General features: G+C 35.9%; 7 protein-coding genes and 2 pseudogenes across 8 annotated transcripts; 1 reads left to right on the top strand and 8 right to left on the bottom strand.

The window, feature by feature from the left end:
* Nucleotides 1–882: 882 nt before the first annotated feature.
* Nucleotides 883–2938, bottom strand: LOC113782183 (serine carboxypeptidase-like 40). Its single transcript, XM_027328093.1, has 8 exons — nucleotides 2752–2938; nucleotides 2555–2662; nucleotides 2192–2463; nucleotides 1852–2091; nucleotides 1625–1739; nucleotides 1382–1466; nucleotides 1168–1273; nucleotides 883–1032 (listed from the first exon to the last, which is right to left on the bottom strand). The coding sequence occupies exons 2-8, from the start codon at nucleotides 2628–2630 to the stop codon at nucleotides 883–885; spliced, it is 1044 nt and encodes a 347-aa protein (XP_027183894.1). The 5' UTR covers nucleotides 2631–2662; nucleotides 2752–2938.
* On the bottom strand, nucleotides 2669–11579 carry LOC113771104 (annotated as a pseudogene).
* Nucleotides 11580–12842: 1263 nt separating this feature from the next.
* On the bottom strand, nucleotides 12843–15129 carry LOC113781182 (putative serine carboxypeptidase-like 23). Its single transcript, XM_027327058.1, has 8 exons — nucleotides 14943–15129; nucleotides 14507–14614; nucleotides 14142–14413; nucleotides 13810–14055; nucleotides 13579–13697; nucleotides 13337–13432; nucleotides 13123–13228; nucleotides 12843–12986 (listed from the first exon to the last, which is right to left on the bottom strand). The coding sequence occupies exons 2-8, from the start codon at nucleotides 14580–14582 to the stop codon at nucleotides 12843–12845; spliced, it is 1059 nt and encodes a 352-aa protein (XP_027182859.1). The 5' UTR covers nucleotides 14583–14614; nucleotides 14943–15129.
* Nucleotides 15130–34513: 19384 nt separating this feature from the next.
* LOC113771094 lies at nucleotides 34514–37457 on the bottom strand (annotated as a pseudogene).
* An 11126-nt stretch (nucleotides 37458–48583) lies between these two features.
* Nucleotides 48584–51076, bottom strand: LOC113782561 (serine carboxypeptidase-like 40). The gene is made up of 7 exons (XM_027328449.1): nucleotides 50986–51076; nucleotides 50622–50893; nucleotides 50277–50522; nucleotides 50046–50164; nucleotides 49803–49898; nucleotides 49589–49694; nucleotides 48584–48727 (listed from the first exon to the last, which is right to left on the bottom strand). Exons 1-7 carry the CDS (start codon nucleotides 51059–51061, stop codon nucleotides 48584–48586), a joined length of 1059 nt encoding a protein of 352 aa, XP_027184250.1. The 5' UTR covers nucleotides 51062–51076.
* A 45-nt stretch (nucleotides 51077–51121) lies between these two features.
* LOC113771087 (serine carboxypeptidase II-3-like) lies at nucleotides 51122–51516 on the bottom strand. Its single transcript, XM_027315710.1, has 2 exons — nucleotides 51189–51516; nucleotides 51122–51141 (listed from the first exon to the last, which is right to left on the bottom strand). Exons 1-2 carry the CDS (start codon nucleotides 51514–51516, stop codon nucleotides 51122–51124), a joined length of 348 nt encoding a protein of 115 aa, XP_027171511.1.
* A 2827-nt stretch (nucleotides 51517–54343) lies between these two features.
* On the bottom strand, nucleotides 54344–58559 carry LOC113764708 (ankyrin repeat domain-containing protein, chloroplastic). Its single transcript, XM_027308680.1, has 7 exons — nucleotides 57754–58559; nucleotides 56737–56813; nucleotides 56332–56430; nucleotides 56108–56206; nucleotides 55464–55562; nucleotides 55278–55376; nucleotides 54344–54788 (listed from the first exon to the last, which is right to left on the bottom strand). Exons 1-7 carry the CDS (start codon nucleotides 58508–58510, stop codon nucleotides 54684–54686), a joined length of 1335 nt encoding a protein of 444 aa, XP_027164481.1. The 5' UTR covers nucleotides 58511–58559; the 3' UTR covers nucleotides 54344–54683.
* Nucleotides 58560–59395: 836 nt separating this feature from the next.
* On the top strand, nucleotides 59396–68506 carry LOC113775701 (magnesium-chelatase subunit ChlD, chloroplastic). Its single transcript, XM_027320686.1, has 15 exons — nucleotides 59396–59758; nucleotides 60633–60811; nucleotides 62610–62694; nucleotides 62818–63134; nucleotides 63378–63501; nucleotides 63654–63746; nucleotides 64383–64478; nucleotides 65271–65396; nucleotides 65522–65722; nucleotides 65903–66058; nucleotides 66354–66461; nucleotides 67111–67245; nucleotides 67539–67697; nucleotides 68044–68164; nucleotides 68244–68506. The coding sequence occupies exons 1-15, from the start codon at nucleotides 59462–59464 to the stop codon at nucleotides 68327–68329; spliced, it is 2283 nt and encodes a 760-aa protein (XP_027176487.1). The 5' UTR covers nucleotides 59396–59461; the 3' UTR covers nucleotides 68330–68506.
* A 992-nt stretch (nucleotides 68507–69498) lies between these two features.
* Nucleotides 69499–85631, bottom strand: LOC113763964 (DDT domain-containing protein PTM). 2 transcript variants are annotated; one of them, XR_003467429.1, is made up of 10 exons: nucleotides 83914–85631; nucleotides 83198–83809; nucleotides 78861–79983; nucleotides 77587–77875; nucleotides 77376–77500; nucleotides 76627–77084; nucleotides 75105–75133; nucleotides 73415–74008; nucleotides 71509–72979; nucleotides 69499–71410 (listed from the first exon to the last, which is right to left on the bottom strand). XR_003467429.1 is itself a non-coding variant. In XM_027307970.1 (9 exons), the coding sequence occupies exons 1-9, from the start codon at nucleotides 85371–85373 to the stop codon at nucleotides 72318–72320; spliced, it is 5352 nt and encodes a 1783-aa protein (XP_027163771.1). In that variant the 5' UTR covers nucleotides 85374–85631; the 3' UTR covers nucleotides 69499–72317. The 2 variants fall into 2 exon arrangements, 1 of the variants encoding a protein (XP_027163771.1); XM_027307970.1 differs by having other exon boundaries at nucleotides 69499–72979.
* Between the last annotated feature and the right edge of the window lie 58548 nt (nucleotides 85632–144179).

Raw genomic sequence — 144179 nt, 5'->3', positions numbered from 1 at the left:
TTCCAATTATCTGTATCACAAAGGTAAGTTGAGTTGATTATAATCTTGTATTCTTGAGAAAAAATAAATAAATTAGATAAAATTGGAATAACATGAAGATATCAGGATAAATAGATAAAGGATCAAGCCAATCATGTGGCAGATACACAATGCCAATCACAATACTGTAGCCGAAAAGTGGTTACAACTTTACAGCTTCTGTTAATACTCTTCACAACAAAACAATAGTCTTTTTGCCAATTATTTCTATTTTATTCTGTGCATTCATTAGACGACTATTTAGTTGTGATTTGAAGGGGGAAGCATGAAAATTTGAGTGCTCAGCCCTGTTGATGACTTGGAACAAGTTGTCGTGATCTGATTTAATTGTGTAATAGTAAAGGGTTACACACCAAATTTAGCATCATTTCAAGAAGTGGAAAGATAGTTGCATGGGGATGACAAATGAGGCATAAAATATAAATCCGCTTTGGGATTTACTTCCAAGTGACCAAGATTTTGCTGTTAAGCTCTTAATCATGTCACATGCTTCGGTCAAGAACAGTTGAGATTACTTTTCATGGACAATCATGACAGTTAACATGTCAAGATATTGATGTTGTTTGGTTCTTTTTGGACCCTTGTACAATCTTAAATGCTGATCAATTAAAAAGGATTTTTTTTTTCCTTCAAAAAAAAAAAGATAAGATAAATTTTTGGCAAGAAGCAAATTCATGATAATTAACTATAGTAATTACAGAAGTAGAGAAAGTTTAAGGATTGATAATCTTGATTTAAGAAAATAGACGAGATTACAAACACAACTGATCAATACAAGGCGAACGATTCATAGGTATGTCTCAAGTCAAATGCCATTTCAGGATTGATCATACATTGTTATAATTAGCTGTGGTTGGAAGGTGGAAGCTTTCTATCCAAGAAGGATGCGAACAAAGTTAGTGCCCGGGCAGGCTGATAACTCGGAACAAGATGTCCAGCACCCCTTACTGTAACAAAGGTTAAGTTTTCATATTCCACTGCATAACCACCAACCTGAACAAGTATAGAAAATAGGGTCAATTTTGGTTTTAATTGGACAAGAACCGAAAGTAGGATTCTTCATTCTGGTTACCAAAGAAAGGGAAAAGCAAAAAAGAAAATGTCTGTTATGCAATCGATTCTTTTTACCTCGTCTTGAGTATACCAAGCATACCAAGGAGTTTTAATGGATAACCCAAGTTTGTTCAAGGCGTACCTAGTTGTTGTCACAGAACATACACTATCTGTGTCTCCGCTGCAATTGAAAATGTTCAAATTTTTAAACAGACACTAACTAGATAGGCAGGTCGATCCTCAGGCATTCATGATGTTACAGATTAGCATATCTTTTTCACTTCCTTACCTGTACAGCCAAACGCTAATGCCACTTGAAGTGAGCTCCTTGATTAAAGGTAACACTGTGTCTGGCTCATCATCCCAATTAGAACCTATGTAGCCACTGTGCGTGCCATTAAGTTTAAAAAATAAGGAAAAAAAAACTTAGCTAAATAAAATGAAAAGGAAAGTGTAAAATTAAGTATCCAATTGTGGATTTCCTATGTAATACGGGAATAGACTAACAAAACGTCGTATGGTACGTACTTGCAGGTCTCCCAAGGTCCAGGGATTCCAGTTGTATTAGCATGAAGTGACTTTTGCACGGCAGGAGTATTCAGGTAAGTGTAAGAATAATTAAATGAGCATGGATCATACGCATTTATCTGTTTCAATCAGTGAGAGATTTATGAGTATGAAAGTTCAATTTGGTTTTCATTTAGAGGAGAAAATCAGAAAGGAATAAAAATGGTAGTGTATCGAATCAAGTTTTAGTACCCATGGAGGAGTATTTGAAGAACACAAGGGAGCATAAATATTGTCATTATCGATATTGCCTATAGCTGAATTTGCTTGGCTTTGGTATGCTTGACAAGCCTCTGTAGGTGGATCCGCTGAGGAAAAATTGCAATTGGAAACTATACCATGATGGATTTCATCAGATATTAGGGCATGTGTCCAGTAATAATCATAAGATCCATTGGCTTGTGCTTCAATATCGTAGTATCCATTACCAATCTGAAAACCATAGACAAAGTATAATCATCATGTAATATGTAAGGTAAGCTGGTTAAATTAAATAAAAAAAAATTGATGGTTCAAGAAATTTAAGACGTACAGCAACTCCTTTCAAATTAATAACAGTGTGGTTAGTTATCTTGTTGTTATGGAGGATCAATTGAGCAAGTTGAGGCACGTAATGGCCGGCATAACTTTCTCCGGTCATCAAGAAGTCTCTGGTTTTGTATTCTGGGAATCTTTCTAACCAATTGACTAGAAATGTGTAAGCGTCTGCAGCAGATTTTGTGTCTCCGGTGATGTAATCTGACGATGTGTTTGAGTAAGAAAATCCAACACCAGCAGGAGATTCCAGGAAAATTATATTTGCCACTGTTTGTAGAACACAAAATTCATTGGTTGGTGCTTATCCTAAGTCTTATCAGATAAATTCACAGCTGTTTGACAAATTATCAATTCTTACCATTGTTCCAGGCATATGGGTTTTTCCACAGCATTTTTCCGCCTTTAGTAACTCGAAACGGTCCGAGTTCGTTCATAGCTCCTGCCCCGAGTGAAGAGCAACCAGGACCTGTAGTCAAATCTCACCATTTAAGAAGTTCATGAAATTTCTACCTTTAAAAACAGAACCTACAAATAATAATGGCGGTGAATTTGTACCTCCATTTAGCCAGAGCACCAGAGGCTTCGTAGATGGATTTTGAGACTCAGCAAAATAGTAGAAGAGAGCTCGACCAGCCTTAGGATCAACAGTTACATACCCTGAATATTGATCAAAATTCACGCCCTTTGGTTCGCCTGGCAACGCTGTGATCTTGTCAGCTGCCTTCAAACCATCTTGGGGGCCAATGTAAACCGGCGAATACTCGCTGTCCAGTTCCTTGTTCACATGATTGACTGATTTTCTTAAGCTAGGAGCCTTAAAGAATTTTGCAAGAGGATCATGTCCATAATATCCGTGTTCACCATAACATTGTGTAGCAGATGCGACTAGGCAGGTAAGGGTGAAATATAATACTAATGCACCTTTCATTTTTGGGATGTTTGGCTAGCTAGATATCTGTAGTTTCTTTCTCGGATACGATGCTTCCATTTTATAGGTAGCTCTAAGAACAATGATTGAATATTTTCTCACTAGTGTACTTGTCCTATTTACCAACTGAAAACGTGTGAACCTATCATAATATTTGTATGATACAATTTTGGTATACATACTCCATGGTAAACAACTCAAATTATGTAGAACCAATGTTTCAAAATGCGAGAACCTTTTGAAATAGTAAAATCAAACTTTAAAATAAAAAAGAAAAAAAGAAAAAAATGCCTTTTAAAATAATGTGTAGAACCCACAAGCAAGTCTCCGGAGGTCAACATTAGCCCTATTCCAAACACCTTCTTTCAGTTGTTCCTTTTCTCCAGGTCTATTCCATTCAACATCACGAGCTGCCTTTCATGGAGCTTTGTCCGTCGTGGGTTCACTGTCCTGGTCATAAACACAAAATACCATGCCCATTTTTAGTGGTTGAAGATTGATTCTTGATCATTGACCAAAGGAAAAACAAAATGCCAACGTAAGCTATGAGTTGCAGATTTTGGATTCTTGGCTGAAAAACAACGTTCCCGACAAACATGGATACATTAATCACATTAGTCTAACAATTCATGGAAACATTAAATTGTGTGTAGTAATGTTATAAAAGTAGTACAAATGATGTCTCTATATTTGTAGAGTTTGACAAAATATTCTACTTTATCCAGATAAAGTAGAATAGTATGCAAGATTTATTTGCTTGATGGTGAAATCACACAAATTTAATTGTTCATATTTTGACAGGTGGGTAGGTTGGTTGAAGTTGTTTGCTTCTGGCTGGAAAATTCAAATAAATAAGCAGAGAAGAGACAATGCTGAAAATGCATCTCTATTTAGAGACTAAACGTAAATTCCAAGAATGCTACCGAAAAGATAATGGGGCGATGCCATTCTGAAAATTGTAAGATTACAGTATTCTGTCTAAATTCATTTCCAGTACCAAAACAATTCCCAAAATTATGTTTAACTCATGCTTGTTTCTATCCAAAATTGAGATGCTGCCATCCTACCCAAAATATATAACCAAAAGAAAGAAAAGAGGATCAAGACATTAGATGGGCCAAATAGTCAGACAATATTTAGGATGAGAAGCTGAACTCAGATGCCTTTGGAGCTTAAAAACATGCTCTTTTCCTCCAAAAGATTGCCCAGATGCCACTAGGCATACAAGCCTAAGAAGAGATAATCAATGCTAATGCGCCTTTCATCCTTTTAAGTTTGCAATTAGAATCCTGGTTTTTTCTTTGGTTAAAAAGTTATTGTTTGAGCAAAAAACCGTGGGTTGCATACTAGAGTTGTGGTTAAAGTTGGGAATAATAGATTGACCAGAAGACCAAAAAGTAAATCCATTGACATTAAATATTTTTTGATTAGTTGTTGAATGAGTGTATATTAATTAGCATTGGAGCTCAAGTTGACCATTAAATGAGTGCTTAATTAGAATATGATATGTACTAGTAGTCAGTTGGTTATATAGTACAGCATGATTGATTAGAAGTGTTGCTGACTATTAGGCTTACTCATATATACATATATTTATGAGCCCTGCTATATACATCTAGTATTCAGTGCAATTTAAGTTTAGATCACTTTCAAATCAGGCAAAATGTTTTTGACCCAAAATCAGCTCAATTCATAATGCATAAGGTTCAGCTTAATAAATTTAGGGCGATCAGACAGAGTTCTAGCCAGTCTGGTTCAACTGACAGTCCTAGTTGTAGTCTTACCCCCAAAAAAGAAAAACAAAAGGTTATGTACAAAATTTACCATCTTTTCAATAAGTAGAGATGGCATATGATGTATAAAATATAAATCCTCTTTGGGATTTACTTCCAAGTGACCAGGATTTTGTTGTTAAATTTTTAACCAACTCGCATGGTTGGTTTCAGAACATTTGAGGCATAGACGAACCAGAAAATTTACTTTTAAGGAACAGAAATTTAACATATCTAAAACTTACATATATAACATTTAACATATCTAAAACTTACATGTATAAAATAAATTAGTTTCAAGTTTTGTAGGGGCAAAAGTTAAATTTATAGAGCAACCTTTGAAAATCAAATATTTTATAAAGAAAAATTAATTTGTAGAACTCGGGGGAGTGATAGTCCCTCCATACCCCTCTCTAGCTCCATCACTGTAAAGTTACTTATTTAAGAGCAAACACGACACTTAACATGATAACTAAGATAGCTTTTTGGCAAGATGAAAATGTATGGTCATGAATTTTAATAATTACAGAAAGGAAGCAAGCTTAAGGAATGACAATTTTGATTTAACAAAATAGAACTTCATGTACATATCTAGAACTAGCAACAAGGCCCGAATCCCATTTAAATACCCATGCCCGTCCATAATTGGATTGGGACTGTAATACCCATTTATTTAATAGGTTTGTCTACATTCATTTGGGTATCCCATGGGTCCTATATTTTCTAAATTTTCCTATTTTTATTTCTTCCGTTCTCTTTTCTTATGTCTTTTCCACTGTTCTTTTCTCCAATTCTGCTCTTGAAAACCTCACCAGTCCAATTCTATCCTAGCTGCTGTCTTTTAGCACTTGCCATAACTCCATTTAGAACCTTTTCTCGATTACAAATATATTTCTTCTCCATTTTTCATTTATAATTTAAATCTTCAATCAAATGCCAAATTATTGGATGAAGCCTTAGATGGCTGCTTTGCACAAAGGAGGAAAACGTAAAAAAAAAAAAATTAAAAAATGAAAAATGAAAGGAAAATAAAAAGAGAACGAGGAAAATATGAAATTTTGAGATAAAATTAGAAAATAGGTTAGCAAAAATCTCTTGTCAAATAAGGTTTAGCAAACTAAGAGTAATTTTAAAAAAATTAAGAGTACTAAACAAAAGAATAAAATAAATTTAAAAAATTAATAGAAGGTTTATTGGGCCTGTGATTAATGAATTAGCTTAATATCAACCTGAAGAAGTATTTAACATAGGAAGGCGGAAGGTTTCCATCCAAGAAGGATGAAAACAAACAGAGTGCCAGGGCGTGCTGATGACTAGGAACAAAGTGTCCAGCTCCCCTTACTATCACAAAGGTTAAGTTATCATATTCCACTGCATAACCACCAACCTGAACAAGTATTTGACATAGGTTCAAAGTTGGTAATGGATAAAAATTGGTTTTACTTGGACAAGCATTGAATACAGGATTCTTTCCACCAAAAAAAAAATGTACGATATGCTGTAGATTTTTTTTTAATTTCCTCGCCTTGAGTGTACTAAGCATACCAAGGAGTTTTCACGGACAACCCAAGTTTGTTCAAGACATGCCTAGTTGTTGTCGCAGATACTACAATGTCTGTATCTCCACTGCAATTTAAAATGTTCCAGTTCTTGATTAGACACTAAAACTGGATGGGCAGGTTCTCATATATTCATTATTTTACAGCTTGATTAGCACAAACTTTTTACTCCATTGCCTGTAAATCCAAACCCTTATGCCACTTGATGTGAGCTGCTTGATTACAGGTAACACTACGTCTGGCTCGTCAACTCCAGTTAGAGTTTATCTAGCCATTGTGGGTAGAATTAATTTAATCAAAAAAATTGGTTTAATATAATGGAAAGGATAGTGTAAAATAAAGTATCCACTGTAGATTTCCTATATACTACTGCTGTAGAATAACAAGAGCTAGTATGTGCATGAAATGATTTTTGCATAGCAATTCCTTTCAAGTTAATGACAGTTTGGTTCGTTATCTTCTTGTTATGGAGGATTAGTTGAGAAAGTTGAGGCATGTAATGACCGGCATAGCTTTCCCCCGTATCAAGAAGTCCCTCGTTTTGTATTCTGGGGATCTTTCTAACCAATTATTGACTAAAATTGTATAAGAATCTTTATCAGTTTTTGTGTCTCCGGTTATGTAATCAAATGATGTATTTGAGTAAGAAAATCCAACACCCGCAGGGAATTCCAAGAACAGTGCGTTTGCCACTGTAAAGTGCAAAACTCACTAGTTGGAGATTATTCTGAATTTGTCCAACCATTTCCCACCAAATGAATGGCTGTCTAACTAGGAGAGTAGAGGAGGAGGAAATCAGAACTGCTGTCTTCTCTATGAATCCCAACAAAGCTCCAGGCATTGTGGGATGAGTCTTCTTTTTTTTTTTTCAAAAATTCTGGTTGATCATTAAAAAGGATATAATTCCAGCAATCCAAACTTTCTTCCATACGGGTCTGATGCTCAAGTCCTTGAACTGCACTGTCATATCTTTAATTTCTAAAGTGGACAACCCCACCAACTTGAAACAGTACAGACCTATAAGCCTGTGCAGAGTCCTGTACAAAATCATCTCTAAAATCTTGTCTAATAGGCTTAAGAAAGTCCTCAATGTCTGTATTAGTAGAAACCAAGCTGCTTTTGTACCTGGTAGGCCGATTGTAGATAATGTCATCATTTCACATGAATTTTTGCACTATTTAAAAAATAACAACAAGCGTACCATGGATTTTTTGCTTTGAAGTTAGACATGTCAAAAGTATATGATAGAGTGGAGTGGAAGTTCTTAGAAGAAATCACGAGAAGGATGGGATTCTGTGAAACGTGGATCAAATGGATAATGAGCTGCGTGTCATCTGTCAACTACTCTTTCAACATCAATGGAGACCTCAAAGGCTATGTAACACCTGCAAGAGGAATCAGACAAGGAGACCCTTTATCTCCTTATCTATTTCTATTGTGCTCTGAAGGCTTCACTTATCTACTAAGGAAAGCAAAAAGGGATAAAAGAATAACAGGGATGAAGATTTGCAGACAAGGGCCATCAATAACTCACCTTTTTTTTTTTTGGCAGATGATACCTTAATTTTCAGCAAGGCAGACACAAAGGAGGCGGAAGAACTCAGACAGATTTTGAAAATGTATGAGAAAAGCTCAGGAACGTGCCACAACAAGCACAGGAGAGAATAAGCTCACAGCTCGGTGGTGTCCAGATGGTGACTCAAGGGAAATACTTGGGGTTACCAATGGTCATTACAAGGACAAAATAGCAAATTTTTGGCTTTACAAAGGACAAATGTGAGATGAGGATGAAGCTATGGAAGAATAAACTCCTCAGCACTGCAGGTAAGGAAGTTCTACACAAAGCAGTGGCCATGGCACTACCTACCTATACCATGTCCTGCTTCAAGTTGCCAGTCAGACGACGCAAGGAATTGAGTACTATGATGGCCAACTTTTGGTGGGGAGAAGAGAGTGGGAAAAAGAAAATACATTGGTGCTCTTGGAAGAAAATGACAAAGCAAAAGGATAGAGGGGGACTAGGATTTAAGGACTTGCAAAGCTTCAACAGAGCTTTGCTGGGGAAACAAGCATGGAGGATGACCATAACTCCTAATTCTCTGGTATCTAAAGTACTAAAAGCCAAATATTACCCACATGAGTCAATATTCAGATGCAAAATCAAGCAGAACTCCTCTTGGATTTGGCAAAACTTGATGCGAAAGAATTCTCAAGGGATACCAACATCAGCAAGGCCACAACACTGCACAGTCAATAAGGTGGAAGAACTGGTCCAAAGTTACAGATGGAAAAGACCTCTCTTATTCAAGCTATTTAAGGATAAAGAAGCTAAAAGAATTATGAGGATACCTATCAGTTTGGTTGATAAAGAAGATAGCCTTTTCTGGACACACAGTGGAAATGGGGAGTACACAGTGGCCTCAGCCTACAAGGAACTGATGAGGAATGATCATGCACAGCAAGAAGAAGGCCAGGAGGAAGGAACAAGTCTGAGAGACAACAAATTCTGGAAAAACTTGTGGAAACTCAATTTTGTGGAAATGCTTGAACAGTACAATACCTATGAATGAAGTCATGCACAGTAGAATCAAAACAGGATCACCTGTGTGCAATTGCTGTGGAGAAGGTGTTGAGAATGTTGAACACCTATTCTTCCAATGCAGGATAGCTTAAGAAATAGGGCATCTAGCTCCATTACATTGGGATGGAATTGAAGACCAGAGAGGAGACTTTAAGAAGTGGTGGAGCTCTGTAACAGAAGCTAGGTGCAGAAGTGAGGGTATGGAACACATAGCCTTGACAGCTAATATCCTGTGGCAGATTTGGAAAGCAAGAAATGAAAGAATCTTCAACAATGTACTGCAACATCCATTGAAGATTGTACAGAAGGCACAGAATGAATGGATGGAATACAAAGAAGCTAAGGATCAAGAGAAAAGGATGAGCATGTTGGAACACCAAGAGCAGATGAACAACAGCTAAAGAGGAAAGAGGGTGCCGACACCATTCATCTAACTATTGCAGCACAGCAGAGGACGGGAGGCTGGGACATGGGAATTGGAATAGTAGCAGAGGATGATAACAAACAAATTCTAGCTCAATGGGCCCTCAAAGAAGCTACTGATGGCAACAAACTCAGGAATCAAGCAGTGGCCATTAAGTTAGCATTATGTAAGGCAAGAGAGAAGGAATGGAAGAAGGTTGAGGTCAAGATTAAACAGAAGCAGCTACTGAAAATGATCCAAACCAGTAAATCCAAAGACATGGCAATGCACTCTCAATTGGAGGACATCAGAAATTTGTGCTCATGTTTACGGAATGCTCATTCATTTTGTCCACTAATCTAACGGAGGAAAGGGTTGATTTAGTTAGTATGCATGCATTAAGCATTTCTTTTGATGAAGAGTGGTTCCACTCTTAGTGCCAAGATGCACTTGTACAGTTAATTTGGGCTTTTGCTCAACAATTGTATAGTTTACAACATATCAATGGAATTATCAACTGTTTCTGGAAAAAAAAATTAACAGCACGCTTAACAAATTATGAGTTCTTAGCAGTGCTCCAGGCATACGGGTTTTTCCATAGTGTTTTTCCACCTTTACTAACTCGAAATGGTCCAAGTTCGGTCATTGCTCCGTCCCCGAGTGAGGAGCAACCAGGTCTTATAGTCGAATTAATCTCGCCGTCTAATAAGTTCTTTTCATGAAATGTATACCTATGAACCAATAGTTACAAAGAATAGGGACGAAAATTTACCTCCATTTAGCCATAGCACAAGGGGCTTGGTAGAAAAGTTTTGAGACTCAGCAAAATAGTAGAAAAGAGCTCTACCAGTCTCATGATCAACAATGGTATACCCTGAATATTGATCAAAATTTAGATCATTTGATTCACCGGGCAAAGTTGTGATCTTATCCGCTGCCTTCAAACCATCTTGGGGGCCAACATAAACTGGCGAATACTCATTCAACAAATCGTTACTCACATGATTGATTGATTTTCTTAAGCCACGAGCCTTAACGAATTGCGCAAGAGGATCATCATATCTATATTCATGTCCAAGTCCACCACAACATTGTGTAGCAGACACCACCAGGCAGACGAGTGAGATATAACAGTATTGCACCTTTCATTTTTGGATGTATAGCTAGCTAGATATCTGTGATTTCTTTCTCTAATGCAAGGCTTCATTTTGTGATTTCTTTCCTGGAATTACTAATGACTTGGTTAAAGTATGCTGGGGCTCATCATGATTTGCGCTAAAAAAAAATTATTGGATTAGCCCATACCCTATGGTCTTTGCATGGATGAAATTGCAGGGTGTAATTGATGGTTCGGATATGTTTAATTTGAATTTAACAAAACACCGTATGTTATATTAAAAATTGAACAATTTTCCTATAACATGATTTTAAACTTTCAACATATAATTTAACATGGATGTAAAACTATGCATAGAGTATTTACAATTCATCTTTAAACTATCAAATTTTACATAAAAAAAAGTTGTGGATCACGTACAAATTCACTACACAAAATGAATTGAAGATGCTTGGAAAACCATGTTGTGAAGAGTAAATTTAAGAAATACTTAAGCACCTTTTCTTCATATTTTCTGGCCGGATTGCATCAAAACAACTTAAATTGTTTATATTCCAATAAAAATACATACCCTTCTGTTTAGAGAGAGAGAGTAGGTAGTCAAATCTCAGGAAACATTGGTTAAAGATAAAGGATGTTTTTCTCATTCTCAAGCATTGGCAAATATAGATACATCATCGTAAGCAGTTCTTGACAATATTGCTATTAGCAATAGATGATCAACATTTATTCCTTAAGAAATGATCAGATTAAGCCAGCTGACCAGGGTAAATTTTAAAGTGCTCCCGTTGCCAAGGTCAGAAGTTTGACTATGACCCTGAAATCAACTTAATTTATACTAGTGATTTTCCTACCTTGTGTAGGTTAGTGTTGTGTTGCATTAGTTGTTCCAATTATCTGTATAATCTTGTATTCTTGAGAAAAAAAAATCAATTAGATAAAATTGGAATACCATGAAGATAGTAGGATAATTAAGTAAAAGAGTATGGTCACCTCATGCTTTAGAAGTATCAAGCGAATCATGTGGCAGACACATAATGTCAATCACAATTATACTATAGCCAAAAATTGGTTAGAACTTTACAGCTTCTGCTAATACTCTTCGCACTATTGAAATCATGTAACGGAGGAGATTCTTATTTGTAATGGCACTTCAAACTTGGAATGAGCATGATAAAAAATTAATGATACTTCTTTATCTTTTGAGTTATTCTGTCGGATCAAGTATTCAAGATTTTTGGTCTTTATTTGGGTCTAGACCCGAACCTGATAAAAAATATGGAATCACTTCTTATAGACTCGTTGAGAATGATTTGGATGTAATTCATGGCTATTAGAAGTAGAAGGTGCTCTGATGGATCTTCATGGGACACATATTATTTCTTTGGCCCGAACCGAAGAATGCCTTAGATATAATGCAGAGCTGATCTTGTTTTATCCTTGGTCAGAGATATAGGAAGATTTATTCAATTATATGATTTGGGCCCTAGAATATGGCACCCTTGACCTTTTCTATTTGATTGTATGGAAAGGTCCAATGAATTGGAATTTTTTTTCATTGATTCAGACTATTTTGGGGTAAACAGATCATTCATGACGAAGAGAATGAGTTTAAAGAGAATGATTCGGTAAACTAATTAGTCATCGCGAATGACCCTATGTATTCTGTGCATTCATTATACAACTATTTAGATGCGATTTGAAGGGGGAAGTTTCTCACCAAAACAGCATGAAAAATTGACGCTCGACCCGGTTGATTTGGAACAAATTGTCATGATGTGATTTTATAAATGACTATACACAAAATTTAGCATCTTTTTCAAGAAGTGGAAAGATAGTTGCTTGGGGATGATAAATCCTCTTTGGGATTTACTTCCAAGTGACCAAGATTTTGCTGTTAAGCTCTTAATCATGTCACATGCTTCGGTCAAGAACAGTTGAGATTACTTTTCAAGGACAAACATGACAGTAAACATGTTAAGATATTGATGTAGTTTGGTATTTTTTGGACCCTTGTACAATCTTAAATGTTGATCAATTAAAAAGGTTTTTTCCCTTAAAAAAAAAAAAGATAAGAAGACTTTTTGGTAGGAACCAAATTCATGGTAATTAATTATATTAATTACAGAAATATACCTAGCAAGTTTAAGGATTGATACCTTTGATTTAAGAAAATAGACAAGATCATATATATACACAACTGATCAGTAAAAGGTGAATAATTTCATAGGTATATCTCAAGTCAAATTCCATTTCACTATTGATCATACACTGGTTTAATTAGCTCTAGTTGGAAGGTGGAAGCTTTCCATCCAAGAAGGATGAGAACAAAGTTAGCGCCCGGGCAGGCTGATAACTCGGAACAAAATGTCCAGCTCCCCTTACTGTCACAAAGGTCAAGTTTTCATATTCCACTGCATAACCACCAACCTGAACAAGTTTAAAAAAGAGGGTCAAATTTGGTTTTACTTGGACAAGAACTGAACATAGGATTCTTCATTCTTGTTACCAAAGAAAGGGAAAAGCAAACAAGAAAATGTATGATATGCAGTTGATTGTTTTTTACCTCGCCTTGAGTGTACCAAGCATACCAAGGAGTTTTCACCGATAACCCGAGTTTGTTCAAGCCGTACCTAGTTGTTGTCACAGAACATACACTATCTGTGTCTCCACTGCAATTGAAAATGTTCAAATTTTTAAACAGACACTAACTAGATAGGCAGGTCGATCCTCAGGTATTCATGATTTTACAGCTTAGCATATCTTTTTCACTTCCTTACCTGTACAGCCAAACGCTAATGCCACTTGAAGTGAGCTCCTTGATGACAGGTAACACTGTGTCTGGCTCATCATCCCAATGAGAGCCTATGTAGCCACTGTGTATACAATTAAGTTTTAAAAAAAGAAGAAGAAAAAAAAACTTAGCTAAATAAAATGAAAAGGAAGTATAAAATTAAGTATCCAATTGTGGATATCCTATATTCTACTGGAATAGAATAACAAAACGTTGAATGGTACGTACTTGCAGATCTCCCAAGGTCCAGGGATTCCGGTTGTATTAGCTTGAAGTGCTTTTTGAACGGCAGGAGTATTTAGGTAAGTGTAAACATAATTATCTGAGCATGGATCATACTCATTAATCTGTTTCATTCAGAGAGATATTTAAAAGTACGTTAGTTCAATTTGGTTTTCATTTAGAGGAGAAAATCAGAAAGGACTAAAAATGGCAGTGTATCGAATCAAGTTTTAGTACCGAAGAAGGAGTATTTGAAGAAGAAGAACACAAGGGAGCATAAATATTGTAATCATCGATATTGCCTTTTGCTGAAGATGCTTGGATTTTGTATGTTTGACAAGCATTTGAAGGTGGATCTGCTGAGGAAAAATTGCAATTGGAAACTATACCCTGATGGATTTCATCGGATATTAGGGCATGTGTCCAGTAATAATCATAAGTTCCACTGTTTTGTGCTTCAATATCGTAGTATCCGTTACCAATCTGAAAACCATGGACAAAGTATAATCATCATGTAACTGGTTAAATTAAATAAAAACAATTGATGATTCAAGAAATTTAAGACTTACAGCAACTCCTTTCAAGTTAATAACAGTTTGGTTAGTTATCTTGTTATTATGGAGGATCAATTGAGCAAGTTGAGGCACGTAATGGCCAGCATAACTTTCTCCAGTTATCAAGAAATCTCTGGTTTTGTACTCTGGGAATCTTTCTAACCAATTGACCAGAAATGTATAAGAATCTGCAGCAGTTTTTGTGTCTCCGGTAATGTAATCAGACGATGTGTTTGAGTAAGAAAATCCAACACCGGCCGGAGATTCCAGGAAAAGTACATTTGCCACTACATTGGAGGACACAAAACTGGTGGAGTTAATTGTGAATTTCTCAAAATTTTGATGACGATTACTCTACAATTAATTGATGAGATTTTTACCAGTGTTCCAGGCATATGGATTAAGCCAGAGGGTGCTTCCATCTCTATTAACTCGGAAAGGTCCCAATTCAGTCATTGCTCCAGCTCCAATTGAGGAGCATCCAGGTCCTGTTTTCGGTTCAAGTATGCAAAAAAACATTCTTTCAAACAAGGAAAACACGAAGATGACAAACTACTCTCAATCACTATTTATTTTCTTAAATCTCTGTCATTATCCCATCTCTTTATTCCTATCTTTTAGGTATTTGTAATCCCAGATTTGTAGATACTTTCTCAATTATTTAAAATCCAAAATGATATGAGTAACATTGAAGAGAGTGTTATATTCGTGTGCAACTTTGAAAGGTTACAGGCTTTTGTCACCTTAACTACTATTTTTCAAACAATAGCCTCTCTACAGAATGCTAGTCACAAAATTTCGAATAGAAATACTTACCTCCATTTAGCCACAAAACCAGGGGCTTGGCCGAAGAGTTTTGGGATTCGGCAAAATAGTAAAAGAGAGCTCGACCAGCTTTAGGATCAACTGTGACATACCCTGAATACTGATCAAAATTTACTGCATTTGGCTGTCCTGGCAATGTTGTGATCCTGTCAGCTTCCTTCAACCCTTCTTGAGGGCCAACATAAACTGGCGAATACTCATTTCCCAATTCCTCAGTCACATAATTCACTGATCTTTTCGAGCTTCTTCGAGCCTTGAGGTGCTTCAAAAGAGGGTCATGCTTTTTTCCTGCAAAACATTGCACAGATGCCACTAAGCATACAAGCATGAGAAGAGATAACACTAATGCACCTTTCATCCTTTAGGTGTAAAATTAGAATCCTGATATTTTTCACCAATGCAATTAACGTTTGTGTTTTATAGGTAGCTCTGAAGAAGAAATGCCGAAAATATCGTCCTTCTTTCTTCTTGTTCTTGTCACATTCACAATCATGTGGCATTTCCAAGGTTTGTTTTCATCGCATAAAAACTGTCTCATTCCATTTGTGTAACTTTATTTGATTTTAAATATGTCGACCCAAGAAAGGTTATTGACATCTACAAAAGAGATTACTAAAAAAGAAGATCATAACATTGAACGTGTCAAATAGCCAGACAATTACGATGAATCGATACATCCCACACGAATTTGAAGCCAGACGAATTTTGGCTTTATTATTATTTTTTTAATTTTTTGGAATAGTAGAACAAAAGATGGTTTTTCATTTATTGAACGACAGAAATTGTTACTAACTATTTATTCTCTATTTCAGTCCTTAAACTTTTTATTTGAGCAAAAAAAAAATACATTGTTTTACTACTAAAATGATCACTCTGGCCATATAAAAATATTTAATAACCAAAACAGAAAATTTCAAACAGTTTTGCGACTAATTTTGCTATTTTCTCTTCTTGAAAATAGAAGAACAATTTTTTTTTTTTAAAAGTAAGCTTACATACAAAACTTGGCTTCTCATTAGTCCCTAGCATAACTTTTGTTTAAGGAAAAAAGAGAAATTTTTTTGTAAGACTAACCTGTTGTAGAAGTAATTATGATCCATATGATTGATTTTAAAGTGGTTGATATTCTGATTAATTAATTAACATTTTATCAATAATTAATTGGTATCTCTTATTCAATAATGATTGATTGATATTTTCTACTAATTGATATCTTATTCAATCAGTTAAGCAACCAAATAAATTAATTAGTTAGAAAATATTATTTTGAATTATGAATTATGACAAGATTTTCTTGATGGAAGGAAACCGTAGAGATTTTGGTAGTAAGGGTCCTTAGTTTAGCCTATAAATAGTCTCTGGTACTCTATTAACACTACACTCTCTGGTTAGGTATAAGTTAGAAGATCCTTATTCTATATTTCTCTTTTACTTATCTCTTCTTCTACACATTTTCTTTGTTAGTATAGAGAAGAAGAAAGTAAGTAGGTTAAGAGCGGTATGGATTTAAGTTCTACTTGACAACAATGGCTGGAGATAAATTATTTAAATTTTCACTATTTAGTACAAGTTGTTTGTACTTATTTGTTTAACATGTGGATGTGGTATCAGGGTCACCCTTTAACTATCTGTTGTTTAACATATAATTTCATGATTTATTGGCAATCTGATAAAAGTTGCATAGATTCATAGAATATTAGATAAATCAAGTCTAATTTGGCATGAGATCTATGTTTCTATTATTTCAATAATTGAGAATTAATGGCTAATCCCATTATATGTATCATTCTGGTGATGATTTATTTGGCCATGCAATTTATTCGGGTTTGTTTAATCTAGTGTGACTTGCTAATGATTTGAATATTTCTTGGACTCACATATTCTTAGTTGTGGACGTTATATGTATCGATATATGTCATGATTATTGTTATCAATGTACTATAACAATCTCAGAAACATATAATTGGACTTTGACCGTCCAATATGTAGTTATTTACATCTCACTTTTTGGTTGAATTGAGTATTCATCAAGACACCGTGGTATGATTTATATGATTGAGTGTATACATGTATAGTTACTATGACATCTGATCAACAAAATCATTATGTAACATTCGCCTAGTCATACTTGTATATGACAACATAACTATTTATGTCTTGTATGAATTATGATTAACATACTTATGCTCTTTAACTTTGCATCATATATACTAAAATATCATAAAGGTTGAACTTTGTTTTTGGGGCACTTTATGTTCATATGAGTACTATTTAAGCAACTCCATGCCTCTTGACATTGTGATTAATAATTGTCATCAGTAGTTTGTTTGTTTGCTGCACTTTTGTCTAATTATTTAAAAATATAAATTGTAACATCTTTCAACTTTTAATTTTTGTCAATTATAAATTATTTAGATATTATCACAAAGATCTTTGCATCTTGTATTTAAAAGTGGCCACAACATCTTACATACTTGATATCTAGAATTTTAATCACATAAATGTTAAGTGATTAAATGAATAACATCTAATTAAGTAAATAATTAATTTGTTAAAATTTATCACATAGCCCACAGGAAAGTGATAGTTTTAATAAGATTAATTGAAATAAGATGGTAAATTTAACATTTTGTTAAGAGATTTTCCTAGACTCACAAGTATGAAAATTTTTTATTTTTATAGTTTTAATTTACTAGTTTTATTATAAAGAAGTAAATTCAATGCATGTTTGGTAGCCTTTACCACATGAAGATTTGAATTTATTATTTGAGTTAATATTGGTTAATTATTGGTTAAATTCATAGCAAACAATATATGTTTATTCTTGGATATTGCAATTTTTTCTACTACTACTCTTTTTAATGATTCATCTCATATTCTAATGCTATTCGATAAAAACTACACTGAATGGAAGGACAAGATTCTTCTGACTTTGGGGTGCATAGATCTTGATTTGGTGTTTCGTGAGAATGAACCACCCATTCCCATGAATCCTAGATCGTCAAATGAAAAGGTTACTTATGAGCGGTGAGAGCCAAAGCATATCAGTCAAAGCATTAGGGGTTCAATCCTTGATTGTGGTCGAGTCAAAACTAACGTAAAGGCAATTGATGAACAATTTGTAAGTTTTGACAAGGTTTAGCTAGCACCCTTACAAAGAAATTTGCAACCATGACACTTGATAAAAGAAAGAGTGTTTGCAAGCACATTATGGAAATGAGGGACGTTGTTGCTAAACTGAAGTCTCTTAAAGTTGAGATTTTTGAGTTATTCCTTGTGCATTTCATTCTCAATTCTCTCCCATCGGAATATGCTCCGTTTAAGATCTCTTATAACACACATAAAGAAAAATGGTCAATTAATGAATTCTTAATCATGTGTGTTCAAGAGGAGAAGAGATTGAAAAATGAGACAAGTGTTCATCTTGTGACTTAGGGTAAAGGAAAAGCAAAGAAAGGAAGAGTGTTCCTATAAAATGAGATGGCAATAAAGGCAAATGCTATTTTTGCAAAAAGAAAGGGCACTGGAAGAAAAATTGCCTCAAATACAAGAAGTGACTTGAAAATAAAGCTAATCTCACCTTTGTGTGTTATGAATCTGACATCGCTAAATTTTTTATAATACTTGGTGGATTGATTGCTACAATTCACATGTTCAAAACCAAGCAGGGCTTTCTGAACCTAAGAAAGCCATTTGAAAGTGAACAAAGCATCTATTCTGAAAATTGGATGCGTTCAATTGTTGAAGGCGTGGGGATCTATAGACTTATTTTAAAGATTGATTTTCAATTAGATATTGAAAATACCTTTTATGTTCCATACTTTTCTGGAAATTTTATTTCTTTTCTAGATTATTTATTATTGGATATGATTTCAATTCTCATCTTTCAATTACGAATCTTTTGAAAAATAATAAAGTTATTGATTCTACCAATTTAGATGGAATGTTATTTAAACTAGAGTTAATCCTCACCTCTCTCTCCTCCTTCTTCCTCTCTCTTCCCTCCCTTTCCCTCCATCCTCTCCTCCTCCTCCTCCTCCTCCTCCCTCTCACCCTTCCTCCGGCTCCCCTTCCCTCTCCCCTAATCTGATCACGCATCCAGTCGCAAGGGGAGAAGGGGAAGGGGAAGGGAAAGGGGAAGAGTAGGAGGAGAAGGGGAGAGGAGAGGGAGATAGAGAGGAGGTGAGAAGGGAGAGAGGAGAAGGAAGAGAGAGAAAAAAAGAAAAAAAAGGACTCGCTGACCAGCACTGGCTGGTGGCGGAGGTGCTGCATTGTGGCAGGATGAGGAAGAAGAAGAAAAAAGAAGGAAAATTTTTTGTGTGTTTTTTGGAATTTTAAGGTGTGTATTTTAAAAAATTAGAGAAATTTTTTGATTTTACTATAGTTAAAATTGTTAAAAAATTTGTAGAAGAAAAATTTGGCAAAAACCTTGCTCACCAAACAATCCCTTCTTTTCAATTGATATGTGTATACATATTGAGTATTTTTTTCTTTTTTCTCGTACACACTCTATCAAGGGTGTAAAAATCCCCTATCAGCGAGTTCACACATACATCATGAAAAACTTATAGTTTTTCAGCGCTAATAGTAGAATCTATGGCGTATAGTGCTGACATTGATAAATCAAGGGCACTTTACCAACCCCAAAAAAGTTTTAGGGATAATTTCACAAACCTCCCCTGAGATTTCTGACACTTGCACTGAGGCCCCTCTAGGTTTTAAAAATTTCACCTAGATCCCTTGCTTTTCAAATTTTGGTAACAATTCAGTCCAATTAGGATTAAAATATTATTATCATGATAGAGATGACATTTTTATTCCATGAATACCCTCTTCCTCTCTATATTAGTACAAGATTGCAAGTTATTAAAAAGGTTGAGATGATTATCAAAGTTGAGGGGATATAAATGCAATTCAGGAATTTTGATGCAGTACATGGAGACATCTTCAGTATGTTAACAGGAATAGCCAACGGCAACTTGCAATCTTCCAACGGCCAGATTTTGTTTATCTCCAACTGTATATAAACATCAGAAGTGCAAAGTATATCCTCAAGCCAAAAGATTGTGAGGAGGAAGAGTTTGGGTAGATTAATCCTCATTGTTTTGCAGGAGCATTAACAGAAGGCTATAGTGAAAACATTTAGCAGATCTTATGCATGGCCCCTTGATCCACCATCGACTGCTTGAACCAATGCAAACCGTGGAATTTAAGCACTTTTAGCTGAGGAAGTCCATTGCAGCAGTCTTAACTGACAGAATTTTCAGAAATTTCTGGTTAGTAATCAAAAGTTGTTGTGGCACTGGTTAGGCATTGAAGCAACATGGCATCCTTAAGCAACCAATACCTTCTTCTCCGGGGATGCAACGGGGCTTGCCATCCCTATTTTGGTGTCCAGCGTACCATAAAAGAGTAGGACACAATCACCCAAAACATCATTGGAGGCACCATTTTGAAGCTGTTTAGAGATGAACCGGTATTTTGCCTGTGACTTAGCATGATTTTATTTATTTATTGTGAATTTGTGCAATGACTCTTACGGATTGCTACAAGGATTCGGTGACGGTGACGTGCTATAAAGTATCGATAAATAATTTTTATTTTAAAAGGAATTAAAAAACTTGAAAAAAAATTGCTAGCCAAAATTTGTAGTAAAAACTTAAAAATTATTCACGTGACCATCATATGAGTAATTAGTCATAATTTATTATAGTTACTGGCTAGAAGTATTTTTTTTTTAAATTTTTAAAAATAACTAGTTGCTGGCACATGACTCGATTTTGACAGTAGCATTCGATAAAAATCAGTTATTAGAACTAAATATGCATAAAACTAAAATATTTGGAACTATATTTATTTTCATCCAAATTTTAGTAACTAAAAGCGTTCACGTTCCAAATATTTGGAGCCAAAATTGTAATTCTCCCAAAGCAGTATTTATCTATCAAATTTGGCTTTGCTTCTGACCTTATATATTGGGTCAAGAATGTAGTGCTAGCTTGGTAGAGTTAATAAAAATCCCCTGCTTCAATGATGTGAATAAATTAGCCGAAAAAGAAAAATCAAAGTCAATCATCAAAGCTTTGCACGAGCTCAACTTATCAAATTTTGCTTTGTGCTGCTGGGTGAGAGATTTGGATTGGATAAAAATCATAAAATAAAGGACGGCACAACAACTTTGATCCGAACGCCAGACTAAAGATGGCTGGACATTTGAAGATGTAATTACCAATGTGAAGATGCATTTGTCATCCAAGTTAATGTTAGTCATCTAAACCAACCTCTAAGGACAAATTGGTAATTTCAGCACTCTTCATGTCAACAATGGATCCCAATACTCTGTCAGGGGAGCTAGGTGAAATTTTTAAAACCTAGAGCGGTCTCAGTGCAAGTGTCAAAAACCTCAGGGGAGGTTTGTGAAATTATCCCAAAGTTTTAAGAAGTATTTTGCAATCAATACTAAATACCATTGTTCAGAGCAATAGTTTCTACATTTTTTTTTTCAATATTTTGTTCTCTTCCGAATTACACGCTTTCCTTCTTGTTGTAAATCTCCCTTTCTCATGATTGAAAAGCATGCAAATATTGATTAATAGATTATATCTTGGGCAATGAATTACTAATAATCAGTGTTTTGAAACTTAGATTAGTCAATGACACGATGGAACTCAAGAATTGAGACTCAATAGGCTTGGCGGGTTGAGTTGAAATTGAAGAATTGGACGATGTCATACGTATATATTAATTAAATACCTATAAAAATATATCTTAAGATATTTTTAAACTTAAAATCAAAATTGTTGTTTATAATAAATTATTTTTTATTTATTTTAACGTGTTAGGGGTGGGATTTAATATTTGGGGATACAGTAGGCAGATTTGAACTTAGGATCTTTAATTTTTGAATTTTCATTCCTCAACCTTAACCTCTTAACCAAAGCGTTCTTGGCTTATAATTAAAGTGATAAGACCTATTTGATAAAATATAGAAAATAAGATTGCAACTGAAACTAAAAATAATTCAAAAGAGCATTTATAACGGTCAAAATTATCTAAAGATAAAAAATAATTACTATAAAGTTCATAGTTATTAAACCTGGCCCGGCCCAGATATTCAACCGATCAACCCGGTGAACCGGCCATGAAACCGGGCCGGGTTCTTAATTACACTTAGATAAAATTTTATACTTGAAATTTGGTAGATTACTAATTAAATTTAGGTTGTTAATTCTTATAAGAATTAATGATTTTATAATAAATTAGACTAATTGAATATTTATTATGCCATAAAAAATTATGAGACATAATATTTAAATATATTTAGTGACCCACTAGTTGGACCAGTAACCCGTTGATCCACTACTTTCACCGGGTTCCTCCCGGGTCGGGTTTAATAATTATTATAAAGTTTTGATTATTGATAAATCCATTATTTGCATATATTTATGTTATGATTTTCTTAACTTTTATTATGGATTCGTCAAATTATGAGTGTATTTTCTATGGTTTTCAGGAAAACAAGTTGGAGGTTTGAATTGAAAAGATGTGGATGAAAATCAAGAATATTGTGGTGGAAGTTGTTAGAGATATGTTTGGAGATATCTTTGAAGCAATTATCAAGGAAAGATGGTTGAATTTGGAAAATCTTATCAAATGGTTAAACATTGGCCAATCAAAAGAGAGGCCGTTGCAATCCAACTTTTGGGAAGAAGTGTGACGCTCCCACTTCTCCCAAGTGCGAACCCAAGGGTATTGGTGGAACGTCTGCCCATCTCTCGCCGAGACTCACTACAATCCGTAAATCAAAAGTTAGAAATGCTTTAAATATTTTCAATATACAAGTAAAGTACTCCAAAACATTTCATACTTAAAATTAGATAACCTTCAAGCTTAGATACAACCCAAAAGAATAATTACTACAGTCATATGCTACAATACAACTTAAAGTCTCCAAAAGAAAAAAATCTAGTACTATTCGCGAGCACTTTCAGTCTTGAACCCTGTTAAGGAAAACAAAAGCGTGGAATGAGCTAAACAGCCTAGTGAGGTTCCAAAACCTAAGCAGTTCTAATAAATCAAGTAAATTGAGCATAACACATGTACAGTTCAAGATTTCACATTGGCACATTAAAATGAGACATTTATCATTTTACAAAAATAAACACACATTAAAAGGATACGGTGTTCACGTGGAACTGTTTCGGTCAGTTTCACCTTATAACTCCAGTAATTTCCCCGGTTATCTGGCCATCACCTTATCCCTCCAGTGGTAATACGCGAGTATACCGAAACGGTGGCCCAGGGTTCCAACCTACCCGACCTAGTCCAATCCTAGATCGAGCAGGTTAATAACCAAGGGCAGGGCCCAATTCAGCTTAGAGCTTACAACATGCGCAAGTAATCAAGTAAATCGGTAAACGGTAGTAGTTCACAGTTAACGGTAGAAATTTACAGTTAAACAATAGAAATTTATCATTTTAGTAGGTCGAGTGAGATAAAATACACACTCGCCTTAAAATGGTGGACAGTTACATAGGAGCAATTATAGGGTGCACTTAACACTTAATTACACAATAACTATTAAGTAAACATGTAGCAAAACTGTTCAAGTCACGTATACCTATAAGGAACACTCACCAAGACAAAAGTGAACAAGTGAGCAAGTAAGAAAGTCTTTAATGATCCACTTCGGGATTCTCTTTGAGACCTCCTTGATCGCCTGAAGAAATAACGAGTAACTCCACTCATAACCATGCAATAACCACAAAGAAAGAATGTACACTTGTTTAGATTAAGTCAAAATCTTAAAAGAGAGCTTTAATTCACTCAAATCGAGGTTCAAAAGTGAAGTTTTATAGTCCCAAGAGAGAGATTAGCATCTTCGATGAGATCGAGTTCAAAACGTTCAATCAATATCAAGAAAAGAAGTCAAGTTCCCAAAATTGCATTTTCTAAGAAATCGGCAAATTTCAGCTTTGCATGTCAAAATTAGAAAAATCAGATCTTGCACTCAGTAAGTCCAAAATTGGAAAACTTTACACCGTTGGAAACTAGTTTCAAAATACTAAAGTTCCTAGAAGACACCTTTTCAAAATTCTAAATAGAAGGCATTCAATTTTCAGCTCAAAGTGGCTGATCTAAGTAAGCATGACAGTTTCAGTCATGTTTTTCGGCAATCTTTGGAAATTCGGTAAAATTCACAAAAAGTGAACTAGCCATGAGTTCCTAACAAAGTTTCAAACAGGACAAACAAAACTAAATTCAGAGTTTTGAGCGTAAAGATATAGTAGCTTAAAATCGGCGGACTTTTGTACATTATTCAGAAATTTTCCAGATTTGAAGAGCAGACTTTGGGACTTCATTTGAGTATCGAAATGGTCTTAGAATAACACCAAATTTGGTAAAATTATACTTCCATATGAGAAGTACTCCTCTATCAAATTTCACGCAAAAACTCATACGTCAAGGTAGTTAAAAGAACTACCAAAATTTAGGAAATTCTTAAAGCAAATATGCCATCTCACCCTTTTCTTTCTTTCCAAAAGCTTAGTACTATGAAATCAGTCCCAAGTCATTCCATTTTGAAACCAAGGGTCCAGAAACACTTAATAAGTAGTTCAGAGGTAATTAACATCAAGATTTTCGAAATATAACTTCCCAAGTCAGATTTGACCATTCGGCCAAGAAGAAAGGAAAAGTTTCCAGTTTTCCAGTTTTGTCGCATTTTAGAAATCTGGCCATATCTCACTCAATACAAAAATTGAGAATGGTTGGTGGCGTTGGAAACTAAATTCCAAAATCTACATTTCATCAGAAGAAATAATTTCCAAAATCAGTTCACAAGTAGTTCCAAATCTGGCCTCAAGTTACAGCTTCTCATTTCCATTCGAATGAACAGGCTAAACAGAATAGCCGAATTTATCAGTTCACTGCAGTTCACACAAGACAAACTAGATAGTGATTTTTATACTGTTTTAAAGCTAAGAATGTCTAGTTTCAAATGCCACAAACGGCACTCGATTTTGACTTTTGTACAAAGAGTTATTTCAATCAAAGATACACTGTTCAGGCCTTCGGATGACCATTTCCAAATTTCTTGCAGTTTCGAAAATTCTAGTTTTGATCAACCAAATGACATGATTTTCGGAAGGCATTTTGCACATACAATATATCACATATATACATCAGTTTCACATTCATTTAAGCATCAAAAATTTGAAATATGAACAAGATAATAGCAAGACAGATTCGGCCAGCTTGCTTCCTCTCACGGTTTTCTATCTTTCTTTTTCCTCTTCTAGTTTCTTCTAGTAAAACTCATCACAAACACCCTAACACACACATAAACATCATGGCAGCCCTCATTTAACCAAGGTGGGAGTTCATAGAGCCCACTTCAACCAACCAAACCCAAGCAACAACAACAAGAAGGAAGCTACAAGCTTCAAAACCAAGAAATGAAACAAGAAAGTAAAAGCTTTGGTGGAGATGTTTATACCTTCAAAACTCAGGATGAAACCCCAGATTTTTGGTTTGAGAAACTCCTTAGAACAGCCCCTAACAAGTCGGCCTTCTCTTCCCTTCAAGCTAGAGTGGTACTCCAAGTTGTGAGTGATTTGGTGGAGATTTGGTGAGTGATTTGAAGCTAAACAATGGAGTTTTTCTTCTTCCTTTCCTTGTCTCTTTGGTCTGGCCAAAAATGAGGGAGTGAGGAGAGAGAGATGAGGGTTTTTGTGTGATGGAAACTTGGAGAGAAAGAGTGAAATAGTAGCCATAAGTGTTGGGCAAAAAGTTAACTCTTAATAGTGCCCAAATGGGGTTTTGTACTACCACTTTCTCTCGGGTTTGATACACTTGTGCACTAATTCTCCAAGATACTTCCTTTAATATGATAATTACTCACTCTTATTAGTCTAATATTAATTTTTCAAATCTCCAATTAGTTGTATCAGCGCGACTTTCGGAAAACTATCGACGCGTACACGGTAATAGTTTGATTTAAACTCACTCATATCTAATTTCTCAATTAACTTTTCTTAGTCTACTATTAATCATCCTTATTGCTCCAAGACTAATGTACTCTCGGATCGAATTTACCTCAAAAAATGTGTATTTGCTATTTCTCGCTAAACGAGCCGTAGAAAAATTAAATTTGCTAACGAAACGTTTTAAAATTATAAAATGGACATTTTTGCATACAAATGGACTTGAAACGGATGAAATAAATTAGTTGGGGTAAACGGGTGAATAAATAATTAAATAAGCCAGTAAAATAAAAATAAGAAAAAATCCGGATTCTCACAAGAAGTATCTTTTTGTCGAAAGAAACCACCCGAAGGTAGCAGCCATATTTAAGTGGCAAGTTTGGTGGGAGGTAAGGGTTGAACCCATTACCAACAGATCAAGAAGCTGTTAGGATCTTATCATTCGGGCAGAGTAAGAAGATCAACAGGAATAATTGATCTCTCTATAGCTCAATTTTCTCTCTCTCTTCTCGATGTCTATTTTCTACTTTGACTTCATTTTTCTTTAGGAAGGGCGGCTAGACTTTTCTTATCTAGTTGAAGGATAATTAAGGTTTTGGTTCAATAAAATTAATTGTGAGATCAAATTTGTTTTTATTCTACAACCTATTTATTTGAGTATCGAATGTTCTTTTGTACATATCTTTATGATTGTTTCATTATGATTGTTCAACCTATATTTAATCACTAGCAGGTCTACTAGTTTATTATTCTTTATAATCTACTGCTAAGTTAGAAATCAAATCTGTAATTGTTTGATCCCTCTAATTTGTGTAGCCACTAAGGTTTATTGATTTGGTTAGGGGAAGGGATGGATTGGATGATATGAAATAAGAAATGAAAGGTCCTAAGCTCGAAATCTCCCATTTACACTTGAAAAAAAAAAAGAAACTTGGTTCAAAGTTGAAATGTTTTGGGTCTATGGTTTATGCTACAAAACCAAAAAAAAAAAGGTGGATCAGCCAATTATCTTGGGTACAAAGTTGGTTTCAGAGCAAATCCCATACATAAAAATAATAATAAAATTGTGGAACAGCCCATTGTCATGGGTATTATAATTGATATCGGAGCAAGTTTCATCTGATTTCTGCATCAATGAACATGGGCAAGATAAAATTACATAGTGCAATTAATGGCTCAGATATGTTTAATTTAAATTTAGCCAAACCTTTGGCTATATTAAAAGTTGAACCATTTTTTCTACCTTGTCAACTTCCAATACACAATTTAACATGAATATAAATTTTTCGTTAAGTGTAATAATTAATCCTTAAAGCCTCAAATTTACATAAATAGTCGTGATTCACATGCAGATTCTCTAAGCAGAAATATGTGAAAACCGTTGTTGTGCAGAGTGATAGTTAAGCACTTTTTCTATTTATTTATTTTCTGGCTGGATTGGATGAAAGTATCTCAAGTTATTTTTATCTAGAAAATACATACCCAAAAAAGACTTTTTTTTTAAAAAAAAAAAAAGAGAGAGAGAAAGACGTAGGCAAATCTCAGGAAACATGTGGTCAGAGGCATAGGATGTTTTTCTCGTTTTCAAGGGTAAACAAACAGATACAATGATGTGTAGTTAAACCAGCAGACATGAGTTCATTACGTAAACAGTTCTTGATAAAATTGATATTAGCAATTGGTGATCAAAGTTTACTCCTTAAGAAACAGTTGGATTAACCATCTGACAAAAGGAGAGTCTTTTGGCCTATAGTTTTCCATTTTAATCTGCGCATGCATTAGACAGATGACAGCTTAGTTGTGATTTTGAAGCGTGAAGCTTCCCGTGAAAAGAGCATGGACTATAGTCATTTTGTCATGATATCCTGCTTAATTTTTTTCTCAGATTCTTCATTTTGTCACGATGTTAACTACTTTTTTATTTATTATTATTATTTGTTGATTTTATGTTATAATTTTATTTTCTCGTAGTTTGTTAATTTACACATTTTTCAATATTACCAATTTATGACAAGTTTTAGCATTCTTTCCTATCTTTCCAAAATGAAAATTTAAATTTATGCACAGAAAAAAATGCTAGGGGTTCACAGTTTTTGGATTAAATTTTTATGTTAACTTTCATATTATTTAGTCCAAATTTTTATGTTCTTATTGTTCAATTATTAAATAGTATGTAATTTTGCGACATAGCCGACGGACGAAAAAAAAATTGTAATTAGACCTATTCAGCATTATAAGTAAATATTTAAAATTAATGCTGGGTGCAAACTGCAAAGGGTGGTATAAATTGAAAATTTGGCTTACAAAATAAATTTAGATGAGTTTGTAAAAGGTTAGAATAAATGGATAATTGGGTTACCCAACTCTTTTTTTAACTTACCCATTTATACACATCTAATTTTTTTTAAATTAAAAGGATACTTTATTAAGACTGAGATAGAAACTAAGTACAATAATCGGAGGAAGGCCGCCCCCTTACCTCTGGAACGAAAAACGAAAGTTACAAAATTTTGCATATCTAGAGCCAATAACCCTCTAGTACGGCCCGGTAGTTGAGCTACCGTGGAGAAAACTTCAAAGAAGCCCCGCGCCTTGGCATAAGATGCCAGTGAATCCGCCACAGAATTCCCCTCCCTATAATAATGAGACAACCGATGACCCTCAAGGGCAATCCCCCGAATAGCCCGAACGATAGGTCGAATGACAGTAGGGACACCCCAGGACCCCCTTAAACAACTGACCAAGACCAGGCAGTCAGACTCAACAACTAACTGGGAGATCCCCATTTGCCACCCTAGCTAAAGACCTAGTAAAAGAGCACGCGCCTCTGCTTGCAAGGCATTCACAGGACCAAAAAATCAGCAAACGCCAGGATAAACCTACCGCATGAGTCCCTAATCACCCCGCCACCGCTCCTCCCATGAGATGTGGCACAGTCATCCGTATTTAACTTACAAAACCCATCCTCCGAACACACCCAATGCACCAAGGTCGAGGTTAGTGGCCTCCGCACCGCAGACATAGAGTCAAGGAGCTCCGTCCACGAAAACGACCATTGCGACATGGCCAGGAAATACACTTGGACTAGCAACCGCAACTCCTGAATGACCCATCCCCGAACCTGTCCAACCGAGATACTCCGACCGTCAAAACGGGCCGTGTTCCTTGCCCGCCATAGAAACCATAGAATAAGTAAGGGCAGCGTTTGGTATAGCCAACGCAGTGCCCTTTCTCTGACCGGGGTGAACCACCATCTAAAACACCGGAACCTAACATTACATACTGAGGATGAAGAGATGCTGAGCTATTGTTCAAAAAAACCCCAAAGTTTGTCTGCCAAGTCACTAGTAGCGAAAACATGTTGCAACATTTCTGACTAAGGCCGCGAGCAGTAATGGCACTTAGAAGGGCCATGAACCTAAAACTTTGCCAACACTGCATCCACGGGCAACCGTCCCTGTAGCAATCGCCACATGAAGAAAGACAACTTTGGAGGAATTGCAGAGTGTCAGATACACGCAAAGGACCAAACCCGGGCTCCAGCTGCCCGAACTAACTTATAGGCCGACTTTATAGAGAAACCTCCCGAGGGTTCTAACTTCCAAATAGGCCTGTCCGAACCTGTACCAAAACAAAAGAAGGTTTCAGCCACCGCCACTGCAAGCTCCGAAGGAAGGGATGCCAGGGCCAAAAGATCCCATTAATTCTCCCTCTAAAATCAATTAATCTTTGCATCAGACGCTAACTCTGGGAACCTCCATGCCAGCGGACCAAGCTCACTCCAATTGTCCCACCAGAAAGAAAACTCCCCTCCAGACAAATCCCACTGCAACCACATCTCCATGGAACACCGAACCCCAAACATCTGAGCACAACTAGCAGAGAACTTAGGCGAAATATCACCTGATTAGGATGTAAACCTCCAACATACTTGCCCCACATAAACTGAGCCCATAGTGACTGGCCACCCCTAAATAACCACTAAAACTTACAAGAAAAAGCATCAATAATCGTTTCTAAAGACCGGAAGCCTACCCCTCCTTCCTCCACAGGGCGGCACAACTGCGACCATGCCGTCCCAAAAAACCTGGCAAACATCCTCTCCAACTCAGCAACTACCCCCCTCGGAGGCACCAGCACTGCCAAGAGATGAATCGGGATAGAGGTCAAAACATGCTTAATGAGTAGAGCCCGAGCACTCATGGATAACCACCGACCTCGCCAAGCTGTTAACTGCTGTGAGACTTTATCCAGTAAGCCAGTGAACAACCCTTTCACCAGTCTCCCAACATACAGCGGGCAACCCAAGTAGGTGACTAGCAGATCCTTGGCGGAGAAACCCGTAACTCACAAGATCACCCTGCGACGTGCAAGAGACACTTTGTTGCCCACCAGGAAGCAACTCTTAGACGCGTTCACCAGTTGCCCAGAGGTCCTCTGGTATTTATCTAGTACGTCCATCACACATGTCAGTGAGCGTGTAGTCCCATTGCAAAATATAATGATCTTATCAGCATAAACGAGGTGTGTCAACGGGGGGCAACCTCGAGCAACCGGATACGACGAAAACTGCCGATTCCCCACCAGGGCGTTCAAACCCCTCGAGAGTACCTCAACCGCAATGATGAACAAGGTCGGAGATAAGGGGTCCCCTTGCCGTAATCCCCGAGATGAGCGAAAAAAACGACAGGGTTTCCTATTCACCAACACGGAGAAATGGCAAGAAGAGATCAACCGCCAGATTATGTCTATCCATTATTCCCCAAACCCAAATCTGTGCATAACATGTATTACGAAACACCAGGAGATCCGGTCATAAGCTTTGGCCATATCCAATTTCCAAGTGGCATTAGCACCCCTAACCTTTCTTCCCAACCCCAAACACATTTCTAGAGCCAGCAGGATATTATCATATATCTGCCTGCCCTTGACAAACCCACTCTGTTGGGGCAAGATTATCTTAGGCAGAATAGCCTCCAGACGCAGTACCAGCAATTTAGAGAAAATTTTATTCACAAAATTACACAAACTAATAGGCCTAAACTCCGAAAAAGAAGATGCACTTGGTACTTTCGGAATCAAAGCCAACACGTAGCTGTGAACCCCCAAGGTAACTCCGCCCCCACAAAAAATTCCCTGACCGCTCTACACACATCCCTCTTCACAGCGTCGCAACACGTAGTAAAAAAAGATCCGGTAAACCCATCAGGCCCCGAACAACTGTCCCCATTCATCTGGAATATCACTCTTTGAATCTCGTCTTCAGTAGGCAACTGTTGAAGAGCCTTATTGTCATGCTTCGATACCACAGAGGGGATAATGTCTAGGAGGGAGTGATCCATTGGAACATGTGTTGGTTGCACCAACACTTCAGAGAAGTACTCAATCGCCATGAATTCTATTTTGGGACTGCTCTTCCACCCACCTGCCATTCATATCCTTTATACGGTGTATATAACTACGCACGCGTCGTTGCTTAACCTGTGCATGAAAAAACCTAGTGTTAGCATCCCCTTCTTTGAGCCACCGAACACAAGATTTCTGGCGCCAATATCTAGCTTCCCGCAACAGAGCCTCCTTGAGGTCACACTGCGCCTGGGTAAGCAGACGCTCACCTTCCTCCAATGGGTTCGTCTGCAAGGACCCTTCCAATGCAAGGACCCGTTCTTTCCCTTCCCGGATGCGATCGGTAATATTTTCAAATACCTCCTTATTCCACACCCGCAATGCAACCTTTACCGCCTTCAACTTCGATAATAAAACCCTGACCGGGCGACCCTCACACTCCACCTCCCAAGCCTTGCGGACTACGTTAATAAACTCCCAATGGGATCTCCATACCTCCAGAAATCGAAAGCTACGAGGGCCACAGCCTACAGCAAGGGAGCAAGTTACCAGCAATGGAGAATGATCTGAAACCACCCTAGGCAAGTGCGTCACTGAAGTGTTAACCGCCAAATCAAACCGCATCTGATTCACTAGAGCTCAATCCAGATGCTTCCATATCTGGGTCCTCTTATTACACCAAGTAAACTTGGTGCCAGAGAAACCCAAATTCGTTAAGGCCGCACCCTCAGTGAAATTTAAGAATGACTCCGCCTCATCAAACCAAAACGGCTGCCCTCATTTTTTCTCTTCTATGCTAGCAATGACGTTGAAATTCCCCAGAAAGATTGTCGAGACTCCCATTTGACTCGCCCGAAGTAACTACTGCCAGAACAGCCCCCGTTCCTCAAGGGCACACGATGCATGGATAAAAGTCGGTAGAAAGGGACATCGGAAGTAGCTATGGGTAATCTTTACTGCCAAAAACTGAGGAGAGGCCACAGTAATGTCACATTCGTACTCAGCATCAAAGAATAGCCATATTCTGCTTTCATCATTCGAAACACCAAATAGGAAACCCAGTTTTCGGGGTATAACATCCAAATGCTCACGACCTACCAACGGCTCACAGAGAGCTATCAACGAGATGTGGTGCATACGTTTCAACTTACCTAGACGAGCTATCATAAGAGCGTTGTCCATCCCTCGAGCATTCTAGAAGAGTGACTTAATCATGGCGCTGCGTAGTAGGAGTTCGCGAAGGTGAACCACCATTTCTCTTTGAGCGATGACGAGTGATCAGACCATCCAAAAGCTTCCGCCTATCCTCCAGTGGCGGAGCACAAAACGCGTCAGCCTTGCGTGGAGATAGGTTCAAAGTAGCAACCATGGATTGCTGTTGTGTGCTCACCTCCTCCTGAACTTGTTCCCCCAGGTCATTCGCCACTACCTTCTCAGCCTCCGCTGCTGGAACGACCTCAACAGCTAGGACAGAGGCCGTATTCTTGTTGCCAGCATCTGATTCGCCATCATCTGACTCAGCAGCAACCTGGTCAGCGATAACATGTATTAGTCGATCCGCTGCCGCCCTTATAGCCTCCTCCACCACTCCAGGTAGGCAAATAGTCAGCTCATCCTGAGGCAACGCTGGGTTCGTAGGCGCCTGATTCACGTGATCCGCGGGCTCCAGGTCAGTTTTATCGCCGCCTAGAGTCGAAACCAACTGCTCCCGTGGCTCCTCCATCGCGATCAAACCAGAACCGTTTATAGCAGTAATATCCACAGCAGGAGCCACTGGAGGGGGAGGTTACAACACCTGCAACCCCTTCTCCGAGCAGCCCAGAAGAGATGCTCTCACCTCCTGCAACCCCTTTTCCGCTCGACCCCACCCGAACTAGGGTTCTGGTTCTTTTCCACCGACGGTGGCCGAAGTTCAGGGTGCTTCACATGGCAGTTCTCCTTACCATGGCCCTGACGATAGCAAAAACTACAATACTTGGGCAAATTTTCTGGGTTCAGAGGCTGCCAAAAGCCATCCCCATCCCCCATGTCGACACAAACCCTCGCAGGTAGCGGTTTTAATAGGTCGACCTTGACACAGACACGAGCAACATTCGGCTGAGAAAACGAAGACGTAACAGAATCTACAAACAAAGGGGTGCCAAGACAGGAAACAATATTGAATAGGCATTGTTTGTCGAACAGATGGATAGGTAACTTAGGTAAACTAAACCACACCGGAACCAGGCAGGATTCACGATCCACATAGAATTTGGAGGACCACTTAAAAACTCTCATCGAGCAACCGTGCACAAATCATATATTCCTAACCTATATCCGAAGAAAATCTGCCTCGTTTTTAAATTGAATCAGGACATGCCTGAAATCCAACAGCCCCACTAACACAGAATCCTTCAAGTTAAGGGAAAAGAAGAACTTACGCAAATCTGAAAGTAGCGGCCGACCTCTAGAGAATTTGTCGACCAAGGAGAAACGGAACGCAGACGCAATGGTGGAGATATCTGCCGCATCAAACATGACTGCAGGTTCCCTCCGATGAGTAGCCATCGTGGCCTGAACCTATCGCACCTCCAGCGAAGGGAGTTGCGCAAACAATGTCGAGAGGCACTTTTTCGTGAAGGACGGAGGAGAGCCCGTGTGACCCCCCTATGCGGTGGGGGGCAGTCACGGCCGCCATGGAGCCACAGTTCCAAACAGAAAACCTAGTTGCCGTAGTTCTCTAGATAGAAACCCTCGTCTTGTCCTAATGGTAGAAATTACATCAACCTTTTATACACATCTAATTAAATGGGTATAAATGAGTTGACTTACTTATATCCATTATCTATTTTAACCCGTTCAAATCCATCCAAGTCATCCATTCTGACACCTCTAATGGCGATGACAGATGAAGTATAAAATATAAATCTCCTTTGGGATTTACATCCGAGTGGCCAAGATTTTGCCATTAAACTGTTCATCAAGTCACATTCTTGGGTTAAGAACAGTTGAGATTACCTTTCAAGGATAAGCATGACAGTTCACATGATAAGGGAACTTTTTGGCAAGAAGCAAATTCATGATGATTAACTTTAGTGCTTACAAGAGTAAGTTTTAAGGATCAATAATTTTGATTTGAGAAAATAGACGAGATCATATACACAACTGATCAATACAAGGTGAATAATTCATAGGTATATCTCAAGTCATAATCCATTTCATGATTGATCATACACTTTGGTTTAATCAGCTCTAGTTGGAAGGTGGAAGCTTTCCAACCAAGAAGGATGAGAACAATGTTAATGCTCGGGCAGGCTGATAACTAGGAACAAGATGTCTAACTCCCCTTACTGTAACAAAGGTCAAGTTTTCATATTCCATTACATAACCACCAACCTGAACAAGTACACAACATAGGATTAAAAAACTTAGTTTTCCTTGTACAACAATTGAACACAAGGATTCTTTTAACCAAAGAAATGAAAAGCAAAAAAAAAACCATATAATTTGCAGCTAATTCTTGTTTACCTCGCCTTGAGTGTACCAAGCATGCCAAGGATTTTTCGTGGAGAGCCTGAGTTTGTTCAAGGCATATCTAGTTGTTGTCACAGAACAAACACTATTTATGTCCCCACTGCGATTCAAAATGTTCAAATTTTAATCAAACGCTAACTGGATAGGAAGGTCCTCAGGCATTGATGATTTTACAACTCAAAATTTTCACTTCCTTACCTGTATGGCCAAAGGCTAATGCCACTTGAAATGAGCTCCTTGATTACAGGTAATACTGCGTCTGTCTCGTCATCCCAATTATGGCCTATGTAGCCACTGTGTGTTGAATTAAGTTTTTTTTCTTTTAAAAACTTAGTTTAATAAAATGAAAAGGAAAGTGTAAAAGTAAGTATCCATTGTGGATTTCTCGTATACTACTGGAAATAGAATAACAACACATCATATCATACGTATTTGTAGTTTTTCCAAGGTCCAGGGATTCCGGTGGTATTAGCATGAAGTGATTTTTGCACGGTAGGAGTATTTAGGCTAGTGTAAACATAATTATCCGAGCATGGATCATACTCATCTATCTACTTCAATCAGAGATATACTAGAAAGTATGTTAGTTTAATTTCGTTTTCATTTAGACCAGAAAATCAAAAAGGAAGAAAAGTGGTAGTGTGTCCAATCAAGTTTTTTGTACCGAAGGAGGAGTATTCGAAGAAGAAGAACACAAGGGAGCATAAATATTGTTACTATCAATATGGCCTTTTGCTGAAGATGTTTGGCTTTGGTATGCTTGACAAGCCTCTGTAGGAGGATCTGCTGAGGAAAAATTGCAATTGGAAACTATACCCCGATGGATTTCATCGGATATTAGGGCATGTGTCCAGTAATAATCATAAGTCGCCCTGTTTTATGTTTCAATATCATAGTCTCCATTCCCAATCCGAATTCCATGGACAAAGTATAATCATCATTTAATGTGTAAGGTAAGCTAGTTAAATTAAATAAAAACAATTGATGATTCAAGAAATAGAAAACCTACATCCAGTCCTTTCAAATTAATAACAGCCTGGTTAGTTATCTTTTGTTATAGAGGATCAATTGAGCAAGTTGAGGCACGTAATGGCCGGCATAACTTTCTCCAGTCATCAAAAAGTCCTTGGTTTTGTAATCTGGGAATCTTTCTAACCAATTGTATAGAAATGTGTAAGCGTCTGCAGCAGTTTTTGTCTCTCTGGTGATGTAATCCGACGATGTGTTTGAGTAAGAAAATCCAACACCAGCAGGAGATTCCAGGAAAATTATATTTGCCACTGTTTGTAGAACACAAAATTCATTGGTGGTGCTTATTCTAAGTCTTATAAGATAAATTCATAGCTGTTTCACAAATTATCAATTCCTACCACTGTTCCAGGCATATGGGTTTTTCCACAGCATTTTTCCACCTTTACCAACTCGAAATGGTTCGTGTTCGTTCATAGCTCCTGCCCCGAGTGAAGAGCAACCAGGACCTGTAGTCAAAGCTCACTGTTTAAGAAGTTCATGAATTTTCTACCTTCAAAACCAGAACCTACAAAGAATAATGGCAGTGAATTTGTACCTCCATTTAGCCAGAGCACTAGAGGCTTGGTAGATGGATTTTAAGACTCAGCAAAATAGTAGAAGAGAGCTCGACCAGTCTTAGGATCAACAGTTACATACCCTGAATATTGATCAAAATTCATGCCATTTGGTTCGCCTGGCAACGCTGTGATCTTGTCAGCTGCCTTCAGACCATCTTGGGCGCCAATGTCAACCGACGGATACTCGTTCCCCAACTCCTCATTCACATGATTGACCGATCTTTTTAAGCTACGAGCCTTAAGGGAATTTACAAGGCAGATAATATCCATAATAGCCATGTTCACCATAACATTATGTAGCAGATGCAACTAGGCAGATAAGAGTGAGATATAATACCAACGCACCTTTCATTTTTGGGATGTACGGCTAGCTAGATATCTGTAGTTTCTTTCTCGGATACGATGCTTCCATTTTATAGGTAGCTCTAAGAACAATGATTGAATTTTTTCTCGTTAGTGTACTTGTTCCTATTTACCAACCTAACATAATAATTGTATCAAATCAACTGGTATGATACAATTTTGGCATATATTTTTTTTCCAACAAACGATAACAATTTATAGATATTAACACTTGATATTACAAGGATTAGTTACAAAAAAAGGGATACTACCCTGCTGTCCTTCTTTACTAAATCAACCAGCCTTATTGGGAAATCATGTTCCCATTCAATGTCATGTACTAGCTTTACTGCAAATTGTGCTAGTACATGGCTGATTTCATTTTCTGTTCTAGGAATAAACACAAAAGAGCATCTGTCGAAACCTGATCTAATATCCTGTACATCTTCTAAAATAGTTGTAATGTTAGAATCATTCTCACTGCATCTGTTAATTTGCTCAACTACTGATTTGCAGTCTGTATGGACTATAATTTTTGTCCATCTAGCTTGTTTAGCCATTAGTAATGCATTCCTTATGGCAAGTGCTTCTTCTTTACTTGCTGTTCCCTTTCCCTGGGTGACAATTCCTTTAGCTCTCAGTAGCATTCCTTTCCAATTCCTTGCTATTATCCCTTGTCTAGTCCTAATCCTTTTGGCTGATATGGCTACATCCGTATACAATCTTACCATTTCTTTCCTTGGCAACTCCCTTCTTGAATGGAGTTCGGTACTGATCTGACCTGTAATCCCCTCCTGTTCAGGCTCCCTCTCTTGGTCAAACTCTAACTACTCAGCTTGTGCTTTTCGTACAGTTTTGAATGGTACTGGTTTGCATGTTCAAAAACTTTTTGTTTCTGGCTTTCCAGATTTGCCACGGGATGTTGATGGTGAGGTTAACTCTATCCTGTCCTTGTTCCATCGAGAGTGCTTGAGTAACTTTCTCCCACCAAAGCCATAGATTATGTTGCTTGTCCTGTATTCCATCCCATCTGACTGGAGCCATTTTCCATACTTCTGCTACATTTTCACAGGAGAAGAACAAATGTTCAATTGTTTCCTCAGCTTCCCTACAGCAGCCACATCTTCCTTCTCCCTTTCCCAGCCTTTTTGACAGCACCTCATTGACCGGTAAACAATTCTGCAAATATTTTCACATGAAATGTTTGAGCTTTGCGTTCACTTTCATATGCCATAACTTCTTCCACAGACTGTGCTTTCTTATCTCCCAACTTGTCTCAGCATCATGTCCTCTCAGTTCACATTGTTTGGCCTCAAATTGTCTTGCTACTACATTGCCAGTCTTAACGATGTACATTCCAGATTTGGAGTAGCACCAGATCAGCTTACCCTTTCTTCTTCCTATGCTAGTTGGGATATCTTTTATGAATTCAACATCCTTGTTACCGAACCATTTCTGGAGTTGTTCAGTTTTCCATCTCCCCTCTTCTATCAACTCATTTACCCATTCCAACGTGTAATCCTCAGGTTTTGTGCCGGACACCATGCCTTTTTCAGATCTAGTTATCCATCTGTCTTTCCATATACTTACCGACCTGCCATCCCCAATTCTTTTCCAAAGTCCAACTAATAGTAGTGATTTTGCACTGTGTATACTCTTCCAACTCCAGGAAGCTGAGTTTGAGGGATTTTTTTCCATCCAGTTTGGGTATTTCATGTATTTTGCCTTCATTACCTTGCTTACTAGCAAATTTGGAGCTGTTAAGAATCTCCAAATTTGCTTTCCCAGCAAGGCCGTGTTGAAAGCTTCTAAATCTCTAAATCTTATTCCTCCTCTTCCCTTAACTTCTGAAAGCTTCTGAAAGCTTGCCCAATGTACACAGGTTTCTTGCTCACCCTTTTCCCACTAGAACGTTGCAATTTTAGCTGTGATTTGTCTATATAAGCCTCTAGGGAGTCTAAAGCAAGCCATCACATATGTTGGCATTGCCATAATTACTGATTTGATGAGTATTTCCTTGCCCCTTTGACTCAGTAGCTTTGTTTCCAACCTTGAAGCTTGTTGTTGATTTTGCTCTTCACAAATCCAAATACTTTTGTCTTAGATCTTCCAATTGCCATCGGGAGCTCCAAGTATGATCTATTCCTTGCCTCTTTCATATTTTTCAATTCGTCCTTCACCTCTTTCTTCCTCTGGTCATGGGTATTTTTGCTGTAGAAAATAGTTGATTTCTCAAAATTTACCACCTATCCTGATGCTTTGCCATATCTTTCCAGAATGCTTTTGACCTTCCACGGCTCCTGTTTGTTTGCTTGGCAGCATAGTAGAGAATCATCTGCAAAAAATAGGTAAGAAATGGTCGGACTATCCTTGCATATTTGATTCCTGTGAGTTCCTTCTCCGCCACTGCTTTGTGAATAAGACTGGACAACCCTTCAGCACAAATAATGAACAGGTATGGTGATAAGGGGTCACATTGTCTAATCCTTCTACTCGATTGGATATAACCTACTTTTTGGCCATTTAGATTGAAGGAGTAAGATACTGTAGACAAACAAGTCATGATCCATCTGACAAAGATTGGATAGAAACCCATTTTCATCATTAGTCTTCCCACAAATTTCCATTCCACTCTGTCGTAAACTTTTGACATGTCAAGTTTTAGAGCCATGTATCCTACCCTTCCCTTCCTCCTATTTTTCAAAAAGTGAAGAATTTCATGAGCTACCACTACATTATCAAGAATTTGTCTGCCTGGGATAAAAGCTGACTGAGAGTTACTAATGCAGTGTTACAAAACCATTTTCAGCCTATTTGCTATGATTTTGGAAATGATTTTATACATGACAGTGCACAAACTGATTGGTCTATAATTTACAATAGATTTGGGAGCCTCAATTTTTGGAATCAAAGAGATAATAGTTTCATTTACAACTTTGAGAATGTAACCCATATGGAAAAAAACTATTAATAGCTGCCACTAAATCCACTTTGATAATATTCCAGTAGTGTTGAAAAAAGAGAGGAGACATACCATCCGTCCTTGGTGCTTTGTTTGGATGCATGGAGAACAAAGCTTACCTTATCTCATTTTCCTCCACTGGTCTTATCAGCTGCTTATTCATTTGGCTACAAATAGTGTTTGGTATCTCTGCAAGGATATCCTCAAAGTTGTCCGGACTTGTGGTGGTGAAGAGGTCTCTATAATATTCACTAAGTTCCTCCTCTATCTCTTGTTCATCCTTGCACCATGTCCCATCATTTTTCTGCAGAGTACTAATAGTGTTTCTCCTCTTCTTTGCCATTACCGTTGAATAGAAGAAAACTGTATTTCTATCCTCTTTTTTGAGCCATTTGCTCCTTGATTTTTGGCTCCAATACAGCTTTTCCTCCTTATATGATTTACTCAGCTGGGATTTTAGCTCAGCAACTTGTCCACATTTACCACCATCATTTCCTTCTCTCACCTTAATCAGTTTCTCCTTTAACTCCTTGATTCTTACTTTGGAATTACCTTGCACTTTTTTCCTCCATTCCAGAATAGCAATGCGACATTCCTTTATTTTCCTGGTCACTTTGAACATTCTGGATCCAAGGTGATCTTTTCTCCATGCTCCTTAAATCACCTCCTTTGTTTCTAGATTTTTGGTACATCTTTGATCAAAGTAGAACCTCCTCTTCTTCCTTTTGGTATCTGAATTAGTGTCAACTATTAGCATGAGATGATCTGATGCTTCTGTTTCACCATGATTGCATCGTGTCTTCTCATATCGTTGCACCCATTCTGTACTACATAGGCACCTGTCCAACCTTTCCTTCACCTCACCATCCCCATCCCAGCTATTGCTCCATGTCCACGGCACTCCTTGATATCCTAGATCAATCAGATTATTGGCTCTAATAAACCTGTTGAACTCTCTAAAACTACCTTCAGCTCTATCTTTTCCTTCCCACTTCTTCTCATTCGATCTCAAGTCATTAAAATCTCCCATAATTATCCAGGCCTCCCCCCATTCCTTCATCCTATCCTCTAAATATTTCCATTGCTCTTTCCGAGTGTTACTGTCTATGCTTGCATATACACCCACTAACCACTAGTGGCTATTTGTTTCCTTATCCTTTACTCGAGCAATAATGTACCATTCTGTGTTTCTTATCTGGTCTATCTTCACCTCATTGTTCCAGAATAACGCAAGCCCCCCTGCTCTTCCATCTGAGTTAACAAAATGACTATTCTCAAACTAATTCTCCTTTGCACCTTTCTCATGAACTTTTCCTGATTCTTTGTTTCACATAAGAACACCACATTAGAAGAGTGGAAGTTTAGAACTTTCTTCAGCTGGGGAATTGTTAAGGGGCCTCCTGCACCTTGACAATTCCAAACCACAGCCTTCATTTACACTGTGGAGGCATACGGGGGTTAGCCTCCAGTCTCCCAGTTGTTCTGTCCTTGATTAAGTCCAATTTCATGACTTTTACCTTTGGGATATTAGCCTCATCCTCCTCCATTGGTTGTGTCCCTTGAAGCAGACCTGCTACCTTCCTTTTTCCTCCTAGTTCCCTCATTTCATCTATGTTTGTAATTGCTTGGAGAGGGGTCCTAGACGGCCTCCCTTTTCTTCTGAATGAACTCCTTTTTTCCTTTTTGTTGCCAATCTCATCAATTACTTCTACTTTCCTCTCTTTCCTTGTGTCTGACCAGTCATTATTTTCTGCTTCTATCATCTTTTTTCCACTTTTCTCATTTGTGGTCTCCACCTCCATTTCCTTATTCTCTGAAGTTTGTGACGGTTGGTTCCCTCTGTTAAGTTCTTTATTTTCCATTTGTTTCTTCTTATCTTTCCCCTCAACTGAGACCATGACCATGTTTCCCCCCTTTTGGTTCTCCCTATCCACACTCCTCTGGTCCTTCAATATCTCATCCCACCTTTCTTCATTCTGCCTCCTCATTCTTTGTTCCTTCCCCTCTTTTTCCTTACCCTCCAACTCCACATGATTTCTTCCACCTATTGTTATAGTGGCTTCCTTCTCTTTTGTTCCTATTTTCACTTGGCAGCTTGTGTTCCCATTTTTGCCTTTCCTTCTTTCTATTACCTTTTCTGCTTCCACTCATCCCTTTAAAGGGGACACCATTATATTTCTAGCTCTCATCCAAGCTCCATATTGTTCCTCACGTTCTGCTATTCTGTCCCTTCCCCCCACATTACATGTCCTGTCACTATGCCCAATGATGCCACACCTATAGCAGAAATTCGGGCATCATTCGTATCTGAACTCAACCCACACTGCTTGCTCTTTACTGTTAACTTTTGTTCCTCGAACTAGTGGTCTAGTATCGTCCACCTCAGCCAAAATCTTCATGTGTCTCCCCTCTTTCCCTCCAATGGGAGTTCTAAAGTTTTAACTGCTTCCTTAACGAAACTAAACGAGCGAGCATAAATTTTTCGGGATTTGATAAGTATCTTGAATACTACTTAAACGAGTTCCATTTATTTGATTTTCTTGAAGCGAAACTCCTATGTTTCAAACTCTAGAGAGTTTTTCATTCGTCAATGATATTTTATCGCAGATTTGGACTCCAACCAAGGAGTTGGATCTGAACGTGATTTTTGAAAAGCACTACATTTTGGTGAGTGCTTCCAAATACCTGGTTAAACTGGACACTTGTTTTCAATACTTGATCAATGTAAATAAATGATATGTGATTTGTTTGATCAAGCAAGAGTGTACTTTATCGCACTTGTCCTAATATGGTATATACTTGTTTATTGTTACAATTAACTTGATATATTTGTACTTGAGTTGTAAGTGCGGAGCGGTAGTATGTACCACACTCAATCCGAGTTAGAGGTGCCTCTCATTTCCGTCTCCGTACTTTTATTTTGATTAAATCGATTGGAGTGTTATCTCATCGACATCTTGGGAACCCAAACTCCACTGGCTAGTTAATCGAGTCGAGCAGGCAAGGGTTTGGTCGATTAGATAACGAACCATGGGTAGTTAGTGATGTCGAGTGGAGTGTTATCTCCTCGACTAATCGGTATACTCGAGTATTATCACCAGTATTTAGTTGGTGTTCGGGCCCAGTAAGGGGGTTGAATGGTGGACGGATTGGAGTTAAGTGAAGTTCAACTGGACTGGTTACTTTACTTGAAAGTTGACGGAGTGTCAACTAATACTTGATCAAACTCTGATGAAGCAATGAAAATTTGGCTCCTGAGAGCCATCGGTATCCTTACACCTAGATTGTTATTCGTAGTGTTATTGTTTCTTTTAGAAAAGATTTTTTTTTTCACTCTTCATTTTAAAATTTGCTACTTGAAGTGTATTGTTCACTTTTATGAACTTGTTATACTCATTCTTTTGCTACGTTGATACTTGTACTTTTAAATAATGGTCAACTTGCTATTTGGAACCTCACTGGGCTTTTAACTCATTCCACTCCATTTGTTTTCCTTACAGGGGGTACGAGCGAGGCGTGAGATGTGTACAGACTAGCGTAGTCTAGTTATTTTAAATTTTTAAATTGTACTCACGCTAGCACCCGACTAGGGTTGTGTGTACTTGAATTGTAAACCCGTTAATGTATTTGGGCATGTATGAACCTTGTAGTTGGATCTGAGTACCGTTGTATATATTAAGCTGAAGGGATTGTGTTCTTTATTTTTCTACGTTTGTAAGTTATTTTCACGAGCTTTACATGAGTGAGTCCTGGCGAGAGTTGGGCAGGCAACTCGCTAAACTCTAGGGTACGCTCTAGGGGAAGGTGGGGTCGTCACACTCCAACTAGCACTTTACCTCTTCTTTATCTTATGTAAGTGTTTCATGCACCGATAACCTACAAAATATCACATGTTTATGCATTAATCTACTCATTTTGTAAGTTCCGATCACTAAATAACACTTGAAGCAATTTGCACCAAAAAGAGCTTAAATATAGCTATGAACCTCTAAAAATATGACAAAAGCTCGTGCAAAACTGTACGAAACATATACGAAATATTTACTTATCAAATTCCCCCACACTTGAATCATTGTTTGTCCCCAAGTAATACAATAAACCACTCAAGCAACAATTCAAGTGCCCAATAGAAAATATGCTTTCTCAAATTCACTTCTCACAACTTGACTATTAATCACGATGCAATTCTTCAAAATGCGCTCAATACTCATAATACTCAATAAAAGGGAAACAATTATACATAAATTTAACCACATTCAAATCATTCTCTCACCCTAACTTGTCTTCACAAATAACTGACTCATATAGTCACAAGGTAATAATTTCCTTTATATCCATTTTTTTTATTTTTTTTCAAAATTTTACTACAGGAGGGTATCATAAACATATACAAAATACCAACACCTGAACATTGCAAATGCCTTTTTACGCGAAGGTCGACATTTTTAGGTGAAAATCTCCGGTTACTCCGCACTTACACATCAAGGTCACAACACCTTTTAACCCCAAGTACCTTTTTATGCAAAAAATCGACTTTTTTAGATGAAAATTCCCGGTTACTCAGTACTTAAGTAGTCGGTGCAACTTTATTGCTCTCTCTTTTTTTTTCTTTTTTTTCTAGAACACACACACACACACACACACACATATATATATATATATATATATATATATAACCCTCTTTTATCATGGAAATGAAAAAAATTACCAATAGACTATATCAATCACCTATTTGTAATCAAAGTGAAGGGAGAGAACTCATTAAAGATAGAAATAAATGCATAATTATTCCCACTTTATTAAGTATACTTTCTAAAATGCACTTATCATAATCACATAATACTAATTACAAGTCATGAAAGAAATGCATTCTTCAAAAGCATATTTGAATTTGTTCAACTATTAGGGAAATTTGACAATCCATCGCGGTTTCTTAGGCCATAGTGCAATTTTGAAAAAGATTTTGAAAAAATTTCGGCAGAGTTTCTCCTATAAATAGTCGAAATTCCCTGCCAACAACCCACATTTCAACAAGTATTTCACATCATACAAATTTCCACAATCAATTCCACATTTCACAACCACAACCAAGTAAAAACATGCACTACAAGCCACAAAATAACCAAAACATTGAAACCTCTAATTCCCCCACACTTAAAATTCACATTGTCCTCAATGTGAAGGGAGGGAAAAGAAACCAGTACTCCCCTATAATGAAGTGTTGATCCAGTCGAACACCACGAACATCACGAACATCCCAAAATCGACTTAACTGCAGAAGAGGGTATATAGCAGTACGAGATTAAGACAAAACAAAAACATTTGAACAAAGGACAGTCGAGGAGAGTAAACAAAAGATAATCCAAAACAAAAGAAAGGTAAAAAGTAAACAAAAATAAAAACAAAGTAAATTAAGTTGAGGGGCTGCCGAGTTCCGAAGCTTCTTCTCCCCCGACTTCACCATGAGCTTCTTGCTCATCTTCACCTCTTGGTTCAGGAATGAATGCGGCTTGAGCTTCACTAGGTATGGAAGTCGGAGTTGGTGTAGGTGAACGGCGGATTTGGAAATGGTCCTCTAAAGCACGAAGACGCCGATCATGCCTCTCCAATCTCTCCGTGATAACGCGCTCATATTGGTCAATCCGCTCCATTACTCTCATCTCCATACAGCATACCACTAAGCACTTCTTGCCACTTAGACCTAGGGAGAGGCGGTGGACGCGGTACCGGAGTGAGGAGCAACCAGGTCCTATAGTCGAATTAATCTCGCCATCTAATAAGTTCTTTTCATGAAATGTATACCTATGAACCAATAGTTACGAAGAATAGGGACGAAAATTTACCTCCATTTAACCATAGCACAAGGGGCTTGGTAGAAGAGTTTTGAGACTCAGCAAAATAGTTGAAAAGAGCTCTACCAGTCTCATGATCAACAATGATAATACCCTGAATATTGATCAAAATTTACATCATTTGGTTCACCTGGCAAAGTTGTCATCTTATCTGCTGCCTTCAAACCATCTTGGAGGCCAACATAAACAAGCTAATACTCATTTACCGAATCCTCTCTCACATGATTGGTCGGTTTTCTTAAGCCACGAGCCTTAACGAATTGCACAAGAGGATCATCACATCTATATTCATGTCCAAGTCCAGCGAAACATTGTGTAGCAGATGCCACTAGGCAGACAAGAGTGAGATATAACAGTATTGCACCTTTCATTTTTGGGATGTATAGCTAGCTAGATTTCTGTGATTTCTTTCTCTAATGGAAGGCTTCACTTTTGTGATTTCTTTCCCATTCTTGTTAATTGTTGTATTCACCAGATAAAAACGTGTGAACCAAAAGGTGAGATATTTTATAGGTTTCATGCCAAGAATGAGATCTTGCCATCCTGCCAATAAAATCAACCTAAATAAAGAGAATAGAAGACCATGAAGTGAGAGGGGTCAAATAGTCAGATAACATTTAGAATGAGCAGATGAACACAAAAACGCCTTTGGAGGTTCATAAATTCAGCTAGCTATCAGCTTGGCATTTTGCATCAAGTTCTTTTTTTTTTTAATATATTCCATGTCTTGCGTCCCATATTGGTAAAATATGAAAAATATTGACCGACTGATAATATGTTGGAATTACTAATGACTTGGTTAAAGTATGCTGGGGCTCATCATGATTTGCGCTAAAAAACTATTGGGTTGGCCCATTGCCTTGGTATTGTAATTGGTATGTGAATCTGCTATCTATGGTCTTTGCATGGATGAAGTTGCATGATGTAATTGATGGTTCGGATATGTTTAATTTGAATTTAACAAAACCCCGTATGTTATATTAAAAATTGAACAATTTTCCTATAACATGATTGTAAACTTTCAACATATAATTTAACATGGATGTAAAACTATGCATAGAGTATTTACAATTCATCTTTAAACTATCAAATTTTATATAAAAAAAAGTTGTGGATCACTTACAAATTCACTTCACAAAATGAATTGAAGATGCTTGGAAAACTTTGTTGTCCAGAGTAAATTTAAGAAATACTTAAGCACCTTTTCTTCATATTTTCTGGCCGGATTGCATCAAAACAACTTAAATTGTTTCTATTCCAAAAAAATACATACCCTTCTGTTTAGAGAGAGAGAGAGAGAGAGAGTAGGCAGGCAAATCTTAGGAAACATTGGTTAAAGAAAAAGGATGTGTTTCTCATTCTCAAGAATTGGCAAATATAGATACATCGTAAGCAGTTCTTGACAATATTGATATTAGCAATAGGTGATCAACGTTTATTCCTTAAGAAATGACCAGATTAAACCAGCTGACCAGGGTAAATTTTAAAGTGCTCCCATTGCCAAGGTCAGAAGTTTGACTATGACCCTGAAATCAAGTTAAATTATATTAGTGATTATCCTACCATGTGTAGGTTATTATTGTATTGCATTAGTTGTTCCAATTATCTGTATAATCTTGTATTTTTTGAGGAAAAAAAATCAATTAGATAAAATTGGAATACCATGAAGATAGAGGATAATTAAGTGAAGGAGTATGGTCACCTCATGCTTTAGAAGGATCAAGCGAATCATGTGGCAAATGCATAATGTGAATCACAATAGTATAGCCGAAAATTGGTTAGAACTTTACAGCTTCTGCTAATACTCTTCGCACTATTGAAATCATGTAACGGAGGAGATTCTTATTTGTAACGGCACTTCGAACTTGGAATGAGCGTGAAAAAAATTAATGATACTTTTTTTTCTTTTGAGTTATTCTGTCAGATCAGTCATTCAAGATTTCTGGTCTTTATTCGGATCTAAACCCGAACCTGATGAAAAATATGGGATCACTTCTTATAGACTCGTTGAGAGTGATTTGGATGTAGTTCGTGGCTATTAGAAGTAGAAGGTGCTCTGAAAAAAGATTGTAGTCAATTTGATAATGATTGGGTGACATTATTTCTTTGGCTCGAACCGGTCTCAGAGGCTGCTAGAGAGCTCTGGGAGAGCTCTTTAGCAGCTTCCTTGACTGTTTGAATCTCTTCGATGTAATGCAGAGCTGATCTGAGATAGAGGAAGATTTATTCAATTATATGATTTGGGCCCTAGAATATGGCACCCTTGACCTTTTCTTTTTGATTGTATGGAAAGGTCCAATGAATTGGAATTTTTTCATTGATTCAGACTATTTTGGGGTAAACAGATCATTCATGACGAAGAGAATGAGTTTAAAGAGAATGATTCGGTAAACTAATTAGTCATCGCGAATGACCATATATATTCTGTGCATTCATTATACAACTTGTCATGCTCACCAAAAGAGCATGAAAAATTGACGCTCGACCCGGTTGATTTGGAACAAATTGTCATGATCTGATTTTATAAATGATTATACGCAAAATTTAGCATCTTTTCAAGAAGTGGAAAGATAGTTGCATGAGGATGACAAATGAGGTATCAAATATAAATCCTCTTTGGGATTTACTTCCAAGTGACCAAGATTTTGCTGTTAAGCTCTTAATCATGTCACATGCTTCGGTCAAGAACAGTTGAGATTACTTTTCAAGGACAAACATGACAGTAAACATGTTAAGATATTGATGTAGTTTGGTTCTTTTTGGACCCTCGTACAATCTTAAATGCTGATCAATTAAAAAGGTTTTTTTCCTTCAAAAAAAAAAAAAAGATAAGATGACTTTTTGGCAGGAACCAAATTCATGGTAATTAATTATAGTAATTACAGAAATATAGCAAGCAAGTTTAAGGATTGATAATCTTGATTCAAGAAAATAGACAAGATCATATACATACACAACTGATCAGTAAAAGGTGAATAATTTCATAGGTATATCTCAAGTCAAGTTCCATTTCACGATTGATCATACACTGGTTTAATTAGCTCTAGTTGGAAGGTGGAAGCTTTCCATCCAAGAAGGATGAGAACAAAGTTAGCGCCCGGGCAGGCTGATAACTCGGAACAAAATGTCCAGCTCCCCTTACTGTCACAAAGGTCAAGTTTTCATATTCCACTGCATAACCACCAACCTGAACAAGTTTAAAAAAGAGGGTCAAATTTGGTTGGGAAAATGACCTGTTTCATCCTTCACATTTCACAAAAATATTCTTTTCATCCCTCACTTTTATAATGAAGCAAATTCGTCCCTGACATTTAAAAATTAAAGCTATTACATCCCTTAACCTAATTTTCAATCTGAATCAAACCATTCAATAATCCAGTAATAAATTTCAGAAATAGAATTGATAGATCACTCGGTCAATTTCATCATATTCACATGACATTTATTAAACCAAAAAAATAAAAATTATAACATAAAAGGCCATTCTTTGTCTTGGAATAGTAGAGTTTTTTTTTTTGGTAAATCTTTTCATGCACCGATAGTATATCCGCTTGCGAATCTAGATGTGTATCATAAATATAAATTTTGGCGTTTAAATTTAAATTGAAATGATATGGCGGTACATAAAACTATCAGTGTATACAATGATGATGTAGGAAAGATTAATCTTTCTTTTTTATGTTATAATTTTTTATTTTTTCTTTTTGGGTTCATTAAATTTTACATAAATATCAAGTTGAGGTAATCAAGTAATCTACCAATTACACCCCCAAAATTTGAATCAGGTTAATTGGTGGTTTGATTTAGATTGAAATTTGGGTTCAGGGATGTAAGAACTTCAGTTTTTAAATGTGAAGGACGAAATTGCTTCGTTTTAAAAGTGAGGGACGAAAAGAATATTTTTGTAAAATGTGAAGGATGAAACCGATCATTTTCCCAATTTGGTTTTACTTGGACAAGAACTAAACATAGGATTCTTCATTCTTGTTACCAAAGAAAGGGAAAAGCAAACAAGAAAATGTATGATATGCAGTTGATTGTTTTTTACCTCGCCTTGAGTGTACCAAGCATACCAAGGAGTTTTCACCGATAACCCGAGTTTGTTCAAGGCGTACCTAGTTGTTGTCACAGAACATACACTATCTGTGTCTCCACTGCAATTGAAAATGTTCAAATTTTTAAACAGACACTAACTAGATAGGCAGGTCGATCCTCAGGTATTCATGATTTTACAGCTTAGCATATCTTTTTCACTTCCTTACCTGTACAGCCAAACGCTAATGCCACTTGAAGTGAGCTCCTTGATGACAGGTAACACTGTGTCTGGCTCATCATCCCAATTAAAGCCTATGTAGCCACTGTGTATACAATTAAGTTTTAAAAAAAGAAGAAGAAGAAAAAAACTTAGCTGAATAAAATGAAAAGGATAGTGCAAAATTAGGTATCCAATTGTGGATTTCCTATATTCTACTGGAATAGAATAACAAAAGTCATATGGTACGTACTTGCAGGTCTCCCAAGGTCCAGGGATTCCGGTTGTATTAGCATGAAGTGAATTTTGAACGGCAGGAGTATTTAGGTAAGTGTAAACATAATTATCTGAGCATGGATCATATTCATTTATCTGTTTCAATCAGAGAGATATTTAAAAGTACGTTAGTTCAATTTCATTTTCATTTAGAGGAGAAAATCAGAAAGGATTAAAAATGGCAGTGTATCAAATCAAGTTTTAGTACCGAAGAAGGAGTATTTGAAGAAGAAGAACACAAGGGAGCATAAATATTGTAATCATCGATATTGCCTTTTGCTGAAGATGCTTGGATTTCGTATGTTTGACAAGCATCTGAAGGTGGATCTGCTGAGGAAAAATTGCAATTGGAAACTATACCCTGATGTATTTCATCAGATATTAGGGCATGTGTCCAGTAATAATCATACGTTCCACTGTTTTGTGCTTCAACATCGTAGTATCCGTTACCAATCTGAAAACCATGGACAAAGTATAATCATCATGTAATATGAAAGGTAAGCTGGTTAAATTAAATAAAAGCAATTGATGATTCAAGAAATTTAAGACTTACAGCAACTCCTTTCAAGTTAATGACAGTTTGGTTTGTTATCTTGTTATTATGGAGGATCAATTGAGCAAGTTGAGGCACATAATGGCCAGCATAACTTTCTCCAGTTATCAAGAAATCTCTGGTTTTGTACTCTGGGAATCTTTCTAACCAATTGACCAGAAATGTATAAGAATCTGCAGCAGTTTTTGTGTCTCCGGTAATGTAATCAGACGATGTGTTCGAGTAAGAAAATCCAACACCGGCAGGAGATTCCAGGAAAAGTACATTTGCCACTGTTTGTAGAACACAAAATTCATTGGTTGGAGCTTTATCCTAAGCCTTATCAAATCAATTCACGCCTGTTTCACAAATTATGAATTCTTACCATTGTTCCAGGCATACGGGTTTTTCCACAGCGTTTTTCCGCCTTTACTAACTCGAAACGGTCCGAGTTCGGTCATAGCTCCGGCCCCGAGTGAAGAGCAACCAGGTCCTGTAGCCAAATTTCACCATTTAGAAGTTCATTGCATGAAATTTCTACCTTCAAAAAAAAAAAAACTACAAAGAATAATGGCCGTAAAACTGTACCTCCATTTAGCCATAGCACAAGAGGCTTGGAAGATGAATTTTGAGACTCAGCAAAATAGTAGAAAAGAGCTCGACCAGCCTTAGGATCAACAGTGACATACCCTGAATATTGATCAAAATTCACGCCATTTGGTTCACCTGGCAATGTCGTGATCTTGTCAGCTACCTTCACACCCTCTTGCGGGCCTATGTAAACTGGCGAGTACTCGTTCCCCAACTCCTCATTCACATGCTTGACCGATCTTTTTAAGCTACGAGCCTTAAGGAAATTTACAAGCGGATCATTTCCATGTCCATGTCCACCATGACTTTGTGTTGCAGACGCCATTAGGCAGATAAGACTGAGATATAGCACTAATGCACCTTTCATTTTTGGGGCGTATAGCTAGCTAGATGTCTGTGGTTTCTTTCTCCAATGCAATGCTTACATTTTATAGGTAACAATGGAGTAAAATTAGCTGTTCAATGCATCTTTTCTCATTCTTGTACTTGTCTTATTCACCAACCGAAAACGTGTGAACCAAACATAAAGAGTACTTTATATGTTTCAATCCAAAAATGAGGTCTTGCCATTTTACCCAAAACAGAAAGATCAAGGAGTTAGAGGGTCAGACAATATTCAGGATGAGCAGATGAACCAATAGGCCTTTGGAGCTTCATAAATCCAGCTACCTAGCTAGCTATTAACTGAGCATTCCATGAATAATTGTTTCTAAATTCCTTTCTTTGGGGAATTACAATTCATTAACTGTCAATAATCTTTTTTTAGACGTTATTTCGGTCATCAAACCTTTCTTTTCACAACAAATTAGGTTTCTAACCATGACAAAAATGTCACATTCTTCCAATTCTGTCTATGTTCATCCAGTCATTGAGATCTAGTAGTTATTTGTTTTAAGGGCATTCCATTTAATACATTTGTTTTAGCCAAGTACAGATTTCTAAACATAAATGTGGCATATTGATAAGAAATGGGTATTTTGATGAAACAAATGCCAAAAATACAGCGAATTAAGCACATAAATACTTTACGTACACAACCCTAAAATAAGAGAGCTGAAGGATGAGATTGGACGAAATAAGCAAAATATCACATTTACTATAGTTTGATGACCAATTTATCGCCAAAAAAAAAAGTTATTCAAATTAGACATTTGTAAATTTTAAAGACATCTTCTGCTTTCTATCCAAATCGAAAAATAAAGAATGTGCTAATAAAATCAGGTATTTGTATATTATATTGTATATTTTACCCTTTAAAAAAATATAAATTTTGGTATTTCCATAATAATTAAATGAACAACGCTGAATTGCATTTTCTATTGTCTACATTTGCAGATACGCAGTGCCACAAGCACAGAGGGACGTCAACGGTTCGTTAGAACAACTTAGACCATTTCTCCTATTTCGTTTTAAAAAAGAAAAAGAAAATTTCCCTGCCCTTTACGAATTCTTGATTTTTGTTCTTTTTTTTTTGTACAAATAAATGCAAAAAAAAAAAAAAAAAAAAGTGGATGAAAATCTATCTCTGGATATTTAGCCATCAATGGGAACCAAGCTGATGGGCTAATACATACAAGAAGAAAGTTAAAAGGGGAGTCCATACCTCATTTATATTATCAATTGCTGTTTTTTTTTTTCTTTTGGTTTTTGTTAGCCCTTTTTTCTATTCTAAAGAGAAACTTACAAAAGGATTTAATTTTTTCCCCCTGACTAGGTTTACAGCTTCACTTTTATTTTCTTTTGGGATGTAAAAATGATGTTTAATTTTCGATATTGTAGGAAATTGGTTTTAAGTATGTAATCGAGTAGAAGATAATTAATAGAATGTACTAAAAAAATAGGCAATATTGAGAAATAAAGACAAAGTAATATTGTGAATTGAACGTACTTAAAAAGAGGTGTCGAGAAGAGTTTGGCAATTAGAGAAAAATATTCTTGTCTCCTCAAGTTTTAGAAGGAGTGTATGATTTGTACCTGCAAACAAAAGATTGAACAAATTTGGTCGCAGATGCATAATACCAATCAAAAGATATTGACCAAGCACCATAAAATTTCCCATTATGTGATACAGTTTTACACTTTTAGTTATTGAGAAATTCGGCTGTATATACAAATTTGGACGTTAAAAAAATCTTCACAAATTAGGAAAATTTTATGTGCTATTGTTATCTTCTATTTAATATTCCATCATGAATTTTGCAAGACATGTGAGCATGTAAGTCGGTGATGAATGGTGAAGTCAGACTGTCAGAGTCTCTAATTAGGAGTTCGATAATTTTATATTAAACTAGGAAAGCATTTTCAACAACATTATATTATATCATATTAGGACATTTTAAACTAGGACTTCCATTTTTTTTTTAAAAAAAAAACGTTAGAAATATTATTGATATCAAAACAAACTATATAACTTTGAGTAAAGGCTTATATTGAACTTTACATATGTGTACTTAGATACTGAGGATTCGAGTATTTCTCATCTTGTATTAACTTAGTAGTATAAGGGCTAATCATTCTACTTGTCATACTATTTTGTTGAAATGTCAATTTAAATATATCATTTTCAACGAGTAGGCGCGCTACATAATTGGATTGGGCTTAATAAAGTCCAAACTGCTCACAGTTAATTTGAACTTATTTTTTAGATCTACGCTCTGCCCGATCCTATTAAACACAAGCCTCATTCAGCTAGGCTAACCCAGTCCATGAACAGCCCTAATCATGAGAGATGGACAGGTCCAGGAATTGAACGAGAAGTGATGACGCATCTCATTTCACAGGAATACTCAAACCGAAATTGATCCTAGTCTGGGCTCGATATACAAGTGAGAAGTTCCAAGGCTGGATCTAAAGAATAAGCCACATAATGATATAGAAGATATGTAATTAATTAATTCCTGACATGGGCGTGAGGTAGAACTATAAAAAGCTGAGAGAAAATTGAAAGAACCTCGCATTTGGATAGATCCGGTTTTCAAAGAACCAATAACCCAAATTGTATCATACAATCTCACCAAGTAGTATCTAGGCCATTGGATTTTTGAAAATCGAGTCTACCCAAATTTTGGACATTAAGAGGAAAAAACAAAAAGACAACACATAAGCCACCTAAGCCACACTAGCATTAAAGAAAAGCACGAAGGATTGAAATATGAATGAACAGAGGGATTTCTAAGGCAAATGTGTTGATTTTATAGATCTACAACATGATGATTACAGAGCAAAATAGCAAATGCAATACATGCTTTTACCTAATTGAAGCAGCTTTAGGGCACATGTACAAAAGAAATCCTATCTGCAAGAACTAGTCGTCGAAAAATTTTTGCAAAATACTCTTGAATCTTCTTTTTAGCGTGCATACTTTTTACAACAAAGTGCTACTGTCAAAACTTTCCAAGAACTCTCCCAAAAAATGCAATCTAAATCGAGCCTTAACCTTGATTCTGAAAATTGCAGGCAAGTTGAAACATTGCGAGCTCGTTTCTAGTTCTATTATCCAGAAGGGCTTCTTGGAAGTTGTTTCAGTAGCTTGATTAGCTCATACGTCCTTGTGTCTCTACCAGAATACAGGCAAAGGTCAAGAGGAGTTAAACCGTCCTGCAACATGAAGCTAAAATTTAGAAATTGTGCCGCGTACAAAAGACATAAGCAACCCTAACATAATTCATGCTACAATTAATAACCAAACCCTGAAAAGGAAAATAATACTTCAAGTCAATGACATGCATGATCAAGGTCATTTACAGAGGTCTTACCTACGGATGGAAAGGTTAATTTGTTCCAAGGACACCGAAAGGTGCTGGAGTGTATGTAGATGGTTATCAATTTAGTGGCAAGATTCTGCTCAGTAGGAGCACTAGGCACTTTGTTTATTTACGCAAGTACAAATTGTTTCGTGTACACAATTGGTCAGTGCAGGATTAAGACAACACAATCAGGAGGTAAGCATTAGCTCATCAATTAGATCTCAAGAAAGACAGCACCATTTGGGAGCATGATAAACCTATCAAAACTCACACAAACACAGCAATCAAGTTTGACTAGAAAACAAAATAAATGAAAATTAAACAGTCTGCACTTTGCTACCTTGTTCCTTAACGTCTTGTCAGCTCCCTTGATCAATAAAAGCCTTACTACATCTGTTCTGCGAGATTGAACAGCTAAATGCAATGGTGCCCAGCCATCCTAAAAGGGAACAGAACAATATCAGCCCAAATTTAGAAAACTGAACAAAACGTAGCAAGAGCTTTATGTAGAGAACATTAGCCATACATTGTCTTGGAGGTTGATGTCAACGTTATACAAAAGAAGGATCTTTATCATTTGACTTGAAGCTGTTCGAACAGCATAATGCATCAAGGTGGCACCCTCCTGTTGCCAGCAAAAGATTTCAAAAGAACAATAGGTAAACCACATGCCAAATGCCAAAAAAAAAAAAAAACACACATAATTGAAAAATGAAAGCTTATGCTAACATTAATTGCTAATAAGATGAAATTCAAGCCTCAAGTATTTAGTACCACAATGCACTAGAGGTCCCTTATTATTTTTTTTATTTTTTTTCACTGGAGATAAGTTGCTTGAATGCTTATGCATGTTCTATTCTCCCGCTTAAGCATGAAAAAATGACAACTACAAGGAGAAGATAAAGAAATCATAAAAGGAAAGTGATAGAATCTTGATCCCAAAGTTATTAATGATCAATTACTAAATCCATGAACTTAAAGGAAGGTTTTTTCGGTTCAGGATGTTTACTAGCATCACCAACATGAAGTTCACACATGTTAGATTTTTATTACTTTCTGGAGCAAAAAAGAATTCAGCATAACTTTCACAACATCGAAATAAACATAGAAGACAAAATTTATCTGAATGATATTAAGAAGAAGTTTTTGGAAACAGCATATGTAGCTTACTCTATCACGAACAAATGGATTTGTAGATTCTCTCAATAGATAGTTGAAAATAGCCTGCTTTTTGCCAAGAATTGCTTTGTGAATCGCAATCAATCCGTCCTGTTAAAAGATAGAAGACAAGCTCAGACCCAACATCTACAAGGAGTCAACGAAGACGTCCACCGGTTGATGCCTCAAAAGCATTTAAACTGCAATAATATAATGAAGGTTGTCAACCAGGGTACCTTGTCCATGGCATTGATATCAACATTGTGTTTTAACAAAGTATTGACAAGGTGAAATTCTCCAGAGGCAGCAAGAGTATGCAATGGTTGCCACTTTACCTGTCGAATATTGCAAAAACACAAAACTTTATGTGATCAGATAAGGTAGACCTAAATTGCCACACAAGAAAATTTGGCCAAGGAAAAGCAAATTACTAAAATTAAGAAGATACTTAGCTCCTCATGTTGTATTCAAAACAGTGTATAGTTGATGGAAATTATATTCAATTTTCCCAAAATCAGCATTAGAAGTACATAATATTCAATACTGGGGGAGCTTATTAGCAGTTTTCTGAAGTTACAAGCAAGAAAAAGAATTTCAACTAGTATGAGAAACTGAATATCAAATGTAGTTATATAACTTACCGAGGAAGCAACTGCTAGATCAGGAACCCGCCTATTTAAAAGAACCTTTTCATCCTTGGTGAATAACTTACGAGGACCTACACAATCAACAATGACAAATAACATATAGTGAAACCAAAACAGTGAAATACACTATACAGAGAATACAGAAAATGTTTAAAGAGAAAAAGAGAGGACATTCGTCAGAATGACACTAGCAATGGTACCTTACATAGAACAAGGAACATTCTTAGATCAAAATTACAATACCTCATGAAAAGGATATATGTGCAGCTATATACATCAAGATTGTGGTACAGAAAGATATACAGACATATCTAAGATCATCTCAAGAAAAGAAACAATTGATGGTGAAGATTTTCAACAAATTCGCATTTATATTCACGAATTGCCTCAACATGTGGAAATTTAACAGGAAAGTTGAAGTAAGTAATATTCAGAAGTCACTCTAAGTATTACAATAATAGTCCAATTTGAATTCGACCAGTATGGAACCGGAAAAAAGTGACACGTCAGAGATACACGAAACTAGCTATCACTTATACAGACACTGATTAAGATAATTCACAAGGTTTACATTTGTGCCGAAGTCTCAAAACTATACAAAATCTTAACTTGGAACTCCTTCAATGTCAAACACTCCAATATCTAACTCTCAGATTGACTAGACACAAAATACATAACAAAACATAACATTCGCATGTTCTATTGACAATGAAAAAGAACATAATCTAGTCTCATAAAACCATGTTACGCTACACGGTTACTTTGGAAAAAGGTTCTGCAACACAAATAATACGAGTAATGTATATACGCGATTATGTCAGGCTTACAGAAACGCACAATAGTGGTATAGTGCAAGAGAATATATCATCTAAGATTGCAAAAATCATTTTACAGTCATAAAAACTCTAACATGATCTATATGGTGGAAAGATAATTAAAATATCACCTCATTACAAATTGAAGAATGACAATTTGAACAAGTATGATTCGCATAAGAACAAGTATATATACCTTCAGTTCTTTTAGCAGCATCAGGATCATAATTCCCACTTCTGAAAAACTCTGAAATATCCTCCAATCCAACACCATAAACTGCCATCCTCGGATTCCTCGGTGCCACCCTACTACTCGATTCCCTCACAACAGAGTTCCCCTGTCCACTTCCCCTCACCTCATCATCACCCTTCTCCACTCTTTCATTGCGCAAAAACCCTGGTTTATCAAGCACAATGGGATTCAATTGTTTCAATTTTTGATCCCTATACTTCATAAACTTCTCCACATTCACATTTCCCACATTCCCACCTTCTATAGGCCTCAAACCCGCCCTCTTCTTCTCCACTTTTCGCCCAAATTCCACCTCCTGTGCAATCTTTCGCCTTTCTTTCTTACTAATATTAATTTCCCTCTGCATTTCCGCCCATTTTTCAGGAACTAAGTTCTCAGGCTCGATTTCTTTCGAATTTTTTCCTTTCCCTCTTGGGTTTTCTTTGGAGTTAAAATTTTCATCTTGGAGAAAAGGGTCATCAAATATACCCTCTTCGAAGACTACACAATCGCCTATAACAAGTTCATCATCTTCTTCCACTCCGGCGACATTCCCATTGGAAAACTGTAGAGAATTGGTCGATAAAGTGCAGGCTCTCTTGAAAAATGATGGGATTTGAGGAAAATTTTGTTGGGTTCTGTAAATCTTGCTCGGAGCAGGAGAAAAAAGAGCTGGAGAGGTGGGATTGGGGAGGAGGAGAAAAGTAGCCGAAGGTGACATGGGACTGGAGAGCAGAAGGTGCTGCCGGGATATGCACCGTGGAAATATGCACCGGGATTTTAGAGGAAACAATCCGTCAGCCCTTAAACTATCAGCTTTACTGGATTTTGATCCCTCAATTATATAAATTGTCAGAAATAAGCCCCCAGACAAAAAAAAAATGTCAAGCTTAAGGACTTCAGGAATAAGCCTTTAAACAAAAATATCAAGTTTAAGGACCTTTATCAAAAATAAGCCCCTAAACAAAAGAAAAATGCCAAGTTTAAGGACTTCCGTCAACCCGAATATGCCTTAAAACAAAAATATCAAGTTTAAGAACTTTTGTCAATTTTGAGTATTAGTAGCAATGAAATGAGGGGCAATATTGTTATAGTATTGTCAAACAAAAATAAGTTAACTTTTGACTTCTAAAGTAATGTTATAGTATTGTGTGGCTTTTATACTATTCACAAAGCACTACTTTAACCTTTGAACTAATGTCACAATATTGCTCTACTCTCTAAATTATTTCCATAGCATTGATGTAGTCTCTCAAAAAAGTAGATTTTTTTTTTGGTTGAGTTGGTTTTGCTCTTCATTCCAACACCACTAACGCTTAAAATTAACAAAAATCTTTAAAATTGATACACACACACACATATACATATATATATTTGTTCAGGGTTTATTTCATACGATTTATAGTTGATGGATCAATACCAAACAAAGTGAATAGTTTAGGGATTCAGAGATTGTTTCCTCTAGATTTGTTTAGGGGTGAAATTCAAATAGCACTCACACTCAAGGGGTAATATGTAATTAATTGAAAATAATAGCGAAGAAGGAATTTGATATCACTTATGACTTAACCCAAAACCAACGGATAAGAAACCATTTCTTCCAAAAGCTCCAACTCTCTCTCTCTCTCTCTCTCGCCTAGTGTGTGTTGTGCGTGTAAATTTTGATGCTTCAATGGCATTTTCGTGTAGCTACAATTCAGTAGTAGCTACTTATGATTATCGTTTCCCAACATTTTCGTCATCTCTCTCGAATTTTCGATCGAATTCTGCATTTTTGCCCTGTTCTTTTCTAAAGAAGCTACGGCCAAGTCGGAGAAAATATTTCCTCAAAATCAATGCCACTGCTACTCTAGATTCCGGGAACGGCGCCGTTTCTGTAGCAAAGGAGGCGCCGGAGCAGCACCAGTCTTCCACGGATGAGGATTCTTATGGCAGACGGTATTTTCCTTTGGCTGCTGTTGTTGGACAGGTGAATTTAGTAAATTTTCAGTGTCATCTGAGGCCAAAATAGTTAGTTTGTTATCAATTGAAAGTTAATGCTTGATAAATTTTGAAATTATGGATGCATTGGTAAAATGGTGGATTTGTAAACTAGTCTAATTATTAAGTGGAACAATTTTGATTTATTCCAAGGAGAATAATTTAATGTTATATGAGCTTGAATATTTGATAAACACTAAATTCTATTCTGGCCTGGTTTGTTTAGTTTCTGAACCAATATCGAACCAATTCTTATCGAGCTGAGTTCTGTTGGAGTATCCGTTTGTTTGGTTCGTCCTCATCGCTGTTCTTATGCATCAGAATATAAGTTTGGCAATATAGTAGAAAAGATGAGCTAAAAAATTGTTCAGGATGTAACTCTTGATCATTCTTTTTCTGTATCAAATTAAATGTCGATGCTTTATCTGGTGAAGTGAACACATTTTAGTATACTATGTATGTACATTGCTCATTCTCTGAGGTTAAACGTTTTGGTATTATAAAACTTTGCAACAAATTTGTGGTTTTTTTCAGTTTATGCGTGGAGTTGAGATAATGCAAACTAAAGTAGGTCTTCTAGGGAATGTTGGTGTGATCCAAAACTTCTGAGGAGAAAGACATTCATTTTGGGATAAATGGAAAAGTATTATGGGGTGTGATTTAAATTTGCTATGATAGAGCCATTTGAAGCTAGTGTTGCTAAAATGATCTTATAAATTTTTCATATATCTTCTCTATATGTATCTTTTTGTCAAGTTCACTCCTTATTTTGCATGATTTGCATTATCCATGTTGTCCTATATTTTGTTTCCATCTACCATAACCATGTTTCTGCAGAGTTTCTAAGTTCAAAATTATAACAGGATGCTATTAAAACTGCTCTTTTGCTTGGGGCTATTGATCGTGGAATAGGAGGGATTGCAATCTCTGGGAGACGAGGAACTGCAAAAACAGTCATGGCACGTGGGCTACATGCAATTTTACCACCAATTGAAGTAGTTGTTGGTTCAATAGCAAATGCTGATCCTGCCTGCCCTGAAGAGTACGGTTACTACGTACAACCCAATCTGTATCTGTTGCATGTTTCCACTTACCACCAAAATGAAACATAGCTTATTATTTGAACCCAACTTTAAAAAAAAAAATTATAAAGGACTATTTCAGAGGCTTCTTCCTTCAAGCTGTTCCATTTTGCCTCTTCAATTTTCTTTATACACGCAATGTATCTGAATCAATCTTGTAATTCATTTGTGTCTTGGATGGTATTTGGTGATCCAGCAATCGAAACATGTTCATGCTTTGCCCATATCTTTTAACTTTAAAGTTTTTGAAGATGAATATGTTGAGTCGAATTGGGATCACTACGTATGACAGATCTGCAGCCTTTATAAGTTGGCTAAACCTAAATTGTAAGAGTTCCAGGAAAACAATGTGAACTTGGCAAACTTACATGTCCAATCATGCTTTTGTCCAAACAGGAAAATACATAAAGTACTACCATGCACTTGATCTGTGTTTAAGGGCAATATGCTATTCTTTCTACAAACTTCTCACAGGACCATTTTGGCGATGCCATCTGGTTACAGTTAAGATTATCTCCATTTCTAGCTTAAAGGGTGTTGTTCCTGTTTTATTGCTAATAGATATCGCCACATAAAAGCATTCAAAGAACATATATTGATAATCTCCCTGCCTTAACCCACCTGTCCAAATAAAATTAATGGAGCAGTGAAGAATTCTCATTCTTAGTTGTCTACAAGTGTTAAATAATTCTAGAAACAACTAAGAACATAACCAGAATGAGTATAGGATGAAGTTATGGCATAGTTATTAAACATTTTGTGCACTAAGTTGATAGTTTAATAGATTGATATGAACAGAAGACTTCTAGATGAAAATCTTGATTCATACCCAATGCCTACCATGAAAGGAGATACCTTTTAGGATCCTCACTTTCCAAAAGATGCTTAAAAAGTTAACTAACATTCAAGGAATTGACAAAATCTCATTAGTTTGCATTGCATCCCTTGCTCAGAATCTCTCTCTCTCTCTCAGTGACCCAAAACAAACTGCACTGAACTAAACTTTTAGCTTTCCCAGTTGGCGGTGCTTCTTCTTTGAAGTTGATTAGAGCCTTAGATTACATGTTTATGGGTTCCACATCCTCTTGGTTCTCCAAACTTGTGATCTTCATGAAAACTAGAACAGCAATAGAAGATTGTTCCTTCAGAATGATAGATTTCAACAATTCTCTTTTTTTCTGGCTTGATAATGGTCTGGTAATGAAGATGTTTTGATAAGAAGACGTTATAATGCAACAGTTTTTATTGGACTACATGTTCTGATTCTTGTGTAGACCATAGTGATATAATTTTGTGCTCTAGGACTGGGGTCATCCATGCTTATTCCTTGTACTTTTTCAAGAGAAACATTTCATATGATTTACTTTATCCGACTACATGTTATAATGCAACATTTTTTATTGGACTACATGTTCTGATTCTTGTGTAGACCATAGTGATATAATTTTGTGCTCTAGGACTGGGGTCATCCATGCTTATTCCTTGTACTTTTTCAAGAGAAACATTTCATATGATTTACTTTATCCGACTACATGTTATAATGCAACATTTTTTATCGGACTACATGTTCTGATTCTTGTGTAGACCATAGTGATAAAATTTTGTGCTCTAGGACTGGGGTCATCCATGCTTATTCTTTGTACTTTTTCAAAAGAAGCATTTCATATGATTCACTTTATCTGTGATAATCACAGTTTTCAATTGTGACTCACAGTATCCTTTCGAAGTAGTAAAAGGTAATGTATTTGCTTATTGAAGGTGGGAAGATGGATTTTCTGATAAAGTTGAATATGACCCTGCTGGTAACATCAAGACCCAGATAATCAGGTCACCTTTTGTTCAGGTAGCTAGTCTTACTCCAGGAGCTTTATTAGAATTCCATGCTTATCATCATCATCATCATCATTATTATAATTATTTTGTTTCTTTTTCTTTGTTAACACTATAACTTGCATGTCTGCCACAGATTCCACTTGGAGTCACGGAAGATAGACTAGTAGGATCCGTTGACGTCGAAGAGTCCGTGAAATCTGGAACAACTGTTTTTCAGCCGGGTCTTCTTGCTGAAGCTCATAGAGGAGTCCTATATGTTGATGAGATAAATCTTTTGGATGAGGGTATTAGCAATTTGCTTCTTAATGTGTTGACAGAGGGCGTTAATATAGTAGAAAGAGAGGGAATCAGTTTCCGGCACCCATGCAAACCGCTTTTAATAGCAACTTATAATCCAGAGGAGGGTGCTGTACGTGAACATTTGCTGGATCGCATAGCAATAAATTTAAGGTACATATTGTCAGGACTGCATATTAACTTTTTTATACATAGACATCCCTAGTTGGCTTTGGAGAGAGCATGATACAAATCTGAGGTCTTTTAAATTCTGGTTCAACTTGTTAAAATGGAACTTTGTATTTGCTGGACCTTTTCTGCTTACAAATATTGATTATTAGATCCAGTTTCTCCCTTGTTCTACTTGTACACGTGTTGCAACCAACTCTGTCTACTAATGACACCATTCTTCTGCAGTGCAGATCTTCCAATGAATTTTGAAAATCGTGTTGCAGCTGTTGAAATTGCTACAAAGTTCCAAGAGCGTAGTAATGAAGTTTTTAAGATGGTCGAAGAAGAAATGGAGTTTGCCAAAACTCAGGTATGTTTTAAATTCATTGTGCAAGTATTTCAAGTAATGATGGCAAATGATACAGCGGAAGAGAATATTTGCTGTTATGATGTCTTATTCATTGGAAATGAGCTTCATCCTTGGTTCAGTTGTACAGTCTTATGATGATAAATGCTATGCAGATAATTTTGGCAAGGGAGTACTTGAAAGATGTTACTATGAGCAGAGAGCAGCTAAAATACTTGGTTATGGAAGCACTCCGAGGTGGTTGTCAGGTTCTTAAATGAAACTCTACCTAATTTGAATTGAAGATGCTCTAGATAAAAATGTTAAAAAGTTTCCGTGCACCAGGTTTTCACTAATCTGTACACTATGAAAGTATAGCAGTATTATAGTCTGCATGGGAAGATGAAAAAGTATTGAGCACCTTATTGTCTTGGTCAATGCTACTTTCTCTACTTTTTTTCATTCACCTTTTGGTTTCCTAGATATTATTTGTCGGGTTACAAATTTTCTCTCGTTTGTCTTTGTTTTTCTTTGGCATGGAGTGTAAGGAATGAGTCGCAGCATCTGCTTTTAGTTATCTACATTAAGTGAACTTTTTTGTAACCTGGAGTGTTGAATCAGTGAAGTAGAGAGGCTTTGATCCCACTTGTTGAATCAGATTCTTGCAATCCATGAGTTAAATATATTGTGGAGCTTAAAACAAAAAATAGAGTGAGATCCAGGATCAGTCCACATTTATAATTTGATGATGTCTCACTCCACCTGAAATTTTCTTTCTTCTTTTTCCCAAGCTACTCAGGATATCTAAAATATACTGCAAGAATGAACCATAAGAATAAACTGTAAGATTTTATATGAAAGGAAGAGTGGTTTAATACAATCAACATGAATTTCTGTCATTACAGGGCCACAGAGGTGAACTGTATGCTGCTCGTGTTGCTAAATGCTTAGCTGCACTGGAGGGGCGTGACAAAGTGAATGTGGATGACCTGAAGAAAGCTGTTAAGTAGTCTGTTTCTTCTTTCCTTATATTTCTGATACTATTTGTTTAGATTCCCTCATCTAAATTTTGAAAACTCAAGTGATGTATAAACTTAATTTTGTCTTTTCAATTTGCTGTTTCTTTTGCCTCTGCACCTGGCAAAATTGCCATTGGTGCATTTGCTACTATTATTTTTGTGTTACTTGTGAACTTTCTTTCATTCAAAAGCTGCTTTTCTTTGAATTGCCATTAAGCAATTTAAGCGGATTGTGGATCATAAACTGTTCTTGCAAGTTATCACATTTATCAGAGTTGTTTTGCTTATTATTGTGTCATCCATTGGAAGAAATCTGTAGCCAATTGTCAGGCTTCAGCCATTTCAAGAGGGCAAATACTTGCGTAGGTTGGTCTGTGTGTTCACTTATAGACCACAAGGTACATGCAATAGCCACATGGATTTTCTTGCATCATCACATATCACTCAGCATCCCTTTTCTTACATTATCATACATCATGATACCCACATGGCTATTGCATCATCAGATCCATGTGGCTATTGCATACGCTACGTGGTTTACAAGTATGTCCATAGACCAAGCCTACACAAGTATTTTCCTTTTAAGAGAGTGGTATTTCTGCATTTTGGAAATGTTCAGCACCAAGCGTGTAACATTGTTACTAATTCCTTCTTAAGTTTGTTTATGCGTGGGGAAATGGATGTATTGAGCTACTATGTTCTGATGTTTTCAGATTGGTCACAAATGTTTTGATTTGCCAGTTGACATTTCCTTCTATAATCTGTGTGATGCAGGTAGAATTGGTCATCCTTCCGCGTTCAATCATCAATGAAAGCCCAGCTGATCAGCAAAACCAGCAGCCTCCTCCTCCCCAAAATCAAGATTCAGCTGAAGAGCAAAATGAAGAAGAAGATAAGGAGGTCTTTGAATAATCATTATGAATTTATTTTTGGTTGCTCAGTGATGGAGATTAGCTCCATTCTCACTTCCCATTATCTTTTGCTGAAGATCGTTTTGAACAATTTTATTGTTCCTTTAAAACCAGGATGAAAATGATGAAGAAAACGAACAGCAGCAGGAGCAAATACCTGAAGAGTTTATATTTGATGCAGAGGGGGGTTTGGTAGATGAGAAACTTCTTCTCTTTGCACAACAAGCACAGAGACGTCGAGGCAAAGCTGGGCGAGCCAAGAATGTTATATTTTCTGAGGATAGAGGCCGATATATAAAGCCAATGATTCCGAAGGTCAACTTTCCTCTATGTTAGTCTTCCATGGGCAACTAAATTTACCATATGGTGTTTCTGGAATTCCTCTAGATGAAATATTGTTGTCCGCGCAATTGGTCAACTCTAAATCGTTTCTTGTCCCCACAAGATTTTTATAATTTTTATATTTCCTAATCAAGTTCTTGGTCTTTTAAGTAGGGTCCTGTAAGAAGACTGGCGGTTGATGCCACCCTCCGAGCTGCGGCACCATATCAGAAGTTGCGAAGGGAAAGGAACATTCAAAAGAGCAAAAGAGTTTTCGTGGAGAAATCTGACATGAGAGCAAAAAGAATGGCGCGAAAAGCTGGAGCTCTGGTAGAGTTGTGTTCTACATGCATCATTTATGTGTTCCATATGTCAAGCTCTTCCTCCTGATCTAGCTATTTCTTGAGCCTGTCTTGATACTAGTGACTCATGAGCTCTTAGGTAGTTATTGAAGTAACTAAATGGAACTAAGTTAAAGGAAAAAGTCATAAAATGTTTCAAATTCTGTTGCATTGCAATGGGGTGATCAGTAAATGCCATTTCGATTGCATGACAACGAATTCCTTTTTCATGGGTTACAGCGGATAGTCTTTTTATTAATTCTTTTGGAACCTTGTTCCCATAGGTGATATTTGTGGTTGATGCTAGTGGGAGCATGGCATTAAATCGCATGCAGAATGCCAAGGGTGCAGCCCTTAAGCTACTAGCAGAAAGTTATACTAGCAGAGATCAGGTGCATTTTGCATTGAGTTTATTCGTTTTTTATTTGATTGCTTAGATATCTCCTTGTAATGTCTCTGAGATAGTTTTAGCTCCTAGTTTTGAGATACGAGTGAATCACAGATTTACAGTTTGTTTGATTTGTTCAGTCTACTTAATGGTAAGAAAACAAGTAATTGATCTACATAAGTTACCTATATAATTCTATATGAAGTTATTTATTGTATTTGGCTTCTGAATTGAAAGATAGATCAATGGTTTCATTTTATTCTGTATGAACTTCTAACTAAAGACTGATTAACAGTTTGACATGTCAGATCATCATTCTTCTAAGGGATCCCAATAAGGAACCAAGCATAATAAAATCATGAAAACAAAGTCAGAGATTCAGTCTATCTGGTCCTATCTAGATAGTGGGAAAGCCTCAAATTTTTGGTAGTGAAGGATATTGGAAATTTCTCAAAACAAATAATCTCAAGCTTTGAGGTGATTTCTATTTTTTTTGGCTGGTTTTAAATAGATCATAGTTTTTGAAGGGGCAGGTAGATGTTTTTGTTGGTTTATTAGGACAATATCTATTGGTACAATTTTCTGAAAACAAAACTTGCTATATCTGGGGGAAAAGCTAATTTCATTACATTCCTGGTGTTAACCTTGAATAGGTTTGTATCATCCCCTTCCGTGGAGATGCTGCAGAAGTTCTCTTGCCTCCTTCCAGGTCAATAGCAATGGCTAGGAAACGACTTGAGAGACTGCCCTGTGGTGGAGGTTCTCCCTTAGCTCATGGTCTTACTACGGTATGAAAAATTTAAAAAGTTTTTTGGCCCAAAGGTAGTTATGCCGGGCCAAAATAATTGAGTTTAGCAGAATTTTGCATTAATTAAACCCTGTTGCTAAAATAATACAAAGTTAATTATTCTACAAATTGTGCTCTTAGTTTCTTTTGAAGGAACTGGTAGCTATGACTTTCTATTATTGCCACCCGTTTCTTTCTTTTTTCCATTGTTAATTTTCTCAATTTTTTCAAGTCTCGGTTCTCTGTTGAGTCTAAACAACAAAGAGGCATGAGTTTTACTTTCAATCTGCTTAGGCTGTCAGAGTTGGAATGAATGCAGAGAAAAGTGGTGATGTTGGGCGTATAATGATCGTTGCAATAACTGACGGTAGAGCCAATATATCACTGAAGCGGTCCACAGATCCTGAAGGTGCTTCTGCAGATGCTCCTAGACCCTCTACTCAAGATTTGAAGGTAAAATTCATGCTAACCAGAAGATAAAATGATCATATTGGTACAGTAATTGGTCATTTGAACATTTCCTACACAAATTTGTGGTTTTTTTTTTTTTTTTAGTTTTAGATTACTCGGGAGCAGAAATTGAAGGCACTGTTAAAATTACATAGAGAGCCTGTAGAACTTGCGATTCCTCCTTAAGTGAATGCATAACAGTTGCCCAAAAAAATTAAACGAAAAAAAAGAGAATTTTATCTTCATTAAAATGAAGGGAACGTACACATCCTTAAGTTGTTGCATATCTAATTATTTCATGCATCGAAAATTCCAACATATTTTGCAAACTAATTGAAGTCCTTTCCAGGATGAGATTCTTGAGGTTGCTGGTAAAATATACAAGTCAGGAATGTCTCTTCTTGTCATTGACACAGAAAATAAGTTTGTTTCAACAGGGTTTGCCAAAGAAATTGCTAGAGTTGCTCAAGGTTCGTCTCCCAAAACCCTTCAAATTTCAGTTATCTGGGAGAGAGATTTCTCATAGATAATCTGATTTTTTGTGTCCAGGAAAGTACTATTATTTGCCTAATGCATCAGATGCTGTTATCTCTGCTACAACGAAGGACGCCCTAACAGCTTTAAAGAGCTCTTAATTTTAGATATTCATCTATAACATTTGATAGAAATCAACTAACCACGACAATAATTTCTGCTTTCCTTTTTAACCATGTTTGTCGTTTTGATTATTGAACGTAATCTGTAACCAATTTTCCAAGTAATGATATCTTAAATTTCAAAAGCCCGTGAGATAGGCTTAGACTTCTCTCACACATGGTAGTTGTCCAAGCCCGCAGCAAACATCAGAGTTTTTGCTACGTTGCACATCATTGACCTAAGATGGGTGTGTGTAATAATTTTTTATACAATAACAATTAGATATATGATACATAATTTAAATTTGAATTTAAAATCGAATTAACTTTTTTTTTCTCTTTTCAAAATAATATTCTTTTCTTGAAAAATACGTTAATAAAATTGAACTTCTTATGACTTTACTCGAAAGATCTCCAATAATTATATATAGATCGTGTTGTTTAGCTGATTCAGTTATACATTTTGGACTAGAAATGTAAATTGGCCTATTAAGGTATCATCTGAGCATGGCAAAATACAATGAAGAAAATCTTAGCATTGACAAAGGAGCCTAGAGAAAAAGCTAGATGAAATTCTGTCATATGCAGACATGTTGAAGAAATTTTACAGTATATCCGCTCAAAATTCAAGGAACATAGAACTTCATGCCTTATAAAATTTCTCATTGTATCTTTATCAACTCTAAATCAGTGTTATATCACATTGGTTGCCGAATGCCGTCAGCTAAAGGACTGCATTCAATACAAACCCTTCTCTTTTGCAAGGAACGTCAAATTCCTACTTATCCTTTTCTTCCATTTTACCGTCCCACAGAGCCATAAGCAGCCACTATCAAACCAATGGTGTGCTCAAGAATTTCATTGAGCTGCAAGCACAGTGACTGAAACATCTTATCTGCTACTCGGTTTGGTAATTGTAGCCATTCTTGTCGGGCGAAAAGGGCTTTGTCATGGGATGGATTGCAGCAGCCTCCCAGGAGTGATATGGTCACGATTAAGTTTGCCAGAGCAAGCTTATGATTTTAGCTGCCAGAGATGATCAAGTTCCATATGTAGCCCAACCAGTAACCTTTCTAATATGCTGATCTTTGGATTTGAATACACGATTATTGGCTCAATTGAGAACTGCAAGCCATCCTGACGGGGACTATCTATTTCTTCATTTAGTATACAAACAAAGATAAATCTTCAATAGATAGAAATAAATGACAGAACAGTGAAAGGTTACATGGCCAAAACTTCTTGCCAACTTTCAGTACCAGAATAAACAATAGCTACTTGAATTCCCACAAATTGCTAGACGAAATAAATACACTTAGCATCCATGAAACTTCTACAGGTTAATACTCCACTTTCTGAAACTAACCATTTTTCAGAAACTCAAGGAAGAATAAGATGTGGGAAGCGTGACCCTTAACCTATGATCTACATTATTAAGGTCAACAAATCAACAATATGGGACTACTCCAACTGTCAGAGAAAGGGTCTTGAGAGTTCGACCCCCTTTTTAACTCGAATTGATTCTTCATCAGTATCCTGCACCAGCAAAGTACCATGAAATCACAAATTCCATCATATTATTCCTTTTTCTTCGCCCCCTTAGAATCTATCATCTGATGCAAGAAGACACAAGAGACTTCCAGCTAAAAGTTCTTCCATGCAGCAGTGACAGACTTTTCTTGCCAAAATCAAGAAAAAACTTCTTTAAAGTTCCCACCAGAGCACTTTCATACAACTAATCATTTTTTAACCATATGATCGGTTTCTTGGATATCTAATGCATTCTTGATGAAACATTAGAAGAACAAGCTTGTCAGGGACTGTAACAAAAAGACAGGCAGCAGATGCAGAATAAGTAAAAGAAAATGATAGTACTTCAAATGTGCAACCAAATATCCTCTTCTCAGTTTTCAAAATCCAGGTGGAGTCAGCTCTATCATTTGTCTGGTTTCCGTCCTCACTCTAGAAGGTACATAGCTGTTCAATGTCTTTTTATGCTGGAGCCTACACCAGGGAAATGACTCGGAAATCTGTGCATTACCTGCTAGGCCCAGATCTGCAAGTCAGTCCTCTTGGCCACTCACAGCCACAGTTTCTCACAGAATCCTGCTTCGATGTTGTAGGGCTCGTTTGAAATTGCTTCCCATTCCCAGAAGAGACTTTTTTATGCCAGAAACGAAAGTCATAAAGTGGAAAGAGACAACATAATGCATTTTGAATGTGCGAAATGAGAAACATAAGTTGTGTCTTGTAAGAAGCCAAAGCAGCAGGATCTATGGCAGTGATGACATTATTGGAAACCTACTTTACTTGGTTATGCAAATTGTAATTTTGCTAGGAACGCAACATCAAGTTTGAGATGAAAATTAACCAATTTAAAGCATCTGAAAACTCTTGCAGGCAGAATTCAAGAGTGAGTGGTTGCTCTCAAATCCTTCTGCAACTGATGAATCAGTAGAGAATAAGCATCTGCCATAAAAGTCATGCATCCAAGATTTCTACCACATATCTTGCTGAGAATGGTGAATATGCAAGTATGATTAGAATATTTTGCAATATTCAAGGCTCAATATTTTTCATCTTACACGTGTGTTGTATCGAAGGTGTAAAGATTCATTATATGCATGCCAGAAAATCATATAAACATGTTATACAGTTCCATGAGAAACAAGGCAGCAAAAACGATGGGGCTGCAACTGAGATCTCATTTTCCTGTGGCAGAGAAGAATAAAAACTGCTTAAGAAATAGAATTACGAACAGGAGGAGACAGTCATTACAGATCTAAAAGAATTAAGTTTGACGAAAGAAAAGCACTGTTTTCATGAGGCAATACTTTAAAATAATACAATTGCAGATTTGACTGAATTAAGACACTTAATAATCAAGCTACATCTGTGAGCTAAATTCAACATCTAGCAGCCAAGAACTTACACTGGTCCTGAATCAGGTGTCATCGCCCAACTTTCATAGAACTTTGATAAATTACTGAAACATGAAATTTTGCATTTTCCTTTCATGGGTTGGGGTAGTCTGGTCCATAATTGTGCACTGAGGGGGTCTGTAGCAGTGGTTGACAAGCTCTGCAATATCATATTAGACAACAATAGTAGTAATGCATCAGCATTAAAAGTAACTTTATCATTTGAAAAACAGAGCACAAAGTTTAGCCCAAAACTACCCATGGATCAGTATTCATGGCACAAAAAAAGCTTCAACAGTGGAATCCTGTAAAGTACTTGAACCAAGAAGGTTAAAGAGTACCATATTCAAATATTGCAATTGATAAGAAAAAAAATACACCTTGTAGGATTACACATTCTACCATAAAGCTGGATAAGAAATGATTAACACCAATTTATCCAATGCCATTCTAACATCTCCATGCATACTAGGCATCAAGCAGAAATTGCCCCCAGAATTTTCATAGATATCAATAGACAATATATGTTTAAGGCTAGCTCTACTCCAAGCCAGACACTGAAGCTGCACCTGGTCAGACACAGTTGCTTCAGTTTACTAGGACAATAGGTATAAATAAACAGCCAAAATTATACCTGGACCAAATGAGATAAAGCCGTTGGATCTACTTTGACAGAAAAAAGAAAAACAACAAAGAAACTTTGTTGCCAATCCAAAAGAAGAACAATATTGCGTGCTCAACAATAGCAGAGGATCAGCCATTTATAGAACAGAGATATTGTGTAGCATGCAGCATGGCTTCACAGTAAAGAATGGCAGTTTTGTGTAGATGTAGCTGTCAGCTTCACGATTAAGTAAAAATATGCAATGAAAAGGAGGAATCTTCAAATCAATTGCTTTTTGTTCTAAATTTGAGTCAATTATCTAAATTCAGCTAAACTCAATTAGATTGGTGAATTCTCAATGGCTTTCATCTCTATTGCTTTCAATAAAATCCTATGAATCAAGTATATACTACAACATCAATCTACTTTCTGTCTTCCCCAACTAATTGCGCCTGATGCAAAATTACATTGGGTGGTAGTCAATTGAGTCAAAAGCTTTATCTACCACTGCATGACAAAATGGCTGTTGATTTACTAAACCATTCTTCATATGGTTAGGCATCAAAGAAGTTAAATCCTTTTCCGAAACATCCTCACTTGACTTGCATGAGAGGGATTCTATTCCAACAGGGGTTGTTGATTCCCCATGAGGTTTCTCAAAAATGATTGCATCCTTCTGCCATGAATCATCTTCTTTTGATGCCATAGATTGATCAGGATGGCCACTATCTTCATTTGAAAACTCAGGAACTGCTGCTTTCTGTACTGAATTAGGAGATAACTGTCCATTTTCGGCATCTGACTTGAGCATCTGATTTGGACCAAAAGTGGTCCCCAAGGGTTGTTTCTCATCAAGATCACTGGCCAAAGACAATTTTTTTGATTCTTCATACAATTGAATGTTCTCTTCTAGAAATGCTTCACTTGAAGGACCATTAGTTTCTTTAGAAATGCTGTCTATCCCTTCATTATAGTCCAATCCAACCAATTTAGCCCCCTCAGTTTTTGTTGCACCCAAATGGGGGCAGCAAGGAGGGTTCCTTTTAAGGCAATTGTGACACTTAAATCCAATAAGTCTACCGACTTGTTCCATTTTAAGATCCAAAGCATCTCCATGAAACCAATCTGCAGCGTGTTTTAGACAGAAGCAGCAAAAGCATTATAAGAAATAGGTAGAAGCATAAAGGTTAAAAACAGGAAAAAAAATGTATGAAGTTCCTGAGAACCAAAACCTAATTTGTAATGGTGTTTAATATCTTGCATATTGCATGTACTAGAATGCTCAATTTACTAAATCGTAGTCTGATTGTACTATAAACTGCTCACTTTTTTATTCTCCATTCTTATATTGTAAAATGTTTCTATTGGCAATAAGATCTTAACCAGCAGAATTTTTCATTGACAGTGGAAGACAATAGTATGAGCTGACTAATCCTTCTCTAAGATAATGCTTTTAAAATCCATGATGGATTGCAGGACTAACTGATAACCAGATTGGAGAAACGTAGAAAACAGAAAACACACACACACACACATATAAGAACATGATGATCTATTTACCTCCACAAAGTTCACAAGCAATATAATTCAGCATAGGAGAAAATTCCTGCTCACAGCAAAGAATACATCTTGGCTTGTCAACCATGGCAGTTGAATCCCCAGAAAGGACAAGCAGGTTTTTACTCTTAAAAAGTAAGAACCTTTCATCATTTGGCTTTTTTGATAAATGCAGACCATTAAGCCAATAAATTGGATGACGTTGCATTCTCTTCTTCTGCCAAGTACTTTTCAATCGTTTCTTTGATGCACCTGTAGTTGCTTTGTTTTGCTTCCCCCTCTTGTGTGCTCTAATCTTCTTATTTTGCAGTGACACGCACTTAGCTTTTCTAGGAGAGCGTCGCAAAGGTATAACCACAGGGCCATTTTTGTTCTTTGCAATTTGTCTCAGCTGTTTGTCTTTGCCAGCATTTTTCCTAATCTTTGATTGCAATGGCATTAGCTGTTTTGATGCCTTCCTCCTCTTTTTCGTCTCTAGCCTTTCCTTCTTGGCATCATTTTTCACATTCTTTTGATCCTGGCATTTATGACAGGTGTATGTGCACTCAGCAGTAACGGCTCCAGCTGACTTCCTCACATGCCTTTTATGGAAGAAACCTGATATTATTACAAACAGAAAGCTCAATATGATTGAAAAAAGCACATGCAATACAGTATCTGCAGGTAAAGGCCCACACGCACACGCACACACACACACAAAAAAAAAAAGCCATGACACTACGAAGAGCTCAACCAGCACGACAAGCTATGGGAGGAAGAACAAACATTTATGAAAACTGGGGTTTCACAAACTTTGAATTGGATTGACAATAAATTATGCACTCCAGAAGAAAGTCATAAAAGAAATCACTTTTTAACAGAGAAAATCCAATATGAAGCAAGGAGAAGATTCAGCATTATTATCTCTTTTGGAGAAGGAAGAAATGATTGTTCACCATCTGCACATTTAAGTACAAAAGACTTCGTGAATGGACGAAGCTAATGGTGAGCAACATAATCCAGTGAAAGTAAAACAGTCAAGCAGCTAAAGTCCTATCTAACTTTAAGAAAAGCCAAATGACATTCATCAGAATTAAACTCTCAATCTATTCCAACAGGTAAGGAAAGTCCTTTTGTACTTGGAACATGGAAAAGATCAGGGGTGCTTCATTTATTTTGAAGTGTGTAATTAATTGGTTTACAAGTCCCACTCAATCACCTAATATCACAACAATCAGAACATAACTGCTGTTCACGGGGTTTAGTTGGCAAGGCAAAATAAGGAAGAGTGGAGTGTTAATGGAAGTAGTAGATCAAGAAAAAAAGCAAAAGTGCTTCTGATGTTTGTTTAGAGTTGGACAAATACCTATCTGATATCAAATGCATAAGATTCTGCTCAACGTCAAGACCAAATTTGGAAGACTAGTAAGAGGTCAAACCCATTGCATAATTTACAACCCAAAAGTAAGTCACTAACTTTAATTCCTAACTGTCACTATATCCAAAGATGCGTTCACAAATAGAAACAAAGATCTGAAGATGTGTTCGCACTGAAACAAAGCAGAATCACATGCAAAGACCAGCTTTTTACAGAAAATATCAATATGAACACAAGTTTCTATTTTCGATATATGGATACCTTCAATTTTAACAATCATTTTCAACAGAAACATGCATAGACAAAAGCATCAAATCTTAAGCCCAGAGTGGTTACCTTTGCAATACTGACAGCTCACAGCTTCCCTGCATCGATTAATACAATCTATGAGCCAGTAAATCAAGATATGAAGAATGCAGAATAACTTGAAAGGAAAAAATATAATATGAGAGACAAAAAAAATGTAACATGATTCTCTATGCTCCATATATATAGTTGGCACAGATCATACATCCAAGAAATCTCAAAAATGACTGCATAGATTCCTTCCAAAGCTAATTTAACAAGGTATGAACAACAACATAACATTTTGAAGAACCAAATTGAAGAAAACCAAAAACTCGTTATCTCAATGTACAACATGTGTAGATTGTCCAGCTTGAAGTATCAGCTATGCAAACCTAAGTAACGTTCTTTGCATACTATTTGGTCCCATGAAACAGCATAAAGTCTAACTTGAAGCATTTAGCCTTCTGATGATAGGGATCAAGTGGCTTAAAAAACCCTCAGAACGAATGTACCCCGTCAGGTAATAAACTCACTATTAAAATTTATAATTCCACAGAAAAAACAATTCAAAAAGTACCCTCATTTTGTCTAAAACCACTTATTAAACTGCTATTTTTCTAATTGAAAAACTTTGGTAATATCCTGCATAATATTTCTACTAGAACAACCTGTGGAAAATTTTGCATGACAGAATAAGAATAAATTTTCTTTCACCGGTAAAATGTGTAAGAATCAAACTCATCTCCATGGTCAACTACATCTGTATTAATGTTGATTTACACATATCAATGTAAAAGACCTATTTCACCATATCAAGTCATAAAATAAAGTGATAATGGAGCATACCCAGGATACTGCAACAAAATTTGTGCTTATCAAACTCTCCCCTCAAACACAAACCATTGACATCTTAGTTAAGGAGAGGGAGAGGGAAATAGTATACTTACTCAAGCCTCATGCTTCCCATGTTTAAACCCAACATTTAATAGTGGAAAATATTGCAAAGACCTACATTCTACACTATACATGCAAAGCACAAGAAGATACTAAAATACAAATTCAATACTAGATCATTTTCCATACGGGTACGGACAAACAAATCTTATTTGTCAGCATAATCTCAGACGCGTTTGCAAGATTTGACAAATGGACAAGAGAAAATTCGATAAAAGGGCAGGGGAAGATTTCAAATTTTATCACCGTATTAGATATTAAGCAGGCTTTTCGGCCTCTATATGAATTAGTGACATTCCACCACACTTCGTAATAAGTTTACCTAAAATTTGTAGTGTTTGGACCAACTTATTGTTGCATAACTGACACAAAAGAAAAAATAGCAGTTTTAAGCCTAAAACTGATAGGTTGGTTTTGCTTCAAATTCAATCCTCCACTGTGCACCTTAAGTTGAAGCAACAAGTCTGGACGTATGCTGTTCACAGTAATGTCCAAGTTTTTATGCTTGAAACATGTAAAAGTACTCAAAAATGCACAGAATGTCAAAATTATCAAATTTCTGCTTTTAAAAAAAATTATAACAATAATAAATGAAAATAAAAATCTCTAACAATACCTGATGAGCACATCTTTGTTACAATGCCCACAGTGATAGTTCTCAGATCTTTCTGCTTTTGAGAAAAGGTATGAAAAACCCTTTTTCTTGAAAGGGTGCTTCATTAATCTCCTGCGCACTTTAAGTTTCGCAGAAATCTTACTTGACCTGCGAGCTATTCTTTTTAGTTCAAAAGCTTTCAAGAGATGCAAGGGAAGATGAGATTCTTCCAACCAATACTTCTTCCTTTCGCTAGAGCTATCTTCAACCTTGGATCCATGTCTGACAACAATATCTGGAATAAACCTTCTTTTGCCAAAGTCAAGAAGATACTTGACAATTGTCCCTTCAGAGCACTTCCTCCGAACTATTACTTTTTTAAATGATCTGACCGGTTTTTTTGAATCCTTCTCCACCTTCAAGGAAAGGTTCGTATTTTCAATATCATCCCATTTAATGTTTGCATCCAGCTCCCTGACCTGGAAGCAAAAGATAAAAAGTTGAGGTCCGGTGATATTGTTCTACTATAGATATAGAACAGGAGACCATAAACAACTCTTATTTAGGACTTTTAAGGAAAAGCAGGCATTCAGAACATGACCTCAGCATTAAAAAAATAAATAAATATTGTATCAGGCAAGCTTGGAGAAGAGTTAATACGACATTCGGACATCAGATAAGTTTTAAGTAGAAAAGTAGATCCATTTGAACTGAGGACTATGGCGTGATCAAGAAAAGGCAAGACAGATTATATGATAGACCAAACATACTTGAAGAGCCAGCTGCTCCACACTTCTGCATGACTCGACAGCAGCTCGCCAGGCAACATTTTTGCTTCTCTTTGCAAATTCTGAGCCATCAGGATATAATATGCCAGGTATCTTCATACCTCCAGCTGCAAAAGTTCCAACTCAAAATGTCTTTACGATAATCAATTGAAAAGATAAAAAAGAAAATGTTCGTAAAAGAAGGACCATTTACCTTGTCGGGCAGCTTTGGAAGCCAATGAATGAGGTAAGACCTTCCAATTAAAAATCTGCCGGGAAAGCCTTCCACCTCTCCACCAAAGTAAACCCAGCCCACTTGCAGAACTGGAAGATGTGTTCGAGTCTGGATCTGGACACCTGGCTCTCTTCCTACCAATCCCATTTCTTGAAGACCCACGTGCAGAGCTCCTTATGACATGAACAGAAGAACCCACAGTAGCAGCAGAATCCACATGCTTTGTCCAATCTGCTGAAAGTGCTTGAGGATGCAAATTTGACTCTAACTGGCACCCCCAAAAAAAACTCTATTTAAGATATATAAATGCTTCATGCTTCAAACAACCAATAAGGTGTTCAGCCAAAGTATAAATGCTTAAATGCTTGAACCAAGCAAAGGATAATAAAAGGTAAGGAATGTAGAGAACTACATCGATTCAAAAGCAAGCACTTAAACACAATGCACTTACTAGCTGTTAAATCTAGCTTAAGCTTTTGCAGACATTCACATTAAATGGGCTTTCAGGTTTTGAGCAGTTCATAGTGCAGGGTTTTGCACGTGTTTAATTAGGTTGTTTACCTTTCAGTACGCTAAATTTTGAAGTCCAGGTTTTGCAAATGATAAAGTTTTTAATACTTGATGTTGTTCAAAATTTTCAAAGATGAACAATAGCCATAATTCAATCCTTCACTTCTACAAAATATTTTCTCATGCAACTGAAAGAAAGTTCTACGCAAATTGTTTTTCCATATGGTAATTGATTAAAAGGTACAACATGAGTTACGAGGAGTCAAACTCTGAGTAATATTTATGAGCTGAGAAAAAAATTAATTGCATGAGAGACATTTTGACAGGCAATATTATACACAATGCCCACACCCCACAAACTACCATACATCAATACTTGTTTCCTGCCAAACTCGCTTTTAATTCAAATACCATAAGTATGCACACAGAATATTACTATAATAGGCATATTTCAACAAGTACTATTGCACTAAAAGACGAGAAAATCGCTAGCATTTCAGATCAAAATGAGCATTTGGCGTGGAAGACATGTCATGTACGTTAATCAAAGCAATGGATACATAAAATCCTGTAAAACAAGTTACATAATCAACAGAGCTTCAGCAGGGATGGCAGAAAAACAGATAAAGTTACTAAAAAATGTGAAAACTATTTGACTCAAAAATTGTAAGTTATTAGAGAAGTAGAATAACAAGTCAAACATTCAGAATTTTTTGCTGGGTAGAAATTACTAAATTTATTACCTTGAGCAGCATACTTTTTACCGCAGCAATGCCAGTTACTCTGGCTGCACTCTTACGCCAAAAATTTGAGTAATGTGAATTCAACCAAGGACCTAAAAGAAGTCCTTGTAGACGATCTTCAGTGCATAGTAGATAGCACAAAACATCTACTAGATGACTTCTCTTGTTTTTTCTTGAACGAATACCCAACATGTCACTTGTATATTTTTCCAGAGCAGGACTATTACAGTACATGGAAACCAAGCACTCCCTTTCATCTTCCGGTACCCTGCAAGAGAAGCACCAGCCACAACTTTCTTTCCTGGTGTCAGCATTCATATTCGGAACATTTGGCCAACAGAACTCCATAAACTTATCAGATATGGCTAACATCTGTTCCGATATTATCTCATCTACTGATTTTAGAGCAGCTTCAGAGTTCTTATCTGATGATTTTCTTGTCAAAACTTCTGCTACTGATGATGCTGTTCGAGCAAAACAATAGTAGTTTGTATAACTAATCCCGCAATTTCCTTGGGACAGAATTCTGGGTTTTGTTGCAGATGCTAGACAGTTATGCTTTGCAGAATCAGTGACTTTTTCCTCCAAAGATGTAGTTATGAGAGAACTGTCTCTTACAACCTTTCCTGGAGTCTCAGATTTAGAACGTCTACTCCGCAAATTCATACCAGCTCTTTCAAAGTTACGAGTAGCAGTTACAGCTTCGAAGACCTCAGCTGATCCTTCAGAACTTAAAATTTGATTTTCCATATTTACTGCATGGTCAACTATGTCAGATTTCACAGTGACCAACCCTGAAACCTCTCCAATATTAACAGAAACAAAAGATTTGTCTTCAGCTCTTCCTTTATTGAGGATAGCATCTTTTAAATGAGTTTCTGAATGTGTTGACAGCTGAGTAAAAGTAGCAGGAATAGGTCTTTCCTGGCCTACAGCCACAAATATCTGAGATCCCATTTCTTCTTTTGCTCCATCAACCTCAGAAGGCAAATCCCACTGCTTAAGAATTGCATTTATTATTGCACAATAGACAATTTGTGATGACTTCATTGCTTCAATAATGACAGGCAAATCATTTCTGGAGTAGTACTTAAATGATGTTTCACTGTGACAATTCTCCAACCTGAAGTAAAAGCAGCACAGTAAAATATTGGTTAAAAACATTTCATATTTCCGGAAATGGCAGAAATCAAAACAAAAACAAAACATTGACATCAGCAGATTTAAGAGAGATCCAAACATGGGAACATGATACAATTGCCAAAAAAAAGATTCAAAAATGTAAGTGGCCAATGTTGAACAGTTTCAGAAGCTGACTCAGAGTAGTGCTACTGCCTGTGACTATTGTTCTACACTATCCTCCTGAAGAAACAATGCAGAAATAGCTTTTTTAACAACCTCAGAATATGCTATAACTAAGGGACTATACGTGAACCTGTCCGATTCTAGAAAAATTAATCACCAAGGTTTCCAACAATCAGGTCAATTAACTCCAGGAAAATGCATGACATCTTTTAGCTTCCAAAAAAAAAAAGTTCAAATATCCCAAAATGAAGAAAAAGCGGAAAATAATTAGAAGGCATATGAAAGGATGATCTGCATAAAAGTTTCCCAAGAAAACAGAAGTGTTGTATTGAAGAGAAGATCATTGAACGATGGGTAATGTTTCTCCTCAACCAAAAAAGACGAACTATTGGGATCTCAAGAAATATGAAGCAGCAATATGAGATAAGTATGACCATGCCAGACACGACTAGTAAGGCTAATACAGCTCATCAATCTCAAAGTAATCTGTTTCCAACAATACATAAAATGTTAATGAATATTTTAACCTAATTAATTGACATTTATCATCTTTTATTCTTCAAAGTGGAAACTCCAATAAACAGGAAGATCATAGCTCACATAGCCATATAGCAAGGTAACAATCACGAGGAAAACCCCAGACATGATATTTTCCATTTTCAACCAAAATCAAGTAGACTTTGTTAGGACCAGTGATGTAAGATCAGATCACAAAGATGCGAAGTCACTTCTTAGGAGGAAAGTCTATAATAGTACCTTTACTGGAAAATTGTACTTAAACAGAAAAAAAAAAAATCTACATACTATTTCATGAGTCAGCTTTTAAAACTGCAAAACATCACCTACAGCATATGCACACATTACGTCCCCCCACCCCAAAAAAGATCTGTAGATTTAATATCATAGATTTTTGTGTCCAATTCAACACACCAGCCAAGTCAAACTGGGACATGAAGTTTGAGACAAGAATAAACTGTTGGCTAATATACTACTCAAACGGGGACAAAATTGCTGAATGCTACAATAAGTACAAACAAAAGTAAACGTGAGTACATTGGAGCCAAAAATTTAGGGCAATAACAATATTCAAAACAAGTTTCCCAAATGAAAGAAACGCCATGATTGATCATCATTCACAGGTTTCCCCAGAATCGTTTACATTAACGAGTCAATACAAGATGGATTAATAATGGAGTGAGTTTCCATATCTATTCATTCCAAGTATGAGATTAAATGAAAACTGTTCGGCTAAATCAATATCTCAATACATGGAAGTGATTTATTATCCATTCCTGTGTAACTAACCATATTGTTGACCATATCAGTGAGCCAAAAGCATCACAACCAGCTTAAATTAATTGGCAGATTAAGACTATTAAGATCCCATAATCAGGGTAGCATTGGACAAAACCTATTCTGCAACGCCAATAATCTACTGACAATATCTACTGTATAATTGAAAACTTAACAATTCTAAACATGGAAACTAAAATGCAACTTTATATCATCATATAATAACTGCAAATATAAGGGACAATATTGTTCAAATTCTTATTGAGCCAGTTACTCATTTCTTCCAAGAACACATAGAAGGAAATATCTCTTCAGTTTTGTCAACTAATTGCATATCCCTCAACACTGGACATTGCCCCAAAATAGATTAAGCTCGCAAGTTTTTGTACAGTTTCCTCAATAATACAAAAAAATTGCATATTAACTTGAATTCCAAATTACATAGTGAGATTTTATAAATGTCACATCTCAACTCAGATTACAGAGATGTATAAAGGATTCTTGCACATTCAAAAGTCTAGAGGGGTGTCTCTGAACCCGGTGGATATCAGATACGATGAAAACTTTTTGTGCCCTTTTACCATATGCCTGCTCTCTCAATTCAACACGCTACTATGAGATGTAAAGTGATGTTAACCATCCAAATCATTCAGCACAAGGTGGTCAACATGTACAAACTGTTCACTAGATCACATTAGCATTCCAGAATAATTATTCACACTGAGCTGAGCACGTATTTGACAAATTGCAAAAACAAAGTCATGAGGGAACCAGAGGAACATGTGGTTTGCAAATTAAATCATGTCAATCTGCCAACAATGCAGAAGTTGAGAATGGCCAAGATTCATCCAAAAGTATATGAAACTCGTTTTCAAATGCTTCTGATTCTTTTCAGCAGAATCAAAGCCCTAAAGAACCAACTTTGCTGCTTCTGATTTTCAGCTCCAAAAATGCTATCAGCAAGTTATGATGGTCGATTAAAAAAACTTTTAAAATCATAAAATCAAAAGCTAAATGCCCAAAGCCCAAAGCTAGTTGCTCACAATTAATTGAAAAAATGCCCAAAGCCAAAACTCAAATGCTTATTTTTGTGCTTCTATGTGTCTGTGTGTGAGTCTGAATTGTACGAGTATGGAGTAAAGTAGTCGAACAGCCAACTAGATTTTAGTTCCAAGCAGTCCGTGCCAATGTAGGCTGCTCAGGTTGAAATCTAGCATAGACATGGAAACTCCCATGAACAATCTATTTTACTCGCTTCAACCATCAGTTGAAAAATACTAAAGAGGTAGAATTAATAGATCGTTAATTCCCAGTTAAAATTTCTGCAAACAGTGAACTTTTATGATTTGATATCTAGCACAAAGCAGGCCAAAAAAATTTCCCAAAAACAACTGATGATCTTAAAAAACTACAAAGGAATAAAGACTAGCAACGTGACCAGGCAGTTAGTTTCCATCTGCCTCCATATCCACAATTTTACACACACGTCTCTCCGTTCCCGTAACATTTGCCAACTAATAAAAGGCTTCGACTTGAATGCATGCTTAGTTTGCGAATTCCATGCCGAATCGTCAACATAAAAAAGACATTTTTGTTTTTTCCCTATTAGTATCAAGATGCCATATCTCAGCAGTTAGCGATTCTCCAATAATGGTGCAATAAACAAACCTCTGATTCAGTTTAAAAAAAATAGTAAAAGAAAAACTTCTCTGTGTTGGCATTACGAAGATGGAACTTACACCAACATATATCCACAGCAGCTATAAAACAGCTGACCATAAGGATCAATTCCCAACAAGTCTGCTCCTCTGATTGACTTGCCAACTTTCGTCCAGGGTCTATCCTTTCCAATCACACACTCAGGACAATACCAATCACCTTCTGGCAAATCATTACTCACAACCCCCACGCATCTCGAATGGAAAGCTGCAGGACAACCATCACAGCATATTAAGGTTCCATCCATCTTACATAGGCAGCATTCATCACTATTCCAGTCTAGAATATCATTATCTTCCTGGGTGACACAGGAACTGCCTGTCACATCCACCACAGCCTTCCTTTTCTTCGTAGTCTCAGGCTTAATAATCCGATCAAAATCAATACTAGGCTCGGTTGCCAGACTTCTTTTATTCAGCTCCGATTTTATGGATTCAACCTCAATCACATCATCACAAAGACAGCGAAGTATCTCAATCTTTACAGATGGAGATTGATTGTAGTAGTCACTCTCAAATAGCTTCAAGTGACCAATATCAAACCCAGGTTTCAGTCCAGAACAATGCATTAGCAGATACTCAGCCACAAAGACGGGCCATGTGATAATATCCAGCAAATCCCAATTAAGGGACCTGGATTCAGATTTAAACAGAACCCAATAAGTACAAGTGGGATAAAAAAGGACATCAAAAGAATCATACTGCCATAAGATCAACTTAAGGAATAAAGACAGTACCTGAGACAGTTAGATGCAGATTGGGAGCTCTCCTCAGAAAGGGACTCCAAATGCTTCCTCAAGGTATGTAAAAGAGAAACATGAATTGACTCAAATAATACACTTGGAGAATTGCAACTAAGGCATGCTAAAAAATCCTCCAACTCAAAGGGGCTCAAAAATAACAAAGTACTGAATGACCTCAAAAATGAATATACAAAAAATATATCAAGTACAGGCATGCCTTCAAGATTCAAACTCCCTGAAGAAGGAGGCAACTCCAACTTTGGTGGAAGCACAATCCGCTCCTCTGAAACTTCCCGACCTACAACTTCTGCAACTTTCTCCTCCGTGACGGCACTAACTGCTGGAGACGAAGATAGATCGTTGACAGCGTCCGGGACCCCTACAGTACTAGAAATGTTATCATGATCCAAAAGAGCAGCTTTTCTTACTCTACGAGTGCTTCTCCTCAAGACAGTTTCAGTTGGAGAGTTGGTATCCATATCTGGAACAACTTTCCTCTTCCTACCACGTCTCTTTTTAGGAGTGCCAACTGGAACAACATCAATATTTGACTCAATCATATTAGAACCTCCGTCATTAATATCCAAAGGCCCCTTCAACTCAACTTCTACAAGATTACTTTCAGTCAACTCATTTTCCAGAACCCCAATACAACCATTATTTTCTACATTCTCATATTGAGCCCCCTCGAGGACTTCATTTCCACAGTTTCCCTCCTCTTCCTTTGGCGCATTAATTTGAGCTCCTTCACAGCTACATTCCTTAATCTGCACCTCACGGTCCCCACCTAAAAACCCCTTAACCTCTTCCTCTAAACCCTTACCTTCTTCCTCAAATCCCAAATTAAGGTCAAAGCAATGCCCTTTTCTCTCACTTAAACAACCATCCTCTTTTGAATTACCATTCAAATTCTCACTCTCATTCTCATTTTCAGTCGCATCCAAATTCAAATCAATAATTTCACCTCTACTTTTTTCGACTTTAACCTCAACACTAGAATTAGCATTAGCACCAACACCACAACCACCACCACCATCATCATCAACATTAACCCCTTTATTCAAATCCAACCCTTCATTTACCCCACAATTCAAATCCAACCCCTCATTCAAATTAAAATTCACATTCAAATCCAACCCCCCACACCCAACAGCAGCATTCAAATCGAACTCATTCTTATTACTACCACTACCACTACTACTACAACAATTACCTGACTCAGCCGAATCCCCCAATCGCCGCCGCTTGTTACCCTGCCCCTCCACAGCCTCATCACCATCAACTTCATCACGGACAAGCAGTGAAGCCATATCGGACATTTCCAACTCCTCGGAATCCCCGTCCTCGTACTCGATCCTGTAATAGCCTCTACTTGAATCAAACGATCTCACCGTTCCACCAAAAATCCCGTACCCTTGGAACTCTTTCTTCACTCTCCTCCCCACATAATCCATTCCTAGGGTTTTCAATCCAAATTCTACACCAATCCTCAAAAATTCCACTTCTCCTCCATGGCAACCGAATTGAAAGTCCAATTTCAATAAATTCCTACTGTTCAGTTCCAGAGAAAAGGAATCAATTTGAGAATTTCGGCTGATGTTCAATCAATTTGAATATTTAATTATTTAAATAATATTAAAAAAACACACAGTGGAGGTGTGGGTGTTTGTTTTGGGGTTTGGTGTTTTGAGAGAGAGAGAAGAGAGAGAGAGGCGTTGGGGGTTAAGAGCAAAGAGAGAATTTGGTGACTTTCTCTCTCTTCAACGCGAAATATAGTGAGAGAAAGTAACAGTGGAGTGACTTTAATCGTGGGAAGAGAGAGAGGAGAGTGAGAAAAGGATGGTACAACTGGCGATGCAGGAGGTATAAGTAAATCGGCAGTTAATGCATTGCTTGGGAGATGTGATGGTACAAATCACTCTGCAAGGAGTACAATATTAGTAGCAAAGGAGAGGGATTGTGTCGCCAGGAAGTACAATTAGTAATGCAGAATGTACAATACACTGCGTGCAAAACGACGTTGAGGGGAAAGGGAGTAGATTTTTATCAATATTTAAGTCGGGGATGGTTAAGAGAGAAAGTGTAAAAAAGGGACATGGTTTCAAGCCTCTCACTTATACTATTAAAAAATTTATTAAAAATTTTAAAAAATATTAATGCACAATTTGAATTTTGTGTAATTTAGATTACATATAGGCATTGTTTGGATTGCAAGTATTTGGAGATTTTTTTGGTATAAAAATATAATATATAGATATAATATATGTGAAATAAAAATCTGATTCAGAAATGCGTCAAAATAAATTTATGTGAAAATTTGCATTTGAAACAAGGCCTTAAATTCTAGACAACCATTTTGTTTGCCACATATACTTTGAAAATGGTAAGGCTTCAAAAACTCATAGGATTTAAGTAAATAATTAATGAAAATGTGTGGACAAAATCAAGAAGTATACCCCCTGTAAATATGGCAAAAGTATAAATAAACTACTGGAAATTTGATCAAAACTTTGTTCCTTTTCTCAAGGCTTTTATTAATATATTACCTGTAAATACATGTGAACAACTAAATTTTGGATTCATAACAATTCTTACTATAAAATATGTGTGATAATCGTGTTCATACTTGATCATGGAATCTAGCCAATGTTAGTTAAGCCATTAGATCTGAAATAAATGTAGACTTACTTTTGTAATGTGAATAGAAAGACAGAGAGAGAGAGAGAGAGAGGATTTTCCCTTTTTTTTTGACCTTCTAAATTTTGTAGGTGGGATTGGCTTCGTGTAGACTAACTTTTGCACTTTGTAATGTGAATAGAGAGACAGGGGAGAGAGAAATTTTTTTCTTTTCTCTTTTTTTTTCTAAATTTCCAAATTTTGTAGGTGGGAAAGGTTTTGTGTGAGTGAATGGTTAATTTATGTGGTAAAACAAATGACAATATGTTTTTTTTATTTTATTTTATATGAATTCAGGATTTTAAATTCAAAATTTTTTATTTATATTATTTTAATCCGTAACTTCCAATCTATCCCTTTGCTATGAATGATAACGTGTGACTGACAAATGGAATTAGTGGAATTGGTCGTACGACTTAAACAACGGGAAGTACAATTGATTGTTGAAAGTATAAAGTAGTGAATTAGGCTAACAATTGGCCCTTGTCGGGGGTTTCAATCCCACATCGATCTTGGGGGCAAGGGTTTGGGTAGATAAGTCTCCTGAGCGTCTTCAAAAATTACCGGCTTTTGAAGATTGCTCAAGCATCTAGGTTTATTTGCCGAATTTCTTATTTTCTTAAGAAAATGTCAAGAAGAAACATACCACTGGGGTCGTCTAGCTCGAGTTTGTGGGGGGTAGTTACTTCTTAGCAGCAACAGCCCGTGGAGGCTTGACCCTTGTCGGGGTTTCAATTCCACATCGATCTTGGGGGGAAAGGGTTTGGACAGATAAGTCCCCTGAGCGTCTTCAAAAGTTACCGACTTTTAAAGATTGTTCGGAGATCTAGATTTATTTGCCGAATTTCTTACTTTCGTAAGAAAATGTCAGGGAGGAATTAGGCTAACAATTGGAGTGGATGCCGTGGCAGTACAACTAATGAAACACGACAAGTCAAGTTGGACTGCTGAGTTGGCAAAACGGCTTGAGTCAGAGCAGAAGGGTCAACGTTGGTGGACGGCTAAACCAACGTACAATGGGATTGGCATAAGGTACAACAGGAAAAGCTTGTTGACCATGACGTAAGCGGTAGGCAAGAGTTGGAAATATCTTCGGTAAGGGACGAATCCTTTTGTTCTTTTATAGGATTGTAACGGATGGATTTGTTTGCAAAGTCAACATTGGGAACTACAAACTCACGAAAGAAGGAAAACAATTGCAAACGTTTCTTTTCTTTGTCTCCGAAAGAGGTAAAATTGCTGATTTGGCAACGAAAAATAAAACTAATTCAATTTGCACCATCGAAATACTAGTTTTCTCACTTGAACCCCAAACTTTTACTTTGGAAGATGCGAATGGCATTCCTTTATTTGTTAATGGTACTTGTTCTATTCTCTCTTTGTTTATTTGTTTTTTCATCACTTGTTTTTAACTTGCGATTGAATAGTAATTATAAGCATAGACAGCTGCCTTGAGCAGCCAATTAATTTTTACCAAATATAGTATTCTTTTTACCATGATACTTTCTTCTTTAATTTTAGAAAAAAATGCAGTTTTAATACCCAAACTTTAATACACGAGCTATTTTAGTCTCCCAACTTTGAACGAAAATAAATCTGTATCTAATCTTACAACTTTTGAGCACATTTAGTCCCTTTGACGGATTTTTTTCCAAATTGCTACTGCAAAGAATCACGTGACAATCACATGTCTGGCAAGTATTTTGTAAAAATGTCAAAAAAAATCTAAAATATCCTTCTGATACTAAATTCCAAGTTTAGCACGTGATTCAATCCTTTAAAAACAAAACAAATTTAACGCAAGAAAAAAACTCTTATAGGCAAATCACAGACTGAAAAGGCAAATTTGCTAGGCTAAATTTCACCAATTTTCTTTTGATTTCACGGCTGAATTCATAAAGCGTCAATTGAAATATGGGTGTAAAGGTTTTTTTTCATCTGAGGATATGTGAAAAAGAAGAGGAGAGGAAAGAAGATGGGGAGTTTTCAATCTGTGATTTGCTTGTAAGAGTTGTTTTCTTATATTAAATTTATTTTATTTTTAAACAACAATCATTTGCTATTATTAGTCTTTAAACTTGGGACTTAGTTTGAGAAGAATATTTTATGTTTTTTCACATTTTTATAAAATAGTTGCAAGACATGTAACTATCACATGACTTTTTCTGGTAATAATTTGAAAAAATCCGTCAAATGCACTAAATGTGCTCAAAAGTTGTAAGACTAGGTATTAGATTTGTTTTCGTTCAAAGTTTAGAAACTAAAACTACTCATGTATCAAAGTTTGGGTATTAAAACTGCATTTTCTCTTAATTTTAAATTTCTATCTAATGTGATTTTCAAAAGTGAGCTTCAAAATCCCAAAATTTTTTTTTATTGGCAAAATCCTAAAAGTTGGAATCTTTTACTATGGCATTCTCCATTACCATCAAGTAGTGTAATTAATTTTTTGTGAATAATTGTTTCTGGGGCAAAAAATGTATAACCCATTGAGGTTTCTCATTAAAATTAGACAATAGACAGAGAAACACTTGGAGTAAGAAAAACATGGAGTGTGTTTGGAAAAGAAATTATTTAAAATATTATTTAGAATAATTATTGTAGCACTTTTTATAATGTGATGTAAGGGGGATAAAAAGGGGGTTGAAAAGATAAAAAAGCTAATTGAAAAATGTACTTATGATGCAAGTAAATAATATTTTGCAAATAAGGCTCAATCCAAACAAAATTAATTTTCTTATTGATGTACTACAGTGTTACATACATAATTGTTCACATTTAGACAATTTTATAAATAAACGGCTTTTGTGCATTTTCAAGGCAACTAGGTCAAATGAATATCGACAGCTAAAATTATTAATGCTACCAATTTATCTTCATTATGAGAGAGATAGCTGATCCAGATTGTTGAAGTACAAGACAATATGAATGTAGTTTGATTAAAGTAAACATCTTTCCCATACTTTAGTTGTCAAATTGGCGATTTTGGTTGGTTAATTAGATAATCATGTAAAATTCTTTTGTGCTCCTCTATAAACCAAATAGTCAAATACAATTGAAAATTCTAGAGATATGAATAAGTTCCAAAACAAATATCATAAATTCTTTGTAATAAAAATTCAACCTAGAAGGCTTTTAGTTGTATTAAAATTAAAATGATAGAAGACCGTAATTACAAAACTACAAAGTTAGAAAAGTACGGTGCTAGGATTGGTAATACTTCATTTATTATCAATGACACTCCATTTCCTTTATATCTTTTTAACAAAAACAGATGAAGAAATTGGAGAGCCATTAATAAAAAGTAGAGTGCTAATAACACTAGCTTATTACTAAAGTTATTGTTACACTCTATCTCCTTCGTATTTTTTTTACAAAAACACATGAAGGAAAGTGAAGTGCACTAATTGTCAACAAGTAAAGTGCCAATAATCAAGAGAGGGGATGAATGATGGGTTGGGTGGTTTAAGGGGAGGAGTGTAAGTGAAAGGTCTTGGGTTTGAATCCTTCTACTTACACTATACAAAAAAAAAATGCCAATAACATTAGCTACTCTAATGCCTTTGTATTTTTCTACAAAAGCACATGAAGAAAGTGGAGTGCCATTAGCAAAAAGTACAGTTACAACGATGTTAGCTAATTAACTAAACTTATTGTTAATGACATTGCATCTCCTTTATAGTTTTATAAAAGTATATGAAAAAATGGAGTGCTGTTAAAAAAAAGTGGATGTGGATATCATTAGTTAATCAACATAAGCTATTGTATATGACACTTAATCTCTTTTGTAATTTTTTTTTTACAAGAACACATGAAGAAATGGAGAACTATGAATAAAAGGTAGAGTGCCAATAACAAGATTACTAAAAGCATATTTACGGTTTTTTGTTTACAAACATGGTGACATAAATTCTCATTATTCAAAATCTATAATTATGCTCTTATGGAAGATAATTATGGAATTGATAATAAAGGTATTTGATATTTAAGCAATGTATTGTCACTTAAGTAGATAATGAGGTTTACAAGATACATATTAAATTTCTAAAAATGGCAGTCATTTACTAATTAAATATTCATTCAATTAAGGCGAATCTTCTTTTGTAGCTGAAAACCAGTCAAAAAAATACAATAAAATGTATGCAGTCAAATAATGTGTTCATTAAAATTTTAAAATGTGAGACCCCGAAATTTTACTTGTCTTTATAACCCTTATGTAAACTCACTTACCTTAGATTCTTGGTTGTTTTAATGGTTGACTTTGAGCCAAGGGAGTGAATTTTGTAAAGAAAAGTTTCATAATCTCAAGTTGTTAGAAAATCTAGAAATTTTCGCAAGAGGCTCTGCGCAACTTTGGAAAATTGGCGATAACTTCGTATAGGAAAGTCGGAATTGAGTTCCGTTTGTTGCATTTGAAACTAGACTCATAGGGCTTCCTACGGTGTAAAATGCAGAATTTGATTCAATGTCTATAAATTCTAGAAAATTGGCAAAGTTGACTAAAAATTCTGCCCTGCACAAGTAAACATAGGAATGTTGTAGTAGCTTATGGCTTAATTTGGACCAACTTATGGACTAAATCTCTTTGAGGTGTCTTCTAAAGATTCTTAGTATTTGAAATCTAGTTTTTAACAAGCTAAATTATATAAATTTTTGATATTTATAACTCAAGTTATAATTTTTCTAAAGGAAGGGCATAAATTAGGGTTTTTGTGCATACTAGGGTTTTGGTGTGTGTTTTTGTATGCATTTTGGCAGTGTGATTGTGAGGACTTGTAAAATCCCTCATATTTTCTTAAAAATTCCCTTTTATTTGGAATCTATTATTTTACAATAGCTTTACTACTCATTAACTTCCTCAATAGTTATAATAATCATAGAACCAAGGGTTTTCCCTTTACTTTCATCGTTAAAATAAACTAGGGTTTTTACGTCTTTTGGTAGTGTGATTAATCGGTGTGGAGTGTGTACTCAATTTGGTGATTAAGAGTGAGTTTTAGATAAGAAAAAGTGTGTGACTAGAAGTGATAATAATAAGTTAGTGAATCATAAGTTAAAACCCTAGTACGTGCGAAATAAGGAAAATCGGGTTGAACCGATGTGTACCGTTCGTTACCGATTGAGTGCACCACTTGACCACTACTTTATTATCTTAATCTCCTTATTATTAATTGAACAAAATCAGCTCTAAATATCTTCTCAATACAGCCGAAATTGTGGACAAAAAAACAAGCAAGAAAAGAAAATTTTGACTTCCAATCAAAGTATGACACTTGTCCAACTTTGACCCAAATCAATTCCTACCTTCTTATCTTTCTTGGAGCTCATTTCAGCCTTCATTTCAGCACCTTTCAGCCGTGAGTTGAGGAGAGAAAAGAGAGGAATGCAAGCTAGCAACTTCACCTTGAATCCATCTTAGTTTGAGTAAAAATCCAAAATCCAAACCGATTAAACTTTCATTTTAGTGCTTAGATAGTTGTGTGTGGTAAAAGTTTGGGAAGAAAGTGTTTGGTTTCACACCTACAAGGAGTTTCTAGAAAGTACCATGACTGTCTTTCTTATTTCTCTTCCTTGATCATGTTTAAGTTTGGATAGAAACTCCTATTCTTGGCTAATGATGGTTATTTAAGTAGTTTTGATTGATATGGTGGATGTTTAGCTACGGTTTACATTTTTAGCCTTGATTATGGTTATTTATCTAGTAATGGATGTTACAGAGTTATTAATTGTTGGTTTTGATGATTGAATGCTTATTAGATATGAAATTCTAGAAGAAAAGTTCAAATTCCAGAAATTGAAACTAACATGTTTAGCTTCTGACCTGTTTAATTTTTTCATGTTAGAGGCCTAATTAGGCTTAGGTCAAAACATAAAAGTTGTAGAAAATGATGTTATATAGATGTTTACAAAATTTTAGCTCAATCAGAGCACTGTATAATGTGAAATGAAAAAAATACCCTTGACTGCCAAATGTACAGTTTTGCGGACAGTTTCTGTTTTCCTCTGAAATGTCACATTTTGACCTTGAAAATGGACGAATTGGCTGTTGATGTCTTCATATGATTTGTCGTTCTCTGTCTTACCTTCGAAACAATATAAAGTGTACACCAATCCGATAAACATAGTTTCCATTGTGACTGAAACACCAAGAGACGTCAAATCTTCCATTTAGCTATTTGCCTTTAAACTTGATTTCCGATTGCCTTGTTAAGATTTGTGTTGTAATTGGATTATTTTGAAGTCTAATTGAAGGGCTATGGTGGTAAAATTACTTGTGTGTGACTTTGGGACTGATTTGAAGAAAATAATAAAGTCATAAATGGCTGGAAAATAGCTAAATACAAGGGGCATGCCGCCCAAATTTTCACTCGAAAGTTAGACGGATGTACTTGCGACTCGAGCAAAGAATTGAGGTCGAATTGTACTTTAATTGTCTAGGGTATTCGAGTTTTCTTTCGTAGAGATATATAAGCTGGAATTTGTCCGAAAATCATACCCTTGGAAAAATCGAAATACATTTTCCTCGTCTTTTCGACTCAAATGGGGATTCTAAAGTTTTAATCGCTTCCTTACCGAAACTAAAAGAGCGAGCATGAATTTTCGAGAGTTTAAGAAGTCATATGACTACTATTTAAACAAGCTTCATTTACTTGATCTTGTTGAAGTGAAACTCCTATGTTTCGAATTCTAGTGGATTTTAAACTCTTAAATGATATTTTATCACATATTTGGACTCCAACTAAGGAGTTGGACCTGAACGTGATTTTGAAAAGCACTAGACCTTTAGTGAGTGCTTCCAAATACCTGATTGAACTTGACACTTGTTTTCAATACTTGACCAATGTGATCGAATGATATTTGATTGGTATGATCGGGCAAGGGTGTGCTTTATCGCACTTGCCCTAATGAGATATGTATTTGTTTATTGTTGCAATTGACTTGATATACTTGTGCTTGATTTGTAAGTGTTGAGCGGCAGCATGTACCACACTCAATCCGAGTGGGAAGTGTCTCTCATTCCAGTCTCCGTACTTTTATCTTGATTTCGTCGATTGGAGATGTTATCTCATCGATTTCTTAGGGACCCAAACCCTACTGGCTAGTTAATCGAGTCGATCCGGCAAAGACTTGGTCGATTAGATAATGAACCATGGGTATCTAGTGTTGTCGAGTGGAGTGTTATCTCCTCGACTAATCGGTATGTTCGAGTATTACCACCAGTGTTTATTGAGGATTTTGGGCCCCGTAGAGGGTTTAGATGGTGGACAGAGATTGTAGCTAAGTGGTGCTCTACTGGACTGGTTACTTTACTTGAAAGTTGACGGAATGTCAACTACTACTTGATCAATCTCTGGTGAAGCAAAGGGGAACTTGACTCTTGAGAGCCATCCGTATCCTTATATTTTGACATGATTGTTACTTATCGGGTTATTGTTTCTTTTGAAAAACTTTATACTCGCTCATTTTGAGATTTACTACTTGAACTGTTATTGTTCACTTTTATGAACTTGTTATGCTTGCTATTTTGCTACGTTGATCCTTGTACTTTTGAATAATGGTCAACTTGCTATTTGGAACCTCACTGGGCTTTTAGCTCATTTCACACCATTTGTTTTCCTTACAGGGGGTGCGAACGAGGGCGTGAGACTGGTACAAGTTAGCATAGTCTAGTTTTAAAATTTTGCGATTGTATTCGCGTTAGTGCTCGACTAGGACTGAATGTATCTGGAATTCATATTTTTTGATATATTTGGGATTGTATGGATGATTGAAATAGAAATGAATGTACATGTATGTTCCAAGTTGGGAATTGTTATTTCTTTTACTCTCGAGGTTGCACCTATTTACCTGATTTGAGTGAGTGAGTCCTGGCGAGAGTTGGGCAGGCGATCCGCTAAACCTTGGGGTACGCCCTAGGGGGAGGTGGGGTCGTCACATAAAATCTTCATATTAACATCCTCATTTATGGTTCATATGCAATTTTTTAATTTATTATTCTATCATAAGTAACATGCAATCAATTAGTAATAAGAGTAAAATTTAAACTAACACCTTTCTTGACGATTTCTCTTGCTTCCTCCTTCCACAAATTCCAAACTCTCTACATAATTTATAACTTTTAAGTTGAAGCAGTTTGTGGGAGGAAATCTCTTAGTCATGTACTTAAATATATCATAAGAAAATAACTCCGCATCATTCCCATTAAGGTATGTAAAAAGAAGCTTGTCATCCTTCTAAGATTCCATTGGAGATGCTATCATCGGAAATGACTATTTTAGGAATTGCTTTCTCCAAGAACTCATAAATCCATATTCATTCATTATCCATACTTCATATGAAAATTTAAGTTGTTGATTCAGATATGCAACAACAATGGCAAGAGATCCTTCAACAGTCAGTAATAAATCCCATACTCTCTTGCAATGTTAGATATTGAAATTTCTCATTGTTCACATCAAATGCCGCAATTTCTAAACTTGTGATTCCATTTTTAGTCAAATGCATGATTCTATTTAGTAAAGTTGGTGGGCCTAGTTGCAAAGGGGTATGTAAAAGAGCACCATCCAACTTCTTCTAAGAATTAGAGTCCAAGCTATATATTCATATAGTTGTGCTTTTAGATTTTGAACTTGAACTTTGCTTTTGTGATCTAGGAATCCTAACAATTCTGTAGTCTTTAGTATCCAAAATAAGAAAATCTCAACTAAAGAACAATGATTATTTGATGGAAGTTCAAGAAGTCTAGACTTTTTGGTTGCAGGATTGCATAATACAATCAAAGGTTTTGAATCAATTTTCAATAACACCAATCCATTACATGAAGCCTCAACCACCACCTTATCAAAATGATTGACCTTGAAAGGAAAGAAACATTGAATGCCTTACCACATTTAGTAGTACCTTCACCATCTCCAACATCATTAGTTGAAGAATGCAATAGAGAAATTGTTGAAATAATCTTAGTACTATGTATTCCAAATCTAAGTAGGGCACATGCATTTGGGTGAAAGTAATGCTATTAATGAGTGCATACCAAGACTTGCAAACATGTTTAAAGCATACCAATGACTTGCCTGGAAGCCTTAAGAGTATGTTCACCATTATGTCTGGTGGTAAATTGCCTTCTATGAGCATGTTCAAATGTATCTCACAATTTTCCTGTAATAACTAATAAGACACCATGACAGAACTTAGAGATTTACAATGTATGGTCTTTTTTATCATTTATAATAACATACAATTGGCCACAAGTAATATAGTGTTTTAGTTTATCATTTTCATGTAAAATATATACAATTTTACTCAATAGAAATATATGTTGCAAATGAATTGATGAACCAAACCATGATACCTATTGTTTGGATTATTAAGGAAACAAAGATGAGAAACACACTTTTTCAAATAAAGAAATAGTAATTGAATGTAAAGATTGTTTGAAATGTCCAAAATTCTTCCAATTTTCAAACATCTATTTCCTCAAAAGAAAAATATTGTTCTCAAATCATTCATGCATGGAAAGTTTCTTTACTTTTCCAAATTGCTGAAAACCCTTTTAGCTTTTTATTTGAAGCCTTGAAAAAATCACTAATATATTGAATAAAAAGAATATATCTAAAAGAATTTTATTATCACCATATCTATCCAAATGAGCAAAATAAAAACTGATATTCTAACTTACAAAATTCATAAATTTATACTAGTATAAAGTAGAAGGCTTCACCTAAACTCGATCGTGATTAAGCAACTCTATCCAAAAGATATGAGGGATAGTAATCGAGAAAAAATTGAATGACAACGGCTTGAAATGTATTTAATAAAATCAATATACTTATAGATCTAAATAAAATACCTGAGATAGAAAAGCCACCTATATCTCTCATATTACTTGAATATATGGCATTTGTTATCAAGCCACTTTTTGTTAATCCACCACGCCCTAAAACGATAGATTATTCATTAAAAAAGCTTTCTTGATAAAAAGGTTATATAGTCAAGATAATGACTATAAAGAAGTACTTGTTGGGAGTCAACCCAACTGTTTCTATACTTTCATGTCTTTTGAGAATGTTTAAAGTATGTTTATGTCTATTTTATAGGCTTGAAGAATAAAGCAGAATAAGCACTGTCAATGGAGATTTGAAAAGCAACCAATGGTATGTGACCACTTCCTCACAGCCCACACATTAGACCAAGCATTGCCACTTCTTGCATACAATGCACAGCATGGAGATTGGTCTCCTTTTAACTCCAAAACTCCTCAATCTCAAGCAAGATGGACAAAGGACACTTAAAGACTTTCTGCAAAACCTGAACCAAAATCAAAGAATCTACCTCAATAAGGAGAATTCCCAAAAATCTATTTTATTTTCTAAAATATATCTTATTTATATCAGCAGTGAGACTTTGCCTATTCATCAAAAATTGTACTTAACAATATGAATAAACTCCAAATTCATATAATGCAAGTAACCAAGGATGATTACAATGACATAATTCCAGACGCATAGTAAATCTTTTTTTTTTGGCAAAACCCTGATCACGGGGTAGGGAGCACTACAATATAATTGGCCATTTGCGGAATGCGGCACATAGCTAATTTGCCGCAATAAAGTGGTATTATTTTGATTATGCCGCAATAAAGTGGTATTTGGCTTTTCGTGGCAAATTAACGGTACAACTAAATTCCACCACTAATTGCGCAACAAACGATGTTGTTGTTGTGAGCTATCCAAGCATTAAACGAATAATTGCTGAATCATATTCATGGTAAGTAATCTTTCCATTTTCTGAGTCCTTCCACTTCTTATCCCCTCTCAATTTTTCTAAATTTCTTCTATAGTCCGAGAACCCTATTCCCCAAATTTCTCTTCCAATGATTTTGCTTCTGCTCATCCCTAATTTCTCATTCTATCTCTCCATTTCTCATCAAACAGGTAATTACTTAATCCTTTAGCAAATTGACACTGAATGTTTTTACAATTAATAGCGATGACGAGAAGCAGCAATAGCACCTGAAGTATTGTTTTATCAAAGACGATGTCGTGTTCTATCAAAATCGGTGCACTTTCTTCTTCTTCCATTCATATCCAAGTCTTCACCGATGAAACCAATCTAATTTGAGCGAAACTTTTGAAGCTGGATTAACTTTGAAACTCGTGGACGAGTTGATGAAGAAAGCTGGATTAATTGAAATTTTTGAATCTGGATTAATTTTAAAACTCATGGACGAGTTGATGAAGAAATCTAGATTAATTCAGTAATCTCTTCTTTTAATTTTTTTAATTTCATTATTTTACCTCCATTGGTGATTTTTACTCTCAATCTTTATTCAGTTGAGGTTTGTATCCCAACCTCCGAAGATCCTTCTGATGAGGCCCTAGTCGTATAGTTCAAATCAAAGAAAGAAATCTCCTTTTTTGGTCATCATTTTTAGTTTATGTGCTTCTTTTACTTTTCATTCGTTAATGAATTTTATAAAAATCATGTTATTACAGATTCTATTTTGCCATTATTGAAATATTTCTTGAATACTGGCAAATTATTCATTCTAGTCCCTTGACCTTTGCAACTGGGTCATCAATTTTCATCTCCCGATTCTAAATAATTCATAATTTGTAATTTGTATAATTTATAAATTGGTTGGAGAATAAGATTTTGGGTTCAATTTGATGGTTTTGATTTTGGATGCTTATAAAACTTCAGTTGATGATATGCTGCGGTTGTCAGTGATGTATGTTATTTGGAGATTTCATCTCTTGGCGTAACTTGGCTTTGATTGGTAATTCTGTTTTCCCTACCTCCATTGCCTGGTATGATTGTTAGTCAGTTGAAAAGGACTTTTCTGTACTTAGTCATTTCAGGAACCATTCCATGTATACTGCAATTGCTAGGCCTTTTTTTCAGTTCCAGAGTCTCTCTGGTGGCTAGTAAGTTCAGAGACAATTCAGTAAATAAACTTCATTCTATTAAGAATTGTTATTTCAGTATTCTAGCTCTGCTATGTGATTTGTGTATGAGACTGCTAGAAAACTTGTTTCAGTAGTTGAATGAAAGCTTTCAAAATTTGATCTTGTAGCTGCCTTTGTTAATTTATAAGCTTTTGCATTTGAAAATTTTAATTTTTTTGTAAAATTGACTATGATTTTAATTGTCTACATAAAGCTTTCAATAAGCATTAATAGTTGAAGTGTTCCACTAGCCACTGGTGAAGAACTTTATGGGAATGCCATATAATGTTTTTTATATAAATTAATTGATACTGCATATTAGATTAAATTGCCTCTAAGAAATATATTTTCCTTGTCACCGTCATAAGGAAATAATGTTCATCACTACATGCAAAAATTTTTTGGGGGAATTAAGTGGAAGTTATTTTCCAAATAATGTTGGAGATATGTATTTCTAGGTATCCTGCGATGTTTTATATGTTATATTCTATTAAATTTGCTTTTTCTTTTCTTCTTTATGCATGTGAAGCAAGCTGGAGTTCATCTTGTAGAAAGCTTTTTGGTGATTGTGCTCATTGGTTAAAGAGGTTTAATGTTTCTCAAGGTAAAACCAATGATATTAACTTTTCCAGATTTATTCACACGGTCATGCCTTTGCTTCACTTTAAATGTAGTCAAGGTTTGCTATTAGCTCACATTTTCAAAGGTCTTCTGTAATTGTTTTCATGCTCCCGGTCATTATTTTAAGGAGCTTTATTTGCTTTACTTTTGATTCATTTCTGGATCTTATAAAAATTATCTTATTACAAATTCTATTTCGATATTATGATACATCCATGGCATGAATCAGGAACTTTATGAGTTTTTAGATTTTGAACATTGTGGTTTGAATCCTGCATTGATTCTCTTTTTTTGTTACATTACTTTGTTACTTAATTTTAAATGACTAAGGTTAAGTTTGTAAGAATGCAGTTGCCAAGATTAATTGATTTAGGTAATACTTTAACTTGGGCATGTTCCCATTTTCAGTGCTGCCTCAAATCGATGATTTCTTTCTGTTTAGTAAAATTCAAACTTCTATTTTGTTCTTTTAAGATTTACATGCTGATGTTTTTCTAGGTGATCATGTCTTTGTAGTTTACTAGTAAAGAAATTAATTGTTCAAATTGGAATTTCTGTTTATGGTGTAAAACTCTAGGAAAATCTAAAATGCATGTCAAAGTGTAAAATTAGAACCTTTGTTCACTACCTTTTAGCCAAGTTTTTGCTACTAGACGTAATAGACCTTTCTCTCAAAGTGAGTCATATGAGCTTGAAAATCATCATTGGCTTTTCAAGGAAGAAAGGGACTACAACAATATTGTCATCAATATTGCAAGCAAACACTTAGATAAACATGCACTTTTGCATTAAACAGATGCAGTTATGCTGAATAAGTAAATAAATTTATATACTGCACAAACTAATCCTTGTGATTCTCATTTTAGCTACGACTGGCTGCTGCAGTTAGCAAGAAAAGCAGAGAGTGCCAGTAACAAGTGAGCCATCTTTTCTCATTTTTTCTAATTGATTCGTCTCTTTTGCAAATAAGCCTCTCTTTAGGTTTACTAAATCTGAAATGGTATTGTTGGTTGAGTTAGAGAAACTAAGGAAGTTTTTCTTGACAAAATCTAGGGGCCAACTTTGAGTAGATTAGGCAAATGAAGTCCATTTCGTTTTATACTTTCATATGTTTATTGACAATTCTTGATGGAAAATATATCTTTAATCTGAAGGTTTAAACTTGAAGAGAGGATTTTGAAAATTTTTTATTGAATGTAGTTCTATTCGGTTGTGGATGTTGATTACTTTCCCAAATTTGGAAGTGAATTGATTGATGACCTTTCTAAACTCTAGTGTTCAACAATGGTTATGACCATATTTTTTGTGTTATTTCAGGATTTTGAGATGTGAAGATACTTTTGAGAGATATATGATGAATTTGTGTTTTTCAAGACAAGCACTTCTTGGGATATGAAACATCTTGTCATTGGAGTGAACTATTACATTACAAGAAGTTCATCCTTTTTCTTTTTCTTTTTTCAAAATGATGACTTGCGATAAAGTTTGTAAAATTTGACTAAAGCAGCGTATGATATTTTGTTCTAGTGTATTGTGGAACTTTAATTTTATTCTAATATTCAATTTTAGTATATTTGAGCGGGATAAGTACTGTACCATCAAAAGATTGATTTTTGGCCTTTATTAGTGATTTTTGTGCGACACAATTTTATGTTGCAATAACATTATGGAGATTTTTTGCGACGCATTTTTTGTGTTGCAAGTAGAGTGGTGACACTCAAATTGGCGTCGCAAAGAGTGATGCAAATACATGCGACATATTGAAAAATTGTGTCGTGTTCTTTTGTAACGGCTACTTTTGTGACACAATTGAATTCCGTCGCATTTGTGCTGCAAAAAGGCCTCCACTACTTTTGTGCGGCGGTTTTTTGACTTTTTGCAGCACAATTCTGGCGTCGTAAAAAGTCAGTTTTCTTGTAGTGGAGGCCAGCCCTACATTTTATTAATAAGTCCAAAAAATTACACCAGAAAATTAAAATGACAAAGAGCTAAAGAATACTCTCATACAAGTATCATCCTAACCATAGGCACCTCTTGACAATCAAGACGCACAGCCGCTCTCACCTTAAAAGGAAGGCTTGCCGCTGAATCATAATACATTTGACATCCCAACTGCAAGGAGGCCAAAGCATGAGCCACTAAATCAACTTCTCTATAAACATGATGCAACGACCCATTCAACCTTTTTAAGCAAATGTCGAATCTCTCTCAACAAGTTACATAATGGCCACTTGGACAAAGCATCAGAGCAAACCAACTGAACTAGCACCATTGAGTCCGATTCCACAACTAAGGAACTAAAGCCCTGATTAACACAAAATCTCAAACTTGACAATAAGACGTTGCTTCCGTCGACTCCAATTCCCCAAATTCCTTATAGTAAGTAAAAACAACTTTTCCTCGATGATCGGGCAGAACCCCTCCTCTTGCTACCAAACCATTCAAAACACTTGCATCAGAGTTTAGTTTGAGCCATCCCATCAAAAGCCTGCTCCAGGACACTAGCTCAATTCACGTTCTCCGATGTCGAGCACGACCGAACCCTGCCCACGGACAATCATCATCACAAGCAAAACAATCTAGTTTGATGCTTACTAATCTACAATGAAGTAATTGTTTTTTACTATGTTGATGCATAGTAAATTTAGTTTAAAGTTCACCAATCTACCTAAATGTCGAAGCGTACAATTTTTTGATTAATTGAATTTATAGAATTAACATTTTAAACCATGATAAATATGGTTATATTATTTTTCTGGCATTTTAGAACTCGAATTTGGGCTCTTTTTCTATAAAATGGAAATCCTTTTATATTGATATGGGTACTAATGAAAGATAAGAAGTAATTTGAACATTATCACTTTATCAGTATTTGGTTGGCCTTACAGGGAACTCTTTCAATTGGTTTTTATTAAAAAATCTTGCTATTCATATTTTTTCCTAATTTTTATTTTAAAAAATTTTGCTCATCATATTTTTTCCTTGTATTTAAGATTTTCTGGTGGCTAGGTGCATGTAAGAATACATAACTACCTTCCCTTAAAATGTCATTTTACTAATATATATAACTATGCCAATTCAGAAATAAGAGACGCACAACACCTCCACTTGAATCTTATTAGAGCATAAACTGAAGAAAGAGACAATCTATTCGCAATTGGAAACAAGGTACTTTGATATCTTTTTTTTAAAAAAAATTCTTTGTTTTAGACATGAATGCTTGATATTCTTATTTAAAATCAACTGAAAATTAAAACCTAAACGTTACATGGTATCATGTTTTGCATCTCTCTAGCTTTACATTCATCAATTAATACCTTTCTTTCTTTTAATTTTCAAACTATGTTAAAAGTCATGGATTTTGGATATGATGGAGATGACTCTAGCAATGAAGGTTCTTTTAATATTGGGGAAGAAAAGGAACAGTTCCGCAGGCACTATATCAAGCAAATCCAACAACTTGAAGAGTAAATTTAGTATTTGTCCTAAATTTTTGGCTACTTTTTCTCATTTAAATATTATTTGTCTTATTTCTATTTTCTTTTTTTTTCCATGCATGCATTTTGAAGGTATATATGGCTTTACATTTTAATATCTAACCAACTAATTATACTATTGAAGATTTCTTAGGGATTGCACGCGTCCGATTGAAGATGATCATCCACAATTGAGTACGGGTCTAGGGTTTTCTTCCAACCAAACAAAATTTTGGTTTCAAAACAAAATCAACAAAATAAAGATAGAATGTTTTTTCTTCTTAATTTTGCATGTGGTTCAAATTTGTGAATTTTCTTGGGTTATGTGTACTTTGAACTATTAATTCTAGATTTTCATGTGCTTCAGCTTCAGAATGAAAAAGAGAAGAATGATGCTCTTCGAGTAGAAAATGAGAAACTTTATGTAGAGAATTAGACATTGAAGGGAATGATAATGGATCCTTTTTGTACAAAATGTCACAATAGACTTACTAAGAAAGAGACAAAGAGACTATATTTGCAAGCATTATCTACTGAAAATGCCAAGCTGAAGAAAGAGGTAGATCCTACTCTAATTGTCTTCAAAAATTAAAATTTAGCCATAGGAATTATATATAATTTCTATTTGTCTTATTCTTAATTTTTTCTTAAACTTTTGTTTTACTCATGTTATGCAGTTTGATGCCAAGCTTAATTATCTAAATTATTTATGCAACAAAGATGGCATGTGATCCTGAACAACTTTATCTTTTGATACCAAGTTAGACGTATGCTGCTGAAGGCGTGAAGAAGAACAATACTAATTACCAATAGACATATATATGATTTCCATATTTCTACAAACCACACATCTTTCGTATGCTATATATATCATTCTTAGTTGATATATATAAATTATGTGCTTATAAAAATTATTTTCTTTGTCAAGTACTTGAACTTGTAAAAGATTGAATATGGATCCTATTTTGGTAGTAATGGTTGATAAGAGTATATTCTACGTATTTTTAGTATGATTTTGTGACGCCCCCACTTCTCCCAAGGGCGAACCCAAGGGTATCCGCGGAACGCCTGCCTAGCTCTCGCCAGGACTCGAGACAAATCAATTCAAACTTAACAATATATAACAATTTATACCAGTCTAATAAGGAAAAAAATCGCTTCCATAAACGAATATCCAAGTCTTGTACCACGTGTTCAAAATACATCCGTTATCCAATTCTTACGTCAGGATCCAAAAGATACATCAATTCCCAAATATATACAATAGCCAAAATGTCTAGTCAATTACAATTGAAACCCTAATACAAAAGTATATCCAAAGGGTTCCAACGAGTTTCACTCCATCCATTCCTATTAAGGAAAACAAATCTACGGGGTGAGCGAAACGCTCGTGAGGCCAAGAACACACACATGCAAGCACGTTGTCCAAATAACAATCACAATATTCAAGTAATTTACAATTCGAGCGAGAAAAATAAACAGAAACAATTCAAGGATATAGGAGCTCTCAGGAGCTATTTTCCTCTTGCTTCGCCACGGCTCGATCCGATACCCCCTCGTGATGACACTCCGTTATCCGGGTGGGTATTTTATCCGTAGAAACTTCACTTATTACTTCCTCCGACCAACATTCCACCCTCTCGGATCCGAAACCAAACACGCACGAAAAATGCGATACTCGTCGAGTATGCCACACGAGATCTCAAGAGATCAAGTTTTGATTTTTGAACACGCACGAAAAGGGCGATACTCCACGAGTATGCCGAACAAGATCTCAAAAGATCAAGTTGTGTTTTGTTACTCTCTTGGTTTATCAAACTTCTCGACCAAGCCCATGCCGGCTCGAGTTGCAAGATTGGTTAAGAGAATTGGGCGTCCCCATAAGTCGAGGAGGTTCACTCCACCCGACAACAAGACACGCACGACATACACGACATGCATGGCAACACGACACGCACACGAAAACGGGTATATTTTAGTCGACGAGATTCACTCAATCGACTTTGAAAATCAAGTTAATACAAGTAAAGTTCAAGTAAATGAGAGCGAGTGCGATAAAGTACACACTCGTCTCATCAAGTGATATTCACGTATATAAGCAGGTAAATCAAGTAAACACGACAAGTCAGGCACTTGACACTCACCAATTCAAAAGTAATTGAGCGAGAAAATCTTTAGTTGTCCCCTCCGGGATTCTTTTCAAGACTCGCTTGAGCACCTGAAGCAATTAACAAGTATTTTTCACTCACAATCACGTATTAATCAAGAAAGGAGTTACGCTCATTTGGACTAGTCAATACCTCAAACCAAGAACCTTAGCCACTCAAAATAAAGGTTCAAAAGTGAGGTTTTATTAACACAAGAAAAACCGATTTCCTTCATGAAATCAAGTTTAAAGCGATCAATTATCATCAAGAAGGAGTAACAAGTTTTCAAATTTTCATTTTCTAAGAAATCAGCAAATTTCAGCTTTGCGCGTCAAATTTAGAAAAATCAGATCTTGCACTCAGTAGGTCCAAAATTATAAAACTTGGTACCGTTGGAAACCTCTTAGAAAGTACTAAAAGTTCTTAGAAGACACTTTTCCATGAATCTAAGTGGAAGGTATTCAAAAATGGGCATGAAGTTGCTGTTCCAGAACATTCAGAATTAAGCCGGGGTTGGTTTTTCGCTAATTTTGGAAATTCGGAAAAATTCACTCGTTGCAAACTAGCCCTTGAAATTTATAACTCAATTAGAGGTGTAAGTAAGGTTTAGGGCAGAACAAACGGATTGAAAATTGGAGTTTCGAGCACCGAGATACGGTAGCTCAAAGTTAGGAAAATTCAAGTCTGGTGAACAATTTCCAGATTTGAGTTTTCAAAATTGGAACCTTAGCTAAGAGTCAAAACGAACTTGGATTGGTATAAAATTTTGCAATATGTTACTCCTATATGAAAGGCATCTCTCTATCAAATTTATGGGAAAAATACCCTCGGAAGGATAGTTAATTAATCATCCAATGTTCAGGAAAATTTCTAAAGCAACCTGTCTTTTGACTTCATTTCCCAATTCAAATCGTTTAATCAAGAAAGCTATCCAACCATGGTTCATTTGTGAAATAAAGGTCTAAGATACATCCATGATACCTTTGGTAAGTGTTTAGCATCAAGAACTTCAATTAATAAGATCACTCCCAGGTTTTGTCCCAAACCAGTCCAAGTATTACGTTTTTTCCAAAACAGGGCAGTCCTCTTGTTTTGGTCACAACTCAGTCAATTTAACTCGGAATGAGGCATGGTTTATGGCGTTAGAAAATACATTCATAGGACTAAAAGTTTACAGAAGAAGATGTTCTGAAATTTGGCAAGCAACCAGCTCAAAATTGAGCCTCAAGTTGATGCTTCTACAAACCATTCCAGCAAATCCGAGAGACAGGACAGCTATCTTAAAACATTTGGTTCGGCTCACTCACAAAGAATCAGAACGTGTATTTTATCTCAAATTAAAGCCAGGAATGTCTAGTTTCAAACGCCACCGACGGCACTTGATTTCGACACCCGAGGACAGAGTTATGGTCAAAATGCTACCGCTGGACAGGGTTACCCGAAAATAACTTTCCAGCTTGTCTAGTCCACGAATAAATTCGTTTGCCCATCCAAACGTTAATGTTTTCCAACGAAAATTTCTACACATATAATATAACAAATACACATCAGGTTCATGCCAATAAATCACCAAAAATTGGCCTTATCATGGCCGAACAAAACAGGGGCAGATTCAACAATTTCTGGTCATGACCTCTACTTGAGTTTCCAACAATAATACTCCGTAAATCCATCATTATAACCATTAAACTACCATTAAATCCAACATTAATCCTCTAATCAGCAACAACAACCCAAGTGTGGGAATACAAAGAGCCCACTATCACATTTTACAACCATATCAAGCCACCCATCCACATGCAATAGCTTAAAGATGCATTTCCACAATCATAATCCTAGTTTAAGGTGTAGGATGAAGTTATACCTCCTTAGTGCCTTAACCCAGAAATTTTCGGCCCTCAAGAGCTCCAAGAAACCGTGAAAATGCAGCCCTTTTTGTTAGCTAAATCCAACCTCCAAGTAGTATGCTAGATGATCTTCAAGTTTGGTGAAGATTGGTTGAGGTTTTGGGTTGATTTGATGAAGGAATTTGTGAAGCAAGAGAGTGAGTGAGAGAGATGTTGGCCGGCTGTCTTGGGAGGAAGAAGGAGTGAATTTTTGATCAAAGTTAGCTTCCAAGAGAAGATTAAATGGGTGGTGCACAATCACTCCAAAGTCAACTCTTATTAGGGTGCGTTTGGCGCGATTAGGGCTCGATTTTCTCGCGCGTTTGGTTCACTAGTGCACTGAACCTCCAATGCATTTATATTCATGTAAGTATTATTCACTCTTAATTGTCCCGAAATAAGGGTCTAAAGTCCCTCAAATAAAGTCGCGCGTGTGAAAACGCGTACCGTCAATTTTAACGCTATAACGCGAAACTTCCAATAAATTCTTATAACGATTGCACTACTAACTATCACTTGAGTATTTATTCATAAGATTACCTATTTTAGGACCATAGTACAAGTCTCCAATATTTCAAACTTATTGTGCTACTACGCGAATAAAATCTCCAAGTACTATTCACTAGTTTTACTAAACGTACTCCAGGAAATTAATTTTTAGAACGAGTCACTTTAAAAATATAACGAAATTATATTACCATGTATTTAATTCTAATAAGGTTAGAAAATAATATTCGAGGCAATTGGCCAAATAAATAATTAAATGAGCTCGAAATAAGAATTTAAATAAGAAAATTTTGCGAGTCCTCACATCCTCTCCCTCTTAAGAGAATTTCGTCCTCGAAATTCACACTTAGGATAACAGTCATACCCCTTAATAGTCACACTTATCAGGTCAAACAATAACTTACCTTCTGCAACCCATTTCACAATTTCTACTCAAACAGTAATGAATGTGAGTAGAACTATAGATTCTGGTTGAGTCAATAGTTCTATGTAAATTGAAACTACTTATATCATATTTCGGTAGTTCTAGTTAAAATTTTGACAAAAGTTAGTGGTTATGATAATATTGATTAGTAAGTCAAAGTATAAGATGAAACTTTAAATTGTAATTAATCAGTCAATGATACTAAAAACTATAAGATGTTAAGTTTTTTCTCACATGAGTTAAAGACATTGTGAATACAAACAAAAAAAAAAGATACTTCATCAGTCCAAAATTTCAAGATTTAGGCAATGTTTGACATGTTTTATCTAATATATTACCTAAACACATAATTCTTTTTACATTAGCAGCTGAAGAAAATTTAAAAATCCTAAGTGTTGTAATGTGCAATAAATCTAGTTTAAAATTACAAACCTACTTGTAAGCAAGAGTACACAGTTTTTTGATTAAAATTTTGATAGAATGAATAGATAAAACCATGATAAATATGCATTAAATGCTACAATTATGGAGTAGATTTTTTTCCATATTTGATTAGTCATTTGTGGTTATTTTTTATTTACTTTTGGGGAATAATCTCACTCCCCATTCTTTTATTGCGATTAATCTTCTATGGTAAGTACTTGAATGCTTAATTACCTTCCTTATATTCTTGAGCAATTGTTATTGATATTGCATAAATAAGTTAGTCTTTTCCCGAAGTGAAACAAACAAAACCTCTTTAGGTGGCACACCCTATTTATAGTCAATGTTTTCAGAACCGGACCGGACCGGCCGGTTCATCCGGTTGGACCGCGAATCGGACATGTCAACGGTCCAGTCTAGTGCCAAAGTCGGAAGTTCATGGGAAACCATTGAAAATCGGACGAACCGTTCGAACCATTAAAAACCGTTCGAACCATAAACCGACACTTTTTTAAATTCCTCAACAAAATATCCAGAATGGTGTAGCTCCGATTCGAACGTGAGCCTCCAAGTTTACATATGACAATCTTACCGCTAGACCATAGTTGAGTTTGTTGACAATTCTACTTGACTAAAAAATATATTAAAACATCAAGTACAGAAAAAGCAAAGTGCATTAATGCAGATGAACTTTTCTAAATTTTCTTTCCATCACTTTCTTTCTCGGCTTCATCAGGCGGCGCTCTCTAGTTCTTCTCTTGATTTTTTTTTTCAATTTTTTTCTTCTTAACATTTTAAACCCAAATATACAAGATTTTCTCAAGTCTTCACCATTATTATCAGGTTATCATCTTTAGCAGATTGTAAACAAGTCAGAAATTTCAACCTTTCTTGTTTTCCATCATTTTGGTAAGTTTAATTTTTCTCTTTTCAAACTTTTTTTCTATATTATTATCTTTAGTTGATTTTTTTTGCATTTTCTTCATTTCCCCCCAATTTTCATCTGTTTCCCTATTTTTTGTTTTATTTTTAATTGATTAATTAAGGATGAAATTTTGCAAAAGTGGCGCACCTCCATGTAGGAATTGGTAGGACTTACAAATAATAACATTAGGCTGGTCAAAAATATGGTAGTTGGCACATAATCGAAACTATTGATCATTGAATTTAAAATAATTAATTGTATAGGATGTGACAGCCCCACCTCATCCTAAGACACCCTAAGGCGAACCAAAGGGTTCGGCAGACTGCTTGCCCAACTCTCATCGGGTATACGGATCTGGAACAAACGGAAACCCTACCAAACGCTCAAAGGAACTTCGAGAAGAAAAACATTCAGAACCCACTTGAGCTGAACTAAAAGACACAATCAATCTTTGGTACAACGTTTCCACAAAAAAAATCAAAATGAAATGGAAGTGCCGCCAGGACTACTAAACTAATCACACCCTAAAATACTTGTTCCGAAGGATAATACAGTGTTCGAGCGCTACAACGACCGATAAAAAAACATAACGAAGAATGAAAACAAGCCGCGGATGAACAGTGACTGCCACGTCACAATCCAACCAAGTACAAGTAAACTTTATCTAACATGAGAGAAGGTACATTCTTAAATATATATGTCACATAAACATGAGAAAATACTTTATAATATACATATTAGTAAGTTTACAAACCCAAAAGGAAACAGTGTATTAAGATTCATTTAGGGTTTCCAAATTGTCGAGGAGCTATACCAAAAGAACAAAAGAATTTCTAACTAGCTCAACTCATTCTTCAAAACATCGAAGTTCCAAAAGATTGTTCCCTGTAAGGAAAACAAGGATAACGGAACGGGGTGAGTTAGATGCTCAATGAGGTACTAAAAGTATAATAGCAGAAATCATGAGAAAACACTTTTAGGGCACATATACACATCAAGTAAGAGAAATGAAAACACCACAATTTAAAGGATACAGGTGACTCTCAGGAGCCAAATCCCCGTTGCAATACTTGATCCAGTCTCGTTGACCCACCGTCAACGTTTAATGAAACACTCATGTCCGTAGACCCCTCTTACGCCAAAATTTCGTTCACCAAACATACCCCTTATCGAGCCTGAACGCCAAACAGGAACAGGAATGGTAATACTCGAGTATACCGGAAATCTAGAGTCTCCAATACCCATAGATTCCCCAGGAACAGGCACCCATGGATTATCAATTTCCTCGATCAAGCCCTTGCTGGCTCGATTCAATTAACTCCCCATGAGGTTGAGCTCAGATTTAACAGGAAGGTCGTTGGATACATTTCCAAACGACATTATAACAGGCGCAGGTAATAGATTCAAGTATATACAGGAAACAAGTCACACAGGTCAGAGAACGAGTGTGATAAAGTATACACTCGTCTCGTACAAAATAAACAGTCGATAAAGATATTCAAATAGCAATTTACAAGTACAGATAACCATTTTAGCAATAATTCAGGGGAGTGGTATACTCACCAGTTAAAGCAAGGATACTTCAAAAGTTTCAACCAAAATAGGGCTCTAAACACCAAGAAACCCTAAAATAACCAAGGTAAACAATTATGGTTCCCACAGCCACAAATCCAGTAAATAAAATACACAAATGAGACTCGACTATAAGTCATAGACCTCACCAAATAACTACTAATGCAAGGGTGCAAAACATGATTTTGGGATCGAAAATGTAACATGAAAACTTAGGGCTCGAACAATCCCAAAAGCCCTTCTTATAAATATCCCAAACCAAACCAAACTCGAAGAAATCCAACATTTCCAAAATTTGGACATCATATCCCCTACATTTCCTTACTTTTCCATCCTACAATCAACAAAAATTCATCTCAAATCAACCACATACACATCATAGACTATAAAATACATCTTTCGGCACAATAACCACAACTGAAGCTACACTTATTGGATTGAAACGAATCTTATGGCGTTTCGAAGCCAAGACATATACCTACATTTCTTATGAAGACCTCCAAAGCGAAATCATGCATTTTCATGGTCAAAAATTGAAATCTCAGTGAGGACAGAAAACTGTCAGTGAAATAAGGTTTGTGGGCAGTCAAGGGTATTTTGGTCATTTCACAAGTTACAGTACTCCGATTGAGTTGAAATTTTACCAGTAGCTAGCTAACTCAATTACCAACAACTTTCATGTTTTGGACAAGGGCTGATTCGGCCTCCCTCAAGGACGAACATGCAGTACAAAAACAAGGCAAATTGAAACCCTAAAACTGAAATTTCCGCACAAATTCTGAAATTTCCGCAAACAACTACAACTAACATATAAAAGCTTCATTTTACACCATATCAAGCCATCATTCCATGGCCAACCAATAATTATCATATGAGGGTAGAAAATTCACCAATAAATCTGAAATTTAGCTAATTTTACCTCAAACCATAAAATCTTCCATAAACTAGCATATTTAGCCACCAAAAACCACAAATTTGACATTAGCATGAACAAAGAGAAAGTTTGTAAGCAAAGTACCTTGACACCTCAAGAAAGATGATAATTTAGGGTTTTTCTTTTACAAATCCCTCCACTAGAACCTTTAATCCTTCGTAGTAAGCAACTTTGATGGAGTAATCTACAATTTCAATGGTTTGAAATCAAGATTGAAGCAAGGGATTGAAGTATAAGATAAAGTATTTCCTCTCTTTTCTCCTCTCCAAAAGTCGGCCAAGCAAGATGAGAAATGAAGAAAAATTTGTCAAAATTGATGTTTAGTAAAGGTAAGAAAAGTTGGTCAAAGTCCCCATCCAATGGTTTCGTGACGCTTGGTCTTTTTTAAGTTTATTCTTATCCCTTTGTCTACCAAGTTTAACATAGATAACTAATTTCTAATTATTTCCTAGCACCTTGTAAAATAATATCCCTTAATACGAAACTTAACCTAGTCGTCAAAATTTTATCGCACTTACCGCACTAGTGGGTCCCACGTCCTTAATACACTTCCAAATTAACCCGAACTAACTTATACTAGAAAAATATTTTAAAAATTATATTCACTTATAAAATGTCTAGAAAATTAAGGTAGTAAAATAAAATAAAGAAAATTCATGAAAAGGAATAGAATTAAATAATATAAAATAAGAAAAATTTTACGGGTCCTCACACTCTCTCCCCCTTAAAGAAATTTCGTTCTCAAAATTTTCTTACCACCAGAATCTATAAAATCTAACGTAAACGGCGGATCGTACCTTCTGCGTCCTCAGACGAGTCAGGGGTTTGATGTGACTCTAGGGAATACACCGGAGCCGACACCTTCGGTTCAGTCCCTTCCCTCTTCGACTGGTTAGAGTTGGTCTTGGTTGATTGTCGATTCCTACTCCCTTCTCGAGATCGGCTTGGGCAATTAGCGATTTGATGATCTGCACTCCCGCAACGTAGACATTTTCTTCCTTTCTTCCAGCAGACATCCTCCGTGTGATTCGACTTTTCAAAGTACCCGCATGGACCATGGAAAGCAGAGCCCGAGCCTCTCTGTGAAGCACCACCTGACATTCCCGGAAATTTTACTTCTCCAGTTCCTTTTCCAAGCTTGGGAGGTGTGCTCGTATCCTCTTGTCCTACGCTACTTTCAGGAATAGATCTTTTTCTCGCCTGAAAGGTTCTAACTTGTAACCTTGCACTTTCAACTCGTTGAACTTTTTCCACCGCGTCACTGAAGGCATTCAGTTGGGCTACAGCCAGATCCTTCTGAATCTCAACATTTAAGCCCTGGATAAAATGCCTTATCCTCCTTTGCTCAGTCACAATTAGCTCGGGAGCAAACTTAGACAACCTAATGAATTGGCTCTCATATTCGGCAACAGTCTGAGCTCCCTGGCGAAACCTAATGAACTCGTCTTCTTTCTTTTCTTGAATTAGGGGTAGGAAATACTTTGCGTTGAACTCTATCATGAAGTTCGCCAACGTTCTTGGTGTTTGTGCTCTTTCCTATTTCAATGTTATTACATTCCACCAAGAACGGGCTGCTCCCTCTAGTTAGAAGACAGCAAATGTGACCTTTCTCTCCGTATAGTGCAACGCCGCAAAAATATCAATCATCTTCTCTAGCCACTGCTCGGCCACATCAGGGTTTGATTCTCTAAGAAATTTCGGTGAGGAGAATTTCTGAAATCGTTCGAGGGCCCTATCCTCCCCCTCCATATGGTTACCAGGGTTTTCAGGTTGAGAAATAGGGTTTTGGCCCTGATGCTCTACTACGTGAGCTAAAAGATCAGTCATGCGCTGGATAGCCGCAACTACCTGAACGTTATGATCCACTCCAGGTTCAGGATTGGGTTCAGGCATTGGTTCCCGATTTCCCCCTTCATTCGAGGGTTGCCTACGTCCACGGCCTCGGTCTCGTCCACTACGAGTTCCTTCCATTGGATTAAACAATCTAGACTTGAGGTGCGAATACAATATACAAACTAGCGATATCAGTCAGTCAGACATACATATAATACGTCCGCATCAATTCAAAAGTAACTATACATATAACGCGACTATATCAAACAAATCATACAGTAACAGTCAGTCAAATACAAGCAAAGAAAATCTTATGGAAGTAAGGAGGTCATTCAATAGTACACACTACGAACTAGTCCAAGAATACAAAAATAACTAACGAAAAACTTCCCCCCTTAGGGTTCCATCTGTAATCTATAAGAATATCACAATTTATCTCTTAGACAGGGTTAATCATCCTTAGTGATCCCTAACACATCATATAAAGTGCCGTAGAATCAGATTTCTAATTCGCCCAAGTCATTTCTAACCTAGGCTTTCATCCCTTTTCGTTTTCGAGTACAAGAATCCAAAATAAGATAATTCACCACTTGAGCTGGCCAGTCCCAAGAGTAAATCATCTACATTTGTAATTCCTACCTGACATACGTATCTATAGTCTCCAAGTATCAAAATAATGTTTTGATCACAGCTTATGTTCAAAAGAATACTTAGTCCCTTACACTCATTCACATGATCGAGACCACAACACCACTTGGCTCAAACTCACTCCGCTCAGAGACCACGTGAAACAACTCTGATACCACCTGTGACAGCCCCACCTTACTCTAAGGCGAACCAAAGGGTTCGGTGAACAGCCTGCCAACTCTCTCCGGGTCTACGGATTTGGAACAAACGGAAACCCTACCAAACGCTCAAAGAAATTTTGAAAAGATAAACATTCAGAACCCACTTGAACTGAACTAAAAGATACAATCAATCTTTGGTACAACGTTCCCACAAAAAAAATCAAAATGAAATGGAAGTGCCGCCAGGACTACTAAACTAATCACACCATAAAATACTTGTTCCGAAAGATAATACAGTGTTCGAGCGCTACAACGACCGATAAAAAAAATGGAACAAAGAACGAAAACAAACCGTGGATGAACAGTGACTGCCACGTCACAATCCAACCAAGTACAAGTAAACTTTGTCTAACATGAGAGAAGATACATTTCCAAATACATATGTCGCATAAACATGAGGAAATACTTTAAAATATACATATTAGTAAGTTTACAAACCCAAAAGGAAACAGTGTATTAAGATTCATTTAGGATTTCCAAATTGTCGATGAGCTATACCAAAAGAACAAAAGAATTTCTAACTAGCTCAACTCATTCTTCAAAACATCGAAGTTCCAAAAGATTGTTCCCTGTAAGGAAAACAAGAATAACGGAATGGGGTGAGTTAGAAACTCAATGAGGTACCAAAAGTATAACAGTAGAAATAATGAGAAAACACTTTTAGGGCACATATACACATCAAGTAAGAGAAATGAGCGAACACCATAATTTAAAGGATACAGGTGGCTCTCAGGAGCCAAATCCCCGTTGCAATACTTGATCCAGCCTCGTTGACCCTCCGTCAACGTTTAATGAAACACTCATGTCCGTAGACCCCTCTTACACCAAAATTCCGTTCACCAAACATACCCCTTATCGGGTCCGAACGCCAAACAAGAACAGGAATGGTAATACTCGAATATACCGAAAATCTAGAGTCTCCAATACCCATAGATTCCCCGGGAACAGGCACCCATGGATTGTCAATTTCCTCGACCAAGCCCTTGCTGGCTCGATTCAATTAACTCCCCATGAGGTTGAGCTCAGATTTAACAGGAAGTTCGTTGGATACACTTCCAAACGACATTATAATAGGCGCAGGTAACAAATTCAAGTATATACAGGAAACAAGTCACACAGGTCAGAGAACGAGTGTGATAAAGTATATACTCGTTTCGTACAAAATAAACAGTCGATAAAGACATTCAAATAGCAATTTGCAAGTACAGATAACCATTTTAGCAATAATTCAGGGGAGTGGTATACTCGCCAGTTAAAGCAAGGATACTTCAAAAGTTTCAACCAAAGTAGGGCTCTAATCACCAAGAAACCCTAGAATAACCAAGGTAAACAATTATGATTCCCATAGCCACAAATCCAGTAAATAAAATGCACAAATGAGGCTCGACTACAAGTTTTAGATCTCACCAAATAACTACTAATGCAAGGGTACAAAACATGATTTTGGGAACGAAAATGTAACATGAAGACCCAGGGCTCGCACAACTCCAAAAGCCCTTCTTATAAATATCTCAAACCAAACCAAACTCGAAAAAATCCAACATTCCCAAAATTTGGACAGCATATCCCCTACATTTCCTGACTTTTCCATCCTACAATGAACACCAATTCATCTCAAATCAACCACATACACATCATAGACTATAAAACACACCTTTCGGCACAATAACCACAATTGAAGCTACACTTATCGGATTGAAACGAATCTTATGGCATTTCGAAGCCAAGACATATACCTACATTTCTTATGAAAACCTCCAAAGCCAAATCATGCATTTTCAGGGTCAAAAATCGAAATCTCAGTGAGGACAGAAAACTGTCCGTGAAACTAGGTTTGTGGGCAGTCAAGGGTATTTTGGTCATTTCACAAGTTACAGTGCTCCGATTGAGCTGAAATTTTACCAGTAGCTCTAACTCAATTACCAACAACTTTCATGTTTTGGGCAAGGGTTGATTCGGCCTCCCTCAAGGACGAACATGCTGTGTAAAAACAGGGCATATTGAAACCCTAAAACTGAAATTTTCGCACAAATTCTGAAATTTCCGCAAACAACTACAACTAACATATAAAAGTTTCATTTTACACTATATCAAGCCATCATTCCATGGCCAACCAATAATTATCATATGAGGGCAGAAAATTCACCAATAAATCTGAAATTTAGCTAATTCTACCTCAAACCATAAAATCTTCTATAAACTAGCATATTTAGCCACCAAAAACCACTAATTTGACATTAGCATGAACAAAGAGAAAGTTTGTAAGCAAAGTATCTTGACACCTCAAGAAAGATGATAATTTAGGGTTTTCCTTTCACAATTCCCTCCACTAGAAGCTTTAATCCTCCTTAGTAAGCAACTTTGATGGAGTAATCTGCAATTTCAATGGTCGGAAATCAAGATTGAAGCAAGGGATTGAAGTACAAGATGAAGTATTTCCTCTCTTTTCTCCTCTCCAAAAGTCGGCCAAGCAAGATGAGAAATGAAGAAAATTGGTCAAAATTGATGTTTAGTAAAGGTAAGAAAAGTTGGTCAAAGTCCCCATCCAATGGTTTCATGACACTTGGCCTTTCTTAAATTTATTCTTATCCCTTTGTCTACCAAGCTTAACCTAGATAACTAACCTCTAATTATCTCCTAGCACCGTATAAAATAATATCCCTCAATATGAAACTTAACCTAGTCGTCAAAATTTTATCGCACTTACCGCATTAGCTGGTCCCACGTCCTTAATACACTTCCAAATTAACCCGAACTAACTTATATTAGAAAAATATTTTGAAAACTATATTCACTTATATTTTTTTTTTGTCAATTACGACAGTTTGACTTTTGTAAATCCTAAACTTAAACCCACAGGAAACCACCAAAAGCCGGTAACTTTGGATGGTTCCTGAGGAGCTTAAGAACTACCCAAATCCCCCTCCCATATTCGATGTGGGACTACACACCTGACAGAGTGGCTACTAAGCCTTAAAGAAGAACTCTCACACACCCCGACAACAGTGTCATGTCTTTTTTGTCAATTACGACAGTTTGACTTTTGTAAATCCTAAACTTAAACCCACAGGAAACCACCAAAAGCCGGTAACTTTGGATGGTTCCTGAGGAGCTATATTCACTTATAAAATGTCTAGAAAATTAAGGTAGTAAAATAAAATAAAGAAAATGCATGAAAAGGAATAGAATTAAATGATATAAAATAAAAAAAATTTTACGGGTCCTCACATAGGATCATTGAATTTAATATAACATGTTAATTAGTGATGTTTAGTAGCAATTAATTTTTAATGTGTTTAGCTGTATATTTGTTTTTCAAAATTTTTTAGTTTTTTTTTAGTTTGAGCAATTAGATTTATATTTTTATAATAATATTTTAACTTTTTCAAGTTAGTTGATGAAATTGTGAAGGTGGTGTTGTTGCTACTTGTCATGCCACTAATGGAAGTTTGTTATTCAAATGGTTTGTCTTGAATTGAACTCTTTTATGGATTTTTTTAAGGATTGTAAAAGAATTTCAATATTTATTTTATTTATTTTTATGTTTTTATTTGTGATAATTGGTGAACATTTGGATTGTATCTATTTATGTTTATAATGAATTTATGAAAACTTGTGGTGAATTATGATATTTTAATTATGTTTATCATTCCATATTTTATGTATAACTTTTAGGAAATTTATTATTATCTCAACTTAAATTTAGTTATGTTGGTGAATGCATTTTAGAAACTTAAGTTATCAATATTCATATTAAATTGTACATTAGCTATCAAGTTCAAGTGTAGAAAAAAAAAACAATGAACCTGTGAACCGGCCGGTCGGACCGGTCGAACCGCGAACCGGCCACCTCTCTGGTTTGCTGACCGGTCCGAGTTTAAAAACGTTGCTTATAATCCTAAACCTGGTAGATGTTTTCTAGATCGAAGTTACTATATCTCTTTGAGCTTTCTTCAATGTCATGTTCTTCAAAATTTTGTTAATGTGCCAATTTTGAGCTACATACATATGTATGTTCTCAAGCACCAAAAGGTTTTTTAAATAGGATCTAGATAATTAAGAATCTGCAAAGTTATTATTTATAGAGTTATCATTTTGAAATCATTTTTCTCCAATTGTAAGAGATCATGGATCCAGTAAATGATGGAAATGGATCTGAAGATGAAGTTTCATCCAACAACTCACCAAAACACAAGAATCAATATCGTCGAAAATCACCAGATTTGGTTGCATGGCTTGAAGAGTAAGAATATTGTGAATTATTCATGCATATACAATAGAAAAATTAGTGATTTGATGAACATGTATCACTTATTCACATTTATAAAACCTAAAATAAAAGAGGTACTTTGTTGTTATAATGTTCACCATTTTTAATATATGTGGTGTTCAGTTTCTTATTACTTTTTTTTGGTGATTGAATTTGTTGAAGGTTTTTCAAGGCTAACCCTCAGCCAAATGAAAATGAGAGAAAAGAATTGGGCAATGAACATGGAGTTGATTCAAGGGAAATAAAATTTTGGTTTCAAAACAAACGAAATCAAGTGAAAGTATATTACTATTTGATTTTAACCTCTTGACTTTAAAACAAAAAGAGTTTTTATGTTACTTTGATGTGTTCTTTAGAATCTTAAAATAAAAAGCTTCCTGGAGCACTTCCTTTTCCAATTGTAAACTCAAATTGCAAGAGCTGAGAATCAGGCGCTAAGAGAAGAAAATCAAAGAATTCATTTGGAGAATATGATGTTGAGGGAAAGAATAAGGTATCCTATTTGCTTGGCATGTGTGAGTTTAACCATTGCAAATGGGCAAGATGATGATAAGAAACTCATTTTACGCCAATTACTAATTGAAAATGCTCAATTGAAAGAAGAGGTATATTTTACACATTCTAATTTTTTAAGAATTTGTGTTTTGACTATTTAAATTTGCTTACTATAATATAATTCATGTAATTCTAAAAATGCATTTAATTTTCCAATTATAATTGCAGTAGGAGCGCTTAGTTTAGTTTGTAGCCAGTCTTTCTGGGAGACCTGGAATATGATATCCCAATAAATTTCCTTTCTTTATGTGAGCCCAAGAAAAGGAGAAGAAAATGTTGCCTAATTCTGTTTCTTCAAACCAATTGCAAAAAAAGTTTTCTTTTCTATATGGATTCTATTGAATATATCTATTTAAAATCATTTTTTCACAGCAATATGGCAATGCTTGGAACTTTCTTTTTTTAATTTATGTCAATAGTTTGATCTCCGATTAAATGTTTTCATCTTTTATTTTTTATTAATAATACCTATAGAATTACCTATATAAATTCTACATAATAACACACATATATTTAGATTAAAAAATATTTTAATCTTATTGAGTCTTAACAAATTGAATATTTGCAGAATTTGAGATCGCATGATTCAGTAATTTAATTGAATCCTATTTCTTATTGCAATTCCAACTTGAACTCGCTAAAACTCAAACACAATTCAAACTTTTAACAAATCAAGTCCAAACCATTTGTTAAAATCTCAATACCTTTAATGGGAATCTTAACATCCTTGGTAGACCTAATCAAAACTGACCATTATCAAAACCTATAAGCAACTTAGGATAGTAGAGATTGATGGAAATCAAATTTGATTTTTACATGTCTCCCTACAAGTAGAAGAAGTAGTTAAGAAGGTCAAAGAAAGTATTAATAAATGGCACTCAATTTTTTTCCACATTATAGCCATATTCTTTTTAAACTTGGATAAACTATATCTCATTTATTTTTCAAACTTAGTTCAATTACACAAATAAAAGTTTTACATGAAGAACCATTCAAAATCATATATGTAGCAATATAAGATAAGTAGAAGCATTCCATTATCGGCTAGAACGAGATGAGTAGAAATTTGGATGATTATTGATTATTTGAAGTGCATTCAAAATAATCATGAAGTATACAATTGAAGAAATGCAATGAGTGCAACACTTGAGCAAGGAAAGGGAAGATTCGCGAAGAAAAAGTTATCCTAGACAATCCACGGGTGGATTCAAGCATGCCAAATAAGATTGTAGCGTGGATTGAAGGTAGTGAGTAAAAAACTTGCAAGAAACAAAGCAATATAATGGATCTGTGGGTGGATCCATGGACGTTCAACTCTTTTGCTCAACAAGGATGAAGATTAGAATAGTATAGGATTAGATTAGTTCATCCTTTCTTGTATTCAGCTCAACAAGAATGAAGATGGAGGATGAAGAAAGAAAGATGGAAGGTCAAGTGACATGAGTTTCTTCTTTTTAACTATTTAATCTTGTATTTCATTCCTATGTTTAGTTAAATACAAGTTTAGATCTTCATTTTCAGTTGGTTTATGATTTGCCAAGTTTCATGCTTGGGTCTTGGTTAAACTATCTATGGATTGTTTATTATATTTCTTGGGTTAGTTGATTCTATTATCTTAAACAAACTATTTAGTACTTTTGCTTTTAATCACAATTGACTAGCCATTAATTGTGATAATTTCAATGTGTTGAATATGCAATGAGAATTAAAATTTGATATTATTTGATGGAAGTGTTAAACCTAGGGAGTACACTCACGAAAGTAGAGGTGCATTTTGTGGCTTGTTTATTAGTAATTTCATAGAATTCTATGACATAGTAAATGATTTCATAATCTCAAAAGTAAATATGGATTAACTATCGGTATAAGTGATTCACTGGCGAAAATGGGTGTCACATACTTTAGGAAATTACACTATAACTAGTTGAAGTAGTAACAATCAATTAATCCGAAAAATTCCCAATTAGAGTAGTTAGGAATTTAATAATCTTAGAAACTTTTTATTATGATTTTCTTGTCTATTTATGGTCTAATTTTATTTTATCTCATTTGTTGATTCATCTAAATAATAAAAGAGTTCAATTGGTATGGTTCATTGATTCACTTTTTTTTGTGGGATCGATCCTTAATAACCTATATTCAAACACGACCTATATACTTGTAGTTGTGTGTGGGGTATTTAGGAATTTATGAATTTAAAACTTGAAGCACAACAAAAAGATGGTTTTTGCATACACACCTCACACTTGTTAAACTTTTGGTGCTGTTGGAGAATATTTAGTTCAATATCGGCGCTAAGAATAACTTTATTAGTTTAAACTTTTTACTTGCTTTTTGTGTGTTTGTTATGTCTAGTATCTTATTTTTTGTTAGCATCTTATTGAGTCTTTTGTTTTATGCTTAATATCTTATTGTTGGTTTCTTTTAATCTATTCTTCTTGACTAATCTTACTTTTGAGTTAACTTCGAAAGCATATTTAGGGATTCAAGAAAGATGGTAAACATGAATGAATATGGCTTGAGAGAAGAAAGTTTGGCAATGGATCCTCAATAATATGAATGTTTCTATTATAGCGGTAACCGAAGGCCTATTGTAAGAATGTATGAAAATTATAGTTTTAGTGCTTTAAATACTAAATTGGACATGTTGACATCTATACTTGAACAAAAGAGGAATGTTCATACTTTTAATTCTAATAATGTGATTTATGACTTTTGTAAACAATATCATGCTACTCATTCATGTATACAAGCATAAAAAGTGGGTTATTGTGATGAATTTGGACATTGCAATTTTTATTTTGATCAATATGACCATAATTGGGGTAATTCTTATGATTATGGATGGAATCAATGTGCATATAATGATTCTCTGAATTTTTATGATTACAAATCCCAATGTGTCTAATATGCATCCAAACCATCTTGAAAATTAGATGTTGAAAGGTTAATTGGTGCACTTTTATCTTGGATGTTAGCATAGAAGAGCAAAAGAGTGAATGGGAGTTTGCTATAGAATAATTTGATAATTAAGTGAATTCAAATATGAAAATGCTAGCTTTTCCAATCGCGTTGATAGGGTGGAGGAAATAATAGATGAATTAACTCCACATTTTAAAAGAATATATGACCAATTGCATGCATTATATGAAGTTATTTCATATAGTGATATGAAAGTTGGCCTTAACATATTTGGTAGGATTGTTGCATGTGAAAGTGGATATCTTTTTTATGATAATTATGCATCTAATATGAGGTTTAATGAGGAAATATTCATTTCACTTAATAGTGTATTTGGAATCGAGTTTGAATCTTAAGAGACAATCATGAATGGCTTATAGTTAACCTCTTTTGAGGAGTACTTTGAAGGTGTCGATTCTAAAAATGTTATCTCCCAAGAAAGTCATGCGGACATTTCTTTGGTGAATTCTCAGGTGATGTACATTCAAGATAATTGGTTGTAGAAAATCTTAGGAAGTCTAAGCTTATTACTAAATACCAAAGGTATTCTACCAGTTTGGTATTCTATCAGCAAAGTAGCATTTTAAGAAAACAAAATGTGGGCATATTAGAAGTCATCATTTTAGAAAATCATAAATTTGTTACAATACTCTATTTATACATTCTATTTCTTGCAATCTGAAAAGGGTAATTAATTTAAACTTCTAGAATTGAAAAGGGATGAAAATAATTTCAAAATATGACAAATTTAAATATGCAATAACATTGTGGATTTACAACTTTATTAGCTTAGCAAATATGTGGATGAAAACTTGAAATTTATAATGTTTAAGGAGTAGTATAACGAAATGCATTTACTTGTCAATTAATGGTTGAAAGATAAAAAATTTAAAAGCATTTGCATGTCAAACAACATTTTTTGTTATATTTTCCTTGGCTTTATTCTCTAAACTATTTTCAAAAGATAAATACATTAAACAAAGCATTTTTTTTAATCTTTAAGATGATAGGTAAGGCTAAATAAAGCATTGAAATAAGGAGGATAAATACTGTAATCCCATAACTATACCTCTATAATACCAAAAATGTTGAAAATATATTGCCAAATAATGAGATACAATGTCTATTTCTATTCAAATAATAAACTAAGAGTAAGTAAAAAGAATATAAATATTTTTTAATTAAGATGACAAAGAGTAATATGAATCAAAAGTAAAGTATCATAACAAGATTAAATCACACTGTGAAAATAATTTAAAATTTTCATAATTTTATGGGTTAATACGACAAAGCACAACTACTCTACATCATTATATTTTCACTAAAATAAGTTAGGCTTTGTTTGGATTAGAAGTTTTTTCCAAATACATTTTTCTAGATACAATGCTCCAATAACACACTCCTAAAATACCCAAATATAATAATAATAATAATAATAATAATAATAATAATAATAATAATAATAATAATAATAATAATAATAATAAATACTATCACTCCTACATTTTATCCTCTACCAGCATCCCTCTCCATTCTATCTCTCGTCATCAACAATTATCTCCCACCTTTTTCTTCTCTAACTCTAGTCATCGCCTTGCACTTCCTTTTTCCCTCTTCCCCTCCCCAAGTTTCCCCTCCTACTGTCCACTGGTTTCCCCAATCCCTCCTCCTCCCCTCTCCTCCTTTTCTCCTCCTAACCACATCCCACCTCCTTTTTCCCCAACTTCGACCACCACCTCGCATGTCCTTCTTCCTTTTCCACTCCTCTCTTCCTAGCCCCTCCCTTACTTCCTCTCTCCTCCTCTGTCTCTCCACACCACTCTTCTCCCATTCCTCTCGCAACTAGACCAAATCTGGTCGTGGTTGGGAGGGAAGGGGGTGGGAGAAGAAGAGCTCTCCTCTCCTTCCCTACGCCTCCTGGGACCCTCTTCTCTCCTTCTTCACACTCCTTCCCCTCTTTTTCGTCTTACGACCCAATTTAGTAGTGTTGGTGGAAGGGGAGGAAAAGGGATAAGAGAAGAAGAGGGGAGAAACTTTCAAGGATGCATTAGAAAAGGAGGGGAGGGAGAGGAGAGAGGATGAGAGAGGGAGAAAAGGAAGAGGATAGGGGAGGAGAAGGGAGGGACGGTGGCTAGTGGTGCCGGTAGAAGCAAAGGGATAGTAGATAATTATAGTGAGAAGTTTTAGAATTTTTTTAAACTACCCCAATGAAATTTTGAATTTAAGAAACACCTTCGAAATACATTTACAGTGAAAATTTCATATACAATACTGTAGTGTAGTTTTTGAAAAGCTCCCTAAAAACACCTAATTGATACAAACTAATTTTTTAAAAAACAAAAAGAGTAATTTTTTTTAATTTTTTAACCCTACCTTGCTCAAAGTTTAAACCTTGAATCTAGCAGCTGAGAAGACTTTAAAAGCCATGCCTTGGTCATTGGAACAACCCTAGTGGTTTATTATAATAAATTAATAATATTTGAAATCTTTTCTTTATAAATAAGAAATGAGATTCTTAAGTTTAGACTACTAATCATGTAAAAAATTAAAATATTTTCTTAATTGTTTATAACTATTTAAAATAAATTCACTATCATATTGATTATAACGTATATAAATTTATGAATTTACTAACACCTTTATATGAGTTTTTTTCTTTTTTAACTTGCAATAAAAAATTACTCTATTTCAACTTTCCTCTTCCCATTATCCTCTGTCACTCTCACACTCTCCTTATCATTCATCTTTTATAACTACTACGTGAATAGTTAATCAATCATAGTTTTTTTGGTTTACAACTACAGAATCCTAGCCTTTCACATTAGTAATAACACTCTTTTTACACTCTTTTATATTATGCTTTGCAATTCTTTCCTTCAATAGTCATGCAGAGATCATTGCTTCACCAATATCTACCACGATATAAACAAATGAAATTTATAAGATATAACTAATATGTGCTAGTATGTGTATGCATCATATTTGCCATGATAACGCATCTTCTTAAATAGTTCATGTAATGTTATTCTATTTTGTTAATTATATATGCATCTTCTATCTCTTTTTGTGGGAGAGATGGAGCATTTACCTCTTTAATTTCTTGGGATCCATTTGCTATCAATGGTGTTGTTCTTTAATTTCTGTACTTGCAATTGCAAAGACTTTAATATGCACCTAAAAATCTTATCATTCTACTATTAAGTGCACCAATAGCAAGCGTATCAACAGTAGTAGCTGTGAGGATCCGAAAATTTTCTTATTTTTATAGAATGTTACTGGACTATTTAAATGATTATTCACTCATTTTTTTCGAATTAATTATTTCGATCATTTTAAATCCATTTATATGGAACGACGTTTCTTTTATGTTTTTAAAGCGTTTTGTTGGAAAATTCATTTTTCGAAAATTCATTTAGTTTGGAATGACGAGTACACGTTTTTCGAGGCTATACTTGAATCGGGAGTGTATTAATATTGGAGAGTTAAGAATGATCAATGGTAGATTAAAAGTGTTTTCCGCCATTGTTTAGAATATTAAGAAGATCACTTACCTCTCTCTACTATTTTTCTCTCTCTTTCTGCAAATATTTCTTAGGGTTCGTACTACTTGCATGGCTGCCCTTCAGCCATCGGCTGAGGGGCAAGGATCTCCTACAGGAAAAAAAACTTTCTCCCAACTTTTCTCACAGCCTTCAACATCTCCTATCCAAATTCGGCAGGCAACTGTTTACAAAGGTGAAGCTGCGGTCATCTTCTCGAGAGCAGATGTGGAAAAACTAGCAGTGCCGTTTCGATGGGCTTTGGTTGGAAAATTTTCTCATGGGAGACCTTCGTTGGAGGATATTCGCAAGTTCTTTGCTTCTTTAAATCTAAAAGACCACATCTCCATTGGATTGATGGATTATAGACATGTCCTGATTAAGTGCTCTGCTGAAGTAGATTTTAACAGGATTTGGACAAGAGGGATTTGGCAATTGGGCAATTATCCGATGCGGGTATTTCGCTGGACCAGGGAGTTTCATGTGCAAAGAGAGTCTTCTCTGGTTCCGATTTGGGTGGAGCTTCCAAATTTACCCATTCATTATTTCGATAAACACTCTTTGTTCTCCATATTATCTCCAGTAGGAAGACCATTGTTCCTGGATTCGGCAACGGCTGCTGGGACACGTCCTAGTGTGGCCAGGGTGTGCGTGGAGATCGATGTAGCGAAGATTGTTGTGCCAAGGATATGGGTAGCTGTTGAAGGAGAATCAGGATTTTGGCAAAGAATTGTTCCAGACAACATGCCACCATATTGTTCATCTTGCTGGAGATTGGGTCATTCGTCTAGCAACTGCAAGAATAACGTTTCCAAGGGAGAACTTCAATACCACAATCATCAAACCAACCGGCTGCAGCATGGTTCTAAGATACTTGGGAACAATCAGTATGGGTTAGTTACTACACCTGCGGGCAACCCAAAAGCTGAAGGGAAATCAACAATGGAGGTTACGACTGAAGATGCGCGACCTGGTGCTGTTGCAGTCCAAGGAGCTTCCATATCTGGAATGGAGAAATATGTTGGACCTGATCGGATAGCTGAGAAAGAGAATACAACTCCTCCACAAGATGATAAGCTCAACTGCATTACTGCCCAAGCTCAAGCTGCCGAAGCTTCCGCTGCTGATGCAAATGGACAGTCGGTGGTTGATGATGACAGGGAGGGACCATTGCACAACGTTCAAACGACAATTGCAGGCCAAGACCATGTACATAATTGTGAAGGGTCCCATAATCTAGTGGAGCAAATCTTGGGAGATGTTCAACAGCAAATGGCCGACACTACCACATTGATTAATCAAAATGCCGACAATCATAGTTGGAACAAAGGTGAAGGGTCCCAACCTGTTGAGGAGAAGCATTTGGGAGGTGAACATCTTCAACAGTCCGACACCACTGAGCTTGAAACTCTTTATGTCGACTTGTGTGGGGTCGAGGAGGAAGATTCCAAATCCGATGCGGTTGATGAAGCAGCTTTGCCAACTACAGCAGGGAATTTATCTCCAAGATTGGTTGTAACAAGTGAGAGGTCAGTGGAGCCATCAATTAACACTTTAAACATTGACCAATCTGTAGCTATGGAGAGGGATTGCCAACAAGAAAAGGTTAAAGGTGTGCGAGCTTACTTCCCATCCGACAGACAGCTACGTTCGGCAACATCATCCCATAACTCATTCCAGGTTTTTTCTCATGATTAGTGGAATATTTTGGAATATTAGAGGGGTAGCTAAGGCCCCTAATCTACGAAGATTGATTAAATTAGTTCGTACTCACCATGTTCAGTTTGTCGTGATTTGTGAACCAAAGCTAGACGAGTCCAAAGTTGAGTCCATTCGTCTACGATTATTATTTGATCATACCTTTGTTAATAACTCGGGTGATATTTGGGTATTCTATAGTAGTCCTTTTATGTGTTCCATTGTGGGTAGATCGGAGCAGCATATTTCTATACATGTCCAAAGTCAATTGCTTTCTTCTCCAATCGTCATGTCTTTTGTTCATGCTAAGTGCTCAGTGCAGGAGCGCCGTGTCTTATGGTATACCTTATTAAATGATAAGCCAATTTCTCTTCCTTGGTGCATTGGGGGTGATTTTAATGTTATATTAGCACCTCATGAAAAACGAGGGGGACGTCCATTTGTTATAGCGGAGGGGATGGAATTCATGTCTTTTATGGAAGATGCCGGAGTTTTTGACGTAGGATTTTCAGGAGCTAGCTTCACATGGTCTAACAATCGGAGAGGAAGAGCTCGGGTTTCAAAGAGGTTGGATAGGTTTTTAGTCAATGGGGCTTGTTTGGATCTCTCAAACGCAATTTCTGTGCTTCACCTGGCAAGACATCCTTCAGATCATGCACCGTTGAAAATTTCATTTAAGGAGAGATCAGATCATACGCCACGGCCTTTCAGATTTTTGAACGTCTGGACAACCAAATCTGAACTCTTGGAGGTAATTCGATATGCTTGGAATCAAGATGTGTCTGGTTCTCCATTGCGTGTTTTGAGCTCTAAACTTTTGGCAACGAGGAGGGCTATTCAAACTTGGAACAAGCAACACTTTGGGAATGTATTTGATGCTGTTCGTTCTGCAGAAATGGGGGTCCAACGCGCAGAGGAAGCTATGGATCAATATGCATCGGAGGAATGTCAGGTTGAGCTTAGCAAGGCTCAGGCGGAGTTGCGGCATGCATTGTCAATTGAAGAGCAATTTTGGAGCCAAAAAGCCAGGGTCAAATGGCTTAAACACGGAGATCGTAATTCAAGGTATTTTCATGCGGTAGTAAGACAGAGACGGGCTCAAGGAATGATACACCGCATCAAAAAGTCAAACGGTGTTTGGGTGGACAAGAATGATGATATAGCAACTGAGGCAATAACATATTTTTCTGACCTATTCACGTGTTCTTTAGAGTCATCTTCCGATTTGCGGCACCTAATTCCATCCATAATCTCGGAAGAGGACAATGAAAAATTGGAAGAGGTTCCTTCGATTGAAGAAGTCTATCGAGTCGTGAGATCAATGGATGGGGACAGTGCTGCTGGCCCAGATGGTTTCACAGGCAAATTTTTTACATTTGCCTGGGAAGTTGTTGCCCAAGATGTATATAATGCAATACTCAGCTTTTTCTGTGGGGCAGAGTTGCCTCGATTCATCACATCTACCTCCATTGTGTTAATTCTGAAGATGTCAAATCCCCAGGATTTTTCTCAATTTAGGCCCATCAGTCTGTGTAACTTCTTCAACAAATTATTATCTAGGATCTTAGCTGATAGAATTGCTTATGTACTGCCCAAAATTATTTCACCCCAGCAGACAGGCTTTGTGAAGGGGCGCAATATAACATATAATTTTCTGCTAGCTCAGGAGATAGTTTCGGGTATTGGGAAAAAGAATAGAGGAGGCAATGTGGTAATGAAACTTGACATGTCTAAAGCTTATGACCGGGTGGCATGGGATCATATTATTGATGTTCTCAGGAGGTTTGGCTTCGGAGAAATATTTATTGATTTAGTATGGCGATTGATCTCTAATGTCTGGTTTTCGGTCATTTTAAATGGGGCATCTCATGGTTTTTTTAAATCTACGAGAGGCCTCCGTCAGGGTGATCCTTTATCGCCTGCTTTATTCATTATAGGGGCTGAGGTGTTATCTAGAGGATTGAATAACCTTGCCATGCAATCGGGGTTTGTGGGATTCAAAGTCCCGTATGCATGTCCTACTATAACTCATTTGGCGTTTGCGGATGATGTTCTCATATTTGCAAACGGATCCTCTTATTCTCTAAAGGTTATCATGCAGGTGCTAGAGGCGTATCAAAGGTGTTCGGGTCAGCTAATAAATGTGCTAAAAACTTGTTACCTGGTTCATCCATCTTTACCACCGGCAAGACGAAGGGTGATTGAACGTATCACCAAGTTTTCCTGGCAACCATTTCCAATTCGGTATTTGGGTTGCCCCCTTTACTTTGGGAGATGCAAATCATCATATTTTGGAGAAGCGTGTCAGTCTATTCTAGGGAGAATTATATCATGGAAATCAAGGATGCTTTCCTTTGGAGGTAAGATAGTTCTAATCAAACATGTCTTGGCATCGATGCCAGTACATCTGATGTCGGCTGCGGTTATCCCGAGTAAGGTATTTAGAACTATAGAAAAGGCTTTCTCGACCTTCATATGGAGCTCATCACCCGAGGAGTCGAAATTTCACTGGATACGTTGGTCCCATATGTGCTATCCGATAGAGGAGGGAGGAGTTGGATTTCGGAAGCTTCAAGACATCTATACAGCTTTCTCATTCAAACTTTGGTGGAATTTTAGAAAGGGTTTGTCATTGTGGGCTGAATTTATGAAAGCAAAATACTGTAGACACCTTCATCCTTGTCAGGTAGAAATCAAGGCAATGGACTCCGCACTCTGGCGCAGGATGGTCAATGTGAGTCGACAAGTGGAATTCTCTATGCTATGGATTGCAAAAGACGGCGCTTGTCATTTTTGGTACGACAATTGGTTGGGGGGTGGTGCTTTGTTCCACCAAGCGACCGTTGTCCCACATTTGTCTTTTGCTAATTTCATCATCAATGGAAACTGGGATGTGAATTTGTTATATCAGATACTACCGAGGGAAATGGTGCCCTCTATTTTAGAGCACCCGATTCCAGAAGAAGGGGGTGAATCTGAAGTCATTTGGACGCTCACAACATCTGGAAACTTCTCTATAGCTTCGGCATTTCGGGATATTAGGCAGGCCCGCAACAAGTCTATGGTCTTTAATACAATTTGGCATTCTCAGCTCCCTTTCAAAGTTTCATTCTTCATGCTACGATTGTTGCTGGGGAGACTGCCGGTTCCAGATCGGTTATGTAAACTTGGTTTACATTTACCCTCAAAGTGTTTTTGCTGTTCTTCGGCATCTGAGGAATCAATTGAACATTTATTTTCTAATGGCCATATAGCGTCGACAGTTTGGCACTATTTTGGAGCTTCATGTGGTTTGTCCTTTCCAGGGTCATCTTTGAGGCCCCGTATAGTGGGTTGGTGGCTCAGCTCATATGATTCTGAAATACAACGATTTATTGGGCACATTCTACCCAGCATTGTCTGTTGGCAGATTTGGAAAGCAAGGAATAAAGCAATGTTTGAGGATGTTCAGATGAGGCCGCTTGCCATTTGTCGTGCCATTTTCTCGGAAATCCAGACCATGGTGGGAATTCATTTCAAACAAGTGTTCAGAGTACAGTCATTTCATCATTTGTATGATTGGTCGTATTCTTCTCATACTGAGGTTACATACAAACTTGTTCGTTGGGAAGCAAAGGAATCCGATCGGTTCATATTAAATACGGATGGCTGTTCTAAGGGCAATCCAGGAGTGAGTGGAGGCGGTGGGGTTCTTCGGGATTCAAATGGCATACCTTTGATTGGCTTTTCGGCATATCTTGGGGAAACTACAAGTCTATGTGCAGAGGTTCGGGCACTCCTTATTGGTCTTCAAACTTGTGTACATAGGGGTTTTCAAAATCTCTATGTTCAATCGGATTCTTTATTATTAGTTGGAATTCTTCAGAATCGCATTCAATGCCCCTGGAAGATTCGACGAGAGATTAGGCAGATTTGGCAGTTGGTGAAAGATCCTGATCGTTTTTCGCATTGCTATAGGGAAGCTAACAAAGTTGCTGATGCGCTGTCCAATGTGGGCGTATTTCATCCAGAGCATCAAGTCAAGCTTTACGAGGCCTTTAATTCGTTCCCAACTATGGCTCGTGGGGCCATTCGACTTGATAGATTAGGAATGCCTTCAATTCGAAAAAGTAAGCGTATGAAGGGCTGAGAACAAAGGACAACTGGAGCTAATATGCGGTTGAATGAGACATGGAGGTTTTGTGTTTGATTTATTACCTTTTCAGTCGATTGCTGTACTTCGAATTGGTCTTTCTCAGTGTGTAAAATTTGCTCCTATCAATAAAATAAAATAATTATAAAAAAAAAATGGTAGATTAAGAAAGGCTAATTAAGGAATTAATACTCGACTCATGTGAGGATTCACAAGAAATTTATTTATTTTGAAACCCTAATTTGGGCTTATTTAATGATTTAATTGTCCATTTATTCCGAATATTATTTTCTGGACCTATTGAACATAATTACATGGAATTATAGCTTCATTATATTTTTAAAGTGACTTGATTCAAAATTTAATTTCCGGAAGCACGTTTAGTGAGAATAGTGGATAGTGCTTGGAAATTTTAACCGATTGAGTGTGCAATAAGCTTGGAATATTGGAGACTTATACAATGAATCTAAATTAGGTATTTTAATGTCTAAATACTCAAGTGATAGTTAATAGTATTAACGTTATAAGCATTTCTCGGAGGTTTCGCGTCATAGCGTTAAAATTGACGGTACGCGTTTTCACACGCGCGACTTTATTTGAGGGACTTTAGACCCTTATTTCGGGACAATTAAGAGTGAATAATATTTATATGAACATAAGTGCATTAGAGATTTAGTGCACTAGTGAACCAAATGCGAGAGAAAATCGAGCCCTAAACGCACCAAACGAGCCCTAATGAGAGTTGACCTTGGAGTAAATTTACACCACTCATTTTAATCTTCTCTTGGAAGCTAACCTTGATCAAATCTCACTCTCTCTTCTCTCTCCTATTGCCGGCCAGCCCCCTCTCCCTCTCTAACTCCATTGTTTCAAAAATTTCTTCACCAAATCAACAACAAAACTCCAACCAATCTTCACCAAACTTGTAGATCAACTAGCAAACTACTTGGAGGTTGGATCTAGCTAACCAAAGGGCTGCATTTCACGATTTCTTGGAGCCTCTTGAGGACTGAAATTTTCTGATCTAAAGCACTAAGGAGGTATAACATAATCCAACACCTTAAACTTGATTTATGGTAGTAGAAATGCATCTCTAAGCACCTGCATGTAAGTGGATGGCTTGATATTGTTGGAAAATTTGAAAAGTGGGTTCTATGAACTCCCACTCTTGGGTTGTTGCTGATAAGAGGTTTAATGTTGGATTTAATGGTGGTTTAGTGGTTAAAATGATAGATCTATGGAGTATTATTGTTGGAAACTCAAAGTTGAGGCCATGACAAAAATTTCCGAAACTGCCCCTGCTTTGTTCTGCCATGATAAGGCCAATTTTTGATGATCTAATGGCTTGAATCTGATGTTTATATGTTGTATTAGATGTGTAAAAATTTTCATTGGAAAACATTAACGTTTGGTTGGGCAAATGAATTTATTTGTGAACTAGTCAAGCTGGAAAATTGTTTTCGGATAACCCTGTCCAGCGGTAGTATTTCGACCATAACTTTGTCCTCCGATGTCGAAATCGAGTGCCATCAGTGGCATTTGAAACTAGACATCCACACCTTTCCAACGGTATAAAATGCACATTTTTGTTCCATTTGTGGGAGCCGAACCATTCATTTTAAGATAGCTGTCCTGTTTCTCTGTTCTGCTGGAATGATTTGTAGAGGCAGCAACTTGAGGCTCAATTTCGAGCTGGTTGTTTGCCAAATTTCAAAACGTTTTCTTCTGTGAATTTTTAGCCCTATGAATGTATTTTCCAATTCCATAAACCATGCTCAATTCCGAGTTAATTCGACTGAGTTGTGATCAAAACAAGAACACTGCTCTGTTTTGAAAAAACCTAGTTTTGGACAGATTTGAGATGAGACTTGTTGTGGTCTTACTAAATGAAATTCTTGGTGTTAAACACCTACCAAATGTACCATGAATGTTCCTTAGACTTTCCTTTCACATATGAACCATGATTGGAGGATTTTCTTAGCCAAACGATTAGATTTGGAAAGAAAAGGATTAAAGGCAGATTGCCTTAAGAATTTTTCCAAACTTTAGTTGGTTCGTTGACTACCTTCCCGAAGGTATTTTTCTGTGAAATTTGATAGAGAGATACCCTTCATATTAGAGTAAAATACTACCAATTTTGGTACCAATCCAAGTTCGTTTCAATACCTAACTAAACTTCCAATGTTGGAAGTTCAAATCTGGAAATTCTTCTCCAGTCTTGAATTTTCCCCAACTTTGAGCTACCATATCTCGGTACTCGAAACTCCGATTCTTGATCCGCTTGCTCTGCTATAAACCTCACTTACAAATCTAATTGAGTTACAAATTTCAGAGGCCGGTTCGCAACGTGTGAATTTTACCAAATTTTCAAAGTTGGCCAAAATCCAACTTAATTCTGCCTTGTGAACCGAGACAGTACCTTCAAACTCATTTTTGAGCACTTTCCACTTCGATTCATGGAAAAGTGTCTTCTAGGAACTTGTAGTACTTTCTAATAGGTTTCCAACGGTATAAAGTTTTCCAATTCTTGACTTATGTCGAGTGAGTTACGATTTTTCAAAGATTCATAACAAAACTGAAAATTTTCAACTTTCAAGGAAATAGAGTTTTTCAAGAACTCTTTATTCTTTTAATATTATCTAAACGTTTTATCCCCGATTTTCTAGATAAAGGCTTAAATACTCTTGAACATTATCAAACCCCACTCGAACCTCGATTTACGAGTAATTGAGGTTCGATTTCATGAGATTTTCTTAGATTGTACTAGTGTACAATCTTCCTTGACAATTGGGATATATGAGTGATGCTTCACTATTATTTGCTCAGGCGCACACGAGGACCCACAAAAGGATCCCACGGTGGACGTTTAAACTTCGAGTGCCCTTTTCTTCTCGTTTTACTTGGTGAGTGTCAAGTGTGTGTTACCTGAACTCCTGTGAACTCGATACATGATTACTTGTTATTGATACTTGAGATTTTGGAAAATGGAGTCGAGTGTGTACTTTATCGCACTCGTTCTCATTTGAAATGATTTAACTCATGCTCAAATTACTTGAATATATCAATTGCTCGAATACATCGATTACTTGTATATATCAATGCTTGATACATGATATGGTATGCTATGGCTGCATACGTCGTTGGAGTGAATCTCATCGACACATAAATGCACATGGGGACGCCCACATCTCATTGGCCGACCTTGGACTCGAGCCGGCATGGGTTTGGTCGGGAACCTTAGCGAACCATGAGATATATAAGTTTGACCTAATGAGAGGTCTTGCTTGGCATACTCGAATAGTATCGCCACAAACAAATGACAGGCGGACCCGATACAGGGGTATGTAAGGTGAAAGGGGACAGGTTAAGTGGAGTTCTACGGACTAAACCTACCCGATTGACGGAGTGTCATTTCGTGGAGGTTATTGCTCGTGCAAGTGGAACTTAGCTCCTGTGAGCTACTATATCCTTGAATTGTTTCTGTTTATTTTTCCTGCTCGAATTGTTAATTATTGCAATATTATTGCTCTATTTGTTAAATTGGGATTGTTACTTGAACAATGTGCTTGCATGTGTGTTCTTGGCCTCACGAGCGTTTTGCTCACCCTGTAGATTTGTTTTCCTTAACAGGAATGGGTTTGGAATGAAACTCGAAGGAACTCCCTTTTGATGTACTTTTGTATTAGGCTTTCTAATGTATTTTGGACTAGACCTCTTGTTGGTTGTACTTTTGGAAACCTAATGTATGATTTGGATATTTGATGTATTTGGCTGTAGTACATTTTGGGTTTCGATGTACTTTTGAAAATCCGAGGCAAGGATTGGATAATTGTTATGTAAGGTTAAGTTTAAAGTTTTTTTCGCACTTTCTTACTTTATCTGGTGTTGTTGAATAGTATTACGTTAAGCTTGAATGGAAATTGCCTTGAGTCCTGGCGAGAGTTGGGCAGGCGTCCCGCGGATACCCTTTGGTTCGCTTTAGGGAGAAGTTGGGGCGTCACAGTAGCAGTGGTTGTCTTTTGTAGATCGAAAGAAATGAACAAAGTTGAGGTAGGCTAGCTGGCATCCGATTTTAGTTAACGTTATGGTAGACTAGCTTGCATCTGGTTTTAGCTTTGTGTATTTGTTGCATATGGTTTTATGAAACTTTTTCTATAGATATCACCTATATAAATTGCTGTTCCTACTTTAAGGCATCTGTCAAATTGATTTTTTTCGTTCCTCTTCTAAAACAACCTTGCTCATCCATAAACCATGTATAATATAATATTTAAATGTATCTACTATATTGAATTAACTTTGTTCATTAGGTAAAAGATATCTTTCTAAATACACGGTTTCAAAAGATGGTGATAAACTAGTAATACTAGATTTTGATTTTCGAATGCGTAATCATTGCTTTTCAAGTATTATAATCTTACATAATAAACATACCATTATGAATTATCTATTTAGATAACTAAACTTAATTTTGTCCATTAGGTAAAAGATATTTTGCAAATACATGGTCAAGAAAAATCGTGAGAAAATACTAGACTTTTGTTGTTTTAGATTTTGTTTTCAAATAATTAATTAGTATTTTTCAAGTGTAAAAATCATGTATATTTGATAAAGCACTATGAGTTATCCATTTAAAGGATTTGAATTTACTTTGTCTATTAGGTAAAAAGATACTAATATTTCTCTCGAATGAGATTAAGGGATTTTTTGAGAAATAGTTGATTGTGCAAATGGTAATAGTACTAGTATTACTCTGATCAACCTACCTAAGATTTTCAACCCTACCCCTTATGTTGTAATTGAAAAGAAAGTGTAGACTAAAGTGTGCAAAAAAATTTTCCAACTCTATCCTCCTCTTTCACTCAATAACTTCCACCCAACACCAACAAAATTTTGCTCTTCATGAGACATAGGTGAAGTCTATCCCTCAAAGATTAGATAAAAAGCTACTTCATATTTTTCATCTTAGTTTGGTTTCTTGGTTGATAACAATGATGAATTTTTTGTGGCATATATTCTTTAGAAGATTGGTAAATTACTTAGATATATTTGTGTGAGTAAGTGTTTACTAATTGTTGTAAAAAAGGGTCATTAAAACCTCCCATTTCCTTGTCCCTCTTATAAGATTCTGAGTTTCCCTTAGACATAATTAAAAAAAGGTATTTAAATAAATTGTCCAATGCTAGTAAGAGACAAGAATCAAGAACTCTATAATTGTCGAAACAACCCGCAATGTGCAATTAATAGTCCAAATCAAATCGACGTTATTTATCCTAATTCAAACTGTCAAATGCATGGTATACTCACTTTGATATCAACATCAAACCTTTGTGATAGAGAAATATAACTATTTTATAGCATAAAAAGAAAAGAAAAGAGTATAAGATCAATTTCGGAGATTTTACTAACATAAGTTTTTTTTCTAGGGAGTTCTTCTTTTAGATTACAACAATAGGTGTATGAAAAAAATAAAAAAATATGTGGGCGAGGTTGTGTAATTTTTCATACATGAGGGGAGGACACTGGAATTATCATAAAACTCAAATTAGCTTTTTAAAAAATTCACTGTTCTTGTTCTTCGTCTTCATTTCACCAACGGTCGTTGTTGTTTGGGTTCAGAAAAGCGAATCAGCAAAGAGTGGCAAGAAAGCGAAAGGACTCTGCTAGCACCACAAGTGGCCGCATTACTAAGGAAGGAGGAGGAGAGCAAGAACATGTGAAGAAAAAGGAGAAAATGGTAGTGGAGGGATTGCTTTTATCAATGATAAAGAGCAAAGAGATGAGATCGGCCGTCCATACCAAGTTTAAACACCAGAAAAGGCTTGAGAAACGTAAGAGAGTTAAGACTCGTGAAGTGGCTAAGCAGATTGCTCTTGAACTTGAAAATGAGGTTTGCATTTCCTCTCTCTTTTCCTCTTTCTTCATCGTGTGAATGCATTTTGTTTATCTGGATGCTTTAGGGTTTTGTGTGGTTTCCAATTAGATACCACTAATCAATACTAATCATTCAGAATAAGTAATTTTTGATATCCAATAAAGTATGAACTATTAATTTGTGTGTTTGACTGAATTTATCATTTTTAGTCGTAAATGCACTCTAATAAATACCAATGATTTGGATTGAGTAATTTCTAATATACAATGATTGTGAATTGTTATTATTTTATTTGATTGATTTTAACACTTTTAGTTATGGATTAATTAAGACCAAAGTGAACGGTTGCAAAAATCATAAACTAGGTTTGTGATAAGAATCTGGGTAGATACTAGTGGAAATGAAATTTATGTTTGGTCAGTTTGCTAAAGTAGTCAAGTAAAAGATTAGGCTGAGGAGAATGTATACATGCTATTTAAGCTAGTTGTTATGCTATTTATGGATTCAAACAATTATTTTACCATTGAGCATTAGAGGGTTTGATGCAAACTTAATGAAGAAAGATTTTCAATGTTTAATAGCTTGTTCTTTTAGAGTGATCAATTAGAAAGAACATCCAATACTATTCTGATTAACATTAATTGTCTACAAGCAGCCTCCATCAAAGAAGATCTCTCACACAATTGGAAACACTAGGGAGCATGATAAAACTATTTGCAAGCCTGATGATGAAAAGGTAATTCCTTTATTCATTTTGAATTTTTGACTTTCTTTTCGCACTCAACCTACTTATTGGGAAAAAATTCTTGGAAAATTTGATTTAGTCCTAGGTTATCCTATATGTTTCTTACGTGCTTGTCTTGCTTTTTGTTTTTGGAACTATTTGCTAGAAATGATGCGGATGAATTTAGTTCAATTTTGAAATAGGATCATACTTCTAAGGTACTCATATAACCATCTGCCGTTTCAATACTACTGGATTTGTGCCTATTTGTCTGTAGACTAGTGTCTATAGTTTCAGATAATCTTTAGTGGTTTTCTCTAGTTAAACTCTTGCTCATATTTTTGTTAATCTATCCTTTTGTATAAATTTTATGCTGTAGAGGGACATGTTTTTATATCGGATCTACTCTTCGTGATTCTAAATGCACACTATTTCAAGAGTGGAACATATGATCTTAAAAAAGTTTTTGTCTGAATTTCTGTTAATTCTTTTCCTTTCTTTAGAAAAAAAATAGAAGCTAGTTTCATTCTTTCTCGCTTTGCCTAAGTAGACTGTAGAATATGCCAAAAAAAAAAAATAAGAACTTTATATTTATTATTGTTGTCCACACTAACAGTCGGGAACTAGGTTAAAGCATGCAGTTCTTGTTTAGTATTTGTACCAAATCATTACCTTTGCTTTTTTTTCCTCTCCTGATGATTAAGTGTGAAATTTTAATGACGGACTTTCTTTAGATGCTTTATTGATAATGACATTACGTGTTGGACGTATTGACCATTTCAAGCTATCAAAGTTGTTTTTGTGGAAGGATATCAAGGTTTGTTGGACCTTTATTGTCTTTTCAGAATCTTGTCTAAGCTACTAAATTATCTAATTAGGAAAATTTTTCTCTTAAGAGAAGAAACTAATAGTTTGATAAGATTAATGAACATATAAATTGTGTTAGTCTGCACTCTAATCCACATGAAATATTGTAATTTCTAATCATTATTTAGCTGAAAGTACTTTCCAAAGACTTAGAATAGAACTCTAATTTCTTTGTTTCAATATCCTGCTATTCTTCCCTCTTTTTCATTTATTTAATTTTTTGTGGTTATGTAGTAAGAATTTAAGATAAAGTTTTGACATGGAAACATAATTTTGGTATTTAAACTATAAAGAGAAAAAGGTAAATTCATTTTAGAAATGATACGTCCAAGATTGTAATAGCATAATAGGAGAGGAGAGAATCATTTGAGAAAGATGATATTACTCATCATCCTTTCCATAAATCTAATTTTAAATATTATGCGTGATTCAACAACCAACAAAGCTAAAAAAGTATAGCATTTTTGTAGCAAAAAAGTCTAGTTCTCAAAATAGCTACTGCTAAAGGCACACTGAAAAAAACATAAATCTTCAAAAACTAATTTTAAGTTATGAGATTGAATCCCATATTTTTATCCTATTGTATGCAATATAATGCATCAACACTAACTCAAGGGGACAGTCTTTACCTTTTCCCACAAATCTATTCCTAAATAGTTACTAAAGAATCTCTTTTCTTTTTTGAATCTATATGTATCGATAAAAATATATATAATAGATTGAAAAATCTTAGATTTTTTGTAACGAAAAATTCAATTATTGAAAGAAAGCACTAATTCTAAGAAATATATTGAAATATCAAGAAACATTTTCTCGAAATAGTAAACAACAAAAATGAAAGAAATCTCCTTTGTTATCCAAAATATGAAAATGACAAAGAAACAGTTAAGCATGATCACAAGCCACTTAATCTATATTCTTTTAACTTAAACTCTCTTTTTTTGTTCTCTTGGTTTTTTGTCATTGAAAGTTTAACTTATAGGATACTTCCTTTTCAGGTCACATTCCTTGCTATTTGCATGACAGGCATTGTGACGACTTGAAAATTTGCTTATATTTTCTTATAATTCGCTCTTATTTTGAACAAGTTAATTTATAATTAATTTTACTACTAAATTTACTCCCTCAATAGTTGTAATAAATAATAAAATCGAGAGTTTTACTTTTACTTTTATAGTTAGAGTAAATTAGGATTTTTGTGCACTTTGATCATGTGATCACTTGGTGAGGTATGTGTACTAAATTTGGTGGATAAGAGTGAGTATTAGGTAAGAGGAAGTGTGTGATTAGAAGTGCTAATGATAAGTTAGTGAATCAGAAGTTAAAACAAAAGTACAAGAGAGTTAAGGAAAATAGACTTGAACCGACGTACGCCGTTTCTTACCGGTTGAGTACGCCACTTGACCAATACTTTCTTACCCTAATTTTCTTATTTTTATTTCATCTAATCATCCTTAAATTAACCCTTAAGTCAGCCACCATTATTGACTAAGGAAAAGGAAAGAAAAGAAAAAAAAAGAGGAAAAAATGAATGATTGCCAAGTGTTGGCAATCAAGGCTACCATTGACCAAGCTTTCTTTAAAACTTGTCTTTCCTCTTGGACACAAATAACACTCCATTTTCTTACCTCTTGGCCGAAATTTAGTGAGGAGAAAGGGAGAGAAAAAACTTCATTTCAAGCCTTGATTTCTTGCTCAATCCAAGAGAAATCCAAACAGCAACCCAAATCTATACCGATTTATCTTAAGTTAAGCTTGGAGGGAAGAGTTTGGTGGAGTTTTTGGAGGAAGAAAACTCTTGTTTGTTTGGGGTTTGAGGTAAAGTTTCTAGAAAACATCTCTTTTACTTGTCTCTTGAGATTCATTCAAGATAAATTATGACTGAAGCTAAAGAAGCATGGTTATGAAAGATTTTATGGTTTTGGCTAGGGTAGCTTGTAATTTTCAGCTTTAATGTTCAATTTCCAGCCTTGATATGCATTTTTCAGCCATGAGATGAACTTGATAGTTTTGATATGAGATGGTTTAACTTTGATGTGAACTTTTAAGCTTTGGTATATGGTTTTCCAGTTTTGGTTGAAATTTCCAGCATTAGGGTTTAAAAATCCAGCTTTGATATAGTTTACTTAGAGCTTTTTATATGTCAAAGTTTGATAGTTTTGATGCCTAGAATATGTACCACATAGGTCCTATAACATGTTATCTTGATTGACTATGAATTTGCATGGAATCAGGGTTGAACATTGAATGGTTGACTTGAAGAATTGAAGGACATATTGCTGGAAAAATTTCCGCAGGAAGCCCTGCGCAGCTTTGGGAAATTTGCTATAAATTCGTATAGGAAATTCAGAATTGAGTTCTGCTTCAGAGTACTTTCTACCGTGATAATTTCAAAATTTTTCTCATTTCCTATGAATATCTGTAATATTCCAAAGTTGACTGAATTTCCATTCCTGTTCTGTCTTTCTACTGGATAAAGCAGCCACTTGAGATTGGATTTTGACTGACTTGTGGACAGAATCTTGCAAAGGTGTCTTCTGAGAAATTGTAATATTTTGAATCTATTTTCCAACGGTATAAAGTTTATAAATTTTGGACTTAACAAGCTTGAGATATGATTTTTCCAATAGTGTCGCGCAAAACTGGGAAAAATTCTGTTTTCTTGAAACTGTCCTTAATTTCACTTCCAACTTCAAGTTGGAGTTGTTAAACTATTTTGAGCTTGGTTTATGATTGGAATGAGGAAATTCTTGGTTACTCATGTCCCTTCGGTCTAAATGTTCTCTTTTCACTCCAAAATCATATTTGCACCTTTGTACTAGTAGTTACTCGGATTTTCTTTGGTTTACCTAAACTTTGGATGGTTGAACCATAATATTTTCTCTTGGTTATTCTTAGGGTTTGTCGGTGATCAAGGGCATTATCCAGAAGGAAACTTTTGACGTTATTTTACTTAAACTGGTGAGTGTTATTTGCATGTTGTGTTTCCAATGACTATGTGAATTGTTGTGAATGTTTGCTTGAATGTTAAATGTTTTTCATTGATTGTTAAATGAATTTTCGATAGGTGAGTGTGTACTTTATCGCACTCGACCTAAGTGAACGTGAAATATTCAATGATTAAATGATTGAATGCTATTTGTGCATGAATGCAAGTCTTTTGGCTGAACTGAGCCCTTGCCCTTCGTTGCCAGTCGACTCGAGCCAAAAGCGGACTCGGTCGGGCAGCTGGTGACCCTGAGACAATGTTTGGTATACTCGAGTATTACCACGAAATCTGATAGAGAACTGGCCCGTGAATTCAATACAATGAAATTAATGAATGACTGACAATGAACACTGAAGGAGTTTTCACTGTTAAATGTTTTCAAATGACGGAGGAATAAGGGAAATGGTCGGTGACTGAATGGCTGAATGAATGGCTCCAAGTGAGCACGTATCCTTCCAATGATTGAATGTTTATTTCTTGAACGACTGGATATTATTGTGCAAAGTGTTCAAACTGTTAAATACCATATCCAGGATTTCTCTACCTGATTGTTTGTTTGGGAACTTCACTGAACTTTTAATTCACTTCTTTAGTTTTGTTTTCCTTACAAGAATAGAGATCCAAAACAATTAAGTGTGACCTAGAGTGTATAACCCTCTTGTACTTATACTTTTGGTTGATAGGATATATTTTGGACATTTGATATTGTATCATACGTTTGGCTTTTGGGCTGTAAATAAGTTTATATTTTGGTTGAATTGTAGAACTTAAATGATATTTTGGAGGCTTGAATGATTAATCTTGAGAGTTGATTGAGTGAGTGAGTGAGTCCTGGCGAGGTTGGGCAGGCGGTCCGCCAAACCTTTGGGTACGCCCTAGGTGGAAGGTGGGGTCGTCACAGGCATCACCTATGGTTAAAGTTTCTCATTTAGCCATAATTGAATTCCTGTATTAATAGTATACTTCGAATTACTTGCAAGTGATGAAACATGTTAGAAGATCAAAGATATGTTTAATACATTGTAGTTTTTTTAGATTTAAAGTACAAGAATTGATTTAGCATTTGGCTAAAATTTTAGTAAACTTGTTCTACTCATCATAATACTTTTATTAGGTTATATACTAAAAGAATATTTACGTTTTTTTGTTTACAAATATGGTGACATAAATTCTCATTATTCAAAATCTATATTGCTTTTATGGAAGATAATTATGGAATTGACAATAAAGATATTTGATATTTAAGTATTCTCACTTAAGTAGATAATGAGACTTACAAGATACGTATTAAATCTCTAAAAATGCAGTTATTTACTAATTACATATTCATTCAATTATTATGAATCTTATTTTTGTAGCTAAAAACCAGTCAAAAAATACAATAAAATTTATGCAGAAAAATAATGTATTCATCAAAATTTTAAATCTTTATATTAACATCCTTATTTATGGTTCATATGCAATTCGTTAATTTATTGTTCAATCATAAGTAACGTGTAAGCAATCAATAATAAGAGTAAAAATTTGAACTAATACCTTTCTTGATGATTTCTCTTGCTTCCTCTTTCCACAGATCCTATGTAATGGCCCCACCTCATCTTAAGGTGAATCACAGGATTAAGCGAACCGCCTGCCTGACTCTCGTTAGGACTCACTCACTCACATTAACTTGAGAATTAACAATTCATTAACTAAAGCCATTAACAGTCCAACATACTTAAGTACATCCCAAACAAAAAAAAGTTGTCTTAGTTTAAACCATTTAATATGTAAGTTCCCTTGAAGATAAAAGTTAGAATAACTATAACATTTGAGTACAAAAGGAATCTCTCAAGTATAATTTTGAATCTCGGATTAACTCTTGGCTATTTCGTACTCCCGTCTTTCCCTCCTGTAAGGAAAATAAATGGGTTGAGCAAAATCTAGTAAGATTCCAAGTAAACAAGTAACCTTACCCATACAATTTCATAATTTTAGTAATGTAACAGGAATAACAAACCAATTAATATCAAAGGATAATTCATGAAACAATTCTTAACAAATAGTACAATCTATGTCAAAGGATACGGTATTGATATGGACTCTAGAGGCGACTCTCGTCTATTTCCAGATGTAGCACTTAGTTCCGTTTAGTAATTCAATCGTGATTTTTCCATTCTTCTCCATCTAGCATTTGGTGATCACCTTGGTAGGTAATACTTGAATATACCAATAAACGGTACTCAAGAACTATCGACCTAATCGATGGGGATTGGACCCAATAATGATCATGCACAGTTAGCCTTAGCAGTTAAACAATCAATAACTCCAAGAGTAATTAGGTCAAGTATGATAAAGTACACACTCGCCTTTTATAATAACAATTTAAGTTTAAATCTCAACATATGCATTTAGCAATTTTGCAACAATTCACCAAGCATTGAGCAACAA

Source organism: Coffea eugenioides, chromosome 1 (genome assembly GCF_003713205.1).
Source record: "Coffea eugenioides isolate CCC68of chromosome 1, Ceug_1.0, whole genome shotgun sequence".
NCBI classification, from domain to species: Eukaryota; Viridiplantae; Streptophyta; class Magnoliopsida; order Gentianales; family Rubiaceae; genus Coffea; species Coffea eugenioides.
The sequence above is the reverse complement of the archived record's forward strand: the minus strand, read 5'-3'. Positions and strand labels throughout refer to the sequence as shown.

What these genes read in the sequence shown, in the direction of transcription:
- LOC113782183 (XM_027328093.1), bottom strand. Translation starts at nt 2,630, where the DNA reads ATGAACGAACTCGGACCGTTTCGAGTTACTAAAGGCGGAAAAATGCTG. An exon ending in CCCATATGCCTGGAACAATG is followed by an intron (nt 2,464 to 2,554) that starts GTAAGAATTGAT and finishes TTCTACAAACAG; the next exon opens with TGGCAAATATAATTTTCCTG. An exon ending in TTAATTTGAAAGGAGTTGCT is followed by an intron (nt 2,092 to 2,191) that starts GTACGTCTTAAA and finishes TATGGTTTTCAG; the next exon opens with ATTGGTAATGGATACTACGA.
- LOC113781182 (XM_027327058.1), bottom strand. Translation starts at nt 14,582, where the DNA reads ATGACTGAATTGGGACCTTTCCGAGTTAATAGAGATGGAAGCACCCTC. An exon ending in TTAACTTGAAAGGAGTTGCT is followed by an intron (nt 14,056 to 14,141) that starts GTAAGTCTTAAA and finishes CATGGTTTTCAG; the next exon opens with ATTGGTAACGGATACTACGA. An exon ending in ATTAGCGTTTGGCTGTACAG is followed by an intron (nt 13,229 to 13,336) that starts GTAAGGAAGTGA and finishes TTTCAATTGCAG; the next exon opens with TGGAGACACAGATAGTGTAT.
- LOC113782561 (XM_027328449.1), bottom strand. Translation starts at nt 51,061, where the DNA reads ATGACCGAACTCGGACCGTTTCGAGTTAGTAAAGGCGGAAAAACGCTG. An exon ending in TTAACTTGAAAGGAGTTGCT is followed by an intron (nt 50,523 to 50,621) that starts GTAAGTCTTAAA and finishes CATGGTTTTCAG; the next exon opens with ATTGGTAACGGATACTACGA. An exon ending in CTTGGTACACTCAAGGCGAG is followed by an intron (nt 48,728 to 49,588) that starts GTAAAAAACAAT and finishes AAACTTGTTCAG; the next exon opens with GTTGGTGGTTATGCAGTGGA.
- LOC113771087 (XM_027315710.1), bottom strand. Translation starts at nt 51,516, where the DNA reads ATGGCGTCTGCAACACAAAGTCATGGTGGACATGGACATGGAAATGAT. An exon ending in TGTGCTATGGCTAAATGGAG is followed by an intron (nt 51,142 to 51,188) that starts GTACAGTTTTAC and finishes TTTTTTTTGAAG; the next exon opens with GTAGAAATTTCATGCAATGA.
- LOC113764708 (XM_027308680.1), bottom strand. Translation starts at nt 58,510, where the DNA reads ATGTCACCTTCGGCTACTTTTCTCCTCCTCCCCAATCCCACCTCTCCA. An exon ending in ATCCATTTGTTCGTGATAGA is followed by an intron (nt 55,563 to 56,107) that starts GTAAGCTACATA and finishes TGCTGGCAACAG; the next exon opens with GAGGGTGCCACCTTGATGCA. An exon ending in ACAAGACGTTAAGGAACAAG is followed by an intron (nt 54,789 to 55,277) that starts GTAGCAAAGTGC and finishes TTCATGTTGCAG; the next exon opens with GACGGTTTAACTCCTCTTGA.
- LOC113775701 (XM_027320686.1), top strand. Translation starts at nt 59,462, where the DNA reads ATGGCATTTTCGTGTAGCTACAATTCAGTAGTAGCTACTTATGATTAT. An exon ending in TGGATGACCTGAAGAAAGCT is followed by an intron (nt 64,479 to 65,270) that starts GTTAAGTAGTCT and finishes TGTGTGATGCAG; the next exon opens with GTAGAATTGGTCATCCTTCC. An exon ending in CGCGAAAAGCTGGAGCTCTG is followed by an intron (nt 66,059 to 66,353) that starts GTAGAGTTGTGT and finishes TTGTTCCCATAG; the next exon opens with GTGATATTTGTGGTTGATGC.
- LOC113763964 (XM_027307970.1), bottom strand. Translation starts at nt 85,373, where the DNA reads ATGGATTATGTGGGGAGGAGAGTGAAGAAAGAGTTCCAAGGGTACGGG. An exon ending in TAAAAAGTATGCTGCTCAAG is followed by an intron (nt 77,876 to 78,860) that starts GTAATAAATTTA and finishes TGGGGGTGCCAG; the next exon opens with TTAGAGTCAAATTTGCATCC. An exon ending in AACAAAGATGTGCTCATCAG is followed by an intron (nt 75,134 to 76,626) that starts GTATTGTTAGAG and finishes TAATCGATGCAG; the next exon opens with GGAAGCTGTGAGCTGTCAGT.